General features: G+C 40.6%; 2 protein-coding genes across 7 annotated transcripts; one reads left to right on the plus strand and one right to left on the minus strand.

Moving 5' to 3' along the window:
- The first annotated feature begins 5,278 nt into the window (after positions 1-5,278).
- On the plus strand, positions 5,279-14,650 carry GLRX (glutaredoxin). 4 transcript variants are annotated; one of them, XM_032628566.1, is made up of 4 exons: positions 5,279-5,567; positions 6,562-6,710; positions 10,718-10,756; positions 10,870-11,583. In XM_032628566.1, the coding sequence occupies exons 1-4, from the start codon at positions 5,361-5,363 to the stop codon at positions 10,934-10,936; spliced, it is 462 nt and encodes a 153-aa protein (XP_032484457.1). In that variant the 5' UTR covers positions 5,279-5,360; the 3' UTR covers positions 10,937-11,583. The 4 variants fall into 4 exon arrangements, with proteins under 4 accessions (XP_032484457.1, XP_032484456.1, XP_032484460.1 ...); XM_032628565.1 differs by having other exon boundaries at positions 10,718-11,586; XM_032628569.1 differs by lacking the exons at positions 6,562-6,710; positions 10,718-10,756; positions 10,870-11,583 and adding exons at positions 11,604-11,723; positions 13,314-14,650 and having other exon boundaries at positions 5,281-5,567.
- A 25,629-nt stretch (positions 14,651-40,279) lies between these two features.
- On the minus strand, positions 40,280-96,523 carry RHOBTB3 (Rho related BTB domain containing 3). 3 transcript variants are annotated; one of them, XM_032626285.1, is made up of 13 exons: positions 96,099-96,523; positions 95,693-95,918; positions 87,613-87,799; positions 78,502-78,656; positions 75,344-75,455; positions 72,283-72,648; positions 64,458-64,570; positions 61,289-61,409; positions 55,850-56,023; positions 52,745-52,911; positions 48,323-48,419; positions 46,364-46,441; positions 40,280-43,208 (listed from the first exon to the last, which is right to left on the minus strand). In XM_032626285.1, coding segments are annotated over exons 1-13 (1,914 nt in total). In that variant the 5' UTR covers positions 96,101-96,523; the 3' UTR covers positions 40,280-43,092. The 3 variants fall into 3 exon arrangements, with proteins under 3 accessions (XP_032482176.1, XP_032482178.1, XP_032482177.1); XM_032626287.1 differs by lacking the exon at positions 46,364-46,441; XM_032626286.1 differs by lacking the exons at positions 46,364-46,441; positions 96,099-96,523 and having other exon boundaries at positions 95,693-95,983.
- Positions 96,524-144,179: the final 47,656 nt, after the last annotated feature.

Below are 144,179 nucleotides of genomic sequence, written 5' to 3' on the forward strand. Positions count from 1 at the left end.
GAATCCTTCCCCTTTCATCTTTCCCCAATCACAACCATCCCAAAGGAGACAGGCCAGATGCCCTGTGAAATATCCTACCTCGGCACCAAGAGTTGGGAAAAGAGAGAAACATAATGCCACTTCCTTCCTGCCGTCCCTAATAAAGAGATTCCTAATAAACGGCTCAGTTTGGTTTGCCTGACATGATTCGGTTGAGGAGAGCTCAAGAGAAAGCCCTCCCATGAAGCCAACAGAAAGAGTAAGAGCTGCATGTGGTGAAACACTTGGAAAGGTAAAGGATACAGTCTTGAGCTCAAATGATAGCAAGAAACCTCAGTGGGTCCCAGGGACTCTCAAGGCACCAGTATCAGTGGGTGACGTGCTATATCAAACTGAGCCTGGATCTTAGAAAAGGTGGCAACTTTTGGAGAGACTTCCCAAGTATATGGTGGAGCCTATTGGAAAGCAGCCTCTACTCCTGACCTTGGTTGAACTTCAAGTCCTTCAAGTCAGGGACCCTCTCTCCTTATTCCTCTAGTCAGTTTGGGATCCAAAGTATCTACCTTTCAAAGTCGCTGTGAGGATTAGAGATGATGTACGTAAAGCTCCTAGCACTGAGCCTGGCACACAGTAGGTCCGTAGTAAGTGGGAGCTGTAGTGTTTCTGAGTTCAGCACCGAGCAGCCGCCCTCAGCGGTAGAAGGTGAGGGACCACAGTTAGAGTCAGCATCAGTGTCTCCTGAGGTCAAACTGGAGTTAGAGTCTACAGTGAGAGTCAGATTGGTGCTCTGTGGTCAAATCTAGAGAGATCCAGAGAGAGAGCATCAAACAAGACAGACTCTGAAAACGGGCACAGCCACACACCAGAATCTTCATGTGTCTGAGGCTGGAAAGGGTTGCTGGCAACGTGGTTCATTCACCTGAACTCCTGCAGGTGCATGTAGACAGGGCCAAGGGCAGCCATGATGAGTCTAGAGGTCTTGAGGGCAGCTCAGAACACCGGCAGCCCATCACCCACTGAGCTGCCCTTCTGCACACTCCAAGCCTTGTGGAAGCCAGGACCAGTCCCAGGGTGAGCCTTGAAGGACCCTAAATGCTTACCTGCTTCAAAGCATCCCTACCACTCCTTCTGTGGTCAAATGACATTTAGCCACTCACTGTGCTAAATGGAAGATGTCACAACATGCTGACTTCATCAAACATTGAACTGCAAATCTACTCGTGCCTAAAATATATCTATTACTGCCCCTCACTGCCTATATGTAAAGTCCTTAGTCTTCAGTTTGGTAAAAGACACCCATGATCCGCCTGCTCTCCAGCTGTCTCTCTCCTCTCTCCCCACCTCGAACCCTTAATGCTCTATTCACACGTGACTACACTTAACACCAAGTGCCCTCTATGTCGTTCTTGTACTTCCTGTTCCCTCTGCCTGAAGTGCACTTCCCTACCTTGTAGACTCCAAAACATCTCCTCTCTCAAGATTCAGCCTAGCTCATCTCTGTCTACCTTTCCCTAAGCACCCTCCAGGCGGGAATGACCAGTCTCTTTTGGTCACCCTCATTCCCACACATACTTCTATTATACTACCTAGAATACTTTATAACACTGGGTTCATTTTCCATGTCTGTATTGTCTCCCCTAGACTATAAAGTCCTAAGGGCTGGGGCTGCATGTGATCTTTGTGTCTGGCCCAGAGGCGCTGATTCATGTTTGTAGGCTGGATGCATGGGTGGATGGATAAGGACCAGCGTGCATCTGGCCTCTGGTAATACAGGGATAAAAGCTCTTTCCCTGCCCTCAGGGAGCTCACTGTAGATGACAGAAAAAGAGTAAAAAAGAACGATGAAATGGCATGAGTCAGAGTACAGCATGTTATGTGAGCTCAGCTGAGGGGCACCCAACCCAGTAGGGAAAAGAGATCTGTGTTCAGGGGTACTTCCTAGAGGAGTCAAGCTATGATCTGGGTCGTGTTGGACCAGCAGGAGTCCGCCACACAGAAATGGGGGCCGGGGCACCATGGACAGAGAGGGGAGCAGGTGCAAAGGCTCAGACTCGAGATAGCTGTGGGATAAAGGAGAAATGTGGGGCAAAGGCAGTGACATGGCTAAGGCAGGGAGGACCAATCACACAGGGCCATATTCCCACTAGGGAATCTGGAGTTTATCCTGGAGAAAAATGGAAGTTTCCTAAGAAAAAGAGAGAACGTGACAGGATGCACATACATAAAGATCATCCCAGCAGCCGTGTCAGGCCAGGCAGTGAGGTCAAGGTGGAGATTCTAACAAGATCTAGCAAAGAACTGATGAGGGCTGGCCCAAGGCAGGGGCCATCAGACTGGGGAGCTACTTAGGAGGCAAAATTGTTAGAGTTTGGTCACTCTGCATAAATAGAAAGCAGGGAGCAGGGGAAGAAGCAGGAGTCAAGATGCCTCCCAGGTTCCTGCCCTGGCTGATGGATAGACGACAGTACTCCCGGGAGGATAAGCAGGGATGGAAGAGACAGGAGGTTGCCTTCCATTTTGGTCACACAGAGGCTGAGATGCCTGAGGAACCCCAAGTGGGTCTTCTCAGTAGGCAATGAACTATCAATTCCTGAGGCTTAGGAAAGAGTTCTGGATGAGAAAAATAAATGTGGAGCTCATCAACAAAAAGATGATAGCCACCTTTCTGGAGCCACGTGTGCAGACAAAATCTTTCAAGGAGGGTGTACACAGAGTGAGAAGAGGACCAAGCCCCAGGATATACCCCATGTGCAGGCAAAACTGAGGAAGAGGCTGAGACAGAATACCCAGAGACACAGGAAGGAGAAAGAGATCAAGCTGCAAAGGACATTGGGAACAAGAGAGCTGGGGGGAGGAGGGGAAATGGAGAGACAGTGATCTATGGGGTCAAATCCTGCAAAGCGGGCAAGTAAGCAAAAGAGCCTGAAAAATGCTCATTTGTGGCCAGATTGTCCCAGCCCTCAACAGCCTGCGGTACAAATGAGATCGCATTAATAGTAATAGCCCATATTTCACATTTCACATGGATCACTAGCTTGTTGCCAACTATTTGCAGAGCAGGACCTCCACTGCCTTGAAAAAAGTCCTTGCTTCCCAGTATTTCTGGGAGTGCCTGGGGGGTGCACAAGCCCAAGAAGAGCCCTCATGTCTCTTCCACACACACCCCCTCTTGATGTCCACAGCACTCCAGGACGGCAGGCCCCATGGTGGCTGCCCACCCTGAAATACCCCCGAGATCCATGGTTCCATCTCCTGATGTGCCAAAGCTATAAACTTTCATGATGTTAACGCAACAGAGTATTCTATGCTTTGAATTCTCCACTGAAGTGAAGCCACGGCATTTTCTGAAAAGTGGAGAAGACTCCCCCTCTTTGCCATCTGTTTTTGTTCCAAGTCTCATGAAAAGGCCCTTTTCAGCTGTGTCCCGTGGCCATCTGTCCTAAGGCTTCAGACACCAGTCCCTGGGCCTCAGCTGTAGGGCAGACAAGAGAAGCCCTCTCCTCCTGCACCCTGATCTCTGCCCCAGGTACCCAACCCTCCAGGGACCCTATGCAAACAGATCCTTTGGGAGTTTCACTCCACCAGTTTATCAGAAACTCCACACCCACACTTCTGGGTTAGTCTCAGGCAGGACAGCTGGCTGCAAGGTGATTTAGCAACGTGGTGGTCATGATTGACGTTGGCCAAAGGAGTTTCAGCAGAACGGTTGAGAAGGAGGTCAGACTGCACTGAGGTGAGGAGAGGATGGGAGGTGGGTCAAGTTCAGATGGCAAACATAACAGCAAGTCCTATGAGACTTGGCTTTTCGGGAAGGGCAGGAAAGCAGGGTCAAGGAGATGGAAGGTGGTGGTGGTGGTTTGTAACAAGGCAGAGACTTGACCAGAGTCACATGCTGAGGAAAAAGAACCCTTCAGCGAGGGGCCCGGCCACAGGAGTCCGAGCGAAAGGACGAAACGAAGAGAGACAACAAGGACTCTGCCAGGAGCTTATTCGGGAGAAAATGAAGCTGCAAGTCCCAAGACTGAGTGGACCCGTCACCTCAGGCCTCCCGCCCCAGCACATTCTTTCTGGTGCCAGAGATCTCGTATCTTAGTGCCTCTCTGTTACTCAGAATCTGGGATTCTTGCTTTGCCATTTAATTTTAGTAATAATTAGAGCTGCTTCCAGGAGTCAATTTTCTTCCCTTCTCACAATCATGCTATGCTTGGGATTCTGACGTGACAATCAGTGAAGGTGTGCAGCTCCAGCTTGGGCCCTAGTTTCAGTGGAAAACCTCCTGGGGAAAAGGATAGTTCCCTTTTCAAGGAGGTGGTTTTCCTTTTTTCCTTGCTTTGTTTATTTAACTTACTGCACATGGAGGGGTCAGAACTGGCCCTAGAATAAAAGACTTCGCTCGCCCCACTTGGGAGCGTGGGCACCACAGGGAAGAGCATCAGGTCCTAAGCGTCTTACCACACCCAGGTGAATGTGAGAAGTGGGTTATTACACCCCTTAGACTCACAACAGTGAAAACCAAGGGTCACACACAAAGGGTCAAACAGAGAAAAAGACCTTCATTGGACCTGCAGTTTGAAATTTGGGTTTGTGTTGGAATTCACTTCCATGCTAAAGTGCAGTTCAAGGGTCACAAACTCAAATGCTTAGGGACGCACAGCAGGTGTCTGGAAGGCGTGAGCCAGCCCGGCGGGGGGTGGGCAGTGGCATACCTGAGCCGCTGTCTGCCCTACCCAAAGAACAACAACTCCTCAGCCCCAGCTGCTGCCACAAATGAAGACGACCTGACTTTTCAGAGAGAGGTCGCGGGTCCAGATTCTTTTGTGAAATCTCCAGATGTTTAAAAGTGGGGAACTAATTCCACTGAACAGTGACCACGACAAACAGTGCAGGCCAAGCAAGACGGGACACAAAGTCACCATCTGAATTTCACTCCTTCTAAAGAGATTTCAGCGCATTCTGTTTCTTGAATGATTCTGTTTGCATGTGTTTTTAAAAACTGTGTCTGAGACAACAAAGGTTTGACTCTGCCTTCTCCGCCCCCTCCCTGGGGCTGGGCTGCACGCTTTCTGCTTCCCCAGAGAGTGACAAGACTCTGTTCCCTTCCCAAGAGCGGGCGCTCCTGAAAGGGCTGAGGACAATGACACCCTGGACATAGCTACTGATGATGACATACCAGCGGGCGTTCCTCCGAAGCTCTAGCTGCTGAATCACTCCAGACTGAAATGACTTCAGGACTGGCCCTTTAAAAATCGAGCGCGCTACCGGGCAAACTCCTCCTCCAGGGAGGTTCCTTTAAATAAGAGCCAGCTGGCCAAGGCCCCGCTTTTCTCCCCAGCGATACCTGCAATCGAGGTTTCCTCCCCAGGAGATAGCAGCCTGTGAGCATGGCTCAAGCATTTGTGAACAGCAAAATCCAGCCTGGGAAGGTAGTTGTGTTCATCAAGCCCACCTGCCCCTACAGCCGTAGGGCCCAGGAGCTCCTCAGCCACTTGCCCTTCAAACAAGGGCTTTTGGAATTTGTCGATATCACAGCCCGCAGTGACACCAACGAGATTCAAGATTATTTGCAACAGCTCACCGGAGCCAGAACGGTGAGCCTGGGGTTTCCTTCTAAAAGGCTGGGGAGGAGGCTCCCAGATTCCTTTTTCTTGTCGGGGCTGTGAACGTGGTACGTCTGTGCCTTTCTCTAGGACACCGCTAAGGTTCTGTCTGTCACTCCAGGCGGCTGGAGGGCTGTGCAGGTGGGGGAGGGCGCCTGAGAGAGGACACTGCTTCCTTGAATGGACGGCTGGACTTCGGCCAACGGTGCTCAGATCAGAGGAGGGAGCACAGCTGACTGTGTTGGGCGTCAGGGGCAGCGGGCCCAGCAGCTGCCCAGGAGTCACTGAGGAACTTTCTGGACTCTTTGTTTTAAGCACTGACAGTCTGCGCTTGCAGGGCTGGGGTGGAAGGAGGGATGCAGGGGCCATGTGTGATCGGTGCAAGAATCGCGTGCACTCTGCGTTCACAGGGCCAAGTGGGATTTGCTGTCCTTCCATCTTTTCTCTAGGCTCTCTTTAACCTTCATCTAAATCGCTCTTCTTCCCTATCTTATCTAACTCCTCCCTCTGGAAAAATCTAACGGCTCATTATTGCTCCTTAATCTAAATTATGGGATGTTTCCAGGCCTGTTAGGGAGTCCAGAGGCCAGAGCTCCGGATGGCTCTCACAATGGTTTGCTGTGTGATCCTGGTAAGTCACCAGCTCTGTGACTCTCAGGGACCTCCTGGCTGTAGCACCAGACTGGAGGAGGTGACCACTACATCCCTTCTTGCTATAAGTAGACAGTGGGACCCTAAGAACCGCTGTCCTTTATGTGAACAGCCTTCCTCTTCCTCAGCACCCATGGCTTCCCAGTGAGATAGCCAGCCGACCAGATCCCCAGCATCAGTTCAGGTGCTGGGGCGGGGTCATGGTGGTAAGTTCTGTCCCACCAGATCACCCAAACTCCCTTTCAGGGCGCACATTCTAGGACACAGCGTTTGCAGAAGCACATATCCTAGCTCAGGTTTAGTTTGACTTACCGTGTTCTTTCTGGCTTCTCAGTGTAAAGCCTGGGAGGCTGTTCTTCCCGCCTCTCCAGTCAGAAATCAGCCTTCTGGTGCAGAAAGAGGCAAAACACGCTACCCCCATTGCTTCCAGGGCCCCTGCTGTGAGCTGAGGACCCTCGTCTCTGGAAGGAGGGAAAGGGCAGTGTAAGTACGCCTGTGGACCCCGCCGTGAGGCATCCCTCTGGACCAGCGGTTCCCAAATGTTGCTGCTCATTAGAATCACCTGAAGAGCTTTTAAAAAAAATTCCCAATGCCCAAGTCACACCGCATGCCAATTAAATCACAGTATGGGAGGTGGCAGCTAGGCATCAGTAGTTTTAAAGATCCCTAGGACATGGATACAAACATTGAGTTATAAGATGAATAAGTTCTGGGGATGTAACGTCCAGCATGGTGACTATAGTTAGTAATACTGTATCGTATGCTTGCAGTTTGCTACGAGATTAGATCTCAAGTGTTCTCACCACACACACCTGCACATGGTAGCTGTGAGGTTATGGGTATGTTAATTAACTTGATTGCGGTAATCATTTCTTAATGTAGTATATGTGTATCAGACCATGACATTGTACACCTTAAATACACACATAATTTATCTGTCAGTTATACCTCAAAAACTCTGGAAGTGAAAATAGAGTTTATCTCCTGTCAAAAAAATAAAAAGGTAATTCTAATTTGCAACCAGGTTTGGGAGCTACATCTTTCAGCCCAGCAGCACCTATTCTCTAGCAGGAAAAACAAACCACTTCACGCATTCATTCAACACCTGTTTTTTCAATTCATTGTAAAGCAACACTTTTTCTTCTAGTGGTCTTTTAAGTTTGTTTTTGAATTTTTCAGAATACTTTTCACAGGTTCTTGAGTCCTGAATGACATTCCTCCAAGGGGAAAAACAAACCCTTTGAAGTTGTATACTTCATGATCCCGAACAGTGAAGGGTTTCTATTAGAAGAGACTGGAAACCTTGAGAGCTGTTGCTATCTTGCTTATCCTGGGATGCCTGTGTGCTGTGCAAATAGTAGGAGCCCAGCAAGACTTGATTGATTACAGAGACGTAGGCCTTCTATCAGGCCATGTACTGGAGAAACTGGTTCTGGTTTCGCCATAGCCACAGCTGCTAGATCAGTGCATTCACTTATTCCTTTTCCTGATGTTCTTTCTTTATGTAAATCCAAGTTTCTGGCCTCTTATCATTTTCCTTTTCTCTGAAGAACGTCTTTGAATGTTCCTTACGAGACAGATCTTTGGGCAACAAATTCCCTCAATTTTTGTTTGTTTGAGAAAGTCTTTTTCTCCTTTGGTTTTGAAGGATAATTCTGCTAGATACAACAAATATTTTTAAGCACCTACTACACTAGGCACTTTTCTGGACATTGGAAATACTGCCATGAACAGAACAAACAAAAATGACTGCCTTTGTGGAACTTACGTTCTAGTAAATGCAATTAATAAAATAGTATGTTGGAAGGCGGTAAGTGATGTGTGCTATGGAGAAAAAAACAGGCAGGAAAGGCAGGTGGGCTGTAGGCAGCAAGGTACGGTTTTAAATGGAGTCATCAGGGCCTCACTGATTTTAGTAGATCTCAAGGGAGTGAGGGAGCAAGGCATGCAGAAATGTAGGGGTAGGGCATTTCATGCAGTGGGAACAGCAAGTGCTAACGTCCTGGGGTAGAAGTATGCCTGGCAAGGAGGCCTCCATGGGTGGAACATTATGAGTCAGGAGGAGATGAGGTCCAAGAGATCACGCGGTATAGGTTGGCGAGGCCTTTCAAGCTATCACACGGAGTGTGCTTGTGACGGGAGATGAGATGCCACCGAAGGGTTTTGAGCAGAGGAATAACCCTATCTGACTTGATTTTGAAAGGGTCACTCCAGTGGCTGTGGGGAAAGAGACTACAGGAAGGCCAGGGTGAGGGTTGAAGCTGGGAGACCTCTGGAGGCTAGAGCAGTAATTCAGATGAGAAAAGATGGTGGCTTGTACCAGGGAGTAGCCAAGGAGGTGCTGCAGAGTGTTGGGAGCCTCTGAGTAACACCAGAGTGCAGGAGATGCCACCTAGCTGAAGCTGGGGCTGGAGAAAGCTCCGGGAGAGGAAAGGCCCCAGAATTCCCAAGCTTGCTTTTACGGTGGCAGCTCTCTGCTTCCTGGCAGTAACAGACTCAAGTTCCTCCGAAGAGGCGGATGGGCCAGGAGGGGAGGGCACGGAGGACGAGTCTCCCTTTCTCAGCTGCATCAACAGCTTCCTGTTTTGTCACCACAGCCTCCCACACTGTCCTGCTGCCAACTGATCACACTGACCACAGCCAACTGTTGCCTAGCCTAGAGGGTGGGTGTGAGGGCAACGGGGCCTTTCAGCTCTCAGGCAAGCCAGCTTGCGTGCCAGATGGTCTGCACAGAAGTCCGCCCTGATCATGTTTCAGGGCCTGCCTCAGGTGGCTGGGGGCTGCTGCAGAGCTGTGTGTTCCCAAAGCCTCAGTTCCCGCAGGAGGAATGAACCACTATCAGTGCCAACCAGTGGTTTGCAGATGTGACCGCTGAGAGTCAGCATTACCTGGGAACTTGTCAAAATGCAAATTCTTGAGCCCCAGCCTGGATCTCCTGTATCAGAAATGTGTGGGGAAGGAGTAGAAACCTATGTTTTAACAAGCCCTCTGCAGTTCTGATGCAGGGTTCAAGTTTGAGAACAGCTATCTGAGGAAAAGACTCCTTTCTCCTCAGGGCCTTCTCTCCAAATAACTGAACTCAAACCCCCTGGGCCAGCACCCTGGCCAAAGGTGGAGATGTGGCAAGTGGCAAGAGGAGTGACCATTGCTCAATTCTTTCTGAAAATAACAGAATTGACAGAAGTTCAAGAATGAATACATCTCGTCCTTATTTAAAGCTCAGATGAGTTTTACTCATTTAGGTAATGGCTTCAACAGAAGGAGCCCTGTATTAGAATTACATTAGAATTACATTAGGATTCTGTTTTATTTACCATTGCAACTGACCACAGCCAACTGTTCCTGGGGAGATAGAAGCCAAAAGGCCCCCAGCAATTTGAGAGGTGCTTTATTTTCCCTAAAATGGCCAGATCCAGGGGGTAAAGTTAGGTTTCTGACCTCATATTTCTGCATATTCTTTCAGCTAGTAAAAAAGCAGTGCTGCCTGGGTGGTGCTTCCATTTGCAAAGTCCCCACACAGGCGTGCACTGCAGGTGGGACAGGCGTCACCTTCTGTGACTGAGGTGGACATTACCAGGCTTTCTCGCCAGAACACAGTCCTGTGTGCTCTTCCCCACTCTTGGGACATAGGATATAGCCATGGCAATGGAGTGTAGGAGTCTTTCAATTGGGGGCCTTAATTTTTAAAGCCTACTTCCACTCAGACCCCCTTCTTAATAAAAATAAGGTAAGGACTTACCTGAAATAATCCTGCCCTTTTTCTCAACTCTCACACTTTATAAAAAAAATTTCATCTGAACATGTACCCCAATGTTCATAGCAGCATTATTGACAGTTTCCAAGATATGGAAGTCACCTAAGTGTCCATCAACAGATGAATGGATAAAGAAGATGGGGTGTGTGTGTATATATATATATATATATATATATATATATATATATATATATATAAAATGGAATATTACTCAGCCATAAAAAAGAACGAAATAATGCCATTTGCAACAACATGGATGGACCTAGAGGGTATTATGCTAAGTGAAATAATTCAGACAGAGAAAGACAAATCCTGTATAATATCACTTATATGTGGAATCTGAAAAAATACAACAAATTAGTGAATATAACAAAAAAGAAGCAGACTCACAGATATAGAGAACAAATCAGTGGTTACCAGTGGAGAGAGGGAAGGGAAGAGGGGCAATACAGGGGTAGGAGATTAAGAGGTACAAGCTATTATATATAAAATAAGCGACAAGAATATGTTGTATAACACAGAGAATATAGCCAATATTTTATAATAAGTGGAATATAATTTATAAAAATTGTGAATCACTGTGTTGTACACCTGAAACTTATATTGTACATCAACTATACCTCAATTTAAAAATGCATCTGAATTACTATGCCTTCTGAGGAAAGTCAAAAGCTTTGAAAATATTCTTGCCGCCTTCTGTCTTTCACCTCTCCTGCCCCTTCTGGTATGTTCCTAGTGTTCTGGGAGAGGACCTGCTTGCTCCTGACCACTCAGGGTACCCGCATTGTGGTTGTTTCTTCACTGCCAGTCAGCCTTTCTGTAACATCCCTGGCCTGGAATTTGCCTGAGCCACAGTGAAAAGACTTCCTCCTCTCCTCCTTCCAAGAGCCGTCTAGAACCCTGGAACACGCCTTACCTAGCAGCAGGGAGGGAGCCTGAGTGTGACTCAAGATGAACATGTTCAGCAGGTAGAATGACTGTGTCAGCCTGGCTGACCCTGGGCCACCCACCCATGCCAGGTGTGAAACCAAAGCAGATGCATGTCCTTGCTCCCAGGGCTGCAGCACTTAAACATCTTATGATGGGCCAGGTATCAGAGAAGGAGATTCAGACACTACCACCCCTTCCCCAGCTGAGGACAGAGCTCACAGATGAGAGAGACGACTCTAATAAACTGTGAGTCTAAAATCAGAGACAGAGAACTGATGCAAATACTTTTCCAGCTGTACTTAGAGACAGACTCCTTCCTGGTTGCCATGGCTCAGCTTAAGGGCTCAGGTGTGGTCCCAGCTATAGAGAAACCAGAATTCAATCAGGGTGGTCCAGCTGCGGCCAACCAAAACTCTTTCCCTGAAACATAGAGTAAAAATTTTAAATCCCTTTGACAAGTTAGACAATCTCACACACACAGAACATTCTATTTGAAAAGCATCTTAGCTTAAGAAGGTTCTTGAATGAATAATTTTATGTGTATAATAAAGTTCCGCCCTGAAAGGGTATACATGAGGAGGTTGTGAAGTGATCTGAAAAGCTTTGGATCATGGGAAATATTTAGAGGAAGGATAAAATGTCTAATCTAATAATGATGTTCTCTAAATGTCCTGGCTTGTTTGCTTTTTTAGGTACCTCGGGTCTTCATCGGTCAAGAGTGCATAGGTGGATGCAATGATCTAGTAAATATGCATGAGAAAGGGGAGCTGTTGACAAGGCTAAAGCAAATTGGAGCTCTACAATAATTATAGGTGAGTGACAGGTGGGACACTGGGCCAGGAACACTGGGAGATGGTGGAATTGTACCGCCACATTTTATTACGATCTAGGAAGGCACTCTGGATAGGGAAAGAATGATCAGGGGTGATTTGAGGAACTGTGATGTCATGTATGAGTTTCCCATTTTACAAATGGGTTAATTTCATCAATGGGAGGAAAGCTTTTCACTCAACCTTCATTTAACAAATATTTATTTAGCACTTACTATGTGCCAGACACTGTACGAGGCACTGGGAATACAGAGATGAACAAAAAGATAACATGGAACTTATATTCTAGAGAGGTAGACCGATCCAAAACAAGTAAATTCCTGAAACAAATGAATAATTTGATAGAACATGGCAGGGGGATGGGGAGCAAATTAAGCTAATGTAGTAAGGGAAGGCCTTTTTCAGAGGGGCTGGTTGAGCTGAGACCTGATTGACAACAGGGAGACGGCCATGTACAGATGAAGCAGAAGGGCTTTTCGGGCAGAAGGAATAATAGCGAGTACAAAGGCCCTGAGGTGACAAGTATGGAATATTCAAGGAACTGAAAGCAAGACAGATCAGACTGAGTGAAGCACAGAAAGAAGGAAAAGTAGCAACAAATGTGGGCAAGGACCAGAGCACAAGGCCATGGGAAGCAACCTAGATTATTCTAAGTGCAATGTGAAATCAAGGTAAGTTTTGCTTTACCTGTGTTCACCCTGCAAATCCATGCAATCTAATTGGCTTCCCAAATGACAAAACAGAGTTTTCTAAAATTGTAACCTAAAGGAGATCTTTGATTGAATGGAAAACCACAGGGTGATGAATTCTTCAGAAAGGAAGCAAGATACCTTTGGGGTCTGATGGACTCCCCTCCCCGCAGCTCTTGTTAGTGCAAGCTAGCTTCTAAGCAGGCCAATTGCACTGACTCACACGTGGAAAGACTCTGTTTTAGCCAAAGGAGAAAGGGGTTCAAATTAAAATGTCCTTTGAAGAGTATTTATTGCCCACTAATCAATAATTAACCCTTGAGCAATGAGTACGTATAATTTGCGGTGGTTACTCAGAATAGTAACAGGAAGTGACAAAACAAAGTCTGAAAAATGCAACTGAATCCCTTGAAATAAAATAGTCAATGTTATAAACTTTTAATCACAATTCTACAACATCATCCCCTCAAATAAACACTGTGTCTGTTTGGGTTAGCTTTCTGGCCTCACCCCATGCACAAAGCACTCAAAACCCAGTTAACTGCTGTACCAAATGTTTCCTTTTCTGGAACACTCTTTAGCAATTTAGGCTTAGATGAGAATGAAAGAAAACTTACAACTTTCCTGGGAAGGTGGGAAACACCATTTCTCCAGCTACCTCTATGTTGGCATGGGCACTAGAGTCCGCCATATTCCCCAGGTCTCTTTATCTGCATTGTCCTTCAGTATATTATACTCTCAGTATTCTACTGGCAACTTGCATCTCAAGGCCATCTGTAACCGATTATGCTTAAACAGCAAGAGTAAATGTTCTGGTAATGAAAGGGAAATGAGAGGAATTGATCTTTTCCAAGAAAATCCAATTCTTTGTATTTTTTCCTAGCAGAGCAGACCCCAGGCTGATATCCCCCTTGAGAGCTGGATGGCATTGCAGATAATGACAGCACTTCCTGATGGATGGACCTGGGGCTACGTTTACCCAGCTACAGCAACTGTTTACTTAAACGTTTGAAATATGTTAACGCAAATAAAATGGGTGAGGGGCATTTTGGGGGCAAAAAACAGCTTTTTCTTCTTTTGACTCAGTATTAAAAGGGGACCAACTTGCCCAAAACAACAGGTCTGAGAAGTTCGATGGGTGTCTCAGGTTTCTTGTGGATTGGCCCTTTGGTTTCCAAAACGACAAGATATGCTTAGGATTCACTCACTGACCCAAAAGATGTTCCTTCTCTTTGGCACATGTTCCTTACTACGTGTTCTCCACATGCTGGGGCTCCTCTACCTCAACACCAGTGTTTCTCAACCAAGTATATCCCAGACCTCCTGGGTTGAATCTATAGTTGGTTTTCTGCTACTGTCCAAAGATTATTTTGTTGAGTTTGACTTTATAGAATGTGTATTATGAAATCAACAGATATTCTGAATATGCTTTTTCAAAGGGTATCTCCCTAGCCACCATCCCCACCCCACCTCCTACCCCCTCCTACTGTGAGAATCACTGCCGTGAACCAGTTTTCTGAACCGTGACAACTCGTAGACCTCATAGGAAATATTCAACAATTCCGGGAAGGGTCTGAGCACGCAGTCTGAGAGACGCCACTGAAAAGTTAAGCACAGTTGGTCTTCATTTTGGGCCACAGGGATCAGAAGTATAAATGCAGATGCTACGATCACGTGGCAACACTCTGTTATGTAACATGGTTGTCCAGGGAATCCTGAACAAGTGTGTATTAATTTGTTTATAAGCAAAAGTAAAACATAAGGGCTTCCCTGGTGGCAAGTGGTTGAGTCCGCCTGCCGATGCAGGGGACATGGGTTCGTGCCCCGGTCTGGGAAGATCCCACATGCCGCGGAGCGGCTGGGCCCGTGAGCCAAGGCCACTGAGCCTGCACGTCCGGAGCCTGTGCTCCTCAACGGGAGAGGCCACAACAGTGAGAGGCCCGCATACAGCAAAAAAAAAAAAAAAAAAGTAAAACATAAAATTTTAAATGTTACATAGAAAACTTGTATCCCCACCTCCAAGAATATGTCTGTGAAAGTAGCCAAATTTGGGAAACTCTGTTCTAAATGATTTTTTCTTTCCCCCTCACTCTATGAAAACTTAAGAATTCCTTATTGTGAAAGTTATTCTAGAATTGCAAGATTAAGTTAATTTCCCTCTGTAGTCTCTGGTATGAATGGTTAATTTCTTCTCTAATAAAGAAGTACCCATGGATCACACAGTGATTATTGTCCAATTCTTTTCTACGTTCTCAAGACCTTAAGGAATGTGATTATTGCAGAATATACCAATTTAAAGTTTTTTCATGTTCATCCCCTGCAGGCACATGCTATTGTCCTTCATTGAGTATAAACGGTTGGTGTAATTTTGTAAATTTCATAATTTGAATATGTCAACACTAGCCTATTGAATAATGTTTGGGATTCAGTAATAGTCTTTTTCATACCACATTCCATTTTCCTATTTCTCTCCTAATGCTTCCTCTCCCTTCCCTTATGCACCCCACCTCTGGAGGCTGTGCAGTGTGCAAACTGCACAGTCCCTGATCACCTCCCGACCGCTTGCCTGCTCTTTCTTTCACATTTCTGTGTCCTTGCTCATTGTGTCCCTTCCTCCTGAGATACCCTTTCTTATCCTTTGTTCTTCTTTTAAACCCTGCCTTCAAGGCCTGATTTACAGACTCTCCCCTCTGGACCTGCCCTCTCCTCCCACTGCCTCTTGACTAAAAAAAGTCATTGCCCCTTCTTCTGTAATCTTAAAACATCAGGCTGTATTGTAGTTAATCATCTGTACTGGTCTCTCACCACATTCAGAAATACTCAAAGGCAGCAGCCTCGACGTAAAAACCTTCATATGCCCAGTTTCTAGCACAGAGGTTCTATTTTATCAAAGCAATACATGCGTGTGGTTTAAAATGTCAAACAACACTACAACACTACTCGACCCCTCCCAAACCCCAGTCCTGGCCACACATTTATCAGTGTCATAGGTATTTAAACTATTTAGAAATACTGTAAAATGTATTAGACATATATAAGAATATATAGAATGCATAGTTCTATTTAAATGAACACCCATGTAATCTGCTTCCAAAGTTAAGAAGTAAAGCACCCATATAACAGTGTGCTTCCAGAGTACTGATAAAGTACCTTAGAGGCCCAGGACTTCCCTGGTGGACCAAGATCCCACATGCCGAAAGATTAAAAAAAAAAAAGTACTGTAGAGGCCCATGTGCCCCCTCCCAATGTATCCCCTTCCTCCCTTCACAGAGATGATCTCTAGTTCATTTTGTTGTAATCATTCTGATCCTTTATAGTTTTACTTCGTGCAATATCCCTCAGCAATACATTTTAGTTTTGAAAAGCAATAGCAAACACCAACCTAGCTGTGTAAGGAAAGGGCAATATTCTCACCATCAGATGAAGGGCCCCAGGAGAAGATAAGCTGAACAGAGGCTCTGAGTCATAGATTAGCTTCTGTTTCCCTGGGAGTTTACCAGAGGGGTATTCCCAAATGAGTCTTTGGAAACACTGGGCAACCCATGGCTGGGGAGGTTATTGTATGAACAGGTACTGGGCATCCCCCAGAAATATGTAATGGAAATGGGCTGCTCTGCATTTTCGGCTTCCATGGCCAGCCTCCAGCTTTCAGGAACAGGTCCAAGCACACCACATCCATAGCAGTGTGTCAAGCCCATACCCCCTCAACTAGCCAAGGTTGTGTCACGGAGAACAGAAATGTCATCAACACAAGGCAGACTAAGTTCAGATAACAATCTGCTTCAGGCTCATTTAAGCATTCTCACCTCAAGTTAAAAAAAAAAAAAACAAAAGACAACAGTTGAGCTCTCAACATGGGGCATTTCACTGCTCCAATCTGGACTGTTTGCTGTCCGCGTCAGAGCACAGCTCTATTCCTGGGATCTCCCTTCACTGTCATCCTGGGGATTCCATTGCTCTCTATCCTGAGTTGGATCTCCTGTTTCCCACACTCCATAAGTATTTGTTATAGCTAAAGTGCTGTAACAAAAACATAATGACAGAAGCTTATTTCTCTCATGAGAGTTCAGAAGCAAGCAGGTGGCTTTGCTCTCTGCAATCACAATCAACCCAGGGGTTGTGTGCACCACTTCTGCTCATATCCCATTGCCCAGAAGTTAGCTGTGGGTGACACTAGGCAGTGGTGTCCCTGCTGGCAAGCCCCTTGCCCAGCTAAAACTCAGGGAGGTATACATTGAAAGAAAATAGGAGTTTGGGATTAACAGATACACCCTACTATACATAAAATACATAAACAACAAGAACCTACTGTATAGCAGAGGGAACTATACTCAATATCTTGTAATAACCTATAATGGAAAAGAATCTGAAAAAGAACATATATATGTATATAAACAAATGATTTTGCTGTATACCTGAAACTAACACATTATAAATCAACTAAACTTCAATAAAAAGTTGTTTGTTTTGAATAAATAAATAAATTATTAAAAAAAGAAAGAAAGAAGGGGAGAATGGCTGTCAAAGGAAAATTAGCACATTGTATCTTTCTCTTTTTAGTCTTGTTCATTTTGGAGGACCATATATCCTCCATAAGTTTTAAGGAAAAGGGAATGGGAAGTAAACTTTTTGAAACCTTCCTTTTCTAAAAATATTTTTATTTGATTGATAGTTTACCTGGATAGAGCTTCTCGTTGGAAGTCACCTTCCTCTGGAAGTCTGAAGACACTACTTATGGTCTTTGGCTTTCATTGTTGCTGTTAAGAAGTCTGAAGCCGTTCTCATTCTTGATGACCTGTTTGGTTTTCTTGTTTGTTTTATATTCTGGAAACTTAGAAAATCTTCCCTTTGAAATATCACAGTGATGTGCCTTGGGGAGGGTCTATTTTCATACATTTTAGTGGCTACTTGGAGGTTTGAAAGGCCCATTGGAAATTTTATTGGATTATTTTATGGATACTTTCCTCCCCTCCATTTTCCTTGTGTCCTCTTTCTGGAACTCCTAGCAATCCGATACTGGCTTTCCTGGACTTGTCCTCTAGTTTTTGCTATATTTTCTCTCCTATTTTCTTTGTTTTATTCTGAGGGATTTACTCATTTTTCCCTCCTTGTTTTTCTATCAAGTTTTAAATTTCTGATAATGTTTTTAACTTTCAATAGCTCTTCAATATTATTTGAGTGTTTCTTTTTTTTCTAGAATTGTTTTTGCTTCATAAATGTAGTACCTTACCTTGCTGAGGTTATTGAGATTTTTAAAAACATTTTTACTGAGGTTTTTTTCCAACTGTGATCTTTTTCTTATTTCCAAGAATTTTTCCTTGTTCTCAGTTGTTTCCTTTTTAATATTTTTTTGTTCTTGTTTTATGGATGCAATCTTTTTTTTTTCTCTCTCAAAGGATATTCATTATAGTTGGGGCTTTTTAAAAAAGCTGTCTTCTGATTCCAGCATTATCTATGAGTTCCTAATGTTCTGTTTCTGCTTAAATTTGAAGATCTTCCAATGTCCTGCATTGAACATTTGCAATCTGGCTGTGCGTAAATATTTAAGAATGGTGCACCAAAACCTGGTTGGAAGATTTGTGTGTGCATGAATTGGGCTTGTCAACTGGTGGGCTTCACCACAGAGCCTTTGTTCAAATGTCACCTTCTCAGCAAGTCCTCCCACATCACCCTATTTAAAATTTCACTTGGCATTTTCTATCCCTCTTCCTTGTTTTTTCTCTATAGCATTTATCACCTAATATGTTGTATAATTTGCTTATTTACTTTATTTACTATCTGTCTTCACCACTAACCCCTTGAGACCAGGAATTTGTGTCTGTCTATTTACTGCTGTATCTGCAGCCTCAAGAAGATTGCTTGCACATAGTAGGTACTTCATAAATATCTGTTAGATGTTTGAATGAATGAATGAGTGAATGAATGAATGATTAGCTGCAGACCACCCAGCTGTTAGCTCCTGGACGTTTTTCTTTTCAGCTGTTCAGTTTCCAAGGTGGGGGTTGAGGCATGCCACCAGGTTCTGGCTGCCAAGCAGGGGAAAGGGATTTGGCAGCCCCCTGGTCAGTGTGCAGACTCTCATGTAATCTTCTGTTTTCTGTCTGTTCCTTGCTGGGTAATTCTGTGTGATATGCAGGGATAGAAAGCACTGTCATCCAAAGACCACCAAGAAGTTGGCACACGGGGTTGGCAGAGGGAAGCAACAAGAATAACCAGGCGAAAACTTCATAGCCAAAGCTCTATTCCTTTGGTTTACTTTAAAAAGCAAGTGATTCAATCTCCTGCATGTATCTCATTTTAATAACTGCCTTCAGTCTGCCCCTTCCAGCCTGGCCCCTGGAGTGGGACACCTGACAGCCATTCTTCCCAATTCAAGGTTGTCCAAAGAGATGGCCCTTAAGGGGAAACAACAGTCAGGGGTGATCAGTGTGGCCCAGATCACACCATTCATATCCCCAGTGGGTATCATTAGGCCATTATCTTGAAATTTGGTTGTAAGAGAACGCCATGCTCCCTCATTCACTGCGCCATAACAATTTTTAGTGGGTCCTGGGAAATATTTTAAAGAATTGGGCTGAGATATTTTAACTAAAATCCCTTTGCTATATTAATAGTGATCTTTTCTTATTAAGTACATTGGACATTTGAAGGGGAAGAATTTAATCTTCCTAATTAGTGGAAGAGAATTCTGGCCTGGTCCCTTTAAGCATAAGTGATATTTAAACACGGGTCTATATTTACACATGATTTATGTTTCCTATCCGCAGGTGACTTTTCTGGTGAGCTATGCAGAGCTGAAGAGGGGAGGAGGGATGAAGGGGTATCGCAGAGCCAGTGAAAGCGCAGAACTTTGCGTAATCTCTCGGGGGCCTCGCCTAGTACGCCTGGTATTTTATTCCTAGTGGCTCTTCCTGCTCGTTTGGGGTCCTCCGTCCCACCCAGCAGGGCTGGAGCCTCTGGATGCCTGTAGCTGAGCTTTCTCAGGAGAGAGCAGAGCAAATGCCTTCTTAGTTTTCTGTCGTGTGCCTTGTGAAACTTGGAATAGTCTGTACATAAAATTACAAGTTGTGGGGCTTCCCTGGTGGCGCAGTGGTTGAGAGTCCGCCTGCCGATGCAGGGGACACGGGTTCGTGCCCCGGTCCGGGAGGGTCCCACATGCCGCGGAGCGGCTGGGCCCGTGAGCCATGGCCGCTGAGCCTGCGTGTCCGGAGCCTGTGCTCCTCAACGGGAGAGGCCACAACACTGAGAGGCCCGTGTACCGCAAAAAAAAAAAAAAAAAAAAAAATTACAAGTTGTCTTTAAGGTGGGAAGGTGGGGATTTTGTACTGCCTTTCTTTATGATTCTTCCAAGTCATCCTGAGGGCTGAGGATGGATGACCTTTAACCTAATCTGCCCTGGGTTCTAACTCTGGTTAGACTATGGGGACCAGAGGACTCACTCTAGGAATGGAGGACTGACAGCTCCCCGGAAGACCAAATTAGCTCAGCTGGAACCTGTGGCCACCCAGGCTGCCCCCCAACATCTAGAATGCAACCCCCCTGTGTGGCAAGAGTGGACGTGCAAAACTGACTCTAAGTGCCCTCAGCCCACTACTTGGAACATCCCAGTCACAAGCACAGTCGTTTGGAGAGTGCCAGAAAGGGCAAGAGAGTGCAAGGGAAGGAAAGGATGGGTCTCAGGCTGCCTCCAGAAAGGGAAGAATGCGGGTATGTGGGTGGTCCCAGATAGATAAACCACAGGTTAACCAGAGAGGAGCCCTGGTTCTTCTCTCCATCTAGGAAGCCCCAGGCAGGTAGCGCTAGTGAGGGTACAATGTGGCTTTAAGCCACTTTCCCTTTTTTATAGTCTGATTCCATTTATTTTGTTGACATATATTAATATTCTTTTTCATATTCTTTTCTGGTTTATCACAGGATATTGAATATAGTTCCCTTTGCTATATGGTAGGATCTTGTCATTTATCCACCCTACATATACAGTTTGCATCTGCTAATGCCAAGCTCCCAATCCTTCCCTTCCTCGCCCCTCCTCTTAGGCCACTTTTGAGGCCAATTTACCCCAAACTCTTTGCATTCAGGTGAGGTCCAATGGCTGACAGACTGTCCTTAACCTACCTGAGAAATTCCCCTTGTCCACATGAGGGATGGATCAATGGATGCAGAGTGTTCCCTTAAACACCCCTGAGCTGGCACAAGAAGGGACATCCCCCCTTTGTAAGATTTTGAGGAGTGAGGGATAAGTGTTTCTTACTAAAAGGATGGTCTTTAGTATGAGGACCCTTTCTCCACTGATTATTCTTTGACTACAGGAGAGTGGACTCTGTGACCTGCAACCTGGGGAGGGGGTCTCAGGGTTACTGAGAGGGTCAGAGAATATACAGATACTCTGCTTTTCCACGGGTATATATAAAGAGGTGCTATCGCATGTATCTTTCACTGCATCTATATTTTCTAATATTTTAATAAAGATGAATAATTGATTTACCCAGTTAAAAGGATTTGGGGGGGACTTCCCTGGCAGTCCAGTGGTTAAAACTCCGTGCTTCCAAGGCAGGGGGCCCGGGTTCGATCCCTGGTTGGGGAACTAGGATCCCACATACCACGTGGCATGGCCAAAAAAAATAAAATAAAATAATAAAAATAAAAGGTTTTCTTGGTCTATTTCCTTACATGGCAGCAGCAGCAGGGAATAAAACATAAATTCATTTCAAGGATCACTGCGTGTACATATAATTATCTATTTAAAACATTTACTTTTTAAAAAAGCATCCTAACATTGATAATAGCTTTTGATTATTACTGTTGTCTCAGTCGATGGTTAAAGCACAATGACTACATGTGGAGAGGCTGTGGCCTGTCCCATTTTTTAATATTGAAAGAAAAGAGGGGTGTCTACAAGTTTGGAAATATTGGAGACTAGTTCCCTGTACCAAAGAGAGGGCTAACACTGGTCCTCCTCCGTCTTCCTACTTATACAGATCAAAATCTAGAAAACAGCTGCAGTGTAAAGGTAGTATTAAATAATGGTTAACTCATACCAAAATCAAGGTATGGGTTTTATCCCATGTTTCCTAGGCATTTTAAAGAGGCTATATAGTGTCCCCTTTGGTTGAAACGGGTGAATGTGAGTCTGCAGGGTACACTGATGGAAGAAGCTTGGAAAGACCCAACTGCACACACTGGGTGCCAAGCACTTTCTAAGTTTTGACTATGTTTTCACTCATGTGATCCTCACAGCAGCCCTATAAGCCAACTAACATTAGTCATTATCATTTCCATTCTACAGATGGCAAAACTAAGGCGCAGAGAGGTTAAGTTGCCCAGGAGCTCTCAGCAGAGCCAGGATTCGAGCCCAGCGGGGTTCCAGGAGCACACAGCACTGCTCTGCCTTTAACCAGGGCTTTCATTGTAAAGGGGACTGTGTTTCCTGGTTTAATGGAATGACCAAAGGAGGGCCTCCCTGGGCCTCTGGGTTCTGAGCCACAACTTCAAGGAACAACTTGATACTACTCCAGCATGGACTGTGCTCGAACTCAGTGTTCCTCAGAGCAGGTTCTTCAGAAAACTGGTTCCGTGGCATGTTGATAAATGGTACACGAGGAAAGGGGCTTCATGGTCAAATGCGTTTGGGAAATGCCGGACTACGTGATGTGCTGGCCTGCAGGACTTGCACTCATTTTGAGAGTCCGGGCCTTTTATCTGATAAACTTTTTTTTTTTGTGGTACGCGGGCCTCTCACTGTTGTGGCCTCTCCCGTTGTGGAGCACAGGCTCCGGACGTGCAAGCTCAGCGGCCATGGCTCACGGGCCCAGCCGCTCCGCGGCATGTGGGATCTTCCCGGACCGGGGCACGAACCCGTGTCCCCTGCATCGGCAGGCCGACTCTCAACCACTGCGCCACCAGGGAAGCCCTGATAAACTTTTTAAATGTATGCTACTGAGGACTTCCAGTTTCCAATTCGGCATGTAAGATGCTTGGAAGTTGCCACTCCATCCTAGCAAAAAGTGAAAAGCTGAATAACTGAAAAATCAATAACTCTTCTTAGATCCATAAGAGAAGTGAGGTCATAGAGCAAACCAGTGCCCCCCAAACTGGGGAGACTGACAGGCAAATACCGAGAATCTCAACTTATATGAGAATTAGTGCTGGGGGAGGGGAACCTGAGCTGGGATCCAGGAACGGCTGGAGGCTCCATGTGGACCATGCTCAGAGCTAAAAATTCCAAGGGGACCCAGTCATCAGAGGGTCCATGCTTTTGTGAGTTTTACCACTTGGAGTTCTAATGAGGTTCTCACAGTGAATGCTGGAGGGAAAAGCCCTCATGCTTTAAGCAGGCGGAGCAGAAAAGGAACCATTTGGAAATAAACCAGAGCATTCTGTCTTTCTTAACAAGGTCTGTTTTTAAGAGTTAACTCTCTAACTACAGCCTAACGTTCTGGGGTTTTATCAGAGCCTAACTGACCTGGGGGAAGGGAAAACCCCAACTCCAGCTCCCTCTGGCCTTCCTTAAGGGAAAAGGGAAAGACCCAACTCCATTCTAGCCGCCTTACTCTACTTAGACAGGGCAACCCACCCCAGGGTGTGGGCACCAAGAAGCACATGTGAAGCTCAAAGGCTCCCTAAAAAGACTGAGACCTAATCAAAGGGATGTAACAGGCTCCCCTCCTTCCACACATCTTACCAACCCATTACTAAATACCTACTTAACAGCAGTTACCCAGTTCATTGTCTCATGCTATAGAGAAAACATTTCTAGTATATTAAAAGGCAAAAACCACAGTTGGAAAAGATAGAGAAGCATTAGGCAGGGCTGTTGGAATGATCAGACTGGGAATTTAAAACAGCTACGATGAACATGCTAAAGGCTATAATGGATAAAGGAAACCACATGAAAGAACAAATGGGCAATGTAAGCAAAGAGATGGAAATTCTAAGAGCCAAAAAGAAATGCTAGAGACCAAAAACACTGTGACAGAAATGAAGAATGCCTTTGATGGACTCATTAGTTCACGTGACATGTGCTATGATCTGAATGTTTGTGTCCTCCCCAAACTCATGTTAGAATCCTTATACCCAATGCAATGGTGTTAGAAGGTGGGGCCTTTGGGAGGCAATTAGGTCATGAGGGTGAATTAGTAAATTAGTGGGATTAGTGCTCTTATAAAAGAGATCCCACAACACTCCCTTCCACCACGTGAGGATGCAGCGAGGAGCCGCAGGCTATGAACCGGGAAGAGGGCCAACACGTTGATCTTGGATTTTCCAGACTCCAGAACTGTGAGAAATAAATTTCTGTTGTTTATAAGCTACCCAGTCTGTGGTATTTTGTTATAGCAGCCCAAACTAAGACTGAAGAAAGAATCTCTAAGCTTGAGAATGTCTCAAAAGAAACCTCCAAAACTTAAGAACAAAGAGAAAAAAATACTTGACGCAGGAAAGAGAGTGGGACGCGAAAGGATGGTCACATCCCAGGTCATGTCTGAGTCCCTGGGACGGCCGCCAAGTGTGGGTTCTTGGCTTCGTGCAGGAAAGAATTTAAGAGCCAGCCACAGCAAAGTGAAAGAAAGTTTATTCAGGGAGAAACACACTCCATAGACAGAGTGTGGGCCATCTCAGAAGGTGAGAGAGGCACCAGGGTATGGGGTTGTCAGTTTTTACAGGGGTGGGTAATTTCATAGGCTAATGAGTAGGAGTAGTATTCTGGCTATTTTGGGGAAAGTGTGGGGATTTCCAGGAATTGGGCCACCACCCACTTTTTGACCTTTATGGTCAGCCTTGTAACTGTCATGGTGCCTGTGTGTGTGTCGTTTAGCTTGCTGATGTGTTACAAAGAGCATATACTGAGGCTCAAGGTCTAGTGGAAGTCAACTCGTCCACCATCTTAGGCCTAGTTGGTTCTAATCAGTCGTGTCCTCTGGCTATGTCATTCTTGTAAATGTTGTGCCCTACCCCCTTCCTGTCTCATACTGAAAAACCCAGAACAGGATATCGAATAACTATGGGACAACTACAAAAGGTGTAAGATATACATAATAGGAATACCAGAAGGAGAAGAAAGACAAAGGAACAGAAGAAATATTTAAAGAAATAATGACTGAAAATTTCCCCAGACACCAAACCACAGATCTAGAGAGCTCAGAAAACACCAAGCAGAAAAAAAATGACGAAAAAACCCACTACACCTAGACATATCATTTTTAAACTGCAGAAAATAAAAGATAAAGAAAATATCCTGGGCTTCCCTGGTGGCGCAGTGGTTGAGAGTCCGCCTGCCGATGCAGGGGACGCGGGTTTGTGCCCCAGTCTGGGAAGATCCCACATGCCGCAGGGCGGCTGGGCCTGTGAGCCATGGCCGCTGAGCCTGCGCGTCCGGAGCCTGTGCTCCGCAACGGGAGAGGCCACAGCAGTGAGAGGCCCGCGTACCACAAAAAGAAAAAAAAAGAAAATATCCTGACAGAAGCCAGAGGAAAAAACACTTTACTTATAGAAGAGCAAAGATAAAAATTACATCTGATTTCTCAGAAATCATGAAGGCAAGAAGAGAGTGGACTGAAATATTTAAAGTGTTGAGAGAAAAACCCCACCAAGCTAGAATTCTGTATACTGGGAAATTACTCTTCAAAAGTGAAGAGAAATAAGGACTTTCTTGGGCAAACAAAAATTGAAGGAATGTGTTGTCAGCATACCTACCTTTCAAGAAATGTTAACAGTTCTTCAGAGAGAAGAAAAATGATATAGGTCAGAAATTTGGAACTACATAAAGAAAGGAAGAACACTGAAGAAGGAACAAGTGAAAAATAGTTTTATTTTCCTTATTCATAATTGATCTAACAGATAACAGTTTGTTCAAAATAATAATAACAACAATGTATTTGATTATGAATGCTTATGCATATATATGAGTTTATGTATGCTTATGTATGCATGAAATGAGTGACAGAAATGATACAAGGGACAGGAGGGAGGAATTACGATTATTTTGTTATTATAAGGTACTTGCACTACCTGTGAAGCAGTATATTGCTTTTTGAAAGTGGACTTGAATTAGTTGTAAATGTATATTGCAAACTCTTGGGCAACCGCTAAAATAGAGAAGGAAAAAAAAGTATAACTGATACACTATGAAAGAGAAAAAACACAATCAAATAAAATGCTAAATTAAAGCCACAAATGGCAGGGAAAAAAATGGAAAACAAAAATTGGAACAAGGAACGTGGGCAACAAATAGAAGGCTTTAACAAATATGATAGATAATCCAAGTATATCAGTTATCACTTTGAATGTCAATGGTTTAAAGGCACCAATTAAAAGACAGAGGTTGTCAGAGTGGATCAAAAAACAAGACCCAATAAGATGTTGTCTACAAGAACCCCACTTTAAATATAAAGACACATAGAGGTTAAAAGTAAATGAATGGAAAAAGACATACCATATTAACACTAATCAAAAGAAAGCAGAGCAGACTTCAAAGCAAGGAAAGTTACCAAGGATAAAGAAAGGCATTACATAAAGATAAAGGGATAAACTCTCCAGAAGACAAAACAATGCTTAACATGTATGTGCTTAACAAAAGAGCATAACAATACATGGGGCAAAAATTGACAGAACTGCAACAAACAACAGATGAATCCACCATTAAAGTTGAAGACTTCAACACTTCTCTGTCACAAATGGACAGATCCAGCTGGCAGAAAATTAGTAAGGACACAGTCGAACTCAACAACATGATCAATCAACTGGATATAATCAACATCTGTAGACTACATCCAACAACAGCAGAATACACATTCTTCTCAAGCTCACATGGAACATTCACTAAGATAGACTACATTCTGGGCCATAAAACACACCTAAAAAATTTAAAAGAACAGAAATCATACAATGTGAGCTCTTGACCACAATGGAATTAAGCTAGAAATCAACACAGAAAGATACCTGGAAAATACACAAGGGTTAAGCAACACACTTCTAAATAAGACATGGGTCTAAGAGTAAATCTCAAGAGAAATTTAAAATATTTTTGACCTCAATGAAAATGAAAAGACAACTTATCAGAATTTGTGGGGTGCAGCAAAAGCAGTCCTTAGAGGGAAAGTTACAGCATTCAATTCATATATTAAAAAAAAAGAAAGATCTAAAATCAGTCATCTAAGCTTCTACCTTAGGAAACTAAAAAAACAAAAGCAAATCAAACCCCAATTAAGTAGGAGAAAAAAATAATGAGAATGAGAGCAAAAATCAACAAATTTTTTTTTTTTTTCCGGTACACGGACCTCTCACTGTTGTGGCCTCTCCCGTTGCGGAGCACAGGCTCCGGACGAGCAGGCTCAGTGGCCATGGCTCACAGGCCCAGCCGCTCCACAGCATGTGGGATCCTCCCAGACCAGGGCACGAACCCGTGTCCCCTGCATTGGCAGGTGAACTCTCAACCACTGCGCCACCAGGGAAGCCCTCAACAAAATTTTTGAAAACAGGAAATCAATAGAGAAAATCAACAAAACCAAAAAATGATTCTTTGAAAAGATCAGTAAAATCAATAAGCTTTAGTTAGGTTACTTAAAAAAGAGAGGGAGAGAGGAAAAAAGAGAGGGAGGGAGAAAGGGAGAGAGGGAGAGAAGGAAAGAGAGAGAGAAGAGACAAATTACAGATATCAGAAATGAAAGAAGGTACATCACTAAAGATCTTATAGACATTAAAAGGATAATAGGGACTTCCCTGGTGGCACAGTGGAAAAGACTCCATGTTCCCAATGCAGGGGGCCCAGGTTCAATTCACGGTCAGGGAACTAGATCCCACATGCATGTCGCAACTAAGAGTTCACATGCCACAACTAAGGAGCCCATGTGCCGCAACTAAGACCCAGTGCAACCAAATAAATATATATATATATTTAAAAAAGGATACTAAAGGAATACTATAAACAACTCTATGCCCACAAACCTAGATGAAATAGACCAATTCCTTGAAAGACACAACTTGCCAAAACTCACCCAAGAAGAAATAGACAATCTGAATAGGACTCTGCTATTAAAGAAATTGAATCAATAGTTAATGATCTTCCAAAACAGAAAGCACCAGGTCCATATGGGTTTGCTGGTGAATTCTAATCAAGCATTTAAGGATGAAATTATACCAATTCTCTACAATATTTTTCAGAGAAGAGAAGCAAAAGAATTCTTCCTAACTCATTATATGAGGCCAGCATTACCCTAATACCAAAACCAGACAAAAACACTACAAGAAAACTACAGACCCATACGTCTCATGAACATAGATGCAAAATTCCCCAACAAAATATTAGCAAATCAAATCCAGCAAAGTATAAAAAAAAATATACACCTCAATCCAGCAGATTTATCCCAGGTATGCAAGACTGGCTCAATGTTTGAAAATCAATTAATGTAACCAATCACATTAACAGGCTAAACAACTGAAATTACATGATCATATCAAAAGATCTAGAAAAAGCATTCGACAAAAATCCAGCACCCATTCATGATAAAGACTCTCAGTATACTAAGAATGGAGGGAACATCATCAATCTGATAAAGAAGATCTACAAGAAACCCACAGTTAACATCACATGTAATGGCAAGAAATTTAAAGCTTCCCACCAAGATCGGGTACGAGGCAAGACTGTCCCCCTCCTTTACAACATCATACTGGAAGTTCCTGCTGATTCAATAAGACAAGAAAAGGAAACAAAAGGTATACAAATTGTGAATAAAGAAATAAACAGTCATTATTCATAGATGACATGATTGTCTATGTAGAAACTCCAAAAGAATCGACCAAAGAACTCCTAGAACTAATAGGCAGTTACAGCAAGGTTTCAGGATACAAGGGTAATAATATATGAAAGTCAATTGCTTTCCTATTTAACACAAATGAACCTGAGGATTTTTTAAAAACTCAAAGGGAATTCCCTGATGGTCCAGTGGTTAGGACACAGCGTTTTCACTTCCAGGGCCTGGGTTCAATCCCTGGTCGGGGAACTAAGACCCCACAAGCAGTGCAACATAGCCAAAAAAAAAAAAAAGTCAAAGAACTAAATAACTGGAGAGATATTTGATGTTCATGGATAGGAAGACCCAATATTATCAAGATGTCAGTTCTTCCCAACCTGATCTATGGATTCAATGCAATTCTAATCAAAATCCCACCAAGTTACTTTTGGATTTTACAAACTGATTCTAAAGTTTACACAGAAAGTCAAAAGACCCAGCGTAGTCAACAGCAGAACAAAGTTGGAGGACTGACATTATGAGACTTCAAGACTTACTATAAAGCTACAGTAATTAAGATGATGTGGTATTGGCAAAAGAATAGACAAATAGATCAATGAAACAGAATAGAGAACCCAGAAATAGACCCACATACATACAGTCAACTGATCTTTGACAAAGAAGCAAATGCCATGCAACGGAGCAAAGAGAATCTTTTCAATATATGGCACTGGAACAACTGGGCATCCACGTACAAAATAATGAACCTAGACACAGATCTTACATCCCTCACAAAACTTAACTCAAAATGGATCAAAGACATAGATGTAAAATGCAAAACTATAAAACTCCTAGAAAATGACATAGTAGAAAATCTAAATGACCTTGCGTATAGTGATGTCTTGAGATATAACACCAAAGGCATGACCCATGAAAGGAAGAACTGATAAGCTAGTCTTCACTAAACTTTTAAAAATTCTGCTCTGTGAAAGTGTTGGAAGGTGGAGATGTTGAATAATATCCTCCAAACCCAGAAGGAACTTTGAGACCAAAAAACAAAGCAGGCAATTCCATAAAGTGTAACTATGAAGTTTATTGGGGGTAACTGACACAGACAGGATCGGGTGTTTGATGATCCAGAGGCATTACCAGCGGTATGCCACACTGCCTAAAAGGGTATAGGGGAATTTAAAGGGGCCGAAGCTAAAAATAGAATCTGACTAGTAGGGAAAATCACATCCTCACTGACAGGAACCAGGGGTCTCATTACCATCTGGTTCAGCAAAAGGCATTCTTCCAGTTTTCATATCAGATGAAGGAAAGGGTAAAAGTTGATAGGGAACCTAGCTGGCTTGGGTGCATTCCTTGTGAGTAGACTAAAGCTCAGTCCTGCAGAGAGGAGGGCAATACAACTGTGGGCTTAAGGTGGAGCTGACAAAGTGGAGTCAGTGTAGTTCAGCCACACCCAAAACACCGTGAAGGGAATGAAACAACAAGCCAGAGACTGAGAGAAAATATTTGCAAAAGACATATCTGATAAAAGACTGAAATGCAAATTAAAACAACAGTGAGATATCTCTGCACACCTATTAGAATGGCCAAAATCCAGAACACTGACAGCAGCAAATGCCGATGAGGTTATGGAACCACGGGAACGCATTCATTGCTGGTGGGAATGCAAAATGGCATAACCACTTTGGAAGACAGTTTGGTGGGTTCTTACAAAACTAAACATACCCTTACCATGTGACCCAGCAATGCACTCCTGGTAATCACGCAAAGGAGCTGAAAACTGATGTCCACACAAAAACCTGCACATGGATGTTTATCACAGCTTCATTCATAATTACCAGAACTTAGAAGCAACCAAGGTGTCCTTCAGTAGAAGGTACTGAAAATAGACTGTGGTACATCTAGACAATGGAATGTTATTCAGTACTAAGAAGAAATGAGGTATTAAGCCCTGAAAAGACATGGAGGAAACTTCAAAGCATATTACTAAGTGAAAGAAGCCCATCTGAAAAGGCTACATACTGTATGATTCCAACTATATGACATTCCAGAAAAAGCAAAACTATGGAGACAGTAAAGATATCAGTGGTTGCCAGAAGTTGGGTGTAGGAGTGATGAACAGGCAGAGCACAGAGAATTTCTAGGGCAGTGAAACTATTCTGTATGATACATGTTGTTACACCTTTATCCAAACCCACAGAATGTACGACACCAAGAGTGAACCCTAATGTAAACTACTGACTGTGGGTGACTGTGATGCATCCATGTAGGTTCATCAATTGTAACCAATGCATCACTCTGGGGCGGCGGGGGCGGGGGATGTTGATAATGGGGGAGGCTATGTACGTGTGGAGGCAGGAGGAATATGGGAAACCTCTGTACCTTCCTCTCAATTTTGCTGTGAAGCTAAAACTGCTCTAAAAAAAGTCTATTAAGGACTTCCCTGGTGGCTCAGTGGTTGAGAGTCCGCCTGCCGATGCAGGGGACACGGGTTTGTGCCCCGGTCCAGGCAGATCCCACATGCCGCAGAGCGGCTAGGCCCGTGAGCCATGGCTGCTGAGCCTGCACGTCCAGAGCCTGTGCTCCGCAACGGGAGAGGCCACAACAGTGAGAGGCCCATGTACCGGAAAAAAAAAAAAAAAAAGTCTATTAAAACAACAACTATGCTCTTAAACTCACCAAACCCCACACATATACACACTTTCATCTCTCTCCCTGTGCTGAGATATAGGAAGAGGACAACAAAGGATAGATGGCAGGGAAACAGCCTCCCTGAGGGGCACCTCCAACTTGAAGGGATAATGTGGGAATGGGTCACAAAGGGTCATAAGCAGGTGAGCCTAACCAGGCCCTAAATCCAGTCTAACTCTTTAGCCCTTCCAGATGTACGAAATCAGCATCTGGGATGTGTTAGTAAACAACACAGTCCTAAGCATGTATAAATGGCATCCTTAACACAAAACTCTTTCAGTCAGTCTGAGATCCTAGGACTCTGTGGATTGCAGCAAGCATGCCTTTACCAAAAGCAAACATACGCACAAAAAGGTGTTTATACTTGCTCTTCACGGAGTGTAGAATTCTCTTGTCCCAAGGCTGTACTGTGGGTGTGATATGCAGTGGGGAAGGGGAGGGGGGAAGGCGGGGCGGGGGGTGGGGGGGAGATAAATTCGCAAGAAGTTCACAAGGGCATATGCAAAGCGTTTACCCAGAAACAAAGTTTTCCAGTTTTTATCCAGTTCTGTGGGGCTTCACTGAACCCAGGCCACTGGTTTACAGTAGTTATTAAACCAGTAAAAAAATATTTTTCTAGCTACTCATATTTTTCCTTCCCCCTTCCCTCCCTCCCTTCTTTTATTCCTTTTTTCCTTTCTCTTTCCTCCTTTCTTTTTAAAATAATTTTATTCAGGCATACTTTATAGCTTATGTAATTCATCCATTTCAGTTGTACTATTTAACAAGAGAATGTTCGTGTTAAGCTGCACATTTCCTAGAGGAACTGGCCCAAGAACCCAAAATTGCTGCTCCAGGTATATTCTCCTGGAGCAGAAGCCACATGGACATTATTCAAATCCTGGTTAGGCCATTTCTTAGCTGTGTGCCTGTGGCTAAGCAAATCTCTCCAGCTTGGGTTCTTCCTATGAGAATTAAAAGTAACTAAGTTAACTAATTAAATTAAAATTGATTAAAAGGAAAGAGGACTAACAGAGAAACCTCATTCCCTGGCTGTTTGTGCCCTGAAACCAGCTGCCTTCCTCTCTGACACTTCATACCAGGATATGCTGTTTGTTTTCCAGTCATCAGTCTCAGGTTACTTAACTTCAAATATTAACCACAGGGTGGTGTGTTAACCCATCATAACATTTGAAGAATCATGATCAGATTAGACCTTGGAATAGCATCCTGGGAGGAGGGTGGGGATGAAGGTGGGAGAGGAGTGATGACCTGGATGACTCCTTGACCTTGGAGCCAGGACATGTCCAGACTCCATTTGTTTTCCCACATTGCACAAAGCCAGCGGTGTTACAACACCTTCAAAGGGAGCATCAATTCCCGCCTAAGCTGGATGATTTTACATTTTTTTTAGGATGCTTATGGAGGCTCTTTGCTAGTTGGCAGAGCATGTGGGCTTTGCAGTCGGGTATGAGTTCTGCCAGCTCTGCCACTTATTGACTACATGGCCTTAGGCCGTCACTCACTTGTGCTTATGCTAGAATGGAGATACTGAGAGCACCTTGCTCACATGATTGCTGGGACAATGTGATCATACTAATCCTCACAGAGCACTAACTCTGCACGAGACACTGGTTTCAGCCCTTTACATGTATGATCTCATTTACTCCTCCTAGTGAATCTACGAGTTTGCTACGTCCGTTAGCTCCATTTTATAAATGAGCAAAGTCCAGAGAGAGCCTACCTCACCTATCCGCGGTCACACAGTAAGAGGTGGAGCCGGGATCTGAGTCAATCCGGGCAATCTGGCTTCGTCACTGGTGTTTAATCACCTCACCAGATGACTTTTCTGTGCTATATATTATCTTTATGAAGAGGAAATAACATATGCAAAATGCCTGGCACTTAGTAAAAGGGCAATCAATAGTAATGTTGAAATAATAAATAGTACTTCAATTTCCCTAAGCCTCGCCAGCTTATGGAGTTCCTATAAAGAGTAGTAACAGAAATTTCACTCGATTACATCTCTGCCTGCAGGACACGAGCCCCAAAGTCTCCTGAAGTTATCCCTCGGGTGTCTCCTGTCCTCCCACACTCACCCCTCCCTGAAGGCCCTGCCCTTGAAGTTCCTTGAGAGTGGGGCCTCACTCTGCTTCTGTTTTGAGTGGCTTCTCTGCCCCTCCCTGGGGCCAAACCTCTGGTCAAGTTCCTTGGTCCCTAAGCAGAAATGGGGCCCCTGGGCCACAGCAGTCAACACTGTCAACTTGGAGGCCAGTAACTCTGCTGGGTTCTCCATCAACTGTGCCCCATTACATTCAACAGACATTTCTGAAGCAACTATTATGTTTTGGAAATGGTGATAAAAGACACATAAAAATGAAGTAAAATACAAGTAATCAGATGCCTACTAATACTAAGGTCCCATACAAGATCAGCCTTTCTTACCATATCCATGAAAACTAGTGAGGGATATAAAAGAGGAAGTGTTGTTTTTGTTGGTGGTGGTGGTGGTGGGTACCTACTTTAAGTGATCATCTTCACGTCTGAATTCTTGCAAAGGAAATTATCCTAACTTCTTCTTTCTAAGTCAAGGAAAGCATGTGAACCGTACCTGGACATTGCAGCACTTTGATCTGCCTTTCTACCCTATCACCAGGGGTTTTACCCATAGCCTCTCGAGGACTTTGGTATGTAGTTACTCTAGACCAAAAGGTCCTAATTTACTCTGAGGAAATTCATTCCTCAGAGAAACTCACTATAAATTTAGAAAAACCACCCTACTCCTCTTCCAACAAAGGGGCCATAAGAACCAAGAACCGTGATGTGTCCAGTTACCCAGGTGACCCTGGGGACAGAATTAGACAAGAGATTTCTAGGAAAATACAGTCTACATAAATTTTAATTTTATGAAAACTGCAACTGAGGAGTTTGTAGTTATTTGTCAATAGCCTTAAACTTACTAAAGTACAGGCAAAAGCAAGATACTTCCATTCAAGAGGAGGAAGAGAAAAGCACTCAGAAGTTGGAAGCAAGCCTGTGTGAGGGGATAGTGGTCACCTGCTGCCTATAAAAAGAATTCCCAGGACTCACAAAACTGGTTTAACCAAACTTTGTCCTATGAGGCCCTCTAGAGTAAAAAACATAATTTATTTATGATTGTGCTCCAATATTGTTTCTAATTCTTACAGGGAAGGTGAATATATATTTTTTTAATTGGAAGATAATAAAAAGGTAGACAATTTTCAGGAAAAAAAGTAGATTCTGAGATAGTAGTAAAATCTGTCATTATAAACAGAAAAGATTGATGGACTCAGATTTCCTGTTTAAAAGTGCATATAGGGGGCTTCCCTGGTGGCTCAGTGGTTGAGAGTCCGCCTGCCGATGCGGGGGACGTGGGTTCGTGCCCTGGTCCGGGAAGATCCCATATGCCGTGGAGCGGCTGGGCCTGTGAGCCGTGGCCGCTGAGCCTGCGCGTCCGGAGCCTGTGCTCCGCAACGGGAGAGGCCACGACAGTGAGAGGCCCGCGTACCACAAAAAAAAAAAAGTGCATATAGGGCTGTTTCTAAGTCCTTTCAGAATTTAATTTTACATTAATTCACTGAGAATTCCCAGCCCTATATTATCTGTTGGATAACAGGGTAAAAGGCCCAGTACTCAGCATAAGCCTAAAGAAAGCCCAAGCTTGACAGAAGATTGGCAGGTCAACGGCAGTGCAAGGTGAGGCCTGCAGGCCTAGTGTGTGATTCTGAGAGTGTCTGAGTCGAGACCCCACCTCCTGAAACCTCCCTCATTGCTTCCCCAACCAGCAGAAATCATCCTGGGATGCTCTGCTCTGCCTGACTGCTCCACAGGCCCAGGCCTTGGGGGAAACTCTGGTCTTTTGGTCAAACCCTTATGAAGCAGAATTAGCAAAATGAAGGGAAGGTGAAAGAGCCAGAAGAACTATCAAGAAGACAGAGAGGGACACGGGTCTAGAAGTCAAGTTAAACTGATGGAGGAGGGAGCCCTGGAGTAGTTGGGTGCTTCAGACCCAAGAGACATGGAATTGTTTAGTGGGTTCTCAAGGCCCAACCAAGACTGACAAAATCAGAACTCTGGGGCTGGAGTCCAGGGTTCTGTTTTTATTTTATTTAAACTTTAAAAAAAATGTGGATCGTCTTTATTGAATTTGTTACAATATTGCTTCTGTATTATGTCTTGGGTTCTTGGCCATGAGGCATGTGGGACCTTGGCTCCCCGACAAGGGATCGAACCCACACCCCCTGCACTGGAAGGCGAAGTCTTAACCACTGGACCACCAGGGAAGTCCCGGGTTCTGTTTTTAAAAGGCCTTCAGGTGATTTGATGATGGCTACAGTTTGAGAACAACCAGTTTAATGAATTACTAATGTTCAAGGTATTGAGACCCACCCAATCCTCCTTAAAGAGAACAAAAGATATAATTCATGTCATTTTTATATAAGAAAAGAGGTATATTTGTTTCCTTTTACTGCTTTAACAAATGATCATAAACTTAATGGCTTTAAAACAATACAGATTGATTGTCTTATAGTTTTGGGGGTCAGAAGCTCAAAATCAGTCTGACTGGGCTAAAGTCAGATGTCAACAGGGTTGGTTCCTTCTGTAGGCTCTGAAGGGAGAATTCTGAAACCAAGCAGGAGCAAATGGGGCTCCAGGGGATGAAAGTTTTTCTACTTCCCCTATTTCCTGTTTGTAGGAAATAGGCTTCATTCAGCCTCTGTGACCTTCCCTGAGTTCTAAAGGGCAGCTTCAAACAGTTGCTAAAGTCAGGGAAGTGAGAGAATGCAGAGACAAGGGAGGAGCAGTCAAGAAACAACAGTGTAGCCTTGGGGCAGGGTCCTGGTTCCCCCTCAAGGGATGTACATAACAATATCTTTGAGCTCTTCTGCAGAACTAAAACCCCCAACAGATGGAAGATGTTAACTACTGGATGAAGCATTCTTCATTCCAGAAAGCAGGTCACAGTTCAATATCCTGAGAACCACAGATCACGGGGATCACCGGATGCCAGATGATCTCTAGATTGAAGGGATGCAGGCCCTGCACGCACCCTGATCCTTATCAGAAATCCCGCCCCTTGACTATAAGACTCCTCACAACCCTCACTCTCACCACCACCCCCACCCCGGTATGGGATACACTGTTTTGAGGATATTAGCCCGCTATGGCCCCCTTTGCCTGGCAAAGCAATAAAGCTATTCTCTTCTACTTCACCCAGAACTCCCTCTCCGAGATTCAATTTGGTGCCGGTGCACAGAGGCCAGGGTTCGGCATCAGTTCGTTGCCTTTTCCAGCTTTAGAGGCAGTCCTTCTCCCTTGACTCATGACCCCTTCCTCTATCTTCAAGTGGTAGCATCTTTATATCTCTCATCCCCACGTTGCCTCCTCTCCTCTTGCTCTACTGCCTCCCTCTTTTAAGGGCCCTTGGGATCAAAATGGACCACTCGGGATAATCTTCCCTTATCCAGAGTCTTAACGTAATCATGCCTGCAAAATCCCTTTTGCCATGAAAGGTTAACATTCACAGGTTTGGGGGGTTAGGATGTGGATGTTGGAGGGAGGGCATTATTCTGTTGACCATAGGGAGAAAGATGAGACTATGCATTTTCCTTTGCCTGTACTCCCATAAATAAACACTGTAATGATGCATAAAAAACAAAGGAAGGTGATCACCTATGGGAATGTGGGAAATGGGGTGATGAGGGACAGAGATGGGAGCAAGAACTCTCTTCCCAAAGTATACTTTTTGTAGTATTTTGAGCCAGGTAAATATATCACCTATCACAAAATGACAACACTAAAATATAGAAAGAATGAGAAACCTTTTAAATAATGTTTGGCTGTTCTGCTTGAACATGACACATCAGAGACTAAACCACTGGGAACTCTGGAGTAAGAGGAGTTATAGGTATTAAGAGAAAAGTATTTTAGTGGTGATGCAGTTACTAGGGGAAGAAGAAACAAGATAAAAGGATGCACCATTTGGCTTGGATGTGAACAAAACAAGATAAGCACTAAGTCCTGGATGAAGGACTAAGCTCAGCCTTTAAGGAAAAGTTACTGGTTGAGTTTTGGTTAGTTTGTTTTGAGTTAAAAGAGTTCTGCGGACTCTCCAGTCCAAGTTGCCAACAGAGGAAGAGGGGCTGAGATCCCATCTCCTTTTCACTTAATTTTTTAAAATAAGTAATATATTGTGTCTACTAAATTGTATTTTCTTAAATAGGAGTAAATAAGAGAGCTCTTTGCTCTGAACATGTAAGAGAATCTCAGATACTCTCATAATAATCTGATCATTACTGAACATTAAGCTGTGACAGTAGAGCAGGACAATTAAGATTCTGAGAACACAGCCAGCGCATGCCAGGGAAATTATCTGTATGCAGTTAAACATTATGTGTAACATTGGAGTTGTTCCCCCTTCGTTACGCACAACAGGAACTTTTCTGTCCGCCACAGCCCATCTCACTGCTAACTGTCGTGGTCCGAACGCAGGTTGGAAAAGAATTTCCAGACACAAGGCATTATGTAAAGAAGATAGAATTTATTCGAGGGAAGGGTCACTGCCAGAACAGCGGGCCAACTTCCTAGCAGTCTGGGAAAGTCGAGCCCGAACATGTGCTATTGATCCGTTTTTATAGCCAGAAAACAAAAGAATGGTCTGAGGTGAAAATTTCGTTCACTGATTTGTCGAGGCACATATACCTTCCTTCTATAGGGTGGGAGTGGGACAGGCTGGATGCCTTATTTGGGACAGGTCCCGTTGCCCAGGTGGGCTCAGGAATTTTGTAACCATCGCAACATGGTGGGGAGGGCGATTGAGTCCGGTAGAGGGTGTAACGCCCACACTTTTTCAGGCAGGGTCGTCCTGTGTCCTTGAAGCATCATTGTCCTTGGAGCACCACACTAACCTCCAGTGGAGACTCCCAGGCAGAAGTGTCCCCAAGGATCATTTTGTACATGTTCTGCATCCCCTCAATGGCCTACCACTCTTCCAGTCTATCTGTTCATCGACTCCCCATTCAGCCAACCACCTGGGTCACAAAGATAAATCAAGACATGATACCTGCCCTCAAGTTATTACCATAGAGAGCCCAACAATACGTAAATACCTAAAATGCAATAACTGCCGTAAGAAAGGGATGAATAAAGAGCTAAGGAAAGACACATGCAGAAGCAACTAATTCTTCCTGGGAGAGTCACGGAAAGCAAAAGAGATACGATAATACAAGTGGCACTCTACAGCATATGCTGGAGTTTGCAAAGCAGACAGGAAACGGCAACACAACCCAAGCCATGGGAAGAGCATGAAGTGTGCACGTACACAGACATCTGGATGGACAGTTCTACTTGTCAAGGCAGAAAAGATGCGGCTAGGTTAGGAAAGGCCTTGCTGGCAGTGAGGACTGTGGAGGTTCTCTAATAAGCAATGGGAGTTTTCTAGAAGGGTACGTTCCCAGGTCAGATTTGTGTTAGGAACAGAATTCCAATGGAACTGTGGAGGCCTTTATGGGTTTAGGAGACTTAACTGACAATTCAGGAAACTTCTAGGGAGGAGTTGTATTATATAGCACACATTCCATCCTCATATTATGGCTGCCTGATCTCTCTCCCCCTGCTACCTGGGCTCCTCCACCCTGGAAAGGTCTAATTTTTAAAAATTGAGATATAATTGACATATAACATTATATTAGTTTCAGGTATGCAACATAATGATATTTGCATATGCTGCAAAATGATCACCACAAAAAGTCTAGTTAACATCCATTGCCGGACTTGAGGACATGGGGAGGGGGAAGGGTAGGCTGGGACGAAGTGGGAGAGTGGCATGGACATATATATACTACCAAATGTAAAAGAGATAGCTAGTGGGAAGCAGCCGCATAGCACAGGGAGATCAGCTCGGTGCTTTGTGACCACCTAGAGGGATGGGATAGGGAGAGTGGGAGGGAGACGCAAGAGGGAGGAGTTATGGGGATATATGTATATGTAGAGCTGATTCACTTTGTTATACAGCAGAAACTAACACACCACTGTAAAGCAATTATACTCCAATAAAAATGTTAAAAAAAAAATCCATTGCCATACATAGTTACAGATTTTTTTCCTTGTGATGAGAACTTTTAAACTCTATTCTCTTAGCTTCCAAATATACAGTATAGTAATATTAACTATAGTCACCATGCTGTATATTATGTCCTCATGACCAATTTTGTAAGTGGAAATTTGCATCTTTTGATCCCCTTCATCCATTTCACACTCCCCCCATCCGTTGCCTTAGAGAACCAATATGTTCTCTAAATCTATGAGCTTAGTTTTTTGGGGGGTTTTAGTTTGTTTAAGATTCCATATATATGTGAGATCATATGTTATGTGTCTTTCTTCACTCAGAATAATATCCTCAAGGTCCATCCATGTTGTCACAAACAGCAAGATTTTATACTTTATGTCCGAATAATATTCCATTGTGTGTATACATATATATGGCATATTTTCTGTATTCATTCATCCACTGATGGATACATAGGTTGTTCCCGTATCTTGGCTATTGTAAATAATGCTGCAATGAACACAGGAGTACAGATATCTTTTTGAGTTAGTATTTTCATCTTCTTCAGATAAACACCCAGAAGTGGAAATGCTGGATCATATGGTAGTTCTATTTTTAAGTTTTTGAGAAACCTCCATAGTGGTTGCACCAATTTACCTTTCCACCTACAGTGCACAATGGTTCCCTTTTCTCCACATCCTCGCTAACACCTGTTATTTCTTGTCTTTTGATGACAGCCATTCTGACAGGTGGGAGGTGATACCTCATTGTGATTTTGATTTGTATTTCTCTGAAAATTTATGGTCTTGAGAATCTCTTCATGTACCTCTTGGCCATCTGTATGTCTTCTTTGGAAAAATGTCTATTCAGAAACTCTGCATATTTTTATTTGGATTATTTGGGTTTTTTGCTATTGAGTTGTATGAGTTCTTTACATATTTTGGATCTAACACTTTACCAGACATATGACTTGGAAACACTTTCCCATTCAGTAGGTTGCCTTTTCATTTTGTTGGAAAGATCCAAATTCTCAACCCTCTATTATGTGAAGTTGCTTCTCCATTTCTCAGAAGTCTTGCCCCCAGCCAACACTAAAGCCTATAAGGGCTCATTTCTAGGCTACATAATTATCAAAGCATTTTTCTAAATAATTGCAGTTATTTTTGTTAAGAGAAATTCTGCTATCAGCTGTTAAAGGTAATATAAATTTCTTTATCTCATCACACACATCTAGCATATCAACAACATTCTAAATATTTTACGCATAGTGGTTTGCATGAAGCACGATTATGCTTGAGAAATACAAGGCAGAATTCCCAAAGTTACTTCAGCAATTCAACAGGGTGAAAATAACTACATGACACTGTGTTGAACTTGTTTTAAAAAAAGGTTTATTTGTTACAAAAATGTTAAATACTAAAACTAAAAACATATAAATTCAGGTCAGGCTTTATTAAAATACACACATACCCTTCTTTGCAAAATTATTAAAGATTGAATTAAACAGATGCCTTAAATTAAATAAAATACTCTTGAGGATGTTTTTATCTAATTAGCTATATCAGTGTAGTGTAGTTTTTAAAACTACAGTTGAAAAGTTCAGCTGTCTTGGAAGTCAACTTTATCCAATTCTTCAGTTTTCTGCTTCTGCCCAATATGAAGCCACCATGCTGGCTTAGAAAGGGTGAATTTCAGCTAAGTTACTGAACCTTCTATATTATAAGCCTAACTCTCTACAATATGAACACAGAGTAGTCAGAAGTATACAAGGGTTATATAAGGTGAAAACCTGGCCCAGAAAGAAAAAGCCTTAGTTCTACCATACAGTATCTTCTCTAATTAAAATGATTGGTAAATATATTGAAGCAGAGATCAGCACAAAGCATACATTCATCTAGAAATAATCTTTCAATTAGAAAAACTCAAAAAGAGCACTCATTTCTCCAAGACAGTCTGTAAGGTTTTTTTCTAAAAAGAAAATTCTTGTTATTTTAAATTGAGTTAATTCAAAGGTATTGAAGAGTCTAGTCTAATTTGACTACTATTCTGACTAGCCCAGGAGAGCTGTGACATCGGGGTGTTTGAGTTACTCACAGGTGGCAAAGAACTTTCGTAATAAAAACTACATGCACAGCACCAGCAGAGCACCAGCTCCCAAACCCAACTTCCACTTTTGTCCAACAACCTAGAAACTATCTATGGTCTACTGAAATGCTAAATAGTATTTTCAAGAAAATATTTTGCTTTAGAACTTATATTTTTTAATTTCCTAGATTAAAAGTTAAGATTGACTTAGAATTTTAAGTGTTGTAATTAATGCAGGGGTAAGAAAATGCTTATGAAAAGCAAAAGGCTATCACTGTATTTTAAAAGGCCTTAAATGTGAATGAATTTCTAAAACTCTACTACAGTATCTACTCTTTCCAATGCTAATCTTTGTCAAGTGGAATTTGTCAAGAGTTGATTAGCTCAAGTAAGTTAAATACAAAAAATAAAAAATGCATTCCAGTAATATTTATCAACACAATCCAATTAAAATCAGGTTTCTTGTAAGATATTTGTAGGGGATTTTTACTGTTTTACTCTGACAGTGTTGGTATACATCCAAGGACTAACTGTATAGCATTGTGTCTATACTATGGTATAAAACTGTTTAATCAAACCTTTGAACAGTTGGAAAAACTATGTGTATTCTAAAGTCACTGGCAATTAAAAGAAAAATATATTCCAATACTGAATTACAGATGAAAATGATGCTAACAACAAACAGTAATCTGGTTTTCCATCTCTCAGCTTGTGAGCTTCTGATGTAACTGTTTCTGTTGACATGTGATACAAGAGAAACTATAATTTTGTCCTCTATCTTAGTACCATTTTCTCTACATGTAACAAGTCTTGATTTATATCCTTTCTCTGAACTTATTAGATAATCTTGAAGGACAAGATTCATGCTATTCCTCATCAAATACCCTTTCAGTCCTCAGAAAGAATTCACAAAATTCAAGCCACTGACATCCTTATCTTAGTAAATACACTGAAAGAAGAAAAACTCTTGAGCCTTTGATTGCAAATTCTCCAGAAAGCGTCTTTTCCTATGAGCATTTTTATAAGTGCATATTAAAGTCACACTGGTCAGTCACTTTTACCAACATCCTGGTCTTAGAGAATGATCAAGAAAGTATTCCTCTGTGTAGTGCCAGAATTGTGAGTGTTACAAAGTGAAACCAAATTGATGCATTTCTCACTTGCCAGTGGAGGTGGCAGAGGAGGGAGGCCATGGGTGGTACAGACTTTCCCATGGGGGGAACCCCACATGATCTCTTCCCTCAGCAAGCTTCCTTCTCTTTCCTTGATGTCAGTGCCTCTTTTCTGCTTTCAGAGATGATAACATTTGAGCAAGAAAACATACCCTGCTAGGAGATATGCATAATCTGGGGGGCCCAGTACAGAGTGAAAATGCAGGGCCCTTATTCAAATTTTAAGATGGCGATCGCAGGGCACTGAACTGAGCATGGGGCCCTTCTAAGCAGGAGGCCTTGTGTAAGCACACGGGTTACATGGCCACAAAGCCAGTCCTCTATAGATTTCTTGCCTAATCAGAATCCCAAGGGAGAGACAAGGTAGCTCATTGTTCAGATAAAAACCAGATTTTTGTTTCCATTATGGTTCAAACACTGTCATTGATTTGGAATGAAGTGGCATTTCACTTTCAAAATCCTAGGCAAATTTCTATTCCTAAGACCTCAGCCTGATCAGTCTTCTAGATTTCTCACTATAGAAACAGTCATACTGGGTCTTTAAAAGGCCCTTATTTTAATAGAGCAATTAATCAGACATGATGAAATTTCTGTATTAATCCTACATGATTTTTTAAAAATTTAAACATTTCTTAAATGGAAGGGGTATTAATATCACTAAACCAATAGGGCATCTTAAAGGGAAAAATAGCTGTACACAGCCTTATATACTCGGGTGAAGTCTTAATTTTAGCCTATGGTATATTTTGTTCCCTTTTAAGATCATAATAGTAGTTTTTTTCAATAAGAACTAATAAGCATATTAAGCTGTATGGTGATTTTTTTTTTAACTCCCATACTGGTTGCAGTCACAAGAATTTTCCTAGAACCCAGAAGTACCCCATTCTTCGTAATAACAAGAAAAAGTGTGTGTATATAAAAACTCCAGGGTTACATTACTAAGCAACGACATTTCCGGGAGTGAATATACTTCCTGTATTCCGCAAGCTGCTTCAAGTACATATTTGATGGCCATCTGTGCTTTTCAACAAAACTGCGTTCTTCCACTAAAAGTTTCAGAAAAAGAATATTAATTGAATATATTTTATTTGGGATCAAGCTTCGATATTAACTATTGGTTTCCTATGTAACAGGTGAGATCCAAGCTCTGCTGTATACTTCCTCCCCTCCCCTCAATCAGTCATCAGTATTTATGTTATTCTGTGATTCACAATTATATACTGTTTTAGTTTTTTTCCTTTAATTAGTTTTCTTTGTAGCTAACTCAACCTTCCAAACTCTTTGAAGTCCTCTCAATTCTGTTTTCCACAGGGCCACAGTTATCAGAGGATCTAGCCATTCCTATGGGGGTGGTGGTGGTGTTCCCCTGGGAGACCCCTCTCTTCACAGCCCTGTACCCTCTTGCCTTCTACGCCTGCTTCATGCTTTTGCATTGGATCTCTCCACTCCTGGACTCCAGATTCTTCACTCTGTTTTCTCTAGTTTTGGTGAAGCACAACTTTTATTAGCTGCCTGAAGCAGAGTATGCATAAGAAGTATTTTTGAGACCTTGCTTGTGATGAAACGTCTTCAATCTGTCCTTACACCCAATAGATCATTTGGTTTGGTATGGAATTCTAGGTTGAAAATTTTCCCTCAGTATGTTGAAGACAGTACTCCACTGCTTTCTAGTTTCCAAGGCTGTTAAGAACTCTACTACCATTCAGATTCACGGTCGCTGATAAGTGATCTGTGGGGTTTTTTATTCTGTAAACGTTTAGATTTTTCTATTTATAGTCGGTGTTCCTGCACCTCCCAGTGATAGACCTTGTTATTCGTTAAGCTGAGCACTTAGCAGAGCCTTTTAATGTGTTGACTCAGTTCCTCAGTACTGGGATAACTTCTTGTATTATTTCTTTGATAATTTCCTCCTCAGCATTGTTTTTCTTTTTTCTTCCTGTATTAACTTCTATTACTGAGATACTTCACCTCCTGCATTGAGCCTCCAACTTTTTAAAAAAACCTTTTTCTGTCTCTTCATCCTTTTTGTCCTACTTTCTAGATTTCCTTACCTTTATCTTTCTATTCTTTTATTTATTTAGTTGTTTTCTTTTATTATGGTTTCATTTTTGCTATCCTAATTTTCAAGAGCAACTTGTTCTTTTATTGTTTTTTTTAAAATTATGGTAAAATACACATAATATAAAATTTACCATCTTAACTATTTTTTTTTGTTTTTCCATCTTAACTATGTTTTTTTTTCACTTAACTATTTTTTTTTTTTTTTTGCGGTACGCGGGCCTCTCACTGTTGTGGCCCCTCCCGCTGCAGAGCACAGGCTCCAGACGCGCAGGCCCAGCAGTCATGGCTCACGGGCCCAGCCGCTCTGTGGCATGTGGGATCTTCCCGGACCGGGGCACAAACCCGTGTCCCCTGCATCAGCAGGCAGACTCTCAACCATTGCGCCACCAGGGAAGCCCCCATCTTAACTATTTTTAAGTGTATAGTTCAGTAGTGTTAAGTACATTCACGTTGTTGTCAATCAATCTCCAGAACCCTTTTCATCCTGCAAAACTAAAACCCTATACCCATCAAACAACTCCGTTTCCCCTTTCCCCAAGTCCCAGCAACCACCATTCTATATACTCTGTCTCTATGAATATTGTTTCTTTTTTATAACATTCTATCCCTGTTTTATGAATGTATATCTCTTATTCTTTGAAGATATTAATTATAGGGGGTTTTTTTTAAAGGTTTTCTTCTACTCTTTGTTCTTGTAAGTTCCTTCTCTTCTGTTTCTATTCATTTTGTTTTGTTTTTGGTATTCATCTTGCACATTGGACACTGCCTCAAATATCTGTTGACCCTCAGTTGGCCTCTTTATATTTAAGAGTGAGATGCTAGAAAGCTGTTTGGAAATCTTTTGGGCATGGGCAGGACTTGCTGACTGGTGGAGTACACTGTAGCACAACTGAACAGATATCCACTGGGTTAACTGAGAGAATTCTCAAATGACTGCACCTACAGTTTTTTATGTGAGGTCAGGGAAGGATGCTTCAATTTCATGCCCAGAGTATGAGTGTCAAAGTGGTAGTCAAGGTGGGAGTCAAATACCTGGCTGCCAGAATTCCAGAACCTGGATATGGGAAGAAGGCTGGAGGGTTACTATATAATGTGACACTTTCACATATCTCTGTGTTTTCAGTCCAGCTCCTTGCCCCAATCTCAGCTATACTCTGAGTTCATGATTCTATAACTTTTTTGGTTTAACTTATCCAGGAATAAACCTCCAAACTCCTGTGATGATGAGGGAGAAGCACTTGCCTACCTGGGTGGGATGGAGTATAGCAAAAGCATTCAACTAATCCTATGGCTTTCAGTCCCAAGCCTCATCCTGCTTTCTGAAGTACCAGGTACCTCAAATTTCTACGGCTTTACAGTATTCTGCTGGGTGAATCAGTTTGTCTCTCATCAGTATTCCCTTCTGTGGGCACTTAGGTTTGCTCCTGCTAAGTCAGTTTTCACTTCTCCATCTACTGTTTGACCCCATCTATTATAATTTGTATTAACAAGGTCTTGATCCAGGCTGCAGGGCCTGGATCAGAAGAAACAACCTAGCTGCCTGGGGAAATTAGTTGTAGGTTTCATTAGGGAGCAAAGGTGACATAAGGCTGCTCCCTCAGTTAAGATTAAATAAACAAAAGCAAAAAAACAGAGAAAACTTGTCAGAGACGAGCTCTGGTAGCCAGCAAAAATCAAAACGAGACAAAAAACTCCATAATATATAATATATAACATGATATTGAGATAAATTAAACTGTGAGAATAACGAATCCATGAATGCCAAGGGTAATATATTCCTGTGCATTGCTGTTTGTTTTCGTATAAGAGTCCAGTATATAAAATATGCCTAGTATTTAATGAACTATTTCACTGAGTTCTGATGTATCGGTACCAGCATTAACCTGAGAGCTTTTCCAGTCCCACTTTTAAATTTCTAAATACCTCTAAAGAAGAAAAATCCCCAGTTAAGGGAAAACATTTCATAGAATTCCAATAATAATTTGATGATTTTTGAAGTTGAAAATGAGCAATTCTTTAAGGAAACTGTAAAGAGACTGTGACAAGAACCCTTTTTAATTTCAAGTGACCATGTGAGGTAGGCCAAGAGTAAGGCAAGAGGGAGGAGAGGAGACTATGGCACCATGGAGAGGACACGTGCCTTTAAATGAGTAGCCACTGCTCAGTTCCAGGTTGTTGCCATGTGGGAAGATGGGCCCAGAGAAGCCAGATCTTCCAACTTTGTCAAAAGAAGACAGAAATTTGGATTTTAAAATGTGACATGTTACAATTTTTAATACTGACACTAAAAAAATTATAATACCATGTGGTCCAAATAAAATCCCTTAGCAAGTTACATTCAACCCATAGACTGACAGTTTATGACTGCTGATATAGACTATCAGATTCTCCCTTATCCACAGGGGCTTTCTTTTTCTCTGCCCAAAAGGATACATCACAGCAGGTCCTGGACATGAACAAGCACCGCTAAATCAGAGCACTCAGGATACTGTTTTAATTCCCATCAAAGGAACATAAGACAATCACTGACACAGCCTCATTTTCTTACCCTGCCTTCTCAACTTACACCCTGGAGTCCTGCTTCTCACTGTGCCAGGTGGTGGTCATAACATACTTTACAGGCAATTGTATAAGTATCAGAATAAAATAAAGATTAATAACTCAAAGGATTCAGAGAGCATCCTTCCCCCAAGGTTGTAATAGTACTCTATGTGTATCACATATCTACACAAAATAGTAAGTAGAAAATCATCTGACTAGTCTTTTACAAATGAAGGTGACCTCAGGTGGCATAATAAAGGGGGTCCTAAAACCAAAATGTTCATTTATTTCATTTTTAATTGCCTCCTTAAAGAATAACTGCGGAAGAATGCCCCTACTAACTAACAGCAAGGGGAAGTATGCCTTATGTTTATGAATGAACTTTGTTTCTTGCACAAAGTAAATGGTTAGTAAATATCTATTGTCCTGCTATGATTTATTATGTTACTCTTCTGCACTAATAGTTAAACTCTATGTAAACAGCCTCCCAATAGGCATACAATGTTTGTTGACTGGCTGAATACATCTGCCCAAAACTGACTCTCTGTTTCTTGGTTTCCTTAAATATGCAATGAACAGCTGAATGAAACCAGAGATGCTCACCTCTTCTAGCAGATTCTCTTTTACAAGCAAAATTTTACATAGAATTCTAAGATCTCAGCAGATCAAAGTGGAACCACTCTGGATGAAGGTGGGAGAGAGGAGTCCAAGAACAGCGAGCGCTAGCCTCTCCTCCCCTCTCCCTCTTCTGCGCCACCCACCTCGCTCTCTGCCCCCACCTCACAAGAACTGCAGGCATCATCACCAAGGAGGTTTCTCCACTTAGAGTTTGAAACTACTTGACTAGGAGATCTTTCATTTCCTTCTCCCCTTACCTTGATTATTCCTTGGGTCTACTCTAGGCAATAACATGAGCAAACCATTGTATCTAAACTGTCTACTTTGATGACTATTCTATTTTCATTTTCTTTCATCTTATGCAGCACTCAGAAGCTCACCCTTTGATTGGTTTTAATCTTTATAATTTACCTTAAAAAATCACAGTAAGTATACTCTCTGCTCAGTAAACTTTGCACCACTCTTTGATCAATAAAAAATTGGTATTGTCGAATGATATAATGGACTCCTGCAGAGACAGGAGATACCAGTACAACAGAACTATATACTAGGGATAATTTTTTCTTTTTCAGAAGAAAATTTAAAAAGCTGTACTATTTAAATTTTGCTTCTGACTTAGGTGGTTAAAACCAAATCTCATTTATCACAACCAAATGTCATGTGAGGCCCCCTTCTCTCACTGCTTCAGAAAAAAAGGCACTTAAAAATGGATGGGAGCTATGAAACAATCATTAGGAAACTTCTTGTGTAACACAGGTCAAGCTTCTTATGAAACACCGGTTACTATAAGTGTCCTCAATTACCACACTGCATACTTAAAAGGAATGTCTTATACTGACTTTTTATTTTTAAAAACTACTATTCCTACAAATTATGTCTCAAATCTAAAAACAAAGAACGGAAAGGTTTTTCGTTCCAAAAACATTAATTAGCAATCTACCTGAAAGATCTTGAAATTCAGGCTTCTGACTGAAGATGAGGTAGTTAGTGGCAATGAAATGAAGCAGCCAGGTTGAGAGGCAATCAGAATGGTGAAACTGCAAGAAAAATGGAAAGTGAAACAATATTGTACATAATGACCATCAACATGATGATTAGATTGAGAGAATGGTCCAGGACAACTCATGGAGGGCCCAATTCCACATTTAATGTGTCTGTATGTGATGCAACCTTCAGTCTACTCTGACAGCAGGAAGGAAAAGGGAGCATTATTAACAAGTAATAATAAAATCGCATCAATGAAGAAACCAAATCAAATGAAGAACAAGCTACGGCTGCTATAGTGGCTGAATGTCTAAGCAGATGTATGGTTGCATCTGTGGGTAACAAAGACTACTAGAAGTTCTTGAGGACTTTCATTTAAGCTTTTCATCTAAGGTCATGGCCTTCACTAACTGCACTTATATCTGTGTAGCAGAGAGAAGATTATGGTTAGCAAAGGTATACATCTGTTCATATCTCAACAACTTCACCTGCAGAGAAAACCAAAGAATATTTTGAGGAGGAAATGTCATCAATCTAAGGGTATGGGTTTCCACATGTAATTATTTCTATGAGAAGGTTATGTCTGAATAATTGGTTTTAACTGGGATGTACAGTTACACTGAGCAGGATTTCTAGCACACTTACCATCCATCCCGAATTCCAATAGCTAATGGAAGGGAAACTCAGAAACTTGGCCATGACATCATTACCTTGGTGCCAACCCAATGACACTCACTAATCCATCTAACCACGCAATTCAGATTACAGTAGCATGCTGCCAGGTAACTTAGGAACATGAGTATAGTTCTTTTATTATTACTGTGGTAAAATATACATAACATAAAACTTACCATTTTAACCACCTTTACGTGTACAGTTAAACAATAACTCCCCTTTCCTCCTACTCCCAGGCTCTGGTAAACACTATTCTATTTTCTATGAATTTGGCTATTCCAGGTACCTCGTATAAGTTATACAAGTTATACAAAATTACACAATGTTTGTCCTTTTTCTGACTGGTTTATTTTACTTAGCATAAGGTTCATTCACGCTGCACCATGCATTAAAATTCCATTCCTTTTTAAGGCCAAGTGATATTGCATTGTATATATATATACCACATTTTGTTTATTCATTCATCTGTTGATGGACATTTAGGTTGTTTCCACCTTTAGGCTAAATATAGCTCTTTTAGGGACACTCAAAAATAGCATATAAGCAATAAGTAATGCTAAATTGAAGACAGATTTGTAATCTCAAATCTTAAGAATGAAACTCAAGTATCACTCTTTTTAAAAGTTATAGGGTGTGAATATTTTACATAAAAATTCACAGGTCCCTCTGATTTTAATTACAGACACTCAATTTTTGAATTGTAAGAGACGTCATGGTTCATCTAATACCACATCACATATTAACAATCTTTCTTCACTTAATGTTTTAGCAGATGAATATGAGTGATCTCAAGGGAATACAGCAAGAATGTGGAGCTATTTTAACAGAAGCCACCCAGCACTACTAGATGGTTAACACAGAGGAGAAAACCTACCAACAGGGCGTTCAGAACACTGCCTAGGGGCTGTGACTTCGAAAGAGAGGGAGACCACAGAAATGAACAGCTGGCTATAAAAACACGGTTCAAATGCAGAATTTTATTTTTGAATAAGATTTAAGATTTCATAATTGTGGGCTCTTGGCAAGAGATGGAATGCATCCCACTGGAAAGACTACATTTTTGGAAGAATATGTGCTGACTTGAGAAGACAGTTTAAACTGAAATAAACAACAGAATTTTAAAAAGAAAATTTTAAATATACCATAAACCAAATGCTACAGCATTTAGCAGCCCTGTGAAGAATAATAATGGTGGAAAAAGTACCGCAAAACTCACAAGGAAAAGGTCAGAAACAAAACTGGTGGCCTGAAGAAGCCAAATATTAAATGCACAGATTATAAGCAAGAATTTGAGTTTAAAACTTTAATATGAGAGTAAACAGGACTTCATAGGAATCACCAAAGTTTCCAAGATAAGGTTTAAAGGGGAGGAGGAATAAGGAAATCTCTACCTCAATCCAAAGGAACTGATCCGATTAAGGGAAAAAAGCCTCTGTTGCGTGTTAAGATTTCAACGTGATGGAAACATATGAACCTGAAGGTAGAATCATGGTAAAGAACTGAGAGAGGTTAAAGGAGAGCTCCAGCTCATCTGTATCAAAACTGCTTATTTGTATCAAAAGTATGAATGATGCTTTCCTGATACACAATACAAAACTGGCAGAGATGATAGAGGGATTGGAAATTTCAATTATTCAGAGAGCTACTGGAAAGCTAATTCTGCCAAAAGACAATTTCACCTCCTAGAAGTCAGAGAAGCAATGAAGGAAAGATTAACTAAATTTTGACCAACAGATGAACGGGTTGGCGAAGTTGAACCTCAGCCTAAGAACTTCAAACAGGAAGAAAATTATCCTGTTTCTGTGATTCATAATTGGCAAATTAGGGACCACCAGGAATAGACTAAAGGAAAACCGGTAAAGGTAGGCTTAATCTTAGCAAACAGAAAAGTCTTCAGAAACAAAGAGTAAAATTCAAGAAAAGTTGGTATCTTAGACTTTTAAAATTCAAAGGGAAAAAGAAGGATAATCACATAGTCAGAAACCATACATTCAGGGAATACAGGTCAGGAAGAATTTCTGACAATACAATCATAAATGATGCTAATGAGGAACTGTGTGTGCGTGTGTGTGTCTGTGTGTGTGTGTTTTTTGGGGGGGGCACTTAAAGAAATCAGTGCAACCAAGCAGGACGTTCTCTTATGCGTGAACTATGTAAAAGGATACTACAAGATAAGGAAAGAAAAGCGTGTGCCCATTTTTTAAAAGTATGACAGATTTGTTAGAATGTACGAAAATGATACATCAAAAATGCAGGAGGGACTTCCCTGGTGGTGCCGTGGTTAAGAATCCACCTGTCAATGCAGGGGACATGGGTTCAATCCCTGGTCCAGGAAGATTCCACATGCCATGGAGCAAGCCCGTGCACGACAACTACTGAGCCTGTGCTCTAGAGCCCACGAGCCACAACTACTGAAGCCCGCGTGCTGCAACTACTGAACCCACGTGCTGCAACTACTGAAGCCCACACGCCTAGAGCCCATGCTCCACAAAAGAAGCCTGCGTACTGCAACAAAGACCCAACGCAGCCAAAAAAAAAAAAAAAAAATGAAGGAGGTTGTAAAAACGCGAGAAACAATAAAAAGAATTTTTAAATCTAGAGAATAGCTATTAATCCCAAGCTCAATGTAATTACATTACAAAGAGAGATGAAGGTTACTCATTTTTTGAAATTTTTTTCCCTAATATTCAATACGTATGATCTGAAGACTTGATTATGAGAGAAATGAACTCCAAAATAGTTATGCAGACAATAAGAGAAGACCTAGGTGCTTTAAATGAATTCCCTTCCATTCTGAGCAATAGACATAATGATTACTAAATTCATCTCAGCGTGGAGGCAAGTTTTTAGCTGTCACAGAGTCAGTCCTTTGCCCCATTACGTGGCTCTATTTTAGAAACTTGGGTGAAGACAAATTTGTCATATTTTCCTAATTCTGGATGTCAAAGTTCATAGGGACAGTCAATATGTTGTACACCAGATAATATTTTACAAAATCCTGATCGTCTGTAACAATGGATCAAATATATTCCTATGAAAAAGACTTAGAAGGTTTAGCTTAATGCAAGTTCAGTACCCATCACTGTGCCATGACTGCTGCAACCCTACAACTCTCTTAGGGCAGGCGATGGAATGGTAGGATAACTCCTCGTACAATGAGACATTTCAACAAAAGGTGTTTGAAAGAATTGATGAAGTACACCAATACCTCCTACAAACAACCAGAACTTTAAAACATGCTCGTGAAGTGAATGAATGAACGAATGAATGAACAAACGAACAAATAAATGAATTCTGCGTAACCATCTCTATCAGTATGTATGGACCAATCCTGTCATTTTCCATTCAGGAACCCTAAGATGTGATCATTTGAGGGAAATTCAATGTAAATTCTGTTTTCTATAATGCCTATACAAAATAATACAGCACCACACTCAACTGACACTAATAAGGGCCACCATTCAGTTGAAAAAGTTCTGTATTGATAAATCCTACCTCCTTAGAAAGGGATTGCTCAAAAACACTATGCTTCAGAATTATCTAGCTGCAGAAATTGTTGTGAGGGCACATTTACTTCATTTAGCCAAATTTCCAAAGTACGACAAGCACTAATATATCTCTTAATGAACAGAAAAAATGAGTGAATAAAATTTTTGTAATATTTTTAAAAAAATCAAACAACCAGATACATAGGGCCAATTACCTTGGCTTTTTTGAGCAGGTCAACTATATCGAGGTTCATAGATGCCAGTTCCCGGCTTGGCATGCTTTGCAGCTGTGTAATGATGAACAGCTCACAGATGTGCTGCAGCCTGGACACTTGGTACATCTCTGCACAGATCAGGAGACACATAGCCTGGAAAATGCCAGCTGATGCAAGAAGGGAAATAAGAGAAAATGGACCATAAAACCATTTCTTTTATGACGTAAAAACAAAACAAAAAATGCTGACTATATCATCCAATGTAGAATAGAATGCCTAAAAAGGCCTTGAAGGGGTAAGTCAGCAATCTAAACTATTACTCCATTTTAAAAGGAATTCATTCAAGCCTTCACACACAGAAGTGAATCTGTTGCTGTTGTTTTTAATTCTCCAGAGAAAAAGAGTCTACAATTGCCCTTAATAATCAACTCCAGGGCTACTGGGTAATTCTGTCTGCTAGCTATAGTAAATCCTTGCAAGTTTTCTTCTTCTGGCTTTAGTCCCCAGGTTTGTTTGTTTTGTTTTTTATTGTGGTAAAATAAACATAACATAAAATTTACCATTAATCGTTTTTTTGTCTTTTTTTGTTTTTTTTTTAATTTATTTTTTGGGTGCATCGGGTCTTTGTTGCAGCATGCAGGATCTTTTGCTGTGGTGCGCAGGCTTCTCTCTAGTGGTAGCGTATGGGTTCTTTCTCTCTAGTTGTGGCGCACAGGCTCCAGGGCACGTGGGCCCTGTAGTTTGTGGCACGCAGGCTCTCTAGTTGAGGTGCGGGGTTTAGTTGCCCCGCGGCATGTGGGATCTTAGTTCCCCGACCAGGGATCCAAGCTGCATCCCCTGCATTGGAAGGTGGATTCTTTACCAGTGGACCACCAGGGAAGTCCCTAGCATTAATCAGTTTTAAGTGTAAAGTTTAGTGGCATTAAATACATTCCATTGTTGTGTAACCATCACCACTACCTTCTCCAAAACTTTTTTCTTCTTCCCCAACTGAAACTCTGCACTCATTAAGCACTAACTCCCCACTTCCCCTTTCCCTCAACCCCTGGCAGTCACCAAGGTTTTTTTGTTTGTTTTTTAAACACTTCTCTGTAATCCTTTCTTGTCCCTCTTTAAACTCCTTACATTCTTTGTAGCTAGGAACCAAGAAGAGCGTGTATGATAACTGTTTATCATAATGAATAGATTATTTTTCTTTCTGCAATTTTTCCAATGCAAATTTTCCAGTATCCAGCTTAATTTTTTGATTATTCATTTTGACTCATTTCCCCCCCCACACACACCTTCACCTTTTACCAATTTTTAAAGTGTTTTGTCTTATAGTTATTATTGCTTTTCTGAGCATTTTTTCTAATTAGTAAGATAAAACTTAAAATCCAAAGCTTCAATTACTCTAGTGAGAGGATGATTAAGGAACCAAATTTCCATATTATTTCAAAACTGGTCAAAATTTTAAATTTAATATATAAATTTGCCCATAGTGAAATAATAAAATACACAATAACACACGTTCTGATGAGAATCAATGATGTCTTTTTTTTTTTTTTCCTTTGGCTGCATTGGGTCTTCTTCGCTGCGCGTGCGCTTTCTCTAGTTGTGGCGAGCGGGGGCTACTCTTCACTGTGGTGCACGGTCTTCTCATTGCGGCGGCTTCTCTTGTTGCGGAGCACAGGCTCTAGGCCCGTGGGCTTCAGCAGTTGCAGCATGCGGGCTCAGTAGTTGTGGCACGTGGGCCCTAGAGCACGCAGACTTCAGTAGTTGTGGCGCACGGGCTCTAGGGTGCATTGGCTCAGTAGCTGTGGCTCGCGGGCTCTAGGGCGCAGGCTCAGTAGTTATGGCGCACAGGCTTAGCTGCTCTGCGGCATGTGGGATCTTCCCGGACCAGGGCTCGAACCTGTGTCCCCTGCATTGGCAGGCGGATTCTTAACCACCACGCCACCATGGAAGTCCAATGGTTTCATTTTTATTAAACAGAAATGATAAGCCAGTCTTTAACACTGATTTTGTAACTGGCTCCAAAATACTCTACAGAAAGCTGCAAGACCATAATTAATTCAATTAAAAGAATGTTCTGTTCTGGAACTTCTAAAACTTTTCACTAGAGGGCTCATGACTTGTTTAAAACTTAGGAGATTTCAATAACGAACATTGGAAGTCTTCCAAATCTAAAATTAAAGCAGTAAACCTGAAGAGAGGTATGGTCTGAAATGTGTATTTTCTTAGCCAGGTTCTGTAACCAAGGTCTCAGGCTCCTGGACTAAGCCACCACAGGCTTATTCTAGCTGTGTTTGTGGTGGGAGCCATCTGTTGGCCAAAAGACAAAGACTAATTAAATGGGCTTCCATGCCTGCATCCCAAGGCTCCAGGCCTGTTGAAAGGATTCTGCAATTTCTCCAAAGTGCCTCCAGCTACAGGGAACCTGCAAGATCTGTTCCAACCTGAAGCTGCCATAAACAGTTCCTAGTTAATGGTGAGTAGGAAAATAAATCCCACAGTCCACTGGGCATTCTAAACCATTTAGGAAAAGTTTTTGGATAAGTCAGCTTTAGGAGAGTCTGACTCTAGGAGAAGTCAGGAAAAGTCAGACTTTTTAGTTTTTAAATAAAAGTCAGAAAAAGGCCATCCTCTGGGCCAGAGAGATGACCAAAGGAGTCTCAGAATATTGAAATTCCTTAAAGTGCCTCAAACAGAAGTCGGAGCCATAACAGCAGCTGCCCAGCCCTTTTCTCCTCATGAAAGGGACAGTGTTCTAAGGAGCTCTTTGCTCCAGTGTGTGGAAGTGAAGAAGCCACTGGGTACCACAAGACACCTCCGTTTCCAGGATGCCTACAGCGATCAGCGTGCTGTTGGTACTGGCTGGGATATGTGAGCTTATCTCAGGGTCTGAGCGCCCAGAAGAGGTACCCAGTCACTGCTCTTCCACGTGAATTGACTGAAAGTTCATTGCTGTCCCCAAATCACCTCCACCTGCTTATTAGCACATTCCATGATGTCAACTCTCATACACCTTAAACAAAAAGAGATTTCATAGAAAGCAATTTCTCAAAATGGGTTATCAGGAAAGAAAGAGTTATGAGATTCTATCTAACGTTTATAATGGCTCACCTGGGCAACAGGAGTCTGTGTATAGGTATTCTAAGAATGACAAGAAAGTCTCTTTGGAAACACCATAAACTGGAATCAGAACACTCTTTGCTTCCATGTAATTCCCATTAAACATGGCCGCCATCACTTCACACCGGGCCACCAGGACGGCCCTGTGGGCTGGCACCGTCGTACCTGTAAGGTTCCACAGGGAAACAAAGCTAAGGGAGATAAACTTGCATAGTTATTGTCCTAGCAATTTTACTTCTAATTAGAATGGTATTGCATTAGGCACAGCTAAGCTGATATTCAGAAACCAGATGTGGGTGTGATAACCTGTATTAAACTTTGGAGACTTCGTAGTTTTAAAATAAATTGAAAAATTAAGAGTTCAAAAGTTGACTTTGAAACCAACAATTTGCAAGTCAGGCAATTATTTGTTACTTAGTTTTTATTTCCTAAAGATAGAAACACTGAAATGCAATATTTTGCTTCATGTCTTTTTATCGTGAAACATCTATTCTTTGCAATTGGCTTGAGACACCACCACCCTCCCCTGCCCATGTGTCTCACAAGAAAACACAACCATTACTCATAGTACAGTCCTGGCTGGGCTTCCCTGTATCAGAAACGGTAAACCATCCTTAGCCTAAGTAGTCCATAGATCACAGCAGGAATGGCAAGGGAATCTCTTCTGGGGCTAAGGGGAGCATTGCAGACTTATGGGTGATGTGGATGGGGATGACCTAGTCCCCTGCTTCCTCCCTGTCATACTACCTCCACAGGGAAACTCTTTCCTAAATGAACAATGCCTGCCTGCTTGTGGGAGCGCCAGAGCGGCTTTCAATTTTTTTTTTTTTTTTTTTTTGCGGTACTTGGGCCTCTCACTGTTGTGGCCTCTCCCGTTGCGGAGCACAGGCTCCGGACGCGCAGGCTCAGCGGCCATGGCTCACGGGCCCAGCCGCCCCGCGGCATGTGGGATCTTCCCGGACCGGGGCACGAACCTGTGTCCCCTGCATCGGCAGGCGGACTCTCAACCACTGCGCCACCAGGGAAGCCCGGCTTTCAATTTTAAAGGACCCTCAGTGCACACCCCTCACTGAAGCTCATTACACTAAACTGACTCCCCAGTGAAAGCCTGCTAAGCTCTCCAGCTACTGTGCCACCGCACCAAGGCAATGCCAGATGGGACACATGTGGCCCAGGGCTCACAGGTGGAGAAGCAGTTCTTACCACTCCCACCACCTTAGGAAACCACGAACCCATAGTGAGCCCTCAGTTCAGTCTAGATCAGATCAACAGATCATCACCAAGCATCCACCATGCGCCAATCACCATGTTTGGTACAAAGATGAGAAACATGGAGCTACCCTGCTTTGGAGCAGCCAAGCTTTTAGTTTGGTGGAAGACCCCACAGCCAGTGTAAGTGACAAAACTGTGGCTTTCCAGAAAGTAACACCGTGAGCCAGACCACGCTGCTCTGCCCAAGAGTCTTCACCCGGCAGCCCCTAAATCTCATACTTCTCAGGGACATATATTCTTCTCCAAAATATTTACAATTACTGCTCTTCATCCTCTTGAAATCCACGCAAAACATCTTCTGGCTCAGAAAAAGAAAAAAGTTCCACGTAAACCCAGTGACTTTCTCCAAAGCCAATAATCCCTCAGGATCCATATGCAACGCCTGACAGTGCCAGTTCTGAGCTCACTGCTTGGCACTGTCACCCACACAGGCACACCTCCCCCAGGAGGGCGCAGGGAGAAGCCACAGGAGCTCTCTTCCCAGGTCCTCACACCTATGAGCAGGCAGCCTCCCCTCTCAGCCCCTTCCCCTTCCTCTCTGCCTCCTTGCCTTTAGTTCACCTGCCCTCAAGGTTACAGTGTCCATCTCTGGGGGCTAACCAGTTTCCATAACTAAAGCATGCTGGATATATTTGTACACGGTAATTAAAAAGGAATTCAGGGCTTCCCTGGTGGCACAGTGGTTGAGAGCCCGCCTGCCGAGGCAGGGTACACGGGTTCGTGCCCCGGTCCAGGAGGATCCCACATGCCGCAGAGCGGCTGGGCCCGTGAGCCATGGCCGCTGAGCCTGCGCGTCCGGAGCCTGTGCTCCGCAACGGGAGAGGCCACAACAGTGAGAGGCCCAAGTACCGCAAAAAAAAAAAAAAAGGAATTCAAACAGGCGATGTTATTTGACTTGCAACTTTAGTCTTAAAATCTTAAATAGGGAACCATGAAAAAAAGAAAAAGAAAATTAGAAGTATGGCTTAAACAAACTAGATAACCTATCATTTGGATTAAGCTGAGGGATTTAAGATTGGCAAGAAAATACCTAGTAGATAGTAGCGGATGGGAACGAAGCTTGATGGGTAACCTTAAAATTTTAACAGAAATTTTCCATTGATAATGTAGTTACAACAGAGTTACAAAAGCAGCAATGAAACACTCAGTACCTTAAAGCATTTTCAAAGCCCATTTCAAGCTTCGAATTTAGTTTGAAAAAACATTATAACTCCAAGAAAACATCCATTTCTGTTTCTCACCTTTTCAAACTACTGTTTTGGTGTTATAAATTGTTCTATTTGAAACTGTAATACAATACCTCAGTATAGTCACAGTTTTAAACATTGTATATAAACTGTATAAATGTATAAGCACTGTTTAAAACATGCTGAGTGAAAATAATGCAATGATTGATTATTTATGCAACAGCAACAGGGTAGAGCTGAAGAATTACTGGGGGCAAAAGGACATCAGTTTTCAAGCTAAGAGATAAACATGTCCTTTCAAAATGTCAAGGCCTAAAGTAACTTTCCTTTGGAGTATTTAATTGTTGTTATTGTTTTTTACGAATTTTTTTTAAGGAAGAGTTTTAAGAGTGAAACAAAATTTAAAGCCCAAGTTTCTAGTAACTTTGCACAGATTATCAAAGATCTTTGTTTTTATTATATACTAAAATAAAACACTTCATTTGTCATACCTTCTTCACACTACTTGCCAAGTTTCAAAAGTGAAATTTTTAGAATCATTTTTTGTTTTATTCTGAAAACAGGAAACCTGCCTAGCTCAAGAGAGATTTAGAATATGTACTAAGTAAACAAGACAGAATATAACTCTGTAAAAGTATTTTTCACAAGGCACAGATTCAAATGTCAAAAGGAAACACATCTTTCTACATCAGATCCAAAAGTTTACCATGACTAGTTTTAGAGCTGCTTTTTTAAAAAGTATTTAACGGAAAAAGATACAAACTCAAACAACAAATTGTGGGTGGTACTTTTATATCTATACATACATGCACACATATATTTGTGTGTATATATATATATATATGTATATATATATATATATATATATATATATATATTTGTATATGTATATATTTGATGACTATTTATTTCAGAGATAGTAAATAGGTTTTATATCCCATGTCAACTCCAGCCAGTTGTCAGTGATGCCTGGAACATTTTTTAAAAAGGATTTGCTGCAGCCCTCGGTTCAGAACACAAAAAAAGCAGTGATCCACCAGTGTTGGATGCCACTGCAGGGGAAGAGTAGTGGAGTCTGCCCATCAGGCCTCTAAACACACCTTTATATGCACCATCTCCACCCCCATGACCACTCACCACTCTCAGGTAGAAACTAGTATCCCCATTTTATAGGTGAGGAAACAGAGGATCAGAAATGTAAAGTAACACAACAAAACCTATTATATATAGTATTATATATAACTAATTATATATTATACATACATAAACTATTATATATAGTAAATATGCATCCAAGCAAGACCCTGACCTGGTCTGTTACTATCATCTCATCAAGCTTAACACTAAAAAGGACCTTTTAGAATCTACATGGTTCACTTTCTCCACTTTACAAATGACAAGACTCAAGGCCAGACGTATTAAGGACTTGCCCAAGGACACACACTGGTTGGAATGCAAAGCCAAGGCTAGAGCTAGGGCTCCAGACCCTCCTCCAGAGCAGACAACACTGCTGCTTCTACACACTGGAAGCTGCCCTCCCCACACTCCTCAGAGCACGGTTTGCCTCTCCTCCAGCTTCCGGCAGAGAAGCTGTTGCTGGACCCTGCTTCCACCCATTCCTGCTTCACTCTGCTCCTGATTCCCTTGGAGGCCTTGGCTGTTGAGCTGAGGAGGCTACAAAGGGCACTAGAGCAGCTGCCGTTCAGCATCAGCACAGGCATTACAAGGAACCCTTGCAGATCCAGCGTCTGCAAAGGTGGGGTGTGAGCAGGTGCCTGCAAAGGGTCGGTAGGTGGAATCATGGAAGAAAAGCAAAAGACTATGAGAAAGGATTCTCCACATCACTGCTGTTTCTTTTCTCTTAATACAACATGTAGTTTCATGCATTAAATATTCCCCATGAAAATCTTTTCGGTAGGTTACATTAACAATGTTTGGTGTCAGTGCTTCCTATGCAAATTATAAGCAAATTTAGTCCCTTGTTAGCTTTCTTTTTTCCAAATCATTTTTTATATAATTTCAAGGTCACTCACTGTCCCATTCTCAGTGGCCCACGCTCACATTGCAGCTACTAACAGTAGCTGAACCAAAGGCACCTTGGAAAGTTTCCAATTCACTGTTTGTCTTGGCAAGTGACCAGAGTTACAAGTAAAATGATCTTTCTGGGGAAAATTTTTAAAAAGTAAATTACTGCTAGCTGCCATACATTTCTACTATAAAGTTAAATTATATCTTCCTTTTGGTAATAGCCCACTTGAAGTGCTACCTACGTCATCTGAAACAACTCCTTCGAGCCTTCTTGCATAATTGAAGGTATTTCACAATTCATTTTTAATACTATGCTTTCAATCTACTGAAGTGACCAAAGTATCCAAGCGAATAATCAATAATAGGCATTAAAACAGTTGATGTTTATTAAAATTAGGTAGCATGACTTTCCTACAGAGATAAAAAGCAGCTCTCTGTTGCTCTGGTGATAATTCTGAGTGCCATAAGGAGAAAATGTAGCAATATCTATGGATGCCTGATGTAAGCCAGGCATGACCCTCACCCAGAGTAGTTCCTTTTGCTCAATTAAGAGAGCTGAAAAAATAAACTACAGGTAATATAATGTTAAGGGGGCTGGTTTCAGATGATTCAAAAACTAGGATCTTAAAGAAACACACAAACAAAAATATACAAGGGGGTGATATTACAGATCACCCCATCCCTTGCTGGTGCCTAAAAGTTAATGAAATATTGGGTAAGGAAATAAAAAGAAGGAAAAAAATATATACATTTCTTTTCTTATTTTAATAAAATATCTCATTTCCCTAGAAAATTTTTGGAGAAATTCAAGCCGTGTTAATCTACATCCTACAATAGAGGACAGTCATTCCTTTACCCAAAATATTCGAAGCTGAAATAGAAAGTTAGGTAAGAAAACAAGAAATAAAAATGAATAATGAACTTTGTAAAAATTGAACTATACCTTGTATTTCGAAGACAACATCAGCAAGCATTGGTTTATTAAGGAAAAACTTGAGGGAAGTGTTATAAAACCACAGGGGTTTTCTGGCTTGATAGGTTTTGCAGTTCCTCAGGCAATTAAACTATAAGGAAAAATAAAAATACAAGGGGAAATGTTATATAATATGCTTTGGTAATTTGCCTAGAGAATTTGGAAAACTGTGCTAAATGTCTAAAGAAGTAATGATTATCTACTCTATGGCATCTCTGATCACAGCTTTCACGGAAACCTACCCTCAAGAACTACATCTGCTACCTGTCAATGAGCAACACTGCCCTATGCAGCACTCATGGCGGTGAAGGAATTGGCTAAGTGAAAACTCGGCTCTACAGCTGAGAAGCTGTGGGGTCCTGAACCCCCACGGGCTTTTGTTAGCTGGGAAACAGACAACAGTAGTGCAATCTCATATGAACACCTAGTAAAATATGTTTGCATATACAACCTGCTTGTTTATTCACTAATTAAGAAAATATATACACAAAACTTAATTTGTAATTAAGAAAACATGTTTCACCTATCACACCATGTCCCACTGCTCACTAGATCCAACATTAAAACACCTGAGAATGATGGATTAATTTGTCTCCGTCTTAATCTGCAAACTTATAATCCTAAATATCTTTCCTGCCCACAGTCGTCACTGCTGGAATCTTGATTATCACAGGTTGCCTGCATCTATAACCTGGAGCTCTAAAGAACCTGTCCCATGACCACACCTATCTGTCCTCTCACAACTGCTAACTGGCAGGCTCCCCGAACACCATGTCTGACCTTGGGGTTTCCAGCCTTCCTCTGCTCCCCACTCAGGATTTGGTGCTTTGTTTATCCTTTCTGTGATCCTTCAGACAATCCTTTCTGCCAACCCCAGAAACTGAGGGCCAGCTGCTCTTCCCTCACCCATCACCCATTTCCCTGGCTGATGCTCAGAGCCTCAGCCTGGGTCAGACTCTGACCCTCTGCTTGGCTAGGCAGGGAATTCAGAAAGCTTTATCCCTAAGAAATAATCAAGCATACAACTTTAGCAATAAGAATAAACGGCACCTACTCCCCACTCTGGGTTAATCTACTATGGTGGGAAGTTAAAATGTCTGGAGAGAAGGAAAAAATGTTATCCTTCCTCCCAAAGAAGAACATACACTCCAGAATGACATCCATGAGCAAAACAGACAACCAAAACAGGATCATACAAATCTTGCTCTTATAGTCTCAGGTCCTACACACAATATACTTTAATACACATTGAAGGAACTCGTGGAGAGGGTTTGTGACTGCCACACATAAAGGAAAGGAACAGTGAAAAAGCATCACCAGAACCTGAGAGCTAGCACGGGCTTTAGAAATCAGCCAGTTTATCCCTCATTTTATAAAAAGCCTGAGAAGACTTACTCAAAGCCACAGGTTATTTGCGGCAGACTCACAAGTTAAATGTTTACTTCCTGATTCCCAATACTCAATGAAGGAGAGAGACCCTTACCCCGAGAAAACACAGGAAGAAACCACAGAAGAACTCTTCTGTCCTCCTCTGCAAAGGAGGGAATTTAGTTCAATTTCATGGAATAATATAGTCCCCAGAAGAATTTGTTTTATTCTTGGTACTCAAAGGAATGACTGTGTTCAGAATCCAACCCAAGGAAAGGCTCAGGTTTAGAACAAAAGGCAACACTTCCATCCTAACCATTTATATAAAGCTTATGAATTTGTACATCATGAATATGTGTAGATTTATTTCAGGTATGGATATATACAGATTATGAATCTGTATAACAGATTTCCTTGTCACCTATGCCTTGAATTTTTTTTTTTTTTTTTTTTTTTTTGGCTGCATCATGTGGCTTGTTGGATCTCAGTTCCCCGACCAGGGATTGAACCCAGGCCATGGCAGTGAAAGCCCAAATCCTAACCACTGGGCCACCAGGGAACTCTCACCTACGTCTTGAATTTGAAAAAAAAATGCGAGGGCAGAAGTTTGCAGAGAATACAGATGTACATTTTCATTGGTCCATGAACAAGTTAATCTAGGGAACTTATGAAAAGCAGAATGCAAGTTTATGTGCATGTTTCTACAAAAGAATTATTTAGTTGAATTAGATTGTAAGAGAGCTACCACCCTGCCATACACCTGTACAACTGGACAGCTTCTGTGTACCTACTTCAATGTGTTATTAAAACAAGAAAAGAAAGGTCTTGCCCCTTAATTCCATGTTACTTTGTTTAAAAAAAAAAGAGAGAGAGAGAGAGAGATCATTTTCTCAATTAAAGAATAGTTGGGAGTCTTTATAAAAGTTGATGCAGTTTTAAAATATTAACTTAAATTGTTAATAAACTTAGGTGGTAGAATTGACAGTCATCTGTATAAAAATTAAAGAAATAATCTTTTTTTTACAGTTAATATAAACCTATATTCTGCTAAGCATTGCACACAACTTACCTTTTTTATCTACTGTAGCCAATTTGTTTATCACAGAATCTGAAATAAGAATACGCTGGCTAAACTGTATAATGCAGTCATCTTAAAATTTAACAAACCTACTTTTAAGGCCATTATAGACTCTGCACAATCTCAGTTACTAGAGCTTTCATGTGTACAAGTTTATGACCATATACAAAGTCTACATTTTTATAATCTTTGAACCTAATGTATAATTTTAAATCTATACTAGGTGAGAAACAGATCCTTAACTGTCTACCTAGTCAAACAGATTTCTCAGAACTCTTGAAAAAGACACACAAAGAAACTGCCTTGCCCCTGAAAGCTGTTTGGAGTGAAATCATGAGCAGTGAGAAGGCATCCCCCCACAGCAAGCTTAACTGTAACTGGACAAATTCAACAGCCCTTCATTCTTGACATAGACTGCATATTCCCAGAGCCCCAGGGGAATGTCGCAGAGAATGGAAATCACAAACCAACATTTTAAAGACATGACTCACACATATTTGAATTCTTACATGAATTAAAATCACAGATAGCAAGAAATCATGTTTATATTTAAAATATTTAAATGGAAAAAAATATACTTAAGGAAAACTATATATTATTGACACTCCTCACAACTCAGTATATTCATCCATAGTATATCAGTTATACTTCAGAGAAAGTCAAAGTAATCTAACTTACAATAAACTAATTTACCTTTCCTGGTGTTTTTAAAATACATTTAACTTTCTCAATTACATTTGAAACATCCCCAGAATCTTTCAACTTCTTCCTGATATCTTCTTCCAATTCTTCCCACTGGAAGGCGCCTGTAAACAGATTAATATACATTGGATTTTCTGTTACAGCAGGAATAAAAATAAATCTTTTATTAGGTATCAATGTTCCTTTTTCTTTAGTATTTTCTTTTAATTTTTATTTATCAAATATATATCCATGTAATTACACTAAAACATTTAAACAGCTCTCACATTAAAAAAAAAAAGTTTGGGGCTTCCCTGGTGGTGCAGTGGTTGAGAGTCCGCCTGCCGATGCAGGGGACACGGGTTCGTGCCCCGGTCCGGGAAGATCCCACATGCCGCGGAGCGGCTAGGCCCGTGAGCCATGGCCGCTGAGCCTGCGCATCCGGAGCCTGTGCTCCGCAATGGGAGAGGCCACAACAGTGAGAGGCCCGCGTACCGCAAAAAAAAAAAAAAAAAAGTTTGCCTTCACCTAAATTATTTCTCAAAACCTGGAGTCCTTCTTCCTGAACAGCTACTATCTCTTTATAGTAGGTGATCAGCTAGTGATAACAGCAGTGGCTAGTATATGAGTTCCCGTCACAAGTGGTCCAAACCCAAATTATTTACTTGCCCTGAGTAAGAAGTAGTTGTGGTCCTTTCTAAGGTTGGATTAGATCATACTCATCATGGAGAGTAGTGACTGCCATCAGGCAAAGGAGCAGAATGTATTCAGAAGGTCTCATGCATTGTCAGGGCCAGAGTAGGATGTTCCGTAGCCAAGTCTACAGAACCAACCTGAAGAAGGGAGCTCAATAATTTTCTGATGAGCTACACAACCATGACATTAGAAAAAAATCACCCCACCTGGTCCCGTCCTCCTTTGTTTTCACCCCAACCCACTTTCAAGCCATCTCTTTCTAGGCTCACTTCACTTCTGTCAGCCCCTTTTCCTCCGTGTCTTACAAAACACAGGGTCAGCAAAAGCTCCCCTTTTCCCCAAACACTCCTCTCACTTGGCCTACAGCAGCGTCCTACCCAGCCTCCCTGCTCCCGGGTGGCCTTTTCCCCATCAAATGTATCTTGTTATCAATGCTGATATATTTCCAAAAGTGTATTTTGAGATTACCCCTTATAGAAAGTCCTAACTCCTAAAAATATAACTCAAAAAGGTGTAGACACAACTGGGAGACCCAGTTTCTAGTTTTATCTCTGCCAGTAATGACTGGTGTTAATTTAGGCAAGTCGCTTCACCTCTCTGGGTAACTCGAGATCCTTTTCTATCTACTCTCAATCTAGTTCTTCTGATGTTTCCCTTCATGTACCCAGAACTTTGCCAGATGCCTTCATGAATACTGGGGAGTGGAGAGGACACAGAATAAACATTTATTGAACCAATGAGATCAGGCAATTGCAGCTAGGCTGTACCAAGGAGATCCAAAGCTCATCGGAAGAGTCAAATTGACAGTCCAGTTGCTCTCAGGCCTCATTACAGCTGAGCCCTGCAGTACTTAGCGTGTTTGCCTAACTTCTCCCTACCTGCCCTTGATAAGAACGCTGACAGAAGCGAAGTGTAGTAGTTTTCCTCTTCCTCCACTAATACTTTTCAACTTAAAGTCACGTACTCTTTTCACAATCTGATAAATTTTTGGCTCACCACTCCCGAAAATTTCCAATGCACATACAGACATTGCAGTCTGTATAAAAATGTTAGGAGTATAGCTGATTCACTTTGTTACAAAGCAGAAACTAACACACCATTGTAAAGCAATTATACTCCAAAAAAGATGTTTAAAAAATAATAAAATAGGTAATTAAAAATATTTTTTTAAATGTTAGGAGTAGAAGAACCCCTTAGAAGCCAAGGGACCCCAAATCAAGACAATTCACTCTATGCCAGTGATTCTCACCTCTAGTTGTGCATTACATTTACCTGGAGATCTTTTATAAAATACCATTGGAGGAGGTTTTATCCCCAGACCAGTTAGATTAGAATTTCTCGGGGTGAGGCCCGGACATCAATTTTAAAAGCCTCCTAGGGGATTCTAATGTGTATTGAGAGCTGACAACTATTGCTCTTCCTTTAGACATTTCATCCACTATCAAAACCCAGGGTCAGGGCTTCCCTGGTGGCGCAGTGGTTGACAGTCCGCCTGCCAATGCAGGGGATGCGGGTTCGTGCCCCGGTCCGGGAAAATCCCACATGCCACGGAGCGGCTGGGCCCGTGAGCCATGGCCGCTGAGCCTTCGCGTCCGGAGCCTGTGCTCTGCAATGGGAGAGGCCACAACAGTGAGAGGCCCACGTACCGCAAAAAAAAAAAAAAAACAGGGTCAGTGGCATGCAACAGTGTATGTATGTAGTTTTGACTGTCTACACTCATGTATGTTAAAGGACAGCACAGATATTGTTTCTTAAAAGTAAAATTATATTAACTAAAGAACTTCTATACAATATATCTCCATTCAGAAGAGTATCTGAAAGAAAGTAAGCATCAAATCTAAATATATGAGATTAGTAGCAGGTAAATCTCTACAGTCCACCAATCTGTTTGAGAACAGACACAGAAAGATCCAATAACTGAAAAGGAAAGTAAGACTAGTTCATAAGGGCACTCTAATAATTGGGCTGTTTTCATAATTAGAAATACGAATCAAACCATCTTTGACACTTAGGTCCTAATAAAGCAATAGTCAGACTAAGATTTTCTTTTCTTTTTTTGTGTGTGTGTGGTAATAACATTTAACATGCGATCTATCCTCCTAACATCATTTTAAGTACACAGTACATTATGTTAACAATAGGCATAATGTTGTATGTACAGCAGAGCTCTAGAACTTGTCGTGCATAACTGACTGTGATTTTCTTTAGTTGACTTCTCAGAGCACCTATTTACTTAGACCCTTAGAGAGCATGGTCCACCCGTGTGCATTCAGCTGTGTTTTCATGCAGTGCAGAAAAACTTCAGGAGCTGGAGAATACTCTGCTCATTTCCACAGATTCATTTACTCTGGCAGCATTTCATTAAGTGATGTGAAATTCTAAGGGCCATCTGTGGCAGGAAGAGCTCAAAGCTAAATTCTTGAGGCTCTTACAAAGACTTCAATTCCTCACCATCTGAGATCGCGTGACTCAGGAATTTGCCAGCATAAAGACTGTGTAGTGTATTATAAGCATGTTACAATTGTACACCATTTAAGGATTACTCCTCAAAACCAGGAAACCACTGGCCTCACTTTTCAGATTATTCTTCCCTCAGTGTTAGTCATTAAGTACTCAGACATTACGCATTGTTAGCAGTTTCCAAGAGGAAATTAACATATGCAAAACATACACACTTTCACTGTATCTGTTTGCTCAGAAATTTGAATAGGAAAATAAAACAGCAGCCTTTATTATATGGGTAAAGTGTTAACCAGAGGATTAAACAGGCCCTTCCTAAATACAGGACCCAAACGTCCATGGTGACACAGTACCTACAAAATTTCAAATTCCTAAAGGTTAAAAAAAAAAAGAAACATGTTATTTAAAAAGAATTAAGACAGTCTTTGTAATTTGGTTCATTTTTTTAAATATAAAGCAGGAGATAGGTTTAATAGGGTTTTCCAGCCCATGTTTTTGCTCAGGGCAAATATTCCCAAGCACGCCCTGTCATGGAGTTCTGCCTGTGTATCCCAGCCGAACTGACGTGAGTACAACTGGCTCCTGTCCTCCGCGGTTCCCTACATAACCCGCGGACAGGCCTGGGCTGCTGTGAGGAAACCAGTGTGTAATTGGGTCTTAAGACTTGTGCTCTGTTCAAAAGTTTTTAAATGTTCAACAACAATAAGACAAACAAACAAACAAAACACACAAGCCTGGCCTCTTTATTGAAGTCTCTAAGAAAAAAAAAATTAGGTTTAATATTTTAGTTTGCTTTGATTAAAAAAAAAATTTTTTTTTTTTTTTTAAAGTAACCTATTCAGGGCTTCCCTGGTGGCGCAGTGGTTGAGAGTCCGCCTGCCGATGCAGGGGACACGGGTTCGTGCCCCGGTCCGGGAGGATCCCACATGCCGCGGAGCGACTGCGCCCGTGAGCCATGGCCGCTGAGCCTGCGCGTCCGGAGTCTGTGCTCCGCAACGGGAGAGGCCACAACAGTGAGAGGCCCACGTACCGCAAAAAAAATAAATAAATAAATAAATAAAGTAACCTATTCAGAAAGACTAAAAGGGTAAAACAAAACATCAATAAACGCTTAGACATTTGAGAATGGGAATCTGGTTGATTTTTCTTCTCTTAACAAATTTTCTGCATTTTTCAAAATTGTCTTTACTGTGCAAATATAGCTTTAATGTCTTTTAAACACAGCAAACAATATCATTTTTCCTTGAGTCTAAGGTTATACTTTGTAAATAATTAAAGAATAATTAACAGGTACCTGCTGAAGCACTTATTTTCCCGTTTCCTCAACCCACATCCAGGTCTCCCTGTAGCCCCAGGTCAATGGCCTGTGGCCCTGGTCATACCTGACACCACCTCTTGACTGGATCACGTACAAGCAGAGTTCAAAGCAGAAACATTAATAGCTCAGTATCAGACTACAAAGCCTGAGCTCTGAACTGGTCAAGGGCTTGTAGCTCAGCAACTCCTCCCTGCCATCATGCCCCTCTGCCCTCTAATCACTATTCCCAGGCTCACTTAGTTTCCACCCAACTGCTAAGCATTCACTTTCCCCAACTTCAGGCAGGGGCTACAAGAAGGCACAGACAGCCCCAGTTCCAGAGAGCTCCGCATCAGTCAGCCTTGCAAGCTGACTCCATTCTGACCCTGTGCCCTGAGACTAATAACTGGGTTCCTCTCCTGGGCCTCTGGGCCGAATTCCAGGCCCTTATCCGCTGTGGCTGGTCCCAGTTCTTCCAAGAGCAGGTGCTGCAGCTACTTGTGATCCATGGCATCAGCACTGCCTGGAGACTGTTGGAAATGCAGAACTTCATGCCCCACCCCAGTCCCACTGAATCAGAATCTGTACATTAACAAGATCGCCAGGTGACTTGTATGCACTTTAAGGTTTGAAAAGCACCGGTCCAGATGATGGACAAGCCGCAAGACCAACCAACTACCTATTGTCAGAATGTTGGCCTTCCTAAGGCTGAGCTCCAGACTGGACCTTCTGACTGGACTCCGCTCCAGAATAACAGGACCTTCTGACTGGACTCCTGTCTTGCCTGCTCTATTCCATCTTCCCACCATCACCAGAGATGATCTTTCTAAAGCCCAGTCTGATCATGCATAAAATTCTAGATCAGCTTCTAAGGACAGCAGGAAGAGCTCCCACTGGCCTTGCCAGCCTCAGCTCCTTCCAGCCATCACCTCCCACTCTGTGCTCCAGTCATGGAAACTATCTGTGGTTCCCAGAAAACAGCACTCACCAAAAATTACATTTTCATTAATGCAAGTTTCTTAATATATTAATTTCTTCCAAAATGCATTAGAGTGAACACATGAAAAAGTTATAATGGACTCTGGGGAAGGGGACTGGGGGATGAGGATAACTTTTTCTTTTCTTTCCCCCTTTTTTCCATCTGCAAGTATTAATTTTACAATTAAAAAAAAATTACTCCCTAGGAGAAAGACAAGCAGGTTCTGTCACTGCAGAGACATCTAGCTATTTTATTGCTACCATATTAAAGAGGATAAAACTGACCTCAAAGTGTTTATGTGCCTTTGAAAGTATTTAATGGATACTGTGGTAAACTTGCTAAATAATTTATGATTTCAACAGCAAACTCATTGAAAAGAAAAGCCAAACACTTCCTTCATGGTTCTCTGACATATCATTAAAGACTTTTTTTTCTTTAACATGTAAACATTTTGGTTTTTCAAAATTAGTCTTAAATTCTGAACTGTGAGATTCTAAGTTTAAACATAAAAATCCGTAGTACTAAATGAAGTCTCTAACTTATCTGGTTTATTCGTATGATTCACAGCTACTAGAGTCTACTCACTAGTTCAACCAGCACTTACAGAGAAGCCTCCATGCTGAAGGCACTGTGCTGGTATGCTCTCTAGGAGTGGTTATTTATGCCTTTTCCAAGCCAATATTCACTGAACAATGGATTTAATATCTACCATCACATTCTACTCCAATATGTATATTTTTAATCCACTTAAATCTGCATGCTGCAACTGTATTTTTCACAACCATTAATTTTTATTTTAACTTTTAAAACTAAAAACAACCCAAATGAAAAAAAGGGAAATCTTAACTTCAATCATTTCAACTGAAGGCTACCCAAATCTTTGATGCTAAATAATACTTTTTTCTTTATTTGCAAACTTTTATAAACTTGTCATCAATCTCCAATTCTGAAGTCTAAAAACAGATCATAAATGTTTCGCCCGACACATTGCAGAGAAGGATCTACTTCAACCTAATAATTCATCAGCACATGATTCCAAGTAGAAAAAGAAAATTAAAGAAGAGAGAAATCTGGGACTTCCCTGCTGGCGCCATGGTTAAGAATCCACCTGCCAATGCAGGGAACACAGGTTCAAGCCCTGATCCGGGAAGATCCCACATGCCGCAGAGCAACTAAGCCCGTGCACCACAACTACTGAGCCTGCGCTCTGGAGCCCGCGAGCCACAACAACTGAGCCCACGTGCCACAACTACTGAAGCCCGCGCGCCTAGAGCCCGTGCTCCGCGACAAGTGAAGCCCACGCACCGCAACGAAGAGTAGACCCCGCTCACCGCAACTAGTGAAAGCCCGCGCGCAGCAACGAAGACCCAACGCAGCCATAAATAAATAAATAATATTTTTTTAAAAAGAGAGGGATTCCCTGGTGGCGCAGTGGTTGAGAGTCCGCCTGCCGATGCAGGGGACGCGGGTTCGTGCCCCGGTCCGGGAGGATCCCACATGCCGCAGAGCGGCTGGGCCTGTGAGCCATGGCCGCTGAGCCTGCGCGTCTGGAGCCTGTGCTCCACAGCGGGAGAGGCCATAGCAGTGAGAGGCCCACATACCGCAAAAAAAAAAAAAAAGAAAGAAAAAAAAAAAGAGAGCGAAATCTTCAGAAAATGTACATTTAGATGCTTACTTTAAAAATCACTTTACATCCATGCTTTTCCATTCTTATATAGGACACTTAGATGTGAGACCTTTAGTTCATCTGCTAAAATAACTCATAAAGAGTCTAATTTTTAGAATATACATGCTACTCAGTTTTTTAAAGGACAAGAAGAAAAACAATTGATAAGCTGAATATTACAAAGAGCACAGTAAATAAAAGAAGTAAAGTCTAAAATAATCATAGTCAAGGTTGATCAGATCTCAGCTTGAACTAACTTTAGACTAACTTTAGCAACTGTTTCTAGTTGCTAAACTGAATGCAATGACCATGCTAACTTCTCTCCTCAATTCCCTCCAAAATCTGGGTCAAACAAACAAAACAAATGAATAAGTAGCTAAAGACACTTATTTTCATATATACTTGAAGTATTTTATTTCTTTAAAGTTAAACTGGACAATAAACTCTTTTATTTTCACATTTTGGAGTTTTTTAAAAATAAAGTACTAACATAGCTGTTCAATAGGAAAAGAGATTATTGTTTTTACAAGTAGATTTAAAACCAAGGCAAGGAAACTTGTAAAGAGACAGAAAGCTTGGACCAATTCCTATCGATAAAGCAAATACTACTTCATGTATAATCGTCACCTCAGATGGTAGGAAGAAAAGAAACGTGAAACCAACCAGTATACCTGAGACCACAGGCCATACTTCATTTCAAAAGCTTATGAGAATGTGCCAGAACCATTTGACAAGATACCTGAATAAATGAAGCGCAGAATGTCCGATAAACAAGAACAGAAGAGGCCATCTTTAACAATGACTCGTAAGGGTGGGTTGCCTGGAGACTCCTGGCTAGCACCTGGAAACGCAGGATCTCTGTTGATAGCAAAGAGATCCTGGGTAGTTCGGATGATACTGGAATCCTGAATGTCAGCAGGACTCTTCACATTGAAAAGCAGCATGAAAACATGGCTGACAGCACAGAGAACGATCTTGTGGGCCTCAGCCACTTCCTTTAAATCTGGGTTGTAAAATACCACGTCCACGCACTGGCAGCAGAACAGCAAGTTATTTAGGTCAGCATTATAATGTGATGCTTCAGCCTTCAAGACAGGCATTTTTTCTGTTTCAAAGAAGAAAAAAAATAATAAATTATTCTTTAGGTCTATGGGCCCCCATCATTTCCGGTTTATTTTAAACACAACAAAACAATATTTTTTAATATTATTAGGTTGAACTATATGAAGTTGCCAATATTTGGCCATTTTTGACCTATAAAACAGCACTTTCTGTATAGCTTAATCTAATTATGAACACATATAAACTAACTATCCAGGGATTAAAACAGACACACAGAAATACTGTATTTACTTTGTGTAGTGCAAATGAAAAATGTACTAATGCCATAAAGAGCATTTCTCACTATGTGTGTCCCAAAATAAAATTTTTCTCCAAATACTGTATTTTAGTATGTTGGTTGCCATCATCCTTTACTTTCACCTGATAAAAAAACTCAAAGAAATTACTGAATAAATTCTGAAGAACCCAACCTCACATCTGAAGTTGTTTTCTTTCTGGGACTAGAAATGGAGGTGGAGGGATAAATTGCTAAAACTGCAGCCGTTCAAAGCTAGGGCTCAAGAGTCTTAGACTCTACTGTTTGAAACCATCGTGAACATTTTATTCTGATGCTAAAATTTTTTTTTCCTCCTAGTAAAACACTATACTTCCCGAGAACCAGCTCCTTCCCCTCAGCACACCTCAGGGAGATTGCCGTTAGGCTCCCTGAGTTCCAAGAGGGGATGTTACCTTCCATTTCCTAGCGTGATTGCTAACAAAATTAGATTAGCCTCCATCAATGCAGGACCTCCACACAGAGGACCACACTCTAGGCCCTCATCATAGGTCCTAATTGTGAACTCTCTGCAACAGCTGCGCTGAGGACAGTGTGATCTGTGAAGGGTTGCTTGAAGGTTATGCAACCATCTAAACAAGTGCAATTCAAACTTCTTCAGGAATAAAAATTCTTTATTCTAAAGCAAAACTCCTGTCTACAAAATGGACAACAACAAGGTAGGTTGGGAGGCAGACTCTTTCTGCACTGTACCCTACCCAGCCTCCTCTCCACTGCCAGAGGCACCTTACAGACCCTTAAAGTCTGAGAGCAGTTTGAAAACCATGTGCCCCAGAAACCCAGGATCTGTCCTTAGAACAAGTCAGCACCAGAACAAATGTGTACCCAGACTGGGTTATGTTCAGTGTGAACACAGACTGGACCCTGGGTTACAATCAGTGCAATTCCACATCTCTCCCATTGGAAGGGGTACAAGAGACAGCCTTGTGGAAGCTGAGGCTGTACTGCTGACAGGACACTCCTGAAGGCCCTGCCCACTATCCCACCTAGCGTTCCCAAATGAAGACCCACAGGAGAAACCCCTTTTAGTGCTAAATGACATGAAATACTTTGCTTTCTCTGAGGAACTGGTATGTTTTCTCTTCTTGATTAATAAGAACTAAGAAATTATCTGTCAATATTACTTATTTGGCTATTCCCCACTCCTCTTCTCATCCAGAAGGTACTTAAGGCTCCAGTGTTTGCTACATAACAGACCATGTGGCCCCTTTCACTGTGCACACCACACAAGTGCAAAGTCAATTTAACGGTCTATGTATTCACATTTTTTAAAACTTGGAATTGACTTCCTGTACAAATCTATACTTTCCTGGTTTGTTAACTTACATTCATTCATTCAACAAATATTTATCAAGTACCTTTTAAAAATAATATCCATAATTAATTGACCTGAATAGAGTACTAGTCTACCATTGCTATCACAAAATTATGCAATAAATTCTGATAACAGGGCTTCCCTCGTGGCGCAGTGGTTGAGAGTCCGCCTGCCAATGCAGGGGATTCGGGTTCGAGCCCCGGTCTGGGAGGACCCCACATGCCGCGGAGCGGCTTGGCCCGTGAGCCCTGGCCGCTGAGCCTGCGCCGTCCGGCGCCTGTGCTCCGCAGCGGGAGAGGCCACAGCAGTGAGAGGCCCGCGTACCGCAAAACAAAAAAAAAAGTCTGATAGCAGTTGATGTAATTTCATTTATTTTTAACTATTGTCTTCTAACCTTGTATTATGAACATTTTCAAACACACAAAAAGGTTGAAAGAATGATACAATGAGCACACATATATCTTGCCCTTAAATTCTATAATTATTAATATTTTGTCATTTTTGGCTTTATCTCTAGATTTTCTCTCTCCCTCTCTCACTCACGAACCATTTAAAAGTAAGTTGTAATCATCAGGATAGTTCAGTTCTAAATACTTTCACATTTATCTCCTAAAAATAAGGACATTCTTCTATTAACCACATACTATTATTGTACATAAGAAAATTAACAGTAATTCCATAATATCATCTAAGTTCCTGTCCATATTGAAATTTTACCCAACTGTCCCAAGAACATCTTTTAGATGTTTTTATTGAACCAGGATCCACTCAAGTTTCATGCATTACATTTGGTTATTTCTCATTAGACTATAATCTAGAACAGCTCTCTACCACACACACTATTTTTAAGAATACACAGGCTCAAGTTTTCAAGACAACAGTCCTCAAAATGTGGCCCAGGTACCACCTGCTTCTGAATCATCTGGGAAGCTTATTTAAAAATCAGATTCAGGCTCCATCCCAGATTTACTGAATCGAAATGCCAAACGAGTCCCGAACACACTCAAAATTGAGAACAACTGCTATGACTTGTGAAATGATCTACAATAAATATCAACTGAATGTCTAGACATTGGCTAATAAATGCACCTGGTTGTTCAAGCTGAGGTGGTCTAATTCCGTGAAACGAGTTGCTCATTTTCCTTTTCTTCATTTTTTCACTTGTCTTCTGATTTAAAGCTTGAATCATAAAATACTCCAACTAAAACATGAATCAAATTTTAATTAAAGCTCCAACGAAATGATGTATCTGACATGATTATTTGTACCCCAAACCACATCTGCCAAGTGTTTTTAATGCCAGTACCAACTACATGTATGCTTTAGCAGACACTTTTAAACAATTTGTTTTATTAAAAAAAGACAAAAATCTTTCAAGTAGAACAGATTGTGCCTTGTCTAAACATAAATAAACTATCAATCAAGCAGGAACTGTATTTTCTCTTGAATAATCAAGAAAGCCAAGCAGTACAACTGTGTGACTGCCAATAACCATCTTGTGGGCAACCACAGCAACTAATACTAGAGAAATTCAAGGCAAGAACAGATCTGGCTCTATGCTACATATACCCATATCAACTAGGAAAGTTCACACGCACTCTACTTTTTTTCCTGAGTAAGTTACTTTGAAATACATCATTTATTTTATAAATTAAATATCTTAACCACATGCACGTACATAGCTCTAGGCGTATGAGGCCTGGGGCAAAAGTACAAATGGAGGTCCACATACCACATACCTAAATATTTAAGCATTGTAAATCAAGAAAATAAACTGTTATGTAAAATATATTCTATCCTCCTGCTTTGACCAGTATGTCATCATTAAAGCCTGTAAAGCCAGGCTCAGATTTAAATTCTTAGAGTCCCCGGAGTTTCATGCAGCATAGGGAGAGCTGGCCCCTAACTCCTGGGACCGAAAACCACCCCTCCTCTTCTCTCCCCCTCCTCCAACACACACCTGCTCACCTGAGGAGGCTGGTGCATACAGGCGGACATCCACACCTATACAACCAAGCTCCATCCACTGTCCCCTCCCCAACTCCTCATATGCAGTCACCCCTCAGCCACCATTCAGGACTAGGGGTGCAAACACCAGCCATGCAGTCTACCTTCAAGAGGACAGACCCAGGAAAGAGGCTTGTACAGATCTGGGAAATAGATTCAGAGCCAGCTGGTCAGAGAATTCTGGGGTCCTGGGTTTGGAAGCATGGTTACAGCACTGTTCCACAGAACTCTCTGCTTTGTTTTGATGGAAATGTCCTATAACATTGGTGCTAATCATCGGAACAGTAGCCACTACCTACATGTAGCTATAGAGTACCTGAAATGTAGATAGTTCACCTGAGGAACTGAATTATTTTTTAATTAATTTAAAAAATGTGGCTAGTGGCTACCACATGGATGATGCAGGTCAGGAAGGGAGCTACTAGCTGTAGTGGGCACATCCCCATGGCTCCATCAACTCGTGCCCTATGGGAAGGGGTGCAACTGGAGGAGGACCAGATAAGGCTTTCTAGAGCTCCACGGCACATGCCACCCTTGCCCAGGTCTGAGGCTAACACTGCACAGCTCTTCCTCCCCGACTCTTAAACACAAGATAGTAAAATGCTCCTTTCACTCTGACATTATCACTCCATCCATATTCCTGCAAACACCATTGTTTCTTACACTCAAGATCCCAGCTGTACTTTACTATTCAAGAGTCTAAAACGAGATCTTTCTCATCCTATTTTCATATTCTCATTAAGGCTTGAGTTAGCGAAAAAAGAAACCGCCAAGTTTTTCTCCTGAGTTCGACCATATCTTCAATTCTCATCATGCCTCCAACACTAGGTGTTAGGAACAAAGAGAAACAATGAGAGAAAAGAAGAGAAAGTGGGAGTTGGGAAATGGGAAGAGCGATCCTGAGAAGTTCAGGGTCAGGAACCTGGAAAGGGGAACCCGGAGACCAAAGGCCCCCAAGAGCTCCATCTTCTCCAACAAATGAAACCAGACTATCTTCCCCAACACACCCACAACTCCCTAGGAATTTCAGGGAAATGTAAAATTCTTAGAACTAGGATTTTTTTAAGCCACCACAATATAATCAGCTTGACAGAAAAATTATATTTCACCCCTCTTTACCTTTCTACCCACTGCTCATCACTAAACAAATAAGACAGAAGATTCTCACAGTCATTGATAACATCAATTGTGAGTGTATCTTCCTTAATGCTGTATTATTGTTTCTTTACATTACTGAATGAATAATAGCCATTTATATTTGACAGAAATCAGAACTATTACGTTGGGTTCTTATTTTATCTTTGGTTCTTATTTGGAGTTGAGTAACTCTAGAACAAATGAAATTTCTCTGGTCATCTGTAGAAACCTCAACATTTCGACATGAATATATACAATGAATAGTCTGGCATACTGGATAAAGTACTTGATGAAGAGCTCGGGAACTGATGGAGAATCCAAAGTGCTCCCGCTTAATGTAGGGTTTACTTTGGTTTAAGTCTCTTGTCGATGTTTACTAGATTTGTCTGTTGAAAGGAGTCACTCCTTAGAGGGTTGGAAAGAGAGTTCCAAAGTCAGTAGTGCTTAAATGATACAACTCCACAGGTATTCTCCAAGGGCCACGCAGTCCTAGTGTCGTAGGGTAGGCGCTGCGGGCTAAGGTGGGCCTCAAAATGCCTGCAGGACCCAATGGATGCCTCTGCAACAGAGCAACAGACCCTGGCTCCCCACTACCTGTCCAACAAGAAGCCATTTGTACAAGTAGTTCCTCTGGATATTTTTTGAGCTACAGCAAAATTAGGAGTATGTGAAACCTTGCCGAAGCACACACATAGTGAAGAAAAATCATTCTTCTCAAGTAGTAGACAGAAATGAAGGAGAACTTCCAGGCCCTGCTGGTTCAGGTCGCCAGGCTCATCAAGCTGTGTAAAGATTACTAAATCTTTTCACTAAAAGTGACAAAATGTCAGTTGCTAAACAGACATCACGGGTTTGTGTAAAGTGTCATCAAATGGAAAATTCAAATTATGTTAGACAACAGAAAATGTTTCATTTGGAGAGAGAAGTAAACTTAGAGAGTTTTACTCTGACAAAACCTTTTTTGTATTTGCTCCCATTTTATTTCACAAGGTTAAACACGAATCCTGCTTTTAAAACTAAAGTTCTAATTGATGCTATGGAAAACAGCTAAAGAGCCAACCTGACAAATGACTCTAATTTATGTGACTGGAATTTCCACTTACCACTCCTCCAAAATATTTTCCTATGTAGAAGTCATCAAGGCTGTGTAGTTCCAGATAGGTGGCTCCTAGTTCTTTAGCAAGTTGGATCCCTTCCGTTGTACTGACACAGCTCCCTCTGTCTGAGGTACACAGTGGGCATGTGCAAGGTAACTCTTCTGAGAAAATGAATATGAGGAACAAAGGCTTTTGAAATTAAACATGAAAAGATGTACCTAGACAACCTGGACATTAAACAGCAAATTAAGAGCTCATGCCAGAATCACACTTCAGGGCCATTTAATATATCCACTATTCACTAGACTCTGAATAAGAAGTGTCAGTGATAACAGCAAGGTCCCTAAAATAAACAAGCTTTAAATGCAAGAAGAATGAATAGGACCTTAGAAAACAGAAGAATTTTTAAATAGGTGAATGAATATTACCAAGGCTATTATAGTAATTAGACCAATCAGACGGTAGTGCCAGGCCTGCTTCCTTTTATACAACCTTGACATCCTGAATATCAATACAAAATCAACAACCTGACTGCCCACAGAAACCATGGATTGGTGCTTTTTTTTTATAATAAACTTTAAATATATTCACTAAGTTTGAATAGATCTTATACTTTTATTTTAATAGAATCCTCAACTTGACCTCAACCTCTAAAGCTGCAAAATTGCCAGTCTTTGTAAATTTCATATGAAGTACATTCTTATTCATCCACACATTTCAATTATTGAACTCTAAAGCATTTGACTGCAGAGATCAAATCTAGTCACTTTTTATCTTCTGCTTCAAAATTAAAAAAATTAAAAACTGAAGGAATAAAAAGTAATTACTCAAAATGTGAACTGTCCCAAGAGTCATGGCTGTACCACGTACAGATCTATGGCTGGGGAGGTTGTACACCAACCCATCTCTAAGGACACACCTTCATAATGCTAAAAATGTATGTTCAACTCCATATCCGTCAGCCAGCTTTGTTTTGTTTCATGCTACATTATCAGATATGTCATTGGTCAAAAGGCAGCCAAGTCAAAAGGGGGTAAATCCGTTTCTAAAAGAGCATGTTGTTGTAGGCTGGCCTCCCTGAGAAGCAGACTCTGAGATGGAGACTGATGTGCTGGAGGTTTACTGGGGGGTAATCTTGAGAACGTCATTTCTCAAGGGTGTAGGAAGCAGGTCTGGGCAGAGGAAGAATTTGAACTGCAATGCTGTTGCAACAGAGACCTGAGCCATTTGGCAGGGGCCTCTGGAGCTTTGATGGCCCTTTAGAGTGGTTCTCCATACAAAGCTGGGCCTTTGTATCCCTACATCAGCCAGTAATTAAAGGAGGGCTGCCCTGTGGAGGGAGCAAAACCTTGGGCAAGCGGCTTCTATCAGCCCAGGGATAATGCCTGGAAAGGGACTCAGCTGTTCACCATCAGCGGCCTAAAGACCAGGTAACTGAGGGAGTAAGTACAGTGGTCCTGAAAGGGCATTTAGGCTACTCCCCACCACAGCCTACACAACAAATGTCCTACCAATGAACTGCATAGAGATGGAGCAAATGTATGTACACATGGTGTGCACGCTAAGGATATTCAGTGCACGTGCATACTACACATGTAACATGCACGTGTGCACATACACATACGACTTAGATAATTTAGCTTCACTGAAAGCATTTTGAGCTCAGAAACCATGTATTCACATCCTCATTTTGCAGAGGAGGAAGCTGAAGCTCAGAGAGGTTAACTGACTTGTCCAACTCTCCTTGTGTGTTAGAGACGGAGAAACAATACAACTGTTACTTGCTCTACCTGATAAGGAGCCATCAAAAGATAAGATAAAAATTTAGTTTGAGGAAAAAATTATTAATGCCAAAGATGTGGTGATTTAAAAATGAAGCCTTGGTTTCTCTAAATTATACAACAAATCCTCATCTGAGTTCTTGCATTTACTTTTCCTAAGATCATTTTTGGTTTGGAACAAATAAAGTTACCAACACAATTTAGCCTATCTTGAAAAATAACACATTGGTATTTCACATTCTTTACAAAGCCTCCATAAACAGCGCCTTTGATTTTCTGAAGACAGAGATCTTCTTATGACTACAAAGCTCTCCTTATGCTGATGGAATGGGGTGGGTAGGCAGATCATCTTATTAAACTTTATTTCTGGACAAAAGTAAAGTCAGCAGTGTGCTGAGTGAAAGATTAAGAGAGCATAATGTAAAATAATGGCTAGGAAATAAACTTGGTTTCAGGGAAAATCCCGCTAGTGTCAGGTTTAACCCAGCTGAGCGGGGTTTTCCATTGTGTGTAGCCACAAGCATCGTACCAACCTAGAAAGTGCCTCCTTATATCCAATCATTATATCTCCTCTATGTCACAGAAGACATTTTTTTTTTGTTCACTTGCACCCAAAAGGAAAAATGCCTAGTCATTACATATTAGGTAGGAGAATCAATAAAACATTATGGATTGAATTAACCTACATTTAGCATTTCATCAGGAACAATGAGAAGACCCAATATAATCTAAAATTGTGGTGCCTTCTTCAGGACTCACTCCTAGGAGCCTACCTCAGAGTCCTGGAACTTCAGAATCAGTGTTATTCTTCTAGTTAACACTGTAGTCTTTTATTTTTTTTCTTATATATTATCTTTCAAGGTGTTATCACAAAATGTCTATTATTTTTAAAAGCAAACACAATGTAACTCTGGAATTAAAATGAATGGCATCTCTTTCAAAGCAATGGATTTGAGAACCTATAGGGTGATTCTTACAATCTTGCCAGTGCTTGAGATTCTTAGAAATCCTTTGAGGAATTCCAGCCTTGCAATGTACTAGGCACCGTCAGAGCTCCAAAAAGAAAAGATAGGATGCCCGCTTTCAGGAACTTAAGGCTATGAATACACCTTTGTCAAGTCTGGAGAAAAATTTCTACTCTAAAGATAGATTCAATATTTAGTAAAAGCCAAAAATTTATTCAGAGCCAAGTATTATGAAGACACACACACAGTCAAGCTTGTCAAAACACGTATAACAAAGGAAAGAGATGAGACTGATTGTGTTTGCCGAAGTTGTTCTTAAAGGAGCTGGAGAGAGGAGTTACCAGAACACCTAGCACAGTTCCACAGACTGCAAGGGAGTGGAGGACGGAGGAGCGATACGTGTCCTTGAGTTGAAGAGACAGATTTAGCTTTGTAATGACTTTGTAATCACATTTACAAGGTCAATTAATTTCATCCTGTTAGTGAAAATGATCTTTTCACTTCTGTATATCATTCATAAAGCCATTCATTCACTCACTGAACAAATTGAGCACCTACCACACCTCAAATAGCGGGGATATAAAGATACACAGATAAATGAAACTCATGGTCAACTGAGCCAAGACAGATACGACTGCAGATAATTATAAGTACTGGGGCTTGCTTGGTGGTGCAGTGGTTAAGAATCTGCCTGCCAATGCAGGGGACATGGGTTCGAGCCCTGGTCCTGGAAGATCCTACAAGCTGCGGAGCAACTAAGCCCGTGCGCCACAACTACTGAGCCTGCCCTCTAGAGCCCATGAGCCACAACTACTGAGCCCACGCGCCACAACTACTGAAGTCCATGCACCTAGAGCCTGAGCTCCGCAACAAGAGAAGGCACCGAATGCAAAGTCCGAGCACCACAACGAAGAGTAGCCCCCACTCGCCACAACTAGAGCCCACGTGAAGCAACGAAGACCCAACGCAGCCAAAAAAAATAAAACTAAAATAAAGGTGCACAAAATCACCATAGGAACAGAGGAGAAGAAATTAACTCTGCCTGGGGGATTGTGAAAGGCTTCACAGAAGAGGCAACGATTTAAAGGGTAAGGATGAATTCGCTATGCAGATATGACAGGCGTTGTGCAGAGGGCCAGTCCACTCGGAGCATGACACAGTATAGCACATGCTGAGAGGCCTGAAGGTGAGAAAAAAGGGAAGACATCGCTTCCACTTTCAAGAGAGCAAGCTAAGCCCACACTGCAATCTCCTCTCCCTGCCAAATCATGAAATAATGAGGGGGAGGGGGAAGAGGTTGGAAGGAGAAAGGAAGGAAGGAAGCAAGGGATGGGGGAGGGAGAAAGAGAGAGGAGGAAGGGAGGTGTGCACATGCAGCAACATTCAAACATTAGGAGAGACTCTCATCAGCCCAGAAACTAGGAACACCTGAGGGGCTGCAGGCAGTATGCACAGGACGACCAAGGAGGGATGCTGAGGCTTGGAGGACAGGTGGGACCTCATGCACTGCAGCAACATGTAAGTGCTCATTGCCTCACGAAGGGGGTCGAGGAGGAGACCAAGGGCAAATGAGTGGAGGTTAGCTGGAGGACCCCAGCAGAAGTAGAGAGGCCCATGGGTCCTAGAGCAGGCCAAGCCTAAGATGAGCCTGGAACATCTGTGCCAGAAAGCAAGGAAGGACTCAAATTAATTGGAGAGAGCATGAAGAGGCTCCCTCTAGGCAAATTTGGGGTAACTGGAGTATCAGAAAGAATAATGAGAAGAGTGGATTATAAAATACTGAATTTAAAAAACAAACCCATGGGGGCTTCCCTGGTGGTGCAGTGGTTGAGAGTCCGCCTGCTGATGCAGGGGACACGGGTTCGTGCCCCGGTCCGGGAAGATCCCACATGCCGCAGAGCGGCTGGGCCCGTGAGCCATGGCCGCTGAGCCTGCACGTCCGGAGCCTGTGCTCCGCAATGGAAGAGGCCACAACAGTGAGAGGCCCGCGTACCGCAAAAAAAAAAAAAAAAAAACACCATGAATCATAGTGACTCTTAAAGAAAGATGTGGGAGCAGAGAAAAGGGAAAGCCCTATTTACAGAAGAATGCCAACTAATAAGTGTAGAAGGAATGATAAGAAATCACTGTTTTGTAACCACAGTTATCACAACTGAAGGAATCATGCAAAATAATGGGCTTGGATTCTTTAAAAATGTCAAGAAAGATACCCCACCCCCAAAAAAAAGGCTGGGTGATTGGGAACTGTTCTGAATTAAAAGAGACCAGGGAGACTTGACAACTAAATGCAATGCATAGTTCTTAATTTCATCCTGGATTAAAAGAACAAAAAACAATAAAACCAGCTTTGGAATACGTGGAAAAATGTGAATATGGGTTATATTTTAAATAATAGTATAACAGGTAATAGTATATTTCTTGAGTGATGATTGCATTACGGTTAATAGGAAAATGGCTCTGTTCTTTGATGAGACATGCTTAATTAATCAGGATTGAAGAAATCCCATAATGTTTACAATTTACTCTTAAATGGTTCAAACAAAACAAAGTGTGTGTGTGTGTGTGTGTGTGTGTGTGTGTGTGTGTTTGTATTTGTAATTTCTGGAGTTCACTGTCCTATTCTTATCAAGTTTCTTAGATTTGAAATTTTGCAAATAAAAGTTAGAAAAAAAAAAGAAGAAAGTTTCTCAAGATTTTAAAGAATTGAGTACCATGGTCTGACATATTCTAGAATGATTATTCTGAGAGGATTCATTTCAGAAAGAAGCCAAGCAGGAAAAGGAGGCCAGAGGCTGATTTACCAGGAAGCCTAAGTTTCAAGGCCCTTCCTTGTGGGCTGTTTCCAAAGCCTTGGGAGAAACCTAGGCATTAGATCCTTTCACATGACGTATGCTTTTGTAAAATCTGCAAAATAAGATATTCTGACTATGTCTGGTTAAGACATAAGTCTCTCTCCAGTCCAGCTCACTTCACCTTGCATCAGGCAGCTCTGGAGTAGCCATGGACATTTTTAGGATCCTGCTAAGGGGAATTTAAATTTAGGTTTAGCGAGATATTATTTGTGGTTTGTAGTCACTTCCTTGTAAGTGTTTGCGAGCTGTCTTGGTACATGAATGGCCTGCAGGAATGCTTCTTCCACCCACTGTGCAGACTAATTTGGCGTCACGACACAAAGAGGCAGAGCTGAAAGACAAACACAACAAAAACCGAAGTGCCCAGCATCACAAAGATGTGGAGAGTGAAGAAATACGCTGGAAGAAAAACTATCATTCTCTTCTCCCTATAGAAAATCTCAAAAAGTGGTTATCATGTGAAGAACTGCAAAGACTGTGAGCACAAAAAACATAAGAAAAGTTAAAGAAGTGTCAGGTTCTTTTTGTTCTTTTAATTGTTTTATTTATTTATTTATTTATGGCTGCATTGGGTCTTAGTTGCTGCGTGTGGGCTTTCTCTAGTTGTGGCAAGCGGGGGCTACTCTTCATTGCAGTGCACGGGCTTCTCATTGCCGTGGCTTCTCTTGTTGCAGAGCACGGGCTCTAGGTGCGCAGGCTTCAGTAGTTGTGGTTTGTGGCCTCAGTAGCTGTGGCTCACGGGCTCTAGAGTGCAGGCTCAGTAGTTGTGGCCCACGGGCTTAGTTGCTCCGTGATATGTGGGATCTCCCCAGACCAGGGCTCAAATCCGTGTCCCTTGCATTGGCAGGTGGATGCTTAACCACTGTGCCACCAGGGAGGCCCAGGTTTTTAAACAATAGAAACTTTTTTTAATGTCTGTGGTATTTGACAGCTTTTTCGGAGTTGTAATTTCTTGTGCTTTCTTTTCACATTCTAAATAAATATTCATTTGTATACATATATGTATCTGTAATTTTGTAGTTTTTTTTCTTACAAAGGACCTCTAAAATTGTGTAAGTTTCAGATCCTGCAAATGTGGAACTGCCTCTTTAGACCAAAATGAAGGTCATTATGAGAGATAATTAAATGACTAGGAACTGAAATCCAGTGAAGATGATGAGAAAGCAATGAATTTTTTTTTGAATTTTTGAATTTTATTTATTTTTTATACAGCAGGCTCTTATTAGTTATCTATTTTATACATATTACTGTTATATGTCTAGGGGTATGATTCTTGGTTTGGGTCCAAGAAAGCAATGAATTTGAGGTTAATTTAAAATATAAAATCAAAAGAGCTTCTTAGTCAACTGGATATGGGGAATAGGAACAGAAGTTGGGTTGGACGATTCTAGTTTGGGTGAATGGATAGGTTTGGCATCATTCACCAAGACAGGGAACTCAGTAGAAAGAGGAAGATGTCTGTGGAGACATGGGTCAGGAGAGAGACTGGAGCCAGAAAAACAGTCTGGGTAATCACCAGTGTCTATACAGGGGAAGCTAGGGCAACAGATTAGCAGGTCCATGGTCACAGTAAATAGCAAGAGGTGAAGCTAAAGGATGGGACCCTGGGCAACAACTACTGGATGTGTTGATTTGGTATATGTGTGTAAGGGAGGAGGATGAGGGTGCCAGGAAAGAAGAAAGAGAATTAGGACAAACAGGAAAGAAAGAGTAGCTTTATTAAGTGGAGGGAGAGGTGTATTTGAATAATTTCAAAGGGAGGATTGTTATTAAAATGTAAATTAAATTTGGCAATAGGCATATAACTGGCAGCCCTGAGTGAAAACCAACCCAGTGTAATTGTGAAAGTCAAAGTCAGACTGTAGTGGACTGAAGAATGAATGGGAAGTCAGGAAGTGCACTCAGGAAGTATGGACGACTTGTTCAAGAATCATGACCAGCAATAAAAAGAAAGTTAGGGAAGTAGAGGGGACATACGGTCAAAGAAGGGTCAGGCCTGCTTTATTCTTATCTACTAATGCTAGACACATACCTACCACATGACCCAACAATCCTACTCCTAGGAAACTACCTAAGCATCACTAAAAGTAGAATACAGAAATAAATCACGGGGGACTTCCCTGGTGGCACAGTGATTAAGAATCTGCCTGCCAATGCAGGGGACACGGGTTCGAGCCCTGGTCTGGGAAGATCCCACATGCCATGGAGCAACTAAGCCCATGCACCACAACTACTGAGCCTGTGCTCTAGAGCTCACGAGCCACAAACTACTGAAGCCCTCATGTCACAACTACTGAAGCCCATGCACCTAGAGCCTGTGCTCCACAACAAGAGAAGCCACCATAATGAGAAGCCCACACACCGCAATGAAGAGTAGCCCCCACTCTCCACAACTAGAGAAAGCCCATGCACAGCAACAAAGACCCAATGCAGCCAAAAATAAAAATAAATTAATTAATTAAAGGAAAGAAAGAAAGAAATAAATCACGGCGTATTCATACAATGGAATAATACACAGCAATAAAAAGAATGTATTACAGATAAGTTCAGCATGGATGAATCTCCAAAGTATCACGCTAAATGAAATTAGGCCAACACAAGACACTACATACTGTATAATTCCATCTGTATGAAGGTCAAGAATAGATAAAACTAATCTATGTTGTCAGAATCTAATCTATGAAGTCAGAATAGCAATTATCTCTGGGGAGGGGTGTTATCAACTGGGAAGAGGCATGAGAGGCTTCTGGAGTGAGGCAAATGTTCTAGATCTTGAGATATGTGATGGTTGCATAGCTGTATATATGTGCAAAAACGCATTAAACTGTGCTCTAAAATTAGTGAAGTCTAATGTCCTTTATTTTGCTATACTTCAATAAAAATGAAAAAATGAGTAAAAATGAAATTTTAAGACACATTTACTGAGGAAATAACCACTAAGAACTATAAAATACCACCAATTCAAAGTGGATTCTGAGTTGACCCTGAGATATCTGCCAACAGTATGCACAGAAGCAACTACTGAAATTGACTGAACCAAATTAACCCATCAGCTACGGAGTCAACAATCCTCTCTCTTAGGTGGTGGTGTCAGTGTATTCAGCTCACTCATTGCTACCTACCTAAAAATGCTGCTCCCAATCCCACATCCTTATGGGAACAATCTGTCCTTCCCAACTGAATAGTCCCTTAGATTGTCAAAAAGAGTTTTCCAGGGCTCAGGGTCAGCCTAATACCTCTCCTATATCAAAAAGAACACAATTACTGACTTCCTTCACTTCTGTAGAACAGCAGTTTAAAAGACAAACTTGTACCCATCAGAATCACAGCAGTAGTTTGTGATACTTTCCTTTGATGTCCCATTATCATATCCAATGATGAAGAGATAACAGACTGCATTTAAACCCAGTCATTTTGCTTTCAAAAAAAAAAAACTGTACTAATCATTAATAAGCTTAATGCTATTCAAAATTAACATGGTACCTGCACTCTCATATAAAAGAAAAATGAAATACTTACCATTTTGTCTTGTACCAACAGCGGCAATGATTACTGGAACCGAATTTAATGCTCTTTTTATCACTGGAATATAATTATCCTTCACTTCGTGAAATGAAAACTTGTCATTTACGTTGTATTTGATCACAATGATGTCAGCACCTCCAATTAGATTTCGAGAGGTGTACCAATCACTGTCAAAAATGTCCTAAACCAAAATGTAAAGAGCAATCTTTAGTCTGCTTATCTTCAAATCCATCATGAAATAAACTGTAACACACTAGATTAACTTTTTTACTATATTTTAATTTTTGGAATTCATTTTAAAAATTTATTTTTAAAAAAGTAACTACGTAAAATTTAAAACATTTGAAGTCTATCAAGTCTTTATATTTTTTAATTTATTCATTTAGCCTGGACAACTATGTAGTGATAAAACAGAATCTAGAGAATTCCTGAGACTCTGATGAAATAAGCAACCTCTTTCAACACCTGTACTTAAAAATGAACACTTTGTTTTAAAATTATGCCACAAAACATTAGCCAGACTCTTCAAGAAAAAATGGGAGAAGACTCAAATCAATACAATTAGAAATGAAAAAGTAACAACTGACACTGCAGAAATACAAAGGATCATGAAAGATTACTACAAGCAGCTATATGCCAATAAAATGGACACCCTGTAAGAAACGGACAGGGGCTTCCCTGGTGGCGCAGTGGTTGAGAGTCCGCCTGCCGATGCAGGGGACTGGGAGGATCCCACATGCCGTGGAGCGGCTGGGCCCATGAGCCATGGCCACTGAGCCTGTGCGACCGGAGCCTATGCTCCGCAACGGGAGAGGCCACAACAGTGAGAGGCCCACGTATTGAAAAAAAAAAAAGAAATGGACAAATTCTTAGAAAACCACAACCTTCCAAGACTGAACCAAGAAGAAACAGAAAATATAACAGGCCAATCACAAGCACTGAAATTGAGACTGTAATTAAAAATCTCCCAACAAACCAAAGCCCAGGACCAGATGGCTTCACAGGCGACTTCTATCAAACACTTAGAGAAGAGCTAACACCTATCCTTCTCAAACTCTTCCAAAACTCCCAAACTCATTCTATGAGGCCACCATCACCCTGATACCAAAACCAGACAAAGATGTCACAAAAAAAGAAAACTACAGGCCAATATCACTGATAAACATACGTGCAAAAACACTAGCAAACAGAATCCAACAGCACATTAAAAGGATCATACACCATGATCAAGTGGGGTTTTTATTCCAGGAATGCAAGGATTATTCAATATATGCAAATCAATCAATGTGATAAACCATATTAACAAATTAAAGGATAAAAACCATATGATCATCTCAATAGATGCAGAAAAAGCTTTCAACAAAATTCAACACCCATTTATGATAAAAACCCTGCAGAAAGTAGGCATAGAGGGAACTTACCTCAACATAATACAGGCCATATGTGACAAATCCACAGCCAACATTGTTCTCAGAGGTGAAAAACTGAAACCATTTCCTCTAAGATCAGGAACAAGACAAGGTTGTCCACTCTCACCACTATTATTCAACACAGTTTTGGAAGTTTTAGCCACAGCAATCAGAGAAGAAAAGAAATAAAAGGAATCCATATTGGAAAAGAAGAAGGAAAGCTGTCACTGTCTGCAGATGACATGATACTCTATGTAAAGAATCCCAAAGACGCTACCAGAAAACTATTAGAGCTAATCAATGAATTTTGTAAAGTAGCAGGACACAAAACTAATGCACAGAATTCTCTTGCATTCCTATACACTAAGGATGAAAAATCTGAAAGAGAAATTAAGGAAACACTCCCATTTACCACTGCAACAAAAAGAATAAAATACCTAGGAATAAACCTACCTAAGGAGACAAAAGACCTGTATGCAGAAAATTATAAGACACTGATGAAATAAATTAAAGATGATACAAACAGATCAAGAGATATACCATGTTCTTGGATTGGAAGAATCAACAGTGTGAAAATGACTATACTACCCAAAGCAATCTACAGATTCAATGCAATCCCTATCAAACTACCAAAGGCATTCTTCACAGAACTAGAACAAAAAATTACACAATTGTATGGAAACACAAAAGACCCCAAATAGCCAGAGCAATCTTGAGAAAGAAAACTGGAGCTGGAGGAATCAGGTTCCCGGGCTTCAGACTATGCTACAAAGCTACAGTAATCAAGACAGTGTGGTACTGGCATAAAAACAGAAATATAGATCAATGGAACAGGATCGAAAGCCCAGAGATAAACCCACGCACATATGGCCACCTTATCTTTGATAAAGGAGGCAAGAATATACAATGGAGAAAAGACAGCCTCTTCAATAAGTGGTGCTGGGAAAACTGGACAGCTATGTGTAAAAGAATGAAATTAGAACACTCCCTAACATCATACACAAAAATAAACTTAAAATGGATTAAAGATCTAAATGTAAGGTCAGACACTATAAAACTCTTAGAGGAAAACATAGGCAGAACACTCTACGACATAAATCACAGTAAGATCCTTTTTGACCCATCTCCTAGAGAAATGGAAATAAAACCAAAAATAAACAAATGGGACCTAATGAAACTTAAAAGCTTTTGCACAGTAAAGAAAAACATAAACAAGATGAAAAGACAACCCTCTGAATGGGAGAAAATATTTGCAAATGAAGCAACTGACAAAGGATAAAAAATTCTCCAAAATTTACAAGCAGCTCATGCAGCTCAATATCAAAAAAACAAACAACCCAATCCAAAAATGGGTAGAAGACCTAAATAGACATTTCTTCAAAGAAGATATACAGATTGCCAACAAACACATGAAAGAATGCTCAACATCACTAATCATTAGAGAAATGCAAATCAAAAATATAATGAGGTATCACCTCACACCAGTCAGAATGGCCATCGTCAAAAAATCTACAAACAGTAAATGCTGGAGAGGGTGTGGAGAAAAGGGAACCCTCTTGCACTGTTGGTGGAAATGTAAATTGATACAGCCACTATGGAGAACAGTATGAAGGTTCCTTAAAAAACTACAAATAGAACTACCATATGACACAGCAATCCCACTACTGGGCATTTTTTTTTACTGAGAAAACCGTAAGAGTCATGTATCACAATGTTCATTGCAGAGCTATTTACAACAGCCAGGACATGGAAGCAACCTAAGTGCTCATGGACAGATGAATGGATAAAGAAGATGTGGCACATATATACAATGGAATATTACTCAGCCATAAAAGGAAACGAAATTGAGCTATCTGTAGTGAGGTGGATGGACCTAGAGTCTGTCGTACAGAGTGAAGTAAGTCAGAAAGAGAAAAACAAGTACTGTATGCTAACACATATATATGGAATCTAAAAAAAAAAAAAGAAGAACTTAGGGGCAGGACAAAAATAAAGACACAGATGTAGAGAATGGACTTGACATGGGGAGGGGGAAGGGTAAGCTGGGATGAAGTGAGAGAGTGTCATGGACTTATATATACTACCAAATGTAAAACAGATAGCTAATGGGAAGCAGCCCCATAGCACAGGGAGATCAGTTCGGTGCTTTGTGACCACCTAGAGGGGTGGGATAGGGAGGGCAGGAGGGAGACGCAAGAGGGAGGAGATATGGGGATATATGTGTATGTATAGCGGATTCACTTTGTTATAAAGCAGCAACTAACACACCATTGTAAAGCAATTATACTCCAATAAAGACGTTAAAAAAAAAAAAAAATCCACTAGGACTAAGTACAAAAAATCAGAATGCTAGATTTATGCACATGAAGTAAAAAATAAATAAAATACCATATACAAGAAAAGAAAATAAAATTATGCCATAGCTTTATCACCTAATAGTTTCAAAAATTAACACTATGCATTAGATGCAAGAGCATCAATGTGAGTAAGGAAGCTTCAGAGGATTTTCTGTGACCCAGTTAGATAACGCAGGATTGTTCAGTCATTTAGATTGTATTGATAATACCCTGTGACTTCTGTGGAGTTCCATATATTTTATCCATATCTCAAAATTCATATATATTTTTCAACTTTATCCATTCTTTCGACAGTACTGCATATATATAGTGTGCATGTGAGGGGAACAAGGGGCACGGAGGGGTATGCCTCCACAAAAAGATAGTGTGTATTATAAGATGATGTTAACATGGTAAGGAGTATACGTGCAATTCATGTATTTTGTTCTTATCAATTAAAAATTCAGGATAAACCTTTCCAATTTTGAAATGTTTACTTTTGGACTACAGCTAATAATATTTATATTTAGAATTAGGGCCAAAAGTAATTTATTATGGACGCTATGCCTTAAAACTTTGCACCTTGATATTTTAAAAATAATTTTTCAAAGTTACTGTGTGAATAGTGGTATAAGAAAAATATCGTTATGTACCTTAATACCATTGCTAAATATGCATAAGTGGCTTCCTTCTCACATTCTGGTTAACTATTAATCATTATTTGTCCTTTCTTGTGGCCTTTGGTATGTATTCCTAGGATGTAATAAAGCTAGATTAAGAAAATAGACAGCTAGATATGGCTAACAAGTCCAAAACTGTTGGGCTATGAAAGTCTGCACTTTGAAATATGAGTCCAAACCAGGGTTTGAATCAATTAGTTGTGACAGAGCTTTTATCCTGTTAGAAAATTCTGGAGAAGTGTCACAGCAATGCCCTTTTGCAGAGAGCTTCTTCTCACCAGTACACCGCCATGCCCCAGCAAAGCCTCTCCCAATTCCCTACACCCTCACAACCTGCCCATTTCCTACAAGTATATTCTGCATAACAAGAATTGCAGAATTTTTAGATATGAATACTTTACTGAGAGTAGGATGGACAGAGCCTTTTTAAAGGAAGATTTAAAAACCAAAAAATAAAAACGCAAACTATGGGGATATAAACAGCAAAGGTAAAATTCTTGAACTTAGTGGAGGATGTAAGAGGAGGGAGAAGTGAATTGGGACACAGATCAAGAAAATGTGAAAGCTTCCCAGCAGAGCTCTATGCTAATTTCCAAATCCCAAACCACAAAACCCATTCAGTTCCAGCTGTATCTGTTACAGTATTCAAGCTCAAAGTATATACGTACAACAGGGTATATAAATACAATAAAGAAAGAGGACAAAGTCAGATGAATGGGATGAACAAACTAAACTTAAGTGGGACCAATATCAAGCAGCCATTTAACTCTGAGAGAACAAATCAAAAGTAACTGCTCTCTGCATTCCAAATAGTTCAAAATTCCAGAGTTACTGGAGACGTGTAGAAAGAAAAAGGAGACATTTAAGGGAAAATGTCATGAGGAAATGGGTTTTGGCTTCATTAACTCTGTGGTACTGAGGATATAAATCTATAAATAATTTTATTTTTAATACAAATCAGAGCTTCAAACCCTGCCCAAGAAAAGTGTGCATGTATTATCTCATTGCTTTTTATGGAATATTTTTGGTAAACAGGAAAAGATCTAGAAATGAAATAATAATATAACAAAAAAGCGTGGGTTTCAGAGACATACTAAACAATAAGCTACATGTAATGAATTTGAAGCACATTTATTTAAAAAGTGCCAAGTATATATGGCAAAGATCCAGAGTGAGGCTGCGGATATACAGAAGAAAACTAGGGAAGAGAAGCACAACTATCTCACTCTAACTCCAAGAAAACAATGCCACATTTCTTCTCAAACTGTCTCAAAGAGAAAATGCTCCACTGGTTTCTAGAAATATGAAGGAAATCAAATTCTCCCACCCCTTGTAAATCAGTTCCAGGATTTCCTCTAGGCAGTTATGCAACACAAGGCTTGGAGCCACATTTGGGGAATGGAACTCATCTTTTGAAAAATAATCTTAATTTTTACAGCAAAACAACAATTTTATTCTACTTGGTTGTGAGGCTGAATACAGCATCTACTAAGTACTAACACGGCTGCCTCTATGTACTTTGTTTGTGTGGAGATCTTGAATGATGTGTGGGCAAACTTTACTTTTGCTTCATTTAAGCAATACACGGATATACTAAAGTTGTGATAAACACTTTATATTATCGTAGCTACCGCTTATTGATTACTTACTACATGCCCGTCTGGATGCTAAGAACTTTACACATACTAACTCATTTATTCTTCAGCACAGCTCTGGGAGGCAGGGATTATTATGTTTATTTTACACACAGAGAAAATAACGCTAAGAGAGGATGAGTGACTTTACCCAGCAACACAGACACTAACTCACAAGGTAAGGATCTGAAATCAGGTCCTTTTGATATCAAAACCTGTGCTCTATCTGCTCTGCTATGTTTAATATTCTGATTCAGTACATGGCAAATACCAGCTGATGAATACAATCAACTTTCATATCTCTAACGGGCTTTTACTTACCACCAAGAGAAGAAAAGCACCTTATAAAGAGTAGCTCTACAAATGTATTCTACTATGTCTGAAGACCACTATAACCCAGAAAACTGTGCCTGGTTACAAACTCAATGTCTTAAAAAAGGCCAGAGTCTAACCAAACAAAAGGTGATTAACATAATAAAACATAACAATAAACTTAAGACCAAAAAAATCCAGACTGTGAAGGCTTATTTCAATCGATTTGCAAGATTTCATTTACTACAATCCATGGGATCACAAGTATTTGCTTTTGCTAAACTAACAACATAAAAAGGAAAGAATTCACTGCTCAAAGAAAAAGCAAGAAAGGTTATCCTAACATCCTAATTCAGCTTATTTTATTTTCCCTACATTTATTTACTCTATTCACTCAACATTTGTTCAACTGAGTGTAGAACCAATTAGTTTTTAGACTGTAAGATTTTTCACAATGAAATGACAAAAGTAAAAGAAGGGTTTCATTTGTTTGCATGGACTCCAGCCAGTAAGTTCTCTACCAATGCTTCCTATGATCAGCATCATCACTGTCATAATTAGGAATTTAATAGCATCCCTGTTATTGAAAAAGCCCATTTTTCATTTATTTTAGCCTATTAAATTTATTTTAGCTGAAAATTTATTTGGGCAAGTGATCTTTTCTTTCAGTAATATGGGAATTTGCATAAGAAATGTTTTTATGTACATTCTATACATTTCTTTGGAAAGGTGTATTAGTTCCCTATAGTCCCTAATTCGGTTTTCTTAAAGGGCAGTTTAAATGTAAATCTCACATAATGATATCTGTATTTTTTTAGACATTAAACTTTCTTCTGTTATAAAATATAATACTTAGCTGCAGCATAAGTTTTATACTAGTAAAGAATCAGAAACTTTCGAGTAAGATTACATGAAAACATTCAAAACATGATGTTATTGTGTACTGAAAACATTTATACATGTTAGAGACTAGATTTCTTCTTTTATCACTCAAGAATTAGACTAGCATTTATCAACTTCATTACGATTTCTTTCAATTATAGCAAATTTTAAAGCTTTTTCAAGTCCCAAAACAGTATTAGCAATATTTCTGATTTACAGGTCACTAAAAAGAAATGGCTAAATATATCAAGAATACCCGCATTATTAAAATTAAAAACACTAATTAAATTTTTTCAAAGGTGGATAGTGCTATAAAAGAATCGTTTAAAATTAATTCTCAGTCCGTCTTTCCCGCCCCCTTTCCAGGGGTCCTATTTCTGAGCTGCCCCAGTGAAATGTATTTTTGCTGTGTTGAGCTTTCAGAGATCTTTATTTTTAGAACACTAATATTTTATATCACCCACAGGGTAGGCATGAAAAAACATTGCTGTCTGCTGGTGAAACTTACTGACCTCGTCCCTTGGGGTTGGGACATTCAGTCAGCTGTCTACCAAGGGACAACCCACAGTCGTGAAGTGTACGCGTTAAGTGCTTCACATTCCCACTGGGGCTTTTTCCCTTCTAAGAGTGTTCTCTGACTAGACTGGCCCCTGCCCAATGAAACGAAGGACCAAAGATTTTCCCCCAATGTTTAAAAACTCTCCCCAGGTGACCCAGACGTCCTCATTCATGAAACGGGAAAAAGGGGGAGGAGAAAAAAAAAAAGAGAAAGAAAAGGAAAGCTCCATCAGCCTCTGCACAGAGCAGCTGCGGGCCCTTACCCAGACGGGACAGTCGTGGACCACTAGCTTGACATTCCCAAACGCGCTGGCCTGATACTCGGTGAACACGGGACGCGCGACCGCACTGGTCGCGTTCAGCAACAAGCTGCTTTCGTCCCCTGAGACCAGCGGGCTTCTCCCCAGGTAAGTGCGGATGAGCCCCGACGGCCGATTGTCCTGGTGAAACGCGTCCCCCTCGTTTCCCAGCGCCACGATGTGAATGGACCTACACGGCAGAGACGGGGGAGAGGGGGAGAAAAGGCGCGTGGTCAGCGCGAGGCTCCCTTTCATCCCAACAGGAAGTGCGGGGGGCAGCGCGCGGCGGGGGTGGGCACGAGCCCCTCGTCCAGGGGCGCACGGCACGCGCTGGGGTAGAGACAATGGCAGGACCGCGACGCGTACATACATGCTCTCAAATCCAAGGGCAGGGCGGCGACTCGGAGAAAAGCGGCTCCTCACGGCTTCTAGGAGCCCGTCCGCGGCGTATCCACCCGCAATCAGCTCATGCCGGGCCGCGTCCCCCCTAGCGCGCCTCCCCCGCTGCGCGGCCGACGCAGAGCGGGCCCGCGCGAGCCAGCGAGCGAGCGAGCCACGGGGGCCGAGGGCGTGCGAGTCTGGCCGTGTGCGCGCGGCCAGCCAGTCAGGAAGTGCCAGGGAACATCCCGGCCGGCTGCGCCGCTCCCGCCTCCCCGGCGGCCGCCGAGCGTTGCCGGACGCCGTAACCCCGCTCCGCCGCGCTCCCTCGGCCGGGCAGCAGTCGCCTCCTCCGGCTGCTGCTGCTGCTGCCGCCGCCGCTCCTCCTCCTTCTGGCCCAGAGAGGGTAGGAGAAAAGCCGGGCCTCCGCCCCCTTGGCGGGCCGGGCGGGCCGGGCGGGCCGGGCGGGCGGGCGGGAGCAGCACGTGCCGGCCTTGGGGGTCGGGAGGACGAGGGGGCCGCGCTCCCCGCTGAGGCCCCGGAGCCCGGGCGGCGGCGGCCGGGTACAAAGGAGCGGCCCGCGTGCGGGGCGCCGCGGAATATAAATTAATAAATACGAAGCCCCAGCCCGAGAGTTCCCGATCGCCAATCCGCCTGCAGCAAGTTTGTTCAACTCGACAGGCTGTAACCAGAGCCGGGGAAAGGGGAGGGTGGGTCGGTGAGGCCCCTGCTCCCTAAAGACTGGAAAAAAAAGGTGAGGGAAGCCAGCTTCCCTGGGAGTCCAGCTCGCTGGCCGCTCCAGCAGCCCCATTTTTTTTTTTTTCCCCTCTTGGCCTTGACCAAAAAGTGTTTTAGCAAGTCTGCCGCTTTGTCATTTGTCAACATGTAGTACAGCTGTTTTCTAGAATCATACTTGTGAGGAAAAAAATAAAGGCAACATTCATCCTGGTGCAGAAAGGGTTCTTTGTTCACGCAGCAACTAATTCGCTAATATCGCTTCAGAAGGATTATTTACTACTTCAAGCTATATTCGGCATCTTTTACCAAAAACTTAAGGATTTTTTGCTTTTTTTTTTTAAGTGTTGAGGTTCTTATTATGATAGTTTGAGAAACCAGTTACGAGTGAGGTGTTTGTGTTTACATGCTAAATGCTAGTTTATTTACGTGGAGATTTTCCTGTACACATTATGGCCACATGTTTAATAATACCTCCTCAGACCAGCTGAAAAAATAACGATCATGCTAATGCAAGGATACTTTAGATTCTTTCATGATAACGCCCTGAAGTAAAGGCTATGAATGTCCCCAAAGGGCCTCAAACTGCCTCAATGCAAATGAAGACTGGAATCCACTAATTCCAAGAAGGGCCAGAGTTTACTCTGGGGCTCTGCTTCTCCATAAACATGAAAATTCTTACAAATGCTCTGTGTTGAAAGAGTTCTTGTTTATCCTTTTATTTATTTATTTATTTAGCCCGACTTTAAAATGTTGCTGTTTCTTTTCTCAACCGAGCTATTTTGAGGGTATGAAACAGGAGGTGCTGAGTAGGACAGTGAAAAGCCTAGGGTAAGAGCCCTTTGGAATGTGAACAACTTTTTATTATGGGCCCTTGGTTGCTCAACTGAAAGTAGTTTAATAGTTTCTCATGCTCAAATAGGGTATAATGGGGGGCTTTCTTTATGTTGTCACTGATTTTTTAAAAATCTAATTTCCTTTGCACTCAGTATAGTTTCTCTTTTAGTCTCTAGAACCTAAAACATCCTGAAATCTTTGAGAGTACAGGATCACCTTTTCTCTGGGGTCATCGATCCCCTCCAGTAACCACAAGTCAAAAACAAAGACACTAGAGTGGGTGAATGAATAAGAAAAATGTAGTATATACGTACAATGAAATATTATTCAGCCTTAAAAAAGGGGGAAATCTTGTCATATGTTACAACATGAATGAATCTCCAGGGCAATAAGCTAGTCATAGAAAGACAAAGACTGCTTATTCCACTTATATGAGGTATCTAAGGCGGTCAAACTCTTAGAAACAGAAAGCAGAATGCTGGTTTTAAGGGGCTGAGGGGAGAGGAAAATGGGGAATTCTGTGAGTATAAAGTTTCCATTTTGTAAGATGAAAAAGTTAAAAGATCTGTTGCAAACAAGGTGCATATAGTAATGTATACTTTTAAATGGTGAAAATGGTAAATTTTGTGTTTCACCACTATATATATATATATATATATATATATATATATATATATATATGAGAGAGAGAGAGAGTTAAGAGTTAGAGTTGCTGGGAAGTGGAAGGAAGGGAGACAGTGTTCATTTTTTCCTCAGTTATTGAGTATGTGAGCCAGGTCTGTGCTGGTAGGCATGGGAGATACTAAGATACATAAGACTCTGTCCTCACCCTTGAGAAGCTAAATCTATTCAATATTGTTAATGGTCACCGTGTTGTGAATATTAATGCATCCAATCCTTTTGAAAACATACTTGTTCCGTAAAAATTATAATACAGGCTTATGCATTCAGTAATAGAGGTAGGAACAAAGTACATGGATAAAGTTCAGTGAACATTAAGAAGAGATATGTGTCTTGTGTGTCATCAGAGAGACGTTCATGGAGGAAGTAACCATTGTGTTAGGTCTTAGAAGATGAAGAGAAGCTTGCTAGATTTGGAGGAATTGGTGGTTAGAAGTATTGGTGGAAAGAATGGACAGACGTCATATACAAATCACATGCAGAGGTAGAGATGTGGAAGATCGTGGCTGATTCAGGGAACAGCAAGAGCTAAAATTAGTGCTGGTGTTCTGATTCCTTTATTACAGCAGGCAGAAAAGAGAGTGGTAGAGGCTTCCCAAGGGATTTCCAAAGTCAGACCTGGTGATACTCAAGTTATAGCTTTGGAATCCCTAGACCAACCTCTGTTTATATGACAAGCCTGTCTAGATGCTCACCAAACCCATTTCCTCTTCCGGAACCCATAGATAAAGTACATTTCCCGAAGTTTTTGCATGTAGATAGGGCCATGTGATTAGTTCTCACTAGTGAAATATGATCCCTGCTGAGCAGTTAAGAGAAGGTGGACCTTCTCCATTTTTTTTCATCCCTCCGTCTACCAACTGGATGAAGCCGGGTCAGCCTTGAAGCCATGTGTTTATCTGCAGCTTAGAAGAAGCCTGAGTCTCTGAATGACTAGTTACAGCAGAGCCCCCTCACAGCATGCTTTGTATTGTGATATGGGTGAGAAAATAGATCTTTACTGAGTTAAGCCAGACATTCTGGGGTCAATTATTACAGCAGCTAGTATTACTTATCTTGGCTAATACAGTGTCACAGATGGTCCATTTCCTGATATCTTAAAGATTCTTTTCATAATTATCTTAAGACTACTTTTTAAATAATTAATTCTCTTTTATGTACAATTTTTATTTGGTTTATATATTTGTAGTTTCCCTCATTAGTAGCATTAAGTGTTTGTTTGTTTGTTTGCACTTTTACCAGGGTGTAACAAATTGGATTATCATATGTCCTCCAACTTCAAGGTCACTGCAGAACACACAAGGAAGGTCCTCCAGCCCAAACAGTATGTTTTTCTATTTTCCTGGCTTGAATGCCACTGTTTCATATTCATTCTGATAGATGTTCTTATCCCCAGATAAAATGTAGCCACATATGAGTGTAAGATACAGAAGTTGACCCCTGAAATTCCAGAAAAGATATTTGAACTTTTATCTTCAAACACATATATTTCCCCCCCCCAAAAAAAAGAGGGAAAGAAATTAAGCCCTACTAATATTTAATGTGAGGATTGGTAGTGGCACCCCAAACTTGATCCATTAAGTGGGCAGGCACTCAGGGTGCTCTGGGGAGAGGGTGGTAGCACAGCTGCTCACTGTGTGGGGAGGGGAGGACTCTCTCCTTTGTTCACTTTTAACATATTGCCACATGTTGCAGTTTCTGTGTCTAACTAAATGGATTTATAGATCATATTTAAGTAAACTATTATAGCATGGATCAGTGGAGACAGTGTTAATAATGCAAGAACAGGCAAACACAATGGGCTGAGCTGACATTTCTGGCACCCTTTTTGGAGCTACACTGCAAGATGAAAAACTAATGACTAATTAGATCTGACAAGAAGTTGGCAATGCTAGTTAAAATTATTTCTAAAACTGTTTTAAGTATGAATTTATATTTACTTTTACTAACATCTTCACCCAAATTATGTATTACAGATAATGATGTTCTGAACTAATCACTATTAGCTAACCACTTAAAAAGTAGACATCCAAACTCATAAAGCTCAACAATATTTCTAAAATATTTAAGGAGTGTATGATTCAAGCCAATACTTTAAAGAAAATTCACCAATTATAAATGCTATGAAGCCTTTTCTGAGCTTCCTTAAAAATAAAAAGTCAAAAAGCAACATACCATTGGGAAAATAGTTTTCTTCTTGTGAAGATAAAAATGTTTGAAATAACACGTGGAACACAGATGGAAAAAAGAAACTGCATTCCTTTGACAGCAAATACCTTGAGAATACGCATATAAAACATTACTAAAGACCTAATGACACAAGTATTGGAACATGTTACACAATGTGGGAAGTTTACTATAATGTTAAATGGAAAGCACAGATGTTTTTAATATGTCTCACATTATGGTATTGGATAGATTCTGTTTCAGTGCAGTATTTACTAGATTGTGTTTCAATAATGAGATGCATTTTAAAGTGACAATTCTGTGAGCCGCCAAAGGAAAGCTAGAGTAGAGAAGGTATTTTTTCTCTAATACATCTTTGAATGGTATTTTCAACCATTGACTTAAAAAAATAAAAACTGTGTTTTATGGAAAACTTGTGTAAGTGTAACCACCGACGGATGAGTTATTTAGACTTAAAAAAATTTTTTTAAAGAAAGGAAGGATTCCAAGTTAAGATTACAGGGAGAGCAACCACATGAAATTCATTTGAGGTATAGCTCATAAGCAGTTATTCCAGCAAAGAAGCTGGAGCCAGAAACTGAGGTTAATTTTGTGGAAAGAAAACTTGTATAACAGTTTTAAGATTTTTCTTCACTGGGAAATATAATACATACAGAAAAGTGCATAATACCTATGCACGTAGTTAATAAATAATTATAAAATAAACACTCCCAAGCAATCTCCTAGGCCAGAAGATAGAACATTATCACCACTCATGCAAGGGTGCACACACCCAAACACTGCCCCCCCCAACACACAGGTGCCCCTCCTCAGTTACAGTTTTCTTCTTTTTCTTAAAGATAATCATGAGCCTGTCTTTTGTGATGATTATTTATTTATTTTTCCTTACAGTTTTGCTACCTATATGTGCATTCCTAAGCTAATATTTTGTTTTTTCCTCTCTTTGAACTTTATATAAGTGGCATCACACTCTACAGACTCTTTTGCATCTTGTTTCTTGTACTCATCATCATTTGTAAGATTCATTTATGTTGATGTAGCCGTGGTTTGTTCCTTTCATTCCTTTGTATTGCTGAATAGCATCCAGTGGATACATAAATTATCATTTTCTTATCCATCCCATTTTATTTTATTTATTTTTTAAAATTTTTATTTATTTATTTATTTGGTTGTGTCAGGTCTTAGTTGCGGCATGCGGTCTTCTCTCTAGTTGTGGTGCATGGGCTCTCTAGTTGTGGCACATGTGGGCTGTAGAGCGCGCAGGCTTAGTTGCCCCTCGGCATGTGAGACCTTAGTTCCCCGACAAGGGATGGAACCCACTTCTCCTGTGTTGGAAGGCGGACTCTTAACCACTGGACCACCAGAGGAGTCCTTATCCATCCCATTTTAGATGCACATGTGGATTATTTCTAGATTTTGCCTATTACAAACAAAGCCACTAGGACCACTCTCGTTTTAAAATATAATATCTTGGTGGGTATGCTAGATCACAGGGCATGTGTATTTCCAACTTTGGTAGATAGTACCCAACTGATTTCAAAAGTGGTTTGAAGTATTACACTCCCAATAGCAGGGCATGAGAAGTCTCCCTATATTTCTTAACATACTTAAATAATACTTAGTATATGCCAGATATCATATTAACTGCTTTATAAATGTTGACTTTTTAAATTCTCAAATAACCCTATTGAGTTGGTTCTATTACTATCCTAATTTACAGGAGAGAAAATTTTGGCACAGAGAGGCTAAGTAATTTGCCCACAGCTACACAAGTAGTAAGAATCCAGGAGCTGGGATTCTTAGACAATTGGCTCCAGGGTCTATGCCCTTATCAACTATGCTATGTTTGTTTGTTTTAAATTAATTAATTTATTTATATATTTTTGGTTGCGTTGGGTCTTCATTGCTGTGCGCGGGCTTTCTCTAGTTGTGGTGAGCGGGGGGCTACTCTTCATTGCCCTGTGAAGACTTCTCATTGTGGTGGTTTCTCTTTTTTGTGGAGCATGGGCTCTAGGTGCACGGGCTTCAGTAGTTGTGGCGCATGGGCTCAGTAGTTGTGACTCACAGGCTTAGTTGCTCCGCGGCATGTGGGATCTTCCTGGACCAGGGCTCGAACCCATGTCCCCCACATTGGTAGGCGGATTCTTAACCACTGCGCCACCAGGGAAGTCCCCACTATGCTATGTTGATGTTTGAAAATTTTCCCTTTATATGTAATTTTTGCGATTGAAAATGCATGTAACCTATAAAAACTCTGATATCTTATAGGATTTTTTAATCCACTTGAGTAACATTAGGTAAAATGGAAATGCATCGATCAGATTTAACCAAAATCTTTGCATAATGAGTGATGAGACTGAAAAATAGGTATGATTTAGCAACCCAGCTAATGAAGCAGTTCTTCCATTTAAATACCCGTATCTTTGTGAATTCTTTTCAGAGAGCCTTTAAATAAACTGAACATAAAAGCAGACATCTGTGTTGCTGTATCGCAAAATGTTGACCCAAGATCTAAAGAATAATGAGGCATATTCAATTATTGTTCCCCTAAAAGGCTTTGTTAACAATAACATGCTAGAGAAAAGTATTTTTTGTATTATTAGTAATACATTTTGAAATTATTTAAAATATGATTTACTTCATCTTTATCTCATCTATTGAAAATTTTCGATTTCAGTATGTTTTATTGTATTCATAATATATTAACAGTAATACATGCATGTCATTTATAAAGATATTGGGGGTATGCTCAAAATTCTTTCCAATAGGGGACTCAGTCAGAAAAGTTTGGAGACTACTGGTCTGGTGTCTAATGCTGTGTCTTAGCAGGCTTAGAAGGAAACCACAGTGGAGTCTTGGACTGCCAGGAAGCAGAACAGGGCATTGGGCTGGGGACTGCTGAAGGAAAGCTGTGGGAGAGGAAGTAAAGGGAAGATAGGAGAAGGTAACACAGATAAACTGCACACCTACTTGCCTAGAAATCAGCCCAGTGAAAAATGTATTTGTATTGTATTAAGTAATCTAATGAGAGATAAAGTTTGCAAATTTACACAAAAATCACAAAATTCAAGATTAGCTTTTTTTTTTTTTTTTTTTTTAAACAACTATAGCTTGCAGTACTTCACATTGAGTAACCTAAGCAAAGTCATGTACCAGGGTCAGTAACCATACAGTCAGTCATAAGAAAAGTTGTTACTCATTTTATTACTTGGATAAATCTTCCCAGAGAAATAGCCAACAGCTTTCTTCTAAATTGTGGATTTCTTCTAAACCACAAGGCTGCAATATCATTAATTCTGTTTGGAGAAGCTAAAGTGAGAATCCAGAATGTTATGTATGTGCAAAATCCAACTACCCTAAGCTCTTTCGGAAAAGGTCTAAAATGTTCGTTTGAACTTATATTATCCACCCACCTCTATTATTGTGCCCAATCATGTTTTTCAAACAATTGTTCTGTTTTTCAGTTAAAATGTTACTTTAAAATGCCAGAAAATATGTTCCTTGGAATCAGGATTGCCCATTTCTTACCAGCATTTTTCAAAGGTTTGAACTTCAAAGAAACCTGGTTGTTTGGCCTTTAATAGGCCTGCTCTGTTATTCAGCCCCGGAAAAATATATATGCGAGTATCATAATCAAGCACTATTGATTGTGTCATTAATTTATGCATAATATTTTGTGAAATGTTCCATTTGTAGCCATACAGAAATATAGGATATTAGGTTTAAATGGTACAATACTTTGCTGGTAGACCTCCTTTTGGAAGAATTCGAATACATTAAAAAATAGATTGTTATCATCTGGCTCTAGTTTTAACTGTAATAAAAGTTATGCAATTTCCAATGGCAAATCCCTTTCAAGTCTTCCCCATCTCTTGTACTCCTTTTACTTGCCGTGTTCAGGTACATGCATCTCTGCCATGGCCATCCATTGGGCATTACCCCAACTGGAGCATTTCACAAGCATGCTTTCAAATGTTCTCCTTTTTCATTCAGCAGCTATCACTAGCTGCGTAATGTGACTTCTGCCCTCAGACAATACTGCTGATTCTATTTTTCTAGACTTGCTTTTTACTTTTCACTTCTGAGTCTTTAATCCTGTCTGCAGTTAAACTCTTTTTACAGTGAACAACAATTGCATTTTCTTAGCAATCTTTTTTTTTTTGCGGTACGCGGGCCTCTCACTGCTGCGGCCCCTCCCGCCGCGGAGCACAGACTCCGGACGCGCAGGCCCAGCGGCCATGGCTCACGGGCCCAGCCGCTCTGCGGTACATGGGATCCTCCCAGAGCGGGGCACGAACCCGTGTCCCCTGCATGGGCAGGCAGACTCCCAACCACTGCGCCACCAGGGAAGCCCTTAGCGATCTTTTTTTCTGAGGAAAGCCCTACTGATACCATTAAATATTAAGTTGGCAGCTTGTATCCTTGGGGAATAGTCCTTCTGGTGTTCTAACAGCTCATCTAGCTTATCTGAAGGATGTTGTTTTGTCTTCCCTTTTTCCTGCTTCTCACTTTCTCTAGAGATCCCGTGGGGCACATTTTTACTGACATTGCCCTCTACACTCCTTTCTAGAGCCCATTCAGTTTTAAAAATCTAAATCTGGGACTTGAGAACTATTTTTGGTGGGTACTGTCTCCTCTCACCTTCAAACTAAAACGTCTGGACTTGTGTGATTATTATCATCTCTCCAGCGATATTACAGTTTCTCCCTCCCCCCTGACCCCCACCCCCTCTGTAGCCAGATCCAACCCCTTTTCACCCAATAACTGCCCTACTCCTACAGGGCCAATACAGTTTCTGCTAATGAAGGGGCTTGTTCCACGTCCTTCCTCAAGATGTTCTAGTACTAGTTACAAGCTCCTTCCGGAGTTAGGACTAGGGTGAGACCAGGCAATTCAGTCTACATTAAACGTCATTCAGACCTTCCTCCATGAAGTGATAAATAGGGAAAACTAAAAGCAAAGGCACTTCTGAACTAATCCCAGTGGCAAGCACAGCCTCTCAAATTTTCCACTGAATATCCCCCAACTGAGAGGTACTTGAGCAAAGCCCCTAACATTCCCATCCCTAACCTGCCACCCAGGTAGCAGCATAAGTTCCCCACCACAAGCCCAGATTTTTTTTTTTTTTTGTCTTCTCAAGTTTTGTCATTAAGTCATAGTATCATTGTTGATTTAATACAAAAATAATAGTTAAACTACTTAACACCAGGTAAAATTAAAGGATGGGCCTTGTTTACATTATGACTTAAAGAGAATTTATGAAATCTTAAAGAGAATTTATGAAGTTCTGAGGGGCAAGAAAACTCTTTCCTTCTGGAAAGAAACCACATTTTGTTGAACTGGTTAGTTAGAAACTATCTTTTTGTGGGTGAACAGAAGGATAATCAGTAATTGTTATCGGAACGTTTGCCACGTAGGAAAAAATCTTGTTTTTACGGATCATTATGTCTAACTCTTCAGAATTCTGGGAAAGATCTATGATTCCGTGAACAAAAAGAATGAAACTCAGAAATGTGCAACCCTGGCATAATGCAGGAAGCAGTGAAGTATAACAATACAAAAAATACAAAACCGACAAGAAAAGCAGAGTTTCCTTTGTTTTGTTTTGTTTTGTTACAAGAGTTTTAGTACTCATTAGCTGTAGCCTTAAAATGGAACAGTCTGTTACTAGGTTGCTACCCATGAACAGTCACAAATTGTACACAATTAGTAACTCCCCATGCTGGACTCTAGAATTAGGAGTCATTTTCAGCCGGTGTATTTTATTAACTCACTATGGTTTCTAATAATTTAGTCAGTTGTCTCGCATTAATGGTGATTACAAGTGTTTTGCTAATGACTTCTTCATGGTCTCGAAGATTTTTATTGCAGGAGGTCAAATTGATTTAAATAGAGTCACTGTTCTAAACAACCATGCCAGAAATGTCCCAGGGAGAGGCCAGCTGGGCTGCTTAGGCTAGCCTCAGGGTGACATTGCCTCAGTCAAGTCACATTTTCCAGGGCTCATTCCTTGGTTTTACAAGTCCAGAAACTTTATTTTGTCAAGGTGTCCAGAGCTGATCATACTCAAGAGATGAAGCTTGTGCTAACCCAATGCACAAAGGGGCAGTGCAGAAACTAGAATACCAATTTGTTCATTTATGATGACAAGGTTAACTATCAAAGGGCTTAGAAATCTAGGATACGTGACTACCTTCTTTTTCCTTTAGGAAAGTCTACATGGGAAGCCCTTTATTACCTTTTCAGTTCAACAAACATTTATTAAGCACTTAAGGTACAGGTCATTTTGATCCCAAAGATGTTTTTGCATATGTAAACACTTTAATTAGAGTTATGGCAGCATTAAATTGTTATAGAGACATTATTTTCCAGAGCAAACTGCATTAAGTCAATTTATGCCTTGATCAGTTTTCTCAAGTTTTCTCTTCTGATTGGCAGGTTCAGTCTTTTAGAAGAGGCTAATATCTGTCTGCATGATGGAATTAGCAACAAAGTTTATCCAATAGCCACATTCACAAATCCGCCTTCTAAATATGGTTCTTAACAAAGACTTCAAAGGAATCTGATAACCTGCTGAACAGGTATGCAAACAACTGTGTATAATGCACATGTGTGTTTTACTACTACATTCTCATAGCAAGGAGTGACCTAAAAACTTGGAGCCTTCCAGAGCCAACCTGGCATCTAGGCCACCAATACTACCCACTACTCAATATCAGGGCATTTCTAGGGCAAATTCTTCTTGAAAACTTGATAGCCCGTTTAACCTAACATGCTCCATTTCCCGATATCCTTATTACAGGCCCAACTATACGTTATCCTGATCATCTAGGTTTGCCCATACTTTCCTTTCTGCCCAAACTTTCCAGTTTACCTTCTGGAATTCCAATCAGGGTAGAAAGGGAGAACCAGACCATTACTCCTCCATCCTCCTGAAGAACTTCTGTTCTCTGAGACCCAAGAGAAACTATACTCCCCTCTCTCTCTCCTGTTGCTGAGCAAACTTCCAGTCAACCCCCCTACCTCACCCCCTTACACGTGGACTGTTCACTGTTCGTCTCTCCACCCCAAGAAGTCAGTGGTCCTCCATGATGTCAGTATCCACATGAATTCTCTTTTCAACATCTTAGCCTCTTCATCTTCAGTGACCTTCACTTCTACTCCACTTCAACCCACCTTTCCCGTGGTCAGATCCTAGGTGTTTTCACTACCTGCAACTGCTTCACACCTAAACAATGCATTCCAACATTCTACAGCCTGGACATACAACATTCTGTGATTCTTTTTCCATCACTCAGTTGCTCCCTGCTCATGCTCGCAAAGAACCTCCAAACCGTTGACCCTTCCACTTTCTCCCTCCCTGCTAGCCCTCTTCTCTCTTCGTTTCTTTCCCTATCCATTTGAGGTCTCATGGTACATCTCCTGTCTTTATCCTCACATGCCTTGTTCTATTGTCCTTCAGTCCGAAACCCCAACAACCCTGGATCAATCCAGGTGTCTGATTTTTCTGTGCATATCTGGGTTGCTACATTTTACTGTAGAAATCCACAAAACTCGGCACATTAATGGTGCTACAAATTCATGGTCTCCATCTTCAATCAGGCATTCGGTACTGCCTGGCAAACCTAGTTAATGCTCTTGTTTTCCAAAGTGGTCCAAGCCTTCTCACTGTCTGCCATCTCTGACTTTGGCATCTTCTCCTTCCTTCACCTCCCTTATGTTTTCTGTCACAGAGGAAAAAGGAAGCATCAGATGGGGAACTCTCCTCAACTTCCCACTGCTAAGCTGACAAATTGATATGCAGCCACATACATCCTTTCCTTTTTCCTTCAGTCACAGTGCAGTAAACATCCTTCATCTTATTCAAGGCTAGTCCCTCTGGTGGTGCTATGTGTGCTTCCCCTTTTGGCATTGGAGGGACTGCGCTCCATCTATTTCCCCTTTCTTCTGTGCCTTCAACATTTACCTCTGTACTGTTTTTTACTATCAGCGTTTAAACACATCCAAGTCTCCAGCTACTATTCTTTCTTCCCCCTCTGGCTGGAAGGAACTTTTTACAAGTTTTGAGTTCTGAGTTATTTAGTTCTTTCACTTGTCAGGACTTGTATGGTTGTCTATAATAATTTTTCTAGTGTTTTAGACAGACTTAAGTGCTACAAACTTGCTCACCTGGAAAATTATTTTGACTCTTAGAACTCATATATTATACAAGTTCTTATTGTTGAATGTTGTTTTCTTCTTTAAACTTTTAAATATGAAAAGTTTATTATGAAATACAGAAAAAGCACAAAACATAAATGTATAGTTTAATGAATAATTGTAAGACAAACACTCATTGACCCACCCTGCTGATCAAGGAAATACACCCAACCCATGGGTCCCTTCTGTATCCTTACCTTCTCACCCCTCTGTAGGTGACCACCTTCCTGAATTTTATGGTAATAATTTCCAAGCTTTTCTTTATGAGTTTAACTCTTTGCCTGTCAAGGCCTGCTCTTCTCTCTTCTGCACCCTGCTCTGTATACTAGGAAGCTAACTTGTATGAACTATATCAACAGGCTTCTTTTCCTTTCTGGCTTTCAGTTTCATTTAGTCAATGGGGAGATCAGAGGGAGAAGAATGAGACAGGATATTTCCCTCCTCTGGCTGCTGTGCTACGGCGTCTCTCCAAGGGCTAACTAGGCTGGTTTTATTCATCGGGGTTAGCCAGAGAAATAGAAAAAATAGGATATGTGAGTATGTGTGTGTGTGTGTGTGTGTGTGTGTGTGTGTGTGTGTGTGTATACATATAAAAAACACTGTTTTATATATATATATATATTTATACGAGAGAGAGAGATTTATTTTAAGGAATTGGATCATGTAATTGTGGATGCTTGGTAAATCCAAAATCTGCAAGTTAGGCTAGCAGGCTGGAGACCTGAGGAAGAGTACAGATCAAGTCTAAAGGCAGCCTGCCAGCAGACTTCCTTCTTAATTGGGGAAGTCAGTCTTTGTTCTATTAAGGCCTTCAACTCATTGGATGAGGCCCACCAATATTATGGAGGGTAATCTGTTTCACTTGAAACCCACTGATTTAAGTGTTAATTTCATATTTAGAAAAAAAAATCTTATCAGATCCAGAAAGAGTTTGACCAAATATCTGGGCACCGTGGCCCAACCAAGTTGACAAATAAAATTACCCATCACACCAACCAAAGGCCACAGTTCCTGTGAGGCTTACCTCTTCATGCAACTCTCTCCTTCTGGGTTCCTTCTGCTTACCCCTTCCTGCCTAGGGATCGTTATGGCTCCTGCTGTTATGAGCCCTAACACTGCACTGTTTCCTATAGCTTCTCTTAAACCCTTCCCACACCTTTCATTAAACAATCCTCAATTACCTGGCTTGAGTATACCAAAACACTACCCAAGTATGCAATCTTAGAGAATGTAGTTGCCTGCTTTTGAACTTAATATAAGTGGAGTCATGGTGTATGTATTCTGTTGTGTCATGCTTCCCTTGTCAGTGTTATTTACAGAAGTTTCATCCATGCTGTTATATGTAACAACAGGTCATTCATTTTCATTGCTGTATATAATTCTGGTACATGAAGGTACCATGGCTCATATGTCGATTCTAGTATTGATGAATATGTGTGTATTGATTACAGTTTCTGGCTATCATAAATAATACTTACGAACATTTTTGTACATGCACCTATGTACACTTTTTTTTATACAGCATATACATAGGACTGAGATTACTATATTATAAAATATGCATACATTTAATTTTATGAGATAATGCCAGACAATTTTCCAAAGTGGTAGCTCCAATTTACACTATACTACATAAGTGAGTCTGTTACTCTATTTATTCACCAAAGTAACCATCTTGTTATTTTCAGACCTTTGAATTTTTGCCAGTTCTAGTGGGAAGTCATTGTGATTTTAACTGGCATTTCCCTGACAAATAATAAGGTTGATTTTATTGGCCATTTGGATTTATTCTTTTGAGATATCTATTGAAGTCTTTTGTCCATTTTTACATTGGGTGGTCTTTTCCCCTTGATATGAATTTCTGTATTCTAGATTATAGTCCTTTATTGGCTATATCTGTTGTAAATGTGTCTTCTCATTCTTGTATCTTCTCACTTTCTTCATTTTTCTGAAGTTCTTCAATTTAATGAAGTCAATTTTATCAGTATTTCCATTTTAGTTAGGACTTTCTCTGTCTTGTTTAAGAAGCTTCTCCCTAACCTGAGATCATAATTTTCTTTTCTGTATTATTTCAAAAGTTTTATATTTCACCTTTCACAGGTAGGTCTTTAATCTACCTTGAAAATGACTTTTGTATATGATGCAAAGTGGATGTACAATTTTCTTTTCCTCCATATGAATATCCAATTGTTCAAACATCATGTATTGAAAGAGTATCCTTTGCCTGTTGCTCTGCAGTGCCACATATTTCCTATGTTGAGTCTATAAATGCATGGGTCTGTGCTTTACATTGGTCTTTTGGCTATCCTGCCAATACCATGCTGCCTTGATTATCATAGTGTTAGGATAGCTCTTACATCCAATTCTACTTTTTCAAGTGTCCCTTGCTGTTTTGACCTTTTGCAATCCTATCTTTAGAATCTTTAGATTGTCAAGTTCGATGAAGAAAATCAGTTGAGATTTTAATTGGGACTGCATTAAGTCTGTAAGTCAATTTGGGATTTAGTCTTCCAGTTTATGACAATAGTATATCTATCCATTTATGTAGGTCTTCTTTAACGTCTTTCAATTCGTTTTATAATTTTCTCCATGGAGGTATTACATGACTCTTTAAAGTTTACTCCTAGATACTTGATATCTTATACTTCATTATATAGGGAAACTTTTCCCTGTTTCATCTTTTACCTGTTTGTTGTTGGTATATAAAAATACAGTTGATTTTTTTATATTGATTTTTGCCTTCAGGAACTTTTGCTAAATCCCATTTTTTTTTTTTTTTTTTTATCTTTTTGGTCACAATTTTTTTTTTTTTTTTAAACATCTTTATTGGGGTATAATTGCTTTACAATGGTGTGTTAGTTTCTGCTTTATAACAAAGTGAATCAGCTATACATATACATATGTTCCCATATGTCTTCCCTCTTGTGTCTCCCTCCCTCCCACTCTCCCCATCCCACCCTTCCAGGCTGTCACAAAGCACCGAGCTAATATCCCTGTGCCTTGCGGCTGCTTCCCCCCAGCTATCTACCTTACTACGTTTGTTAGTGTGTATATGTCCATGACTCTCTCTCGCCCTGTCAAAACTCACCCTTCCCCCTCCCCATATCCTCAAGTCCGTTCTCCAGTAGGTCTGCGTCTTTATTCCTATCTTACCCCTAGGTTCTTCATGACATTTTTTTCCCTTAAATTCCATATATATGTGTTAGCATACGGTATTTGTCTTTTTCTTTCTGACTTACTTCACTCTGTATGACAGACTCTAGGTCTATCCATCTCATTACAAATAGCTCAATTTCATTTCTTTTTAAGGCTGAGTAATATTCCATTGTGTATATGTGCCACATCTTCTTTATCCATTCATCCGATAATGGGCGCTTAGGTTGTTTCCATGTCCTGGCTATTGTAAATAGAGCTGCAATGAACATTTTGGTACATGACTCTTTTTGAATTTTGGTTTTCTCAGGGTATATGCCAAGTAGTGGGATTGCTGGGTCATATGGTAATTCTATTTGTAGTTTTTTAAGGAACCTCCATACTGTTCTCCACAGTGGCTGAACCAATTCACATTCCCACCAGCAGTGCAAGAGTGTCCCCTTTTCTCCACACCCTCTCCAGCATTTATTGTTTCTAGATTTTTTGATGATGGCCATTCTGACTGGTGTGAGATGATATCTCATTGTAGTTTTGATTTGCATTTCTCTAATGATTAATGATGTTGAGCATTCTTTCATGTGTTTGTTGGCATTCTGTATATCTTCTTTGGAGAAATGTCTATTTAGGTCTTCTGCCCATTTTTGGATGGGGTTGTTTGTTTTTTTGATATTGAGCTGCATGAGCTGCTTGTAAATTTTGGAGATTAATCCTTTGTCAGTTGCTTCATTTGCAAATGTTTTCTCCCATTCTGAGGGTTGTCTTTTGGTCTTGGTTATGGTTTCCTTTGCTGTGCAAAAGCTTTGAAGTTTCATTAGGTCCCATTTGTTTATTTTTGTTTTTATTTCCATTACTCTAGGAGGTGGGTCAGAAAGGATCTTGCTGTGATTTATGTCATAGAGTGTTCTTCCTATGTTTTCCTCTAAGAGTTTGATAGTTTCTGGCCTTACATTTAGGTCTTTAATCCATTTTGAGCTTATTTTTGTGTATGGTGTTAGGGAGTGATCTAATCTCATACTTTTACATGTACCTGTCCAGTTTTCCCAGCACCATTTATTGAAGAGGCTGTCCTTTCTCCACTGTACATTCCTGCCTCCTTTATCAAAGATAAGCTGACCATATGTGCCTGGGTTTATCTCTGGGCTTTCTATCCTGTTCCACTGATCTATCTTTCTGTTTTTGTGCCAGTACCATACTGTCTTGATTACTGTTGCTTTGTAATATAGTCTGAAGTCAGGGAGCCTTATTCCTCCAGCTCCTTTTTTCGTTCTCAAGATTGCTTTGGCTATTCGGGGTCTTTTGTGTTTCCATACAAATTGCGAATTTTTTGTTCTAGTTCTGTGAAAAATGCCAGTGGTAGTTTGATAGGGATTGCATTGAATCTGTAGATTGCTTTGGGTAGTAGAGTCATTTTCACAATGTTGATTCTTCCCATCCAAGAACATGGTATATCTCTCCATCTATTTGTATCATCTTTAATTTCTTTCATCAGTGTCTTATAATTTTCTGCATACAGGTCTTTCGTATCCTTAGGTAGGTTTATTCCTAGATATTTTATTCTTTTTGTTGCAATGGTAAATGGGACTGTTTTCTTGATTTCACTTTGAGATTTTTCATCATTAGTGTATAGGAATGCCAGAGATTTCTGTGCATTAATTTTGTATCCTGCTACTTTACCAAATTCATTGATTAGCTCTAGTAGTTTTCTGGTAGCATCTTTAGGATTCTCTATGTATAGTATCATGTCATCTGCAAACAGTGACAGCTTTACTTCTTCTTTTCCGATTTGGATTCCTTTTATTTCCTTTTCTTCTCTGATTGCTGTGGCTAAAACTTCCAAAACTATGTTGAATAAGAGTGGTGAGAGTGGGCAACCTTGTCTTGTTCCTGATCTTAGTGGAAATGCTTTCAGTTTTTCACCATTGAGGATGATGTTTGCTGTGGGCTTGTCATATATGGCTTTTATTATGTTTAGGAAAGTTCCCTCTATGCCTACTTTCTGGAGGGTTTTTATCATAAATGGGTGTTGAATTTTGTCGAAAGCTTTCTCTGCATCTATTGAGATGATCATATGGTTTTTCTCCTTCAATTTGTTAATATGGTTTATCACATTGATAGATTTGCGTATATTGAAGAATCCTTGCATTCCTGGAATAAACCCCCCTTGATCATGGTGTATGATCCTTTTAATGTGCTGTTGGATTCTGTTTGCTAGTATTTTGTTGAGGATTTTTGCATCTGTTCATCAGTGATATTGGCCTGTAGTTTTCTTTCTTTGTGACATCCTTGTCTGGTTTTGGTATCAAGGTGATGGTGGCTTCGTAGAAGGAATTTGGGAGTGTTCCTCCCTCTGCTATATTTTGGAAGAGTTTAAGAAGGATAGGTGTTAGCTCTTCTCTAAACGTTTGATAGAATTCACCTGTGAAGCCATCTGGTCCTGGGCTTTTGTTTGTTGGAAGGTTTTTAATCACAGTTTCAATTTCAGTGCTTGTGATTGGTCTGTTCATATTTTCTATTTCTTCCTGATTCAGTCTTGGCAGGTTGTGCATTTCTAAGAATTTGTCCATTTCTTCCAGATTGTCCATTTTATTGGCATAGAGTTGCTTGTAGTAATCTCTCATGATTTTTTTTATTTCTGCAGTGTCAGTTGTTACTTCTCCTTTTTCATTTCTAATTCTATTGATTTGAGTCTTCTCCCTTTTTTTCTTGATGAGTCTGGCTAGTGGTTTATCTATTTTGTTTATCTTCTCAAAGAACCAGCTTTTAGTTTTATTGATCTTTGCTATTGTTTCCTTCATTTCTTTTTCATTTATTTCTGATCTGATTTTTATGATTTCTTTCCTTCTGCTAGCTTTGGGGTTTTTTTGTTCTTCTTTCTCTAATTGCTTGAGGTGCAAGGTTAGGTTGTTTATTCGAGATGTTTCCTGCTTCTTAAGGTGGGCTTGTATTGCTATAAACTTCCCCCTTAGAACTGCTTTTGCTGCATCCCATAGGTTTTGGGTCGTTGTGTCTCCATTGTCATTTGTTTCTAGGTATTTTTTTATTTCCTCTTTGATTTCTTCAGTGATCACTTCATTATTAAGTAGTGTATTGTTTAGCCTCCATGTGTTTGTATTTTTTACAGATCTTTTCCTGTAATTGATATCTAGTCTCATGGCGTTGTGGTCGGAAAAGATACTTGATACAATTTCAGTTTTCTCAAATTTACCAAGGCTTGATTCGTGACCCAAGATATGATCTATCCTGGAGAATGTTCCATGAGCACTTGAGAAAAATGTGTATTCTGTTGTTTTTGGATGGAGTGTCCTATAAATATCAATTAAGTCCATCTTGTTTAATGTATCATTTAAAGCTTGTGTTTCCTTATTTATTTTCATTTTGGATGATCTGTCCATGGGTGAAAGTGGGGTGTTAAAGTCCCCTACTATGAATGTGTTACTATTGATCTCTCCTTTTATGGTTGTTAGTATTTGCCTTATGTATTGAGGTGCTCCTATGTTGGGTGCATAAATATTTACAATTGTTATATCTTCTTCTTGGATCGATCCCTTGATCATTATGTAGTGTCCTTCTTTGTCCCTTTTAATAGTCCTTATTTTAAAGTCTATTTTGTCTGATATGAGAATTGCTACTCCAGCTTTCTTTTGGTTTCCATTTGCATGGAATATCTTTTTCCATCCTCTTACTTTCAGTCTGTATGTGTCTCTAGTTCTGAAGTGGGTCTCTTGTAGACAGCATATATAAGGGTCTTGTTTTTGTATCCATTCAGCCAATCTGTGTCTTTTGGTGGGAGCATTTAGTCCATTTACATTTAAGGTAATTATCGATATGTATGTTCCTATTTCCATTTTATATATTGTTTTGGGTTCGCTACTATAGGTCATTTCCTTCTCTTGTGTTTCGTGTCTAGAGAAGTTCCTTTAGCATTTGTTGTAAAGCTGGTTTGGTGGTGCTGAACTCTCTCAGCTTTTGCTTGTCTGTAAAGGTTTTAATTTCTCCATCAAATGTGAATGAGATCCTTGCTGGGTAGAGTAGTCTTGGTTGCAGGCTATTCTCCTTCATCACTTTCAGTATGTCCTGCCACTCCCTTCTGGCTTGTAGGGTTTCTGCTGAGAGATCAGCTGTTAACCTTATGGGGATTCCCTTGTGTGTTATTTGTTGTTTTTCCCTTGCTGCTTTTAATATGCTTTCTTTGTATTTAATTTTTGACAGTTTGATTAATATGTGTCTTGGCGTGTTTCTCCTTGTATTTATCCTGTATGGGACCCTCTGTGCTTCCTGGACTTGATTAACTATTTCCTTTCCCATATTAGGGAAGTTTTCAACTATAATCTCTTCAAATATTTTCTCAGTCCCTTTCTTTCTTTCTTCTTCTTCTGGAACCCCTATAATTCGAATGTTGGTGCGTTTCATGTTGTCCCAGAGGTCTCTGAGACTGTCCTCAGTTCTTTTCATTCTTTTTTCTTTATTCTGCTCTGCAGTAGTTATTTCCACTACTTTATCTTCCAGGTCACTTATCCGTTCTTCTGCCTCAGTTATTCTGCTATTGATCCTATCTAGAGTGATTTTAATTTCATTTATTGCATTGTTCATCGTTGCTTGTTTCATCTTTAGTTCTTGTAGGTCCTTGTTAACTGTTTCTTGCATTTTGTCCATTCTACTTCCAAGATTTCGGATCATCCTTACTATCATTATTCTGAATTCTTTTTCAGGTAGATTGCCTATTTCCTCTTCATTTGTTAGGTCTGGTGGGTTTTTATCTTGCTCCTTCATCTGCTGTGTGTTTTTCTGTCTTCTCATTTTGCTTATCTTACTGTGTTTGGGGTCTCCTTTTTGCAGGCTGCACTTTCGTAGTTCCCGTTGTTTTTGATGTCTGTCTCCAGTGGCTAAGGTTGTTTCAGTGGGTTGTGTAGGCTTCCTGGTGGAGGGGACTAGTGCCTGTGTTGTGCTGGATGAGGCTGGATCTTGTCTCTCTAGTGGGCAGGATCACGTCTGGTGGTGTGTTTTGGGGTGTCTGTGGCCTTATTATGATTTTAGGCAGCCTCTCTGCTAATGGGTGGGGTTGTGTTCCTGTTTTGCTAGTTGTTTGGCATAGGTTGTCCAGCACTGTGGCTTGCTGGTCGTTGAGTGAAGCTGGGTGCTGGTGTTAAGATGGGGGTCTCTTGGATATTTCCACCGTTTAATATTATGTGGAGCTGGGAGGTCTCTTGTTGACCAGTGTCCTGAAGTTGGCTCTCCTACCTCAGAGGCAGAGCCCTGACTCCTGGCTGGAGCACCAAGAGCCTTTCATCCACACAGCTCAGAATAAAAGGGAGAAAAAGTAGGGAGAATTAGTAGAAGTATGAGTAAAGAAAGAAGGAAAGGAGGAAAGGAAGGAAGGAAGAAAGAAGCAAAGAAGGAAAGAAAGGAGGGAGGGAGGGAGGGAGGAAGGAAGGAAGGAGGGAAAGAAGGAAAAAAGACAGAAAGAAAGATCATACGGTAAAAATAAAATAAAGTATAATATAGTTATTGAATTAAAAAATATTTAGAAAAAAAAAAAAGGGACGGATAGAACCTTAGGACAAATGTTGGAAGCAAAGCTATACAGAGAAAATCTTACACAGAAGCATACACATACACCTTCACAAAAAGAGGTAAAGGGGGAAAAATCATAAATCCTGCTCCCTGAGACCACCTCCTCAATTTGGGGTGATTCGTTGTCTAAAGGAGGGAAGGAAGGAAGGAAAGAAAGAAAGAACGAAGGTAAAGTATAATAAAGTTATTACAATTAAACTTAATTATTAAGAAAAAGAATTTTTAAAAAAAAGTCATGGACGGATAGAGCCCTAGGACAAATGGTGGAAGCAAGAGTATACAGACAAGATCTCACACAGAAGCATACACGTACACATTCACAAAAAGAGGAAAAGGGAAAAAAATCATAGATCTCGCTCCTAAATTCCACCTCTTCAATTTGGGATCATTCCTTGTCTATTCAGGTATTCCACAGATGCAGGGTATATCAAGTTGATTGTGGAGCTTTAATCCGCTGCTTCTGTGTCTGCTGGGAGAGATTTCCCTTTCTCTTCTTTGTTCTCACAGCTCACAGGAGCTCAGCTTTGGATTTGGCCCTGCCTCTGCGTGTAGGTCGCTGGAGGGCGTCTGTTTTTTCGCTCAGACAGGACGGGGTTAAAGGAGCCGCTGATTCGGGGCCTCCGGCTCACTCAGGCCGGGGGTTGGGGGATGGGGGTAGGAGGGGCACTGCGTGCGGGGTGGGCCTGCGGCGGCAGAGGCAGCGTGACGTTGCGGCAGAGGCCGGCGTGACATTGCACCAGCCTGAGGCCCGCCGTGCGTTGTCCCGGGGAAGTTGTCCCTGGATCCCGGGAACCTGGCAGTGGCGGGCTGCACAGGCTCCGCGGAAGAGGGGTGTGGAGAGTGACCTGTGCTCGCACACAGGCCCCTTGGTGGCGGCAGCAGCAGCCTTAGCGTCTCCCGCTCGTCTCTGGGGTCCGCGGTTTTAGCCGCGGCTCGCGCCCGTCTCTGGGGCTCGCGCTTTCAGCCGCGGCTCGCGCCCGTCTCGGGGGCTCGCGCCCTCAGCCGCGGCTCGCGCCCGTCTCTGGAGATCCTTTAAGCAGCGCTCTTAAACCCCTCTCCTCGCGCACCAGGAAACAAAGAGGGAAGAAAAAGTCTCTTGCCTCTTCGGCCGGTGCAGGCTTTTCCCCGAACTCCCTCCCGGCTAGTCGTGGTGCACCAACCCCTTCAGGCTATGTTCAAGCCGCCAACCCCAGTCCTCTCCCTGAGCTCCGTCCAAAACCAAAACCCGAGCCTCAGCTCGCAGCCCCGCCCGCCCCGGTGGGTGAGCAGCAAGCCTCTCGGGTTGGTGAGTGCTGGTCGGCACCGATCGTCTGTGCAGGAATCTCCCCGCTTTGCCCTCCGCACCCGTCGCTGTGCACTACTCCGCGGTCCCGAAACTCCCCCCTCTGCCTCCCGCAGTCTCCGCCCGCGGAGGGGCTTCCTAGTGTGTGGAAACTTTTCCTCCTTCACAGCTCCCTCCCACTGGTGCAGGTGCCGTCCTTATTCTTTTGTCTCTGTTTTTTCTTTTGCCCTACCCAGTTACGTGGGGAGTTTCTTGCCTTTTGGGAGGTCTGAGGTCTTCTGCCAGCCTTCAGTAGGAGTTCTGCAGGAGTTGTTCCACGTGTGGATGTATTTCTGGTGTATCCGTGGGGAGGAAGGCGATCTCCGCGTCTTACTCTTCCGCCATCTTCAAGGTCTAAATCCCATTATTAATTCTAATAATTAAACCAAACTTATTCAAAGAGTTGTTTACATATAAGTCTCTCTTGCTCATGTGCTACTCATTTCTCAACTCACTACAGTCTAGTTTTCATCCCCACCATTCCAGTCAAACTGCTTTTTCCAAGGTCACCAATGGCCTCCATATTGCCCAATCCAGAAGACTCTCCTCAGGTTTCTCAAGACCTTGCAGATGTTTTCCCCATTCTTGAAATGCCATCTTTTTTCCTTCTGTTACAAAGCACTCTCCTTGTTTTTTCCTACCTGTCTGTGGTCACTCTCAGGGTTACCTTGTTCTGCCAATCTTTTACATACTGGCATTTCTTAGGGTTCTGTCCTAGACTTTCTTTCTTCTCATGCTATACACTTTTCCTCCTGGAGCCCTTTCATCTGTTCTCATGGCTTCTACAATTGTCTATACATTGATGATTCTCAGATTTCAAACTCTCAGACCCCAGTTTTCTCTCCTGAGCATCAGAACTGTATATACAATTGGCAAGGCATCTCCACTTGGTAGTTCCTCAGGAAACTTACTCATAAAAGAAAAGTTTGATAACTTTAACCACTTAAAAATAAGTGTATGTAAACTCATCATGTATAAAACATAATTTACCTAAGACAAATAGAAAATAAAATAGAAACATAAGAAATTGGAAAAAGGAGTAAAATCATTTTCAGATGTTATGATTGTATGCCTGGAAATCCCAAGAGAATCAATAGGAAAATCATTAAAACAATAAGAAAATCAAGTAAGTTGGTTGGGAACAAATGAATGCATATAATCCATACATATATAAACAACATCTAGTTAGAAAATATAAGAAAATATTCCACTTATAATAGCAACAAATAGGCTAAAATGTTTTGGAATGCAATTAACAAGAAATGTATGAGATCCCTATGAAGAAAACTAAACATTAATAGGAAAAACAACAAAAGAACTGAACCAATGAAAAGGCATTCCCTATTCCTCTAGTTACTATCTCCAGGATAACAAAATTATCCTGAAAATAGTGGCTTCAAACAGCCATCTAATGCTCACCATTTCTGTGGATCAGAGATTCAGACAGGACGCAGTAGGAATGGTTTGTCTCTGCTCCATGATGTCTGGGGGCCTCAGGTGGGTAGACTGTAACGGCTTGCAGTAGTGCATCTGCTTTGAGTGGTCCAATGATTGGGGGCTGGAATCATCTGGAGGCATCTTCACTTACATGTCTGGCAGTTGATGCTTGTAGTGACTGGGACTTCAGCTGGGGGACGACAGGATGGCCTACACATGCCCTTCCCTTGTGGCTTCCTCACAACCTAGAGACCTTACGATAGTTGGATTTCTTGCATGGTGGTTCAGGAATACAGAAGTGACTATCTCACTGAACAAGGAGGAAACTGCATCACCTTTCATAACCTAGTCTTAGAATCCATACAGTGTCACTTCAGCTGTATTATGTTGCTTACAAATGTGTGACAATTAAAGGGAAGAGGACAGATTAAAGGGAAGAGGACATAGACCCCCATCTCTTGATGAGAGGAATGCTGAGGCCACATTGTAGCAGAGCATGTGGGTTGGGAGATATTGTTAGAGCATCTTTGGAAAATGTAATCTAGCACACACCACACACGTTCCTGGATAGAACAATTTAACATTATGTGAATGTCAAGTCTTTATCAGTTAATGTGTAAACTTAATGTATAATGTCCCCACCCCACCCCAACTTACATGTAATTGGTGTCCAGTATTTTAGCTTGTGTTTTTTAACTACTAAATTTAGTCCTTGTTATTATTACTTTAAAGGTTAATGTTTGTTTAGTTTTATCCATGTGCTAATAGATCTTTTATTAATATTCTCACATCCATCCTTCCTTCAGAATTTTCTTCTTTTAAAATTCTTCAGCTAAGCTGTCATTCAAAAATAAAATGGACAGGCCCCCTCTGTGGTAAATCCTTCTGATTTTTGTCTGAAAAAAAGTTATTTCACTGTTATTGTTGAATGGTAATTTAGCTGACTACAAAATTCCAATATTCATTAATGTTTGTTTCTGATATTAATTATTTTTTATTAAAAAATGCTTTTGTGTCAAAACACCCTCAGTTCAAAAACAGTAGGGTCAACATGGCAAGAACAAACCCTCTATTGCCCCATTATATCATACAAGTAACTTGATGAGTCTTGTTCTTATTAGCAAGGAGCTTGTTATCTCTAATATAAAGCAGAAATATTAAGCAAAAAAAGAATAAAGATATACTTTACATACAGATTTTATGTGATATATATTTTTAAATATATCAAACAAAATAAATATTGTTTAAAGTTTGGATGATGTACTCAGAGTTTCTGTTTAGATAAGATTGAGAAGGGGGGAAATTGCCCTCTTTTCTAGTTACTGAAAGAAATGTTAGAATTTAAGAATTTATGTAAATGATTAAAGGAGTGAGCCAGGGAAGGAAACATCTAATTTACCTTTCGGATGTCAAGCAGAGGATCTGCCTGAGATCTACCCGAGACTGAACTGTTGTGCAGTTCCTCTAGGAAGTAACTGAGTCCTCTCTTAATACCGAAAGACTTCCTAGTCTCAAGGAATCAAATGAATCATCAAAGGATTTGTTACTGGGACTTCCCTGGTGGCGCAGTGGCTAAGAATCCACCTGCCAATGCAGGGGACACAGATTCGAGCCCTGGTCCGGGAAGATCCCACACGCCGCGGAGCAATGAAACCTGTGCGCCATAACTACTGAGCCGGCGCTCTAGAGCCCACGAGCCACAACTATTGAAGCCTGCACGCCTACAGCCCGTGCTCCGCAACAAGAGAAGCCACCGCAATGAGAAACCCACGCACCGCAAGGAACAGTAGCCCCCGCTCGCTGCAACTAGAGAAAGTCCGCGCGCAGCAACAAAGACCCAATGCAGCCAATAAATAAATAAATAAATTTCTAAAAATAAAAGAAGGTCTGGGGAATGTTGGGTTTTTTTGTTTTTCATTGAGGGTGGGAAGAGGTCAAATTGCTGTGCTTTGGGAATCGGTGACCCCCCCACCCCAAACACTGTAGGAAACGTTTTGTCTTTCATCCCTTTCTCACTGCGTGCCTCCCCTACTTTCCTTACAGAAATACAAAAGTAAGGAGATAGATGACTCCCTCTGGAATATCAAAAAGGAAAATCTGGGAAAGTTTCTGAGTAATAGAAACCTTGGATTATTTATGTTTGAATAGAAACCATGGACAGACACTAGAAATATAGTAACCTTGAGATAGGTTTTGACTAACTCCTGTGTTGTTTGAGATTTCAGTTAATATTCGTGTGCTTCCTGACAGTTATTAGCTATAAAAATCATTTAAAACGAAAAGGCTTCTAGATAGACAAAAATCAAACAAAAAAATGAAAAGCCTTCTTACATGACATAAAAAATTGGGTAGCTATTAGAGTATAGTGAAATTCAATCTAGTCTATAGTCATTCAAATAAATGTATAGTGTTAGGTTTAAAGGAGATTCTCCACAAATACTCAGTTAATTTTCTTTTTACAAAACTGTATTAGGGCAATGTAATACTTCATAAACATTATTACCAGCTGACATTTATTGGACTTTTAAAGAAAATTTTAATCACTAGCTCTGTACATAATTATAAAACTGAAAAAGTTGAGAATCAGAAAACTTTTCATTGTGACTAAATCATTAAGTGAAAAAATTACTGTCTCCTATCAACTGTTCCATATTAATCTGTTTTGATTCCCCGAAGCCATTTGCCATTTCCTTAGACTACCAGCTGCTACAGCCATGTATCTGTCACATGTCCCAAGATAGTCTAATACCCAAAACAAATAGATGGAACAGACGATTTAGGCACAAAAACAAAAGCCCAAAAGGGGGTCAATCAGAGAGCTATCATTATACATTTTGTAATATGCAAGCATGAAAAATATTGCATTCAAGGGTTTCAAATGAAAAATAAAGAGAAATTTAGAGAATAATGAAAGCTATTTCCAAGATTAAAACCATCAGATCTCTGCCAACTCTTTCTCTTACACTAAAGTAAGTTTTCACGAGACTGTGTATCTGTGTGTGTGTTTCTGTGTGATGTGGTGTGGTGTGGTGTAGCTTGGTGTGGTGTGTGTCTACTGTGTAGGAGACTGTCTTATATCCATGTATTTGTATCTCTGAGTGCATGTCTGTATGTCAGTGTTGGTGTATCTGTTGTGTCTTGGGGCAGGATCCAGGAAGCGGGATTTATAGTGGTATAAAAGAAAGAAAGGAATCCATTTCTACTGGAATCCGTCTTCCATTGGATAAGAAAAGAGAGGTATATATTTATTACCAAACCCCCCACCCCGGACATTAGGTGAAATAACTGAATAATTTTATGCCTATAAGTTTTATATTTTTTAATAAAAATTTATTACAAAAGAAATGCATGTTCATTATTTTGTTTCAAATAAACACCCATTGATAACCACTATATATATGTCCTTGCAGATTTTTTATGTATATATACATTTTTTCAAGGTGGAATTATCCTAAATAAACCATTTTTTAGCAATATGGCATGAAGTTAATAAATACTTACTCATTCTATCCCCAACACATAGCAAAATGTAGGGTATATGGAAGGCATTCAGAAAATAGCTGTTAAGTAAATGGAGGACTCCTTTGTGATTGTCTTTGCCAATGTTTTTTCTTTTTGCACGTATATATTTATTTATGAATTAGATATGAATTGAAGATTTTAGCCCTTTGTTATATATGTTACAAATGCTGTTTTCCCCTATTTTACTTAATTTTAATTTTCTTTTTCGAAAAAGTAGAAAATAACATTCAGTTTAATTTAATTGAATAAAAAAGTCATCTGATTTAATACAACTGGTGCTTTATTGAGACTTTTAAGTAAATAAATAAATGCAATATACAGGAACAAAATGCTGAATGCTCCCTAACAGAAATTCTGTTGTTTACATAAGTAAAGATATGGGAATGATTTATAGATATTAGCATAGAATATGCCTGAAAGAAGTAAATGTTTGCGTCAGACAGACTTGGTCCTTATCTCATTTCTGCCTCTCAGCAGCTGTGTGGTAGGGGAAAATCACTTAAGGCCTCTGAGCATCTGTAAATTGGGAATATTCAGGCCTCCCTCCCTGAGTTAGTAGCATTCCTCCCTTGATGGGTATTTCCAAAATGGATACTTATTCTTAAATATGGGAGTAAACTAGATCTACAGCCCAAATTGGGTTCAGGTTCTCTGCCAAAAATTTATATGTGCAGTAAAAAAGTAAAACTTTACACTTATTGGAGAGAAGTTTTTTGTTTTTTTTTTTTCTCTACCAACTCTGTTGATGAAAAGCAAACACTTTGTGTTCGTAAGTTTTCCCTTGAGAGAATCTTGGTACCATGAAATTGGAACTACTAGTACAGTTTTAAATGGAACAAGCTACTGAACAATTCTTTAAGAATTTAAATTACTCCATCAACTTTAGTCCAGTGAAAGTAACATCATGAAGTGCTTTAGTTCACTGTTTTTTTCCTAGAACATTACTGAATTAGAAATCTAACTTGACTACTGCTGTGTTTTGCCATCAATACGTAAAACATAGGAAGTCTGTCAAGCTTTGTAATGTGACCACTGTACAAAGTCTATATCTCATGGCAATTTTTACAAAGTGGTGTTTACTCAGCCTACAAATATTTACTTTAACCCTGAGCTTCCTTACATGGATCTTCTACTAACACTTTTGTCTAAGCACAAAATCTTTTACTATTTTTGTGAAATCAATTACAGATCTTTTTGGGAGGGATAAAGGGGATCCAGTTTACAAATATTAATTTTCTTGGTAGTTGGTCTAATACTATTGTCTTCCTAAACAGAGGAGGCCTCCCACTTGTCTGGCCCAGGTCAGAGTATCACAAATTTTGATGATGTTTTAGTTAAATTATTATTAAAAATAAGCAGGTAACAAATATTTTTATTCAAAAATATGTTTTTGAACAATTATTAGTTTATTCTCCCATTACCTAATATATGCAAGCCCTTCTGAGGCAGCAGCCACATGTGGAAGCTATGTTAAAATCTTTCAAGCTAATAGGGTCTTATTTACAATAAGACAACGATGAACTGCCCCACTGGTCACCTGTCTGATAAGGTATGAGACTGACCCTGACTCAAAAGAATTAATACAGTAATCTCAAGTTTCTGCTTTATGTCATGAGAACAAGTGATCTTAGAATTTTAAAATTGTAGAACTGCAGGGTTATAAAGGACTTCAGAAATCATAACGCACATTTTACTGATACAGAACTTGGGGAACAGTGAGTGACTGGCTAAAGGTCTCAGAAGAATCTGGCTCAATATATTCAACAGTGTAAAACATTTACAAGTTCCTTGCTAATTAAATGTTTTAAAAATCTTTATGATCTTTGCTGTCCTTGGCTGTTTGAACATTAGGGAATATCAGTAAACTACCAAAAAATGCTTTAAAAAAATTTCTGTGGTGTGGATTCTTCAAGTTACATAAGTAACTGGAATGAGGAAAAAGAAAAAAATTTTAACAATTGATGAAATACGACATGAATCCATACATGGTGTAATAACATGGCATAGAATTATACACATATAGACACACAAATGAGTGCATGTAAACCTGGTGAGATCTGAATAAAGTCAGTGGATTATACTGACTCTACTTTACTGGTTTTCATATTGTACTATAGCTATGTAAGACGTAGTCATTAGGGGAAACTGGGTGAAGGGCAAATGGAACCTTTCTACTATTTTTGCAAATTCCTGTGAACCTATGATTATTCCAAGATAAAGAGTTTAAAAAATATGAACAGCTACTATAGAACTCCTTTTTTTGTTCATAATTAAATATTTATAAACTGTAGATGGTTAAAATTTAATATAAAAATAATTACAACATGTGATCCTGATTATCTCTCACCCATAGGCCATTTCTTCTGTCTCCTTAACTGTGAATATACCCAGAAATTATCTCCTCTTGACACACTCCATTAGAAAGTTGATTAATACTCATGGTTTCAGGGAATAGCTTTATGATAAAGGCCCCCAAGTCTGTCTGTCTGGCCCAGGTGTCCCATTTAAACTCCAACTCTTTACCAGGTTGTTCTCCTTAGAGCCTAGCATGGTGTCTGAATCTAATTAGCCTCTCAAGACAGATGAATAAATAAATAAATGACTTTCCAAATATCTATAGGATATTTGCACTTGGCAGTCCCACTGTCACCTAAATTTGAAATGTAACAAAACAAATATTTTCTTCCCACCACTCTTATTCACCCAATCATGCTCATTGTGCCATGGCTCTATTTCTTCCATTTCTATTATTCTCCCATCTAACCAAGCTTTAAAAATTTAAGCTGCTTTTGACTCTTCCTTCTCCGTTATTTACCATATTATATCTAAGCAGGTACTTCTTACATTCATTTTCCTCTCAAATATCCCTTATATTTGTCTATTCACCTCTTTTTCATCCCTATGTTTACCACTCTAGCCTCATTTTATTATTCAATGTTCCTAATTTTTCTCCCGGATTCTGATCTTGACTCACTTTCAATCTATCTCACATGCTAATAGCTGGTAAATTTTTCTAAAATAGTATTTTTGGTCACTACACTGACTAAGATCACGATGATCGATTCACTTTGTTATACAGCAGAAGCTAACACACCACTGTAAAGCAATTATACTCTAATAAAGATGTTTTTAAAAAATTTAGTGATAAAAGACTCTAGCTTCTGTGTTGCTTGCTCTGGTGGAAGCCACCTGTCACATTGTGAGCTACCCTATGGAGAGGCCCACATGGCAAGGAACTGAGGGCCACCTTTGACCAACAGAGAGCAAAGAACTGAGGATCGCAATCCAACAACCCATCAGGAACTGAAGTCTGCTACAAGAAGTGAGCTTGGAAGGAGATCCTTCCTCAATCAAGCTTTGAGCTGAAGCAGCCGAAGCTCACATCTTTATGTAATCTCATGAGGGACTGTGAGCCAGGGGACCCAGAGATGCCACCCCTAGGTTCCTCACCCATAGACACTGTGATACTAAATGTTGTTGTTTAAAGCTGCAAAGTTTGGGGGTAACTTGTTACACAGTAGTAGATCACTATACACATAGCCGAAAAGGGGGGAATTTTTTTGGCTCACTTAACTGAAAAGTCTGGGAGTAGAGTTTGTTTCAGGTCGGGCTGGATCCAAATGCTCAAAGGTCAACAGGAGATAGGGATTGACATATATACACTAATATGTATAAAATAGATAACTAATAAGAGCCTGCTGTGTAGCACAGGGAACTCTTCTTCACTTTGCTGTACAGTAGAAACTAACACAGTGTTGTAAAACAACTATACTCTAATTTAAAAAAAAGATCATAATCATTGCTACCATTTATTGAGGGCTCACTATGTACCAGGCGCTGTGTTATGGCACCTGTATTATCTCCTTCACTCTTCACCACAGCCCTGTGAGGTAGGCATTACTTATTTTCATTTTATAGATGAAGAAACTGAGAGTTCAAGAGATTAACAATGTCACATTTTTTAAGTAGCAGAGCTAGGATGTGAACTCTGGGTAGCCTGGTTCCAATCACTCTGAAAACACCATTTTCCTAAACATAAATACATCTTGGCCATTCATTGAAACATGGCCAGCAGAACCTCAGCCTGCAAAAATAAGTGCTCAATAAATAGTTATTGTAACCACTTCGTTACAGGAGGTGAACTTAGTGGGGTGCAAGCTGAAAGCAACTATGTCCACTGTCCTTCAAACTTGCCCTGTCAATTTGTGCCAGCTCACTGTGCTCCACCTCTACTCCCTTGAATTCTCAGGTAGATTTTTAGTTTTGTGTTTGCTCTCAGGTAATAATAGTCTCTTTTTAGTAATTAGAGTCCGGTCCAGGATAAGAATCCAAACTCTAATCTCATTCCATTTAAAACTTCTTCCCTTTCGTACCTGTTTTGTGCCAGGCTTGGAAATCGACAGTGGAGAAAGGAGGCAGCTGTGATAAGCTGCGCTTCCTCTTCTCAGTACCCCTTTTCTCTCATCGGTTGCTGGTTTTGGCCCTTTCAAAGATGCAAGAGGGAAGGAGAAAAGATAAGAAGGGGAAAAGCTCTTATTTAAGTGTATGGTTTTGACTAGCATTGGTGCCCTCAGGAGTGGGAAATAGAATAGTCAAAGGTGATTCTGTGTCTCATGGAAGCCTACTGGGACCCTCCCGCTGCATTTCCCTGTAGATAACAATCCTGAGAAGCCCTTGGACTTCCAATAGTCCTCCTCTCACGCTGCCCCTTCAGGTGGGGTCTATTTTATGAGGCTATCAGGCTGTTTCCCTTCACAGGTGCCTATATCAAGTCCACAGCTTACTCCCAAATTAGCCTTCTTTCCCTTTGTTCTTGAACATGACATGCTCATCTCATTCCAGTCCCACTGTTTTGCTTATTTTCCTCTCCCACCTTTCCTCCCCACTGCCAGTCTTAAAGTAGCTCCCACCCAATGTCAATATACACCTTTTTCCTTGAAACTTTTCTTGATTTACCTGCTCCTACAATGATTTTCCTAGTCAGAAGTTCTGAGTAGTCTAGTCTATACCCCGCCAAAAGTCAGTTTTACCTAAGATGAAGCAATAAAAATGATTAATTTTATTAAATATTTACCCTTGAGTATACATCATTTTAATATTTTGTGTGATTTAATAGGAATTATGCATAAAGCTTTTCTGTGCATACTGAAATATATGATCGCCCCAAGGAAAAGCAATAGTATACTTGCTGGAGTTGTGAGCTAAAGTTGCTGCTTTCTCACAGAAGATCATTTTCACTTGAAAGAATGACTGACAGAAAAACTATGGTTATATAGAGTTGAGTGTTTGGCAAGATATTTTCTCAAAAATGAAAGAAGCCTGTCATTTCTAGAAAAACAACTTACAGTGTTTGTTGCCAATGATAAGCTTGAGCTTTAAAGGAAAAATTATAATTTGGGAGGAACTTGCATCCGGCATCATGAGTTTGACAACTTGTGGTGGTTTTGTTGCTATGTCTCCACATTCTTTGATCCAGCTCCCCTCAAGAGGTGGAGCTTAGCTTCCCTCCCGTTGAGTTTGGCCTGGACCATTTCTAGTGAACAGAACATGGCTGAAACGATGAGCTATCATATTGACACTAGTCTATGAAATGACTGTGACTTCTGTCTTGGGTTGGCTGTCTTATTCTCTCTCTCTCCGTGTGTGTGTGTGTGTGTGTGTGTGTGTGTGTGTGTGTGTGTGTGTCTTTTATCCCTGGGAAAGGGAAGCCAGCTGCCCTGTCATAAGGAGACTCAAGCAGACCATGGAAAGGCCCACATGGCAAGGAACTGAGGCTTACAAGTAACCATGTGAATGAACTTGGAAGTAGATCTTCTGAAGCCTGCCAAGTAGCATGTTGAATGAATTTGTAAGTAGATTGTCTCTCAGTTGCACTTTTAAATGACTGCAGCCCAGCCAACAGCTTGACTGAAACCTCTTGAAAGACTTGGAGGCAAACCACCCAGCTATGCCACTCCTAGATTCCCGACCCACTGAAACTGTGAAATAATAAAAGTTTGTTGTTTTAAGTTGCTAACTTGGGATAATTTGCTATGCAATAGTAGATAACTAATACAACAAGCCCCCCAAACTTAAAGGCTTTTCTGGTAAGAATGGTGGTGATATTAACAAAGTTTTTTTTTTCTTTTTTTAGTGGGAGGCAGGGAGGTTGTTGTATAATGAAACTAATGCAATGTATCAATGGAAGATTTGCATAACTCAGAGAACCAATATTACTCAAATGATCAATACATGATGTTACAAAGTCATGCATTAGTAAATGATTGATTCAAAGTGCAAGACAGACCAATAAATTTTAATGTAACAAGAATATATGGTTTCTACATTGAAACTCACCTTTAAGAAATTATCACTTGCTGAATGCTGGTATAAGACTAAAGAAGAATATCCACAGTTATCAGGAAAGACTATTAAAATACTCCCTCCACAACTACATGTCTGGGTAAGGCTAGGTTTTCTTCATGTATGTCAACCAAAACAATGTACTGCAACAGGTTAAATTCAGAAGCAGATATGAGACATTAGATGTCTTCTATGAAACTAGACATTAGGGAGATTTGCAAACATTGAAAACAATACCACTCATCTCACTACATTTTTCTTTTTGGGAAATAGTTATTTTTCATAGAATATGTTATTATTGTTATTTTAAGATGAATTGTATTAGTTATATGTTGCTGTGTAACAAATTGCCCCCAAATTTAGCAGCTTAAAACAATAAATATTATCTCAACATATCTTGGGTCAGGAATCCAGGTGTGGCTTAGTTGGGTACCTCTGGCTTAGGGTCTCTGAGAAAGCTATAATCAGGATGTCAGCAGGGCTGCAGTAATCTTAAGGCTTGACTGGGAGGGGCATCTTCTCAGCTCGCCTATGTAGCTATTGACAGAACCCAGTTCCTCACTGCTGTTGGCCAAAGATATCAATTCCTTGCCCCATGGATCTCTTCATAGGACAACTTACAACATGGCAGCTGGCTTCCCTCAGAGAGATTGAGAGAAAGAGAGAGAGAGAGAGAGAGAGAACAAGCAAGGCAGAAGCCGCAGTCTTTTTGTAACCTAATCCTGGAAGTGACATCCCATCATTTCAGCTGTACTCTGTGTTTTGAAAGGAGTCAATAAATCCAGGCTGCAAATCAAGGGGAGGGAATTTCACAAGGGCATGACTTTTCACAAGGGCATGACTATCAGGAGGTAGGGATCATTGTGGGCCATCTTAGAGGCTGCCTACCATATGAATTAATAAATATTTTATAAACGTATCAGTATTAATTTCTAGTAAAGTATTATCAGTAGGTACAACTCACATAAACAAAAGCTATCTGGGGTCTTCAATAATTTGTAAGAGTGTAAACAGGTTTTTAATAATTTGTTAGAGTGTAAACAGGTGTGTGTTACTACTGTTCTAGTAGTACAAACATTGGCTTCCCACGTGGTAAAGATTCAGGGCATTATTCAGGAGTTGATGATACATGTCTTATTTTTATTATTATGCATAGCTATAAACTCTTTTCCCCCAAACAATAGTATTTATAATAGCATTACAAGATACACAAATGCATATTGAAATATAGTAGCCTTTGTCACATGTATCTACACATTGGGTGTGATAAGACTAAAAAGTACTCAATATACTGTATATTAATCACATATCTGTGAATACTTCATTTTTGAAAATTTAATAATATTTATTCAATATATTAAGTGCTTAGATTTGTCAGCATTCAATAATTGGTGATTTTATTATTATTTTGTTCAGTAGGTATTTTGAAAGCCCTAAACGGAGAATAGTATCAGAGTTAGGGATTTGTGAAGTTTCTACCAAGAAATAATAATTTAAGCCAATGTTCAGATGTGATTGCCATGGAAAAGAGTTTAATGAAGAAAAGGGTAAAGTAGGAGACTTTGGAGTGTGGAGAAAAAGGGAGAGGAAGAAGGGAGAGAAGACACAGAGAATATCCAGGTAAATAAAATAGGAAATTATCTTATGAAGGAAAAAGGCTATCTTAAGAATTATGGGCGATCAACAGCATCAGCTACTATAAAGCTTGAAAAGGGTGAAGACTGAGAAAAGGCTTAGAGGTGGTGAGGAGACTTTATAAAGAAAATCCCCCACAGGGCCAGAATGCAAAGGATTAATCTAAAGAGGAAGTAAGAAAGCTGAGAAAGTAAAGGGAAGAGAAAACTTTGGCTAGTAACAAAAGAAAGTTGCAAGATCTAAGGAACAGGGAGATCTAAATATCTGTCTTCTTCCTGTTTGCTACTTTAAGCATTGAAGAATTTTAGCAACAGCCTGCTTTCTGTATACAAACCAAGAATGGCCAGTTTCGAAATGTATTCATTTTTATATTTTTAAAACCGTATGGTTTAATGAACTAAACTTTAGAGATTTTGCTTTGACTGAGAATTGTTTTTTTTTTTTTTTTTCTTGCCAATATTTTATAGGTACGTCCTTATTTTCCCTGCACTGTGCCCTAATTTTTGGTTTTCATTCTGGGGAAATTACAGCTACAAAAACATGTAGTCATTATCTGTGATAATGTATCAGAATTGCTAAGGTCAGACACTCAAAATTTTGAAGACCTCTATTTCGACTCCCTCACTTTACTGATTAATAAGTTTGAGCTGAGGGATTAAGTGACTGGTAGTTCCTACAGGTAGTCAGATCAAGCCTGACACTAATATCCCAGGGTCTCTTGACTTCTAATCCTGGGGTCCCTTATTCACATCACATCATACTACATTATTTTTTTATTGACTTTTCCAAAATTATTACTGGTGTAATTTAACAAAAACTTGATACTTTAGGTTAGGGAGTGGATTGAGGGTGAAGAAACCTCTGAAAAAGGTTATTGGGTTGACAAAAATTAGTGTTAAGTCTTGGATTTAAATCTTTCTGCTGATACTATTCTTGGGCTTTCTCCCTAAAACTATCATCCATTTTCTTCAAAATGATGTATGGCAGGACCCCTATCACTAGAGCCCGCGTTTTCATCACAAATGAATCAACCGCAGTCAGCACCATTTGCTCTTCTCCACAGGCAGTTCCAAACCCCTGGGGCCTAAGTGTCTCTGATTTTAGGCAGAAGTGCAGTTCTCTGGGTTGGCATTTCAGTCTCCAAGGGCATGCAAAGTTCGGGGAGGGGTGAAGTGGAGAAGCCAAGACAACCGATCGGTGCCTGCGCCATAACCGGCCCTGGGGGTACGTTTGGACAGGCGCAGAGTACGGCAACACCGAGGCCAGCGGTTCGCGAACCTCAGGGGTCTGGCGCCTGAAATCTATCCCAGGCTTCCTCACCCTATGCCCGGCATTGCTACGCCCTGTGTGTGACACGTTGACGTCACACGTCAGGACACGTGCTGCGGGGCCTATGAGAACAGGCCCAAAGTTCTCCATCACAGATAAGGGGTAGTAGTTAGGGGTGAGTTTGCCCATTTGCAGCTGGGTGAGAGAGGCTGCGGTGGAGGCGAAGGCTGAAACCCCGAGGCCAGCGAGGGCCCCGGGGAGATGCAGCAGTAGTGGCTGAACGCCAGTGTGAGTTGGTGGCCTTCGCCTGCCAACCTGTCCACTTGCCCGTGCTGGAGGTGCACCGGGAGCACAGCAGCCTCAGCGGATCCTGCACTTCCCGGAGAGCTGGCAAAGGTGAGGACAGCCCTCAGTGCCGTGAGCACCAGGCCGCTGCTGGGGCCAGCCTAGCTGAGAGCAGCCCTGTTGATTGGGAAAAATCCGAGATTTTTCTTCTTTTTTATACTGAGGAAGGATGAAAATTGAATCAAGAGATTTTGAGCTACGGAGAAGTTATGCTATTAGGCTGAAGGTAAACTGTGTAGAATAAAGGCGCTGAGTTTTTATTTTATTTAACTAATTTATTTTTAAATTTTATTTGTTTTTTTGGCTGCGTTGGGTCTTCGTTGCTGCACACGGGCTGTCTCTAGTTGTGCCAGCAGGGGCAACTCTTCGTTGCAGTGAACGGGCTTGTTATTGCCGTGGCTTCTCTTGTTGCAGAGCATGGGCTCTAGGCACGCGGGCTCAGTAGTTGTGGCTTGCGGGCTCTAGAGTGCAGGCTAAGTAGTTGTGGCACACGGGCTTAGTTGCTCAGCAGAATGTGGGATCTTCCCGAACCAGGGCAAACCCGTGTCCCCTGCATTGCCAGGTGGATTCTTTTTTGCATTCTCTCATTTGCTTTATTTACTTATTAATATCTTTATTGGAGTATAATTGCTTTACAATGGTGTGTTAGTTGCTGCTGTATAACAAAGTGAATCAGCTATACATATACATATATCCCCATATCTCCTCCCTCTTGAGTCTCCCTCCTACCCTCCCTGTCCCACCCCTCTAGGTGGACACAAAGCACCGAGCTGATCTCCCTGTGCTATGTGGCTGCTTCCCACTACCTATCTATTTTACATTTGGTAGTATATATATGTCCATGCCACTGTTCCACTTCGTCCCAGTTTACCCTTCCCCCTCCCTGTGTCCTCAAGTCCATTCCCTACGTCTGCATCTTTATTCTTGTCCCACCCCTAGGTTCTTTAGAAGCATTTTTTTTTTTTAGATTCCATATATATGTGTTAGCATACGGTATTTGTTTTTCTCTTCCTCACTTGCTTCACTCTGTATAACAGTCTCTAAGTCCATCTACCTCACTTTAAAAACTCAAGTTCATTTCTTTTTATGGCTGAGTAATATTCCATTGTATATATGTGCCACATCTTCTTTATCCATTCATCTGTTGATGGACACTTAGGTTGCTTCCAAGTCCTGGCCATTGTAAATAGAGCTGCAGTGAATGTTGCGGTACATGACTCTTTTTGAATTATGGTTTTCTTAGGGTATATGCCCAGTAACGGGATTGCTGGGTCCTACGATAGTTCTATTTTTAGTTTTATAAGGAACCTCCATACTGTTCTCCATAGTGGCTGTATCAGTTTACATCCCCATCAACAGTGCAAGAGGGTTCCCTTTTCTCCACACCCTCTCCAGCATTTATTGTTTGTAGTTCTTTTTTTTTTCTTGTATGAATACTTTCTTGACTAGCAGCCATATGTAACTCTTTACTGCCCCCCCGATCAGTTTTAGAAATGTTGATTTTTTAAAAATTTTTAAATTTTTTTATACAGCAGGTTCTTATTAGTCATCAATTTTATACACATCAGTGTATACATGTCAATCCCAATCGCCCAATTCATCACACCACCATCCCCGCCCCCCACCGCCCCACAGTTTTCCCCCCTTGGTGTACATACGTTTAATCTCTACATCTGTGTCTCAGTTTCTGCTCTGCAAACCGGTTCATCTGTACCATTTTTCTAGGTTCCACATATATATGTTAATATACGATGTTTTTCCCTTTCTAACTTACTTCATTCTGTATCACAGTCTCTAGATCCATCGACGTCTCAGCAAATGACCCAATTTCGTTCCTTTTTATGTCTGAGTAGTATTCCATTGTATATATGTACCACACCTTCTGTATCCATTCGTCTGTAGATGGGCATTTAGGTTGCTTCCATGACCTGGCTATTGTAAATAGTGCTGCAATGAACACTGGGGTGCATGGGTCTTTTTTTTTTTTTAACATGTTTATTGCAGTATAATTGCTTTACAATGGTGTGTTAGTTTCTGCTTTATAACAAAGTGAATCAGTTATACATATACATATGTTCCCATATCTCTTGCGTCTCCCTCCCTCCCACACTCCCTATCGCACCCCTCTAGGTGGTCACAAAGCACCGAGTTGATCTGCCTGTGCTATGTGGTTGCTTCCCACTAGCTATCTATTTTACGTTTGGTAGTGTATATATGTCCATGCTACTCTCTCACTTTGTCACAGCTTACCCTTCCCCCTCCCCATATCCTCAAGTCCATTCTCTAGTAGGTCTGTGTCTTTATTCCTGTCTTACCCCTAGGTTCTTCATGACATTTTTTTTCTTAGATTTCATGTATATGTGTTAGCATACGGTATTTGTCTTTCTCTTTCTGACTTACTTCACTCTGTATGACAGACTCTAGGTCCATCCACCTCACTACAAATAACTCAATTTCGTTTCTTTTTAAGGCTGAGTAATATTCCATTGTATATATGTGCCACATCTTCTTTATCCATTCATCGAAGGATGGACACTTAGGTTGTTTCCATCTCCTGGCTATTGTAAATAGAGCTGCAATGAACATTTTGGTACATGACTCTTTTTGAATTATGGTTTTCTCAGGGTATATGCCCAGTAGTGGGATTGCTGGGTCATATGGTAGTTCTATTTTTAGTTTTTTAAGGAAACTCCATACTGTTCTCCATAGTGGCTGTACCAATTCACATTCCCAGTAGCAGTGCAAGAGTGTTCCCTTTTCTCCACACCCTCTCCAGCATTTATTGTTTCTAGATTTTTTGATGATGGCCATTCTGACTGGTGTGAGATGATATCTCATTGTAGTTTTGATTTGCATTTCTCTAATAATTAGTGATGTTGAGCATTCTTTCATGTGTTTGTTGGCAGTCTGTATATCTTCTTTGGAGAAATGTCTATTTAGGTCTTCTGCCCATTTTTGGATTGGGTTGTTTGTTTTTTTGTTATTGAGCTGCATGAGCAGCTTGTAAATTTTGGAGATTAATCCTTTGTCAGTTGCTTCATTTGCAAATATTTTCTCCCATTCTGAGGGTTGTCTTTTGGTCTTGTTTATGGTTTCCTTTGCTGTGCAAAAGCTTTGAAGTTTCATTAGGTCCCATTTGTTTATTTTTGTTTTTATTTCCATTTCTCTAGGAGGTGGGTCAAAAAGGATCTTACTGTGATTTATGTCATAGAGTGTTCTGCCTATGTTTTCCTCTAAGAGTTTGATACTTTCTGGTCTTACATTTAGGTCTTTAATCCATTTTGAGCTTATTTTTGAGTATGGTGTTAGGGAGTGTTCTAATCTCATACTTTTATATGTACCTGTCCAGTTTTCCCAGCACCACTTATTGAAGAGGCTGTCCTTTCTCCACTGTACATTCCTGCCTCCTTTATCAAAGATAAGGTGACCATATGTGGGTGGGTTTATCTCTGGGCTTTCTATCCTGTTCCATTGATCTATCTTTCTGTTTTTGTGCCAGTACCATACTGTCTTGATTACTGTAGCTTTGCAGTATAGTCCAAAGTCAGGGAGCCTGATTCCTCCAGCTCCGTTTTTTTGTTCTCAATATTGCTTTAGCTATTGGGGGTCTTTTGTGTTTCCATACAAATTGTGAAATTTTTTGTTCTAGTTCTGTGAAAAATGCCAGTGGTAGTTTGATAGGGATTGCATTGAATCTGTAGATTGCTTTGGGTAGTAGAGTCATTTTCACAATGTTGATTCTTCCAATCCAAGAACATGGTATATCTCTCCATCTATTTGTATCATCTTCAATTTCTTTCATCACTGTCTTGTAATTTTCTGCATACAGGTCTTTTGTCTCCTTAGGTAGGTTTATTCCTAGATATTTTATTCTTTTTATTGCAATGGTAAATGGGAGTGTTTTCTTGATTTCACTTTCAGATTTTTCATCATTAGTGTATAGGAATGCCAGAGATTTCTGTGCATTATTTTTGTATCCTGCTACTTTACCAAATTCATTGATTAGCTCTAGTAGTTTTCTGTTGGCATCTTTAGGATTCTCTATGTATAGTATCATGTCATCTGCAAACAGTGACAGTTTTACTTCTTCTTTTCCGATTTGGATTCCTTTTATTTCCTTTTCTTCTCTGATTGCTGTAGCTAAAACTTCCAAAACTATGTTGAATAAGAGTGGTGAGAGTGGGCAACCTTGTCTTGTTCCTGATCTTAGTGGAAATGCTTTCAGTTTTTCACCATTGAGGACGATGTTGGCTGTGGGTTTGTCATATATGGCTTTTATTATGTTGAGGAAAGTTCCCTCTACGCCTACTTTCTGCAGGGTTTTTACTATAAATGGGTGTTGAATTTTGTCAAAAGCTTTCTCTACATCTATTGAGATGACCATATGGTTTTTCTCCTTCAATTTGTTAATATGGTATATCACATTGATAGATTTGCGTATATTGAAGAATCCTTGCATTCCTGGAATAAACCCCCCTTGATCATGGTGTATGATCCTCTTTATGTGCTGTTGGATTGTATTTGCTAGTGTTTTGTTGCGGATTTTTGCATCTATGTTCATCAGTGATATTGGCCTGTAGTTTTCTTTCTTTGTGACATCCTTGTCTGGTTTTGGTATCAGGGTGATGGTGACCTCGTAGAATGAGTTTGGGAGTGTTCCTCCCTCTGCTATATTTTGGAAGAGTTTGAGAAGGATAGGTGTTAGATCTTTTCTAAATATTTGATAGAATTCGCCTGTGAAGCCATCTGGTCCTGGGCTTTTGTTTGTTGGAAGATTTTTAATCACAGTTTCAATTTCAGTGCTTGTGATTGGTCTGTTCATATTTTCTATTTCTTCCTGATTCAGTCTTGGCAGGTTGTGCATTTCTAAGAATTTGTCCATTTCTTCCAGGTTGTCCACTTTATTGGCATAGAGTTGCTTGTAGTAATCTCTCATGATCTTTTTTATTTCTGCAGTGTCAGTTGTTACTTCTCCTTTTTCATTTCTAATTCTTTTGATTTGGGTCTTCTCCCTTTTTTTCTTCATGAGTCTGTCTAATGGTTTATCAACTTTGTTTATCTTCTCAAAGAACCAGCTTTTAGTTTTATTGATCTTTGCTATCTTTTCCTTCATTTCTTTTTCATTTATTTCTGATCTGATCTTTATGATATCTTTCCTTCTGCTAACTTTGGGGTTTTTTTCTTCTTCTTTCTCTAATTGCTTTAGGTGCAAGTTTAGATTGTTTATTCGAGATGTTTCCTGTTTCTTAAGGTAGGATTGTTTTGCTATAAACTTCCCTCTTAGAACTTCTTTTGATGCATCCCATAGGTTTTGGGTCGTTGTGTCTCCATTGTCATTTGTTTCTAGGTATTTTTTGATTTCCTCTTTGATTTCTTCAGTGATCCCTTGGTTATTTAGTAACGTAGTGTTTAGCCTCCATGTGTTTGTGTTTTTTACGTTTTTTTCCTTGTAATTGATTTCTAATCTCATAGTGTTGTGGTCAGAAAAGATGCTTGATATGATTTCAATTTTTTAAATTTACTGAGGCTTGATTTGTGACCCAAGATGCGATCTATCCTGGAGAATGTTCCGTGTGCACTTGAGAAGAAAGTGTAATCTGCTGTTTTTGGATGGAATGTTCTATAAATATCAATTAAATCTATATGGTCTATTGTGGCATTTAAAGCTTGTGTTTCGTTATTAATTTTCTGTTTGGATGATTCATCCATTGGTGTAAGTGAGGTGTTAACGTCCCCCACTATTATTGTGTTACTGTCGATTTCCTGTTTTTTAGCTGTTAGCAGTTGCCTTATGTATTGAGGTGCTCCTATTTATGGTGCATATATGTTTATAATTGTTATATCTTCTTCTCGGATTGATCCCTTGATCATTATGTAGTGTCCTTCCTTGTCTCTTGTAGCATTCTTTATCTGAAAGTCTATTTTATCTGATATGAGTATGGCTACTCCAGCTTTCTTTTGATTTCCATTTGCCTGGAATATCTTTTTCCATCCCTTCACTTTCAGTCTGTATGTGTCCCTTGGTCTGAAGTGGGTATGGGTCTTGCTTTTGTATCCATTCAGCAAGCCTGTGTCTTTTGGTTGGAGCATTTAATCCATTCACGTTCAAGGTAATTATGGATATGTGTGTTCCTTTTACCATTTTCTTAATTGTTTTGGGTTTGTTTTTGTATGTCCTTTTGTTCTCTTGTATTTCCCACTTAGAGAAGTTCCTTTAGCAGGAGGTTTGGAAGCCTGACGTGGGGCTCAGAACCTTCACTCCAGTGGGTGGGCTTCTGTGGTGTAAGTGTTCTCCAGTTTGTGAGTCACCCGCCCAGCAGTTATGGGATTTGATTTTATTGTGATTGCGCCCTTCCTGCCATCTCATTGTGGCTTCTCCTTTGTCTTTGGACGTGGGGTATCTTTTTTGGTGAGTTCCAGTGTCTTCCTGTTGATGATTGTTCAGCAGTTAGTTGTGATTCTGTTGTTCTTGCAAGAGGGAGTGAGAGCACGTCCTTCTACCAAAACCACATGGGCAGGCAGATTCTTAACCACTGCGCCACCAGGGAAGTCCCAGTGCTGATTTTTTAAGAACTTAATGATTTTGCCCCAGAGGTTAAGTGATAACGATTGGTAGCAGCATACACCCCTGACTTCTCAGGTGTTTCTCGTTGTCTCAAATGTTCTTCCTTGACATTCCAACTGAAAGTGAGTGGTGGCCCAGTTGTCTCTATATGTTGCTCAGTTTAATTTCCATTATGGCATTTATTACTACATGGGGTGACCTCATTTATTTGCTGTCTCTTCTCCTACTGTAATGCAAGCTCCATGAGAGTGACAATACCATCTGTTTTATTTATCACTGTCCCCAGTTTCTTGCACAGTGTCTGACATGTTTCTCAAATAAAATCTTTTCAGACTTTGGCCACCCAAAGTTGGCGCCCTTTCTCTTGCTTGCATAGAGCACTTTGTGTTACTGCTTTTATAATATTTTATTGTAACTTTCTTTGAAAGTGTTTGTTTTATATTGCCTGGTCCTTTATTTCGATCAAGGACTTTTTCTGTTCATTTTTGTGTCCAGGTCCCTGGTATACAGTGGATACTCAGATTTTGATTGAGAAGGTGAAAGCCTTCCATAATAGAATTTCTGATCATCTGAACCTTTTTCTAAATTTCTTAGACCATTTTAGAGTATTTCACCTGTTGTTATTCTCTCATTTTTCTTTCTGCTCTTGAAAGTCACTCACTCCATCTAAGAGAGGCCATATGCTGGTAAGGAGAATTCAAAATTTTGAAAGGGAATCTAGACAAGAGTCCTTGCTCTGCCACTTCCTGGTTTGGGGATACTTTCTAAATTCCTCAGAGCCTGGTTCATCATTTGTAGAGAGATAGTAATACTCATGTATGGTCCACAAAACCATCCTGTTTTCTTAACATAAATAGAATCTGAAAAAATAATCTGGCTTTACTACATCCGTTAAAAGAAAAACAAAGCTTGATTTCCCAATCTTCTAATTGCCTAGATAATGCATATTAGACATGTTTAGCTTTGGGCTTCATCGACTTGTTTGTGTGAAAATTGAGTACTAACTACAAATTAGGCAGAGGCGATGTAAATCATTGGTCAAGAGGACTTCATTTTAAAATAAGGGGCATTGTTATTATAATTGTATAATTTGTCACACTTTTAACTTGTAAGAATATTTTTGTACAAATACCTTAGAAATACTTAAGAGGATTGGTTGGTACTGGCTGAACATAAATGTAGTCTCATGGTAAGTTTACATAAATGTGCACGTGGTAAATTATATCTTGTCTGGGCTCAGCTTTAAAGGCGTGTCATCAACTTGCTGTCAAAGTGTTGGGTCAAAGAAAGAGTGGACTGCATCCTTCAGTGTTTTCATTTTTTGCTCCTTTGAGTGAACATAACAATTTTCTTTTTTATAATTATATAGAATTATTTGGAATTCACCGGTTTTCTTTTTCATTATGTTTGAATATTATTGGTTTGACCAGGGAGAGCTGCTTAAGTATCTAGGCAATTAAGCTATACATTCTATGTCTATAAGGGAAAGGACCGAAATACAAAATCCATATTTTTAGTCATGCCTGGCAGAGGTTACAGCATAAAGTAGATAAGTCTGAGACTCTAACCAAAGGCCATAAAAATACGTGGACTATGGATACTTAAATGTGTTTAATATTGCTTTTCTTGAAAGGCTTCAATTATAGATTGCCTGTTTCCAAAGTGGAGATGTCTATCAGAAGATATGTAGCTGCTCAAAAACTCTTATTTCTGGTTATCACTACAGATTTGATGAGGGAGATATAAGAAAAGAAAGATTTTCATCTAAAACATAGATTTGTAACATAAACTTTTCTAAGGCTAAAATAAGATCTTGTCAATCAGAAGAATGTTTTATATCAATATATAGTTAGTTTTTTCATATTATGTAGAATATAGTTGTGAAACATTCACCTCAAAATCTGAGCAAGTTACTAATGAAAGAAATGGCTTTTCTAGGTCCATAGAAGATAGCAAATAGTTTGATTCTGTTCCACTGGATGTAAGTTCCAGTAGAGTAAGGGTTTTTGTCTATTTTATTCACTACCCTATTCCCAGTGCTGAACAGTGATGACACATAGTAGGTGCTCAGTAAATATCGAATGAATGAAAAAAGTCCCTTTACCGTTATTACTGGAATAGCTTTTAATGACAATTTTTTAACCAAAGTTTTTACAGCAATTTGTTCATCAGGTTATTTCCTTTCATTGTTTTTATTGAATATTGAGAAGATATATTTATATATCATTGTAAGGGATAAAGATTATAGTCCTTCGATACCCATACACATGATTAAGTTTTAGAAAAATTACACTACCATTACCTTCAAAATCCTTATGTGGCCTTGTCCAACCCCACCTCTTCATTCTTCTCTCAGAAGTAGTAACCACTATCCTGAATTTTATGTTTATGGTTCCCTTGGTTTTTTGCTCTATTTTGCCACGTATATGTGTACTCCTAATATATTGCTTAGTTTTGAGTGTTTTTGAACTTCATATAACTGAAATCATGCTCTGCTTTTTTTTCTGTATCTTGCTTTTTCTCATTCAAAATTATTATATTACTGAGATTTATTCACGATGTTGCATGTAGCTATAATTCGTTCATGTTTACTGCTTTAGAGTAACCATTATGGGTATATTATAATTGATTTATTAATTCTGTAGTTGAAGAATGGATGTTTGGGTTGCTTACAATTTCTTGATATTACGATTAGTGCAGCAGTGAACATTCACATGGCCTGAGTCTTCCATTGTAAAGGAGGCCTTTGTAGCTCCTTCCAGCTGCCTTCTGTGTCCTCCTAATAGGACCCCATTAATCTTCAAAAAGCTTTCTTCCTTTCTGGCCTGAGATCTCCCTGCTTCATCTTGTACTTCTGCTGCTGCAGACTGATGTCAGCTATTTCTTCAAGGAGTCCTGGCTCATGGTAGGGGAGAATTATATTAAAGCCCAAAGGGACTTCCCTGGTGGTGCAGTAGTTAAGAATCCAAATGCCAATGCAGGGGACATGGGTTCGAGCCCTAGTCTGGGAAGATCCCATATGCCGTGGAGCAGCTAAGCCTGTGTGCCACAACTACTGAGCCTGCGCTCTAGAGCCTACAGCTAATGAAGCCCATGTGCCTAGAGCCCATGCTCCACAACAAGAGAAGCCACCGCAATGAGAAGCCTGCACACCACAGTGAAGAGTAGCCCCTGCTCACCGCAACTAGAGAAAGCCTGCATGCAGCAACAAAGACCCAACACAGCCATAAATAAATAAATTAATTAATTAATTAAAAAAAAAAAGAGTCCCAGAATCTGGGTGCTAGGGGTGCTCTTTTCTACTGAGTTGGCAATGTTTCTAGTTATTTCATTCTGTACAGCTAGAAAAAATGTATTTTTGAAAATCGTGAGTTTATGATGATATAGTCAATTCTGTTTAACATTACAGTGTTTTACTCTGTTCTTTGATTTTATAATTAGGTGTTTTTTTCTCTTATCCTGAAATTCTTGATGCCTAACATTATTAACCCCAAAATGTGTTTATACTGCATTATGAGGAAAATAATTTCAAATAACAAAACCAATATCAATACTTCCAAGGAAATGACTGAATGAAATCTAAAATGGCTTTTCTAGTTCTTTTTGTCCTTGGAATGTTCTGAACTGTGTTCTAAAGTCACTCAAAAAACTTCTAATTCGAAAAGATACATGCACCCCAATGTTCATAGCAGTACTATTTACAGTAGCCAAGACATGGAAACAACATAAATGCCCATCGATAGATGACTAGATTAGGAAGACGTGCTATATACATACAATAGAATATTACTCAGCTATATGAACGAACAAGTATTGAGTTCCCTGTGCCATACAGTAGGTCCTTATGAGTTATATATTTTATATATAGTAGTGTGTATTACAGGTATATTCTTTTGATCTCTACTGCATCATATATTTTCATTTACTCATGTTTTTATCAGTACTAAATCCATGAACTTGCTACACTTTTATTTTCTATCCTCAAATATATAGAATAATAGGCTGCAATTAATCTACCCAGTATTATCTAACTAAAAAAGTGTAAAGAAAAATCAAAGACATGTTCTCTATTTGTGTATCTACTTGCTAGTTCTTACTGAGCTCATCTTGAATTAATTCAGTTTATTATTTAGGTTATGTCACTGTCATGGGTAAAATAAATTAAAATGTAGTGCTTTGTATGTGGGGGAAAAGTTTTCTTCCCATAGTGTTTGATAAACATTATGTGTGTGTATGTATATGTAATGTGTCTTGTTTTGCATTTACATATCATT

Source organism: Phocoena sinus, chromosome 3 (genome assembly GCF_008692025.1).
Source record: "Phocoena sinus isolate mPhoSin1 chromosome 3, mPhoSin1.pri, whole genome shotgun sequence".
Lineage (NCBI taxonomy): Eukaryota > Metazoa > Chordata > Mammalia > Artiodactyla > Phocoenidae > Phocoena > Phocoena sinus.

Coding starts and splice junctions, on each gene's coding strand:
- GLRX (XM_032628565.1), top strand. CDS start 5,361: ATGGCTCAAGCATTTGTGAACAGCAAAATCCAGCCTGGGAAGGTAGTT. Junction 5,568..6,561: donor AGCTCACCGGAGCCAGAACG/GTGAGCCTGGGG, acceptor CTGGCTTCTCAG/TGTAAAGCCTGGGAGGCTGT. Junction 6,711..10,717: donor GGAAGGAGGGAAAGGGCAGT/GTAAGTACGCCT, acceptor GTATGTTCCTAG/TGTTCTGGGAGAGGACCTGC.
- RHOBTB3 (XM_032626285.1), bottom strand. Junction 87,800..95,692: donor TCCACGACTGTCCCGTCTGG/GTAAGGGCCCGC, acceptor ATTTTGGTTTAG/GACATTTTTGACAGTGATTG. Junction 48,420..52,744: donor ACCTGCTCAAAAAAGCCAAG/GTAATTGGCCCT, acceptor TTTTTCTTGCAG/TTTCACCATTCTGATTGCCT.